General features: G+C 44.4%; 1 protein-coding gene across 5 annotated transcripts; it reads right to left on the bottom strand.

Moving 5' to 3' along the window:
* Positions 1–26,552: 26,552 nt before the first annotated feature.
* On the bottom strand, positions 26,553–131,455 carry LOC110523581 (mediator of RNA polymerase II transcription subunit 13-like). 5 transcript variants are annotated; one of them, XM_036977231.1, is made up of 31 exons: positions 129,796–131,455; positions 108,133–108,370; positions 80,853–80,937; positions 80,141–80,224; positions 49,251–49,396; positions 48,142–48,375; positions 45,988–46,152; positions 45,427–45,583; positions 45,184–45,288; positions 44,160–44,822; positions 43,814–44,024; positions 40,749–40,824; positions 40,537–40,664; positions 40,267–40,357; positions 39,531–39,751; positions 38,454–38,656; positions 37,421–38,349; positions 35,521–35,700; positions 35,033–35,268; positions 34,628–34,850; positions 33,121–33,439; positions 32,768–33,017; positions 32,313–32,501; positions 31,881–32,104; positions 31,450–31,592; positions 31,109–31,267; positions 30,094–30,258; positions 29,654–29,805; positions 29,398–29,562; positions 29,102–29,229; positions 26,553–28,754 (listed from the first exon to the last, which is right to left on the bottom strand). In XM_036977231.1, the coding sequence occupies exons 1-31, from the start codon at positions 129,865–129,867 to the stop codon at positions 28,622–28,624; spliced, it is 6,474 nt and encodes a 2,157-aa protein (XP_036833126.1). In that variant the 5' UTR covers positions 129,868–131,455; the 3' UTR covers positions 26,553–28,621. The 5 variants fall into 5 exon arrangements, with proteins under 5 accessions (XP_036833126.1, XP_036833127.1, XP_036833129.1 ...); XM_036977232.1 differs by having other exon boundaries at positions 39,531–39,748; positions 129,796–129,867; XM_036977234.1 differs by having other exon boundaries at positions 40,267–40,339; positions 129,796–129,867.
* Positions 131,456–144,179: the final 12,724 nt, after the last annotated feature.

Raw genomic sequence — 144,179 nt, 5'->3', positions numbered from 1 at the left:
ACCCATAAGTTAAACAAAATGTGTGTAACAGGCCTAGGTCAAAATAATTTGGTTGCAAATGAAACTGAGGTCATGTAAATAAATAACCTTGTGTGACCATGAAAGTCTATAAGCAATGTGCACTGTAAAATCTTGTGGCTGCCCAACTACACCATAGAAGGCTCCCGAGTGGTGCAGCGGTCTAAGGCACTGCATTTCAGTGCTAGAAACACCCTGGTTCAATTCCAGGCTCTATCACAACCGGCTGTGATTGGGAGTCCCACGGGGTGGGGCACAATTGGCCCAGCGTCGTCTGGGTTTGGCCGGTGTAGGCCGTCATTGTAAATATGAATTTGTTATTAACTGACTTGCCTAGTTAAATAAAGGTTACATTATAATAATAAAGAGGCCCATGGTCTTACATCAGGTGGTGTCACTCTTATCCAACACTCATCGCTCAACTGACAGTACAGGCAGAATTGTTGTGCTATCTGACATAAGACAATGCCTTCACCATAGAAATAAAAATGGCTATTGATGCATAATTGTCATGGTAATTTGGAACGATCAGTCAATGAGCATTGTGGGTAATGTAGTCATTCTACAGTTTCCAAATCGGCATATGTTCTATGCATTGTGACAGCACTCATACAAAGTGCTAGTTGCATGTCCCCTGACGACGAGCCTAAAATGAAGAAAATTGGCACATAATTGTAGGATCAGAACCCGCCGCAAGTGTGGCCTACAGTATTATAACATAGATCATTATCACAACCCCTTTCAAATCTTTACTACAGTCATTTATCTCTGTGATTTACGCCACCACTATGTCATCACTGTGGTAATAAGACTCTGTGTTTGAATAGTAATCACGTTCACCTGCTAATAGCCTGATAAGTAGCCATATCCCTGTGGGGCTCAGATGGCCTGCCCTGCACTGACATCCCCAATGTTCTCCATCAAAAGGCCAACCATTCAGAGCTAAAGGCCAGGGTGGGTCCCAGCCAATAGGTTGGAGCAGGATTTCGCGAATGGAAACTCAGGCCCGTAACAGGGCCAATTCATGGATGAACGTGAAACACGGCAAAAGGAAATTGAATTGCATGCTTTGTGAGCGCACAATGACGTCCTGTAACATTTTAGGAGCCATGTGAATTGGTCTGAAGCGGGCTGTTGGAAATGTGCAGTGTTCAGTCCCCATCAGCTTCCCTGGCAACGGAGCACCGGAGCATTTCCATCATCATGGAGGCCAAGTTCATGGGATTTGTTGCATGACAGGGCCCATAGGTTTACTATCATACACATGGCACTTTTGTGTGTGTGTGTGTGTGTGTGTGTGTGTGTGTGTGTGTGTGTGTGTGTGTGTGTGTGTGTGTGTGTGTGTGTGTGTGTGTGTGTGTGTGTGTGTGTGTGTGTGTGTGTGTGTGTGTGTGTGTGTGTGTGTGTGCATACACTGCCATTCAGTCTTACTGGTGAAACAGGGTACGATCAGCACTGGCAGTTTTATTGTCAAATTTTTCACCACTGTGACCATTTCATGGTGTAATCATACCGTAATGGATTGGAGTGCTCCAATCACTGTAAAGTCAACTGTAATAGTAAAGGAGGAGAGAGTGTTTTCTACTTCATATTTCAGCTAGATAGGTGAAAAGTAGTGTGTTAATGTAAATATCAAGTAAGTGATCCATCCCTGATCATATGACTTTGGCTGATGCTGCCAGTGCAATGATATGCTACATGCGGAAGCAGTTCATGAGGAAAATATGTTTTGTGATCAATTGATCATATCTGACATTGATGATAATCAACATCTGACATTAATGATAATCAACATCTGACATTAATGATAATCAACATCTGACATCGATTATAATCAGCATATGACATTGATGATAATCAACATCTGACATTAATGATAATCAACATCTGACATTGATGATAATCAACATCTGCATTATGCTTTGCTTGTGTGTGAGTGTGTACGTGTACGTGTATGTGTGCTCACTATATGTGCACGTGTGTATGTGTTTATGTGCATGCGCAGGGAGCTGCTCTGAGTAATCCATTGTCGGCTAATTCATGTCAATCATCTGTCTGAAAAAGCCTTACACTTATTTTAGCCTAGCTTTGTGTGACACAGAGTCTGGCCTCTGTAGAGCTGAAGGTTGTGTTCTGGCTGAACTAAAGAGCCATGCAGCGCACACACACACACACACACTTAAAGTTTAGTGGTGCCGGGTGTTTGTTATAAATTTTGCTCTAACTTCAGTGTGTCTTTGATCTGCGGTGCTGCTGACGGGAGACAGTGTGGGGGAGCGTTTGATTTTGTAAAGGCTGAGGGAGGATATAGAATATGGTACATAAAAGCTTATTTGTTGGGAAAGCAGAGGGAGAGAGTATGGTGTATTGAAGTGCTGGGGTGATGAGGACGGTGTTGAGTCATTCTTCCCATACACACACGCACACTCAGAAACACTCACACACATTGGATGGAGACCTTATTGAGGGGAATATTATAGATGGACCCTGTCTGCCTAGTATCCACAGAACCAGGACTGCGCCTACCTACTTCACAATACCGGCCCAAACAAAGCTTCAGTCGCCCTCAGCACAAGTTGATTGAATTTTACACTGATGGTAAGGAGAACACGCAAGGCAGGAGAGAATGCAATAAAGGCCACCGTGGATGACAAAGGAAAGTGTGATGACATTGAAGGAGATTAAACATTTCAGTGCATAGCCCACAGTGGGCAGTGTTTTTTACCAGGGAGAATGTTTTTTCCGCATGGTCCATCTCTTAAGTGTGCCTAAGAGTTTCCATTCCCCTGTCACATTCTATATTTTTCTTCTCCTCCTTCCAACCCATCCACTCTGGAAGATCCTCTCTAGGCTGAGGTGTGGCCCTTCTCTGGCATATGGGCAGGGTACTGGGGGTCAGGAAGGCTGGAAGTGTGGAATACCTCCTCATGATGGGTTTTATTACTGCAAGACAGGCAAGAGAGAGGGAGAGAAATTAAAAGAGAGAGAGAGAGAGAGAGAGAGAGAGAGAGAGAGAGAGAGAGAGAGAGATATACAGTACCTCCATACTGATGTTATAAGGTGTAATTGCACTCAAAGCCACAATGCACAAGAAGTTCAGAGTGCAGTATGGAATGCATGGGTCACCAATACACACAACACAAACTATGAAAAGAAAGCTAAAGTACTGAAGACCATTATACTGCAGTATTATTCAAAACACAACACCACTGTCATGTGCCAATGTTTTCTTCATTATCAGGCGAGGGAGAGGAGGAAAGAGAGAGAGGCTGCCCCCACTCAGGCAGTCCAGTCCAGTACAATCTCTATAATAAATCAGCGTATGCAGCTTGACAACAACAATCCCAAAGAGAGGATTGATTGGCAGGGCCCAAACAAACTAGGAGATGGAAAAACTATGATGTACTTTGCATATGTTTTAATGAAACTAGCTCTATTTGTATTATTGGTGCCAGCTGTTGGACTGTGTACAGAGGTATAAATCAGGAGTCAAATGCCAATACACCCTCTAGCCAGATCTCTCAACCTGATGAAACACAAGAATAATCAGATTTGGAGAGAGGCTTTTCAGAGTGGAGGGTCAGGGTCGCCAAGTCCTGGATGATGATATGTCTGTAGACTGAACAAGAAGTACTTTTAAGGAAGACAGTCCTGGGTAGGTTTTCCTCCAAGGGGGTGTATTGTGACTTGTCACTGAATACAATCCTAAACATAATCTTAAACATAATCAAGAAAACCAATCCAAGAAAACAGGGAAGGGAAAAGCAATGCTGTAGCAAGGGAGCAACCTGAGGTTTTGTGTGCAGATAGGAATGGCAACTTTAAGTTGAGTTTGTGTGTTTGAAAATACGTACACTGTACAGGGTGTATTTTGTGGATATACAGTGCTTTCGGAAAGTATTCAGACCCCTTGACTTTTTCCGGATTTTGTTACATTTCAGCCTTATTCTAAAATTAATTCAATTCAATTCAATTGTTTTTTCCCCTCATCTATCTACACACAATACCCCATAATGACAAAGCAAAAATAGTTTGTTTTTTTTGCAAATGTATTGAAAATAAAAACTTTTGTATTACATTTACATAAGTATTCAGACCCTTCACTCAGTACTTTGTTGAAGCACCTTTGGCAGCAATTACAGCATTGAGTCTTCTTGGATATGATGCTAAAAGCTTGGCACACCTGTATTTCGGGAGTTTCTCCCATTCTTCTCTGCAGATCCTCTCAAGCTCTGTCAGGTTGAATGGGGAGCATTGCTGCACAGCTATTTTCAGGTCTCTCCAGAGAGCAGGTTTTCATCAAGTATCTCTCTGTACTTTGCTCTGTTCATCCTTGCCTTGATACTGACTAGTCTCCCATTCCCAGCCGCTGAAAAACATCCCCATAGAATGATGCTGCCACCTCCATGCTTCACCATAGGGATGTGCCAGGTTTCCTCCAGACATGACGCTTGGCATTCAGGCCAAATCTTGGTTTCATTAGACCAGAGAATCTTGTTTCTCGTGGTCTGAGAGTCTTTAGGTGCCTTTTGGAAAACTCCAAGTGGGCTGTCATGCCTTTTACTGAGGAGTGGCTTCCGTCTGGCCCCTCTACAATAAAGTCCCAATTGGTGGAGTGCTGCAGAGATGGTTGTCCTTCTGGAATGTTCTCTGATGTCCACAGAGGAACTCTAGAGCTCTGTCAGAGTGACCATCAGGTTCTTGGTCACCTCCATGACCATGGCCCTTGTCCCCTGATTGCTTAGTTTGGCCAGGCGGCCAGCTCTAGGAAGAGTCTTAGTGGTTCCAAACTTCTTCCATTTAAGAATGACGGAGGCCACTGTCTTCTTGGAGTCCTTTAATGCTGCAGACATTTGTTGGTACCCTTCCCCAGATCTGTGCCTCAACACAATCCTGTCTCGGAGCTCTACAGACAATTCCTTTGACCTTCTGACCTTCTGACTTGGTTTTTGGTCTGACATGCACTGTCAACTGTGAGACCTTATATACTGTAGAATGGTGTGTGCTTTTCCAAATCATGTCCATTCAATTGAATTTACTACAGGTGGACTCATCTCGAGGATGATCAATGGAAACTGGATGCACCTGAGCTCAATTTTGAGTCTCCTAGCAAAGGGTCTGAATACTTATGTAAATAAGGTATATTCAGTGAGCACTATGATTCATTGGACAGTGACAATGTTTTTGTTATTTTGGTTCTGTACTCTAGCACTTTGAGTTTGAAAGGTTACAATGACAATGAGGGTGAAGTGCAGCCTGTCAGCTTTAATTTGAAGGTATTTTCATACATATCGGATGAACCGTTTATAAATTATAGAAGCTTTTGTACATAGTCAACCCCATTTTCGGGCATCAAAAAGCATTGGACAGTTTAACATAATGTAGAATAAAGTATTCACTGTTAATATTTGGTCGCATATCCTTTGCATGCAATGACTGCTTGAAGTCTGCTATGCATCGACATCACCAGACGCTGGGTGTCTTCCCTGGTGATGCTCTGCCAGGCCTGTACTGCAGCCATCTTCAGCTCCTGCTTATTTTGGGGACTTCAGCCTCCTCTTCAGCATGTAAAATGCATGTTCAATTGGATTCAGATCTGGTGATTGACTCGGCCAGTCAAGGATTTTCCACTTTCTGGCCATCAAAAACCCCTTCGTTGCTCTAGCAGTATGTTTAGGGTCATTGTCTTGTTGCATGATGAAGTGCCGTCCAATGAGTTTGAAGGCATTTGGTTTTATCTGAGCAGATAAAATATTTCTGTAGACTTCAGAATTCATTGTTCTACTTCTGTCTGCAGTCACATCATCAATGAAGACAAGTGAGCCTGTTCCACTGGCAGCCATACAGGCCCAAGCCATAATACCCCCTCTACCATGTTTCATGGATGAGGTGGTATGCTTTGGATCATGGGCATGTCTTTTTTTCTCCACACTTTCCTCTTTCCATCACTTTGGTACATGTTAATCTTTGTCTCATCTGTCCACAATTCTTTTTTTCCAGAACTCTTGGGGCTCTTTTAGGTGCTTTTTAGCTAACTGTAATCTGGCCTTTCTGTTCTTCAGGCTTATCAGTGGTTTGCATCTTGTAGTGTACCCTCTGTAGTCCTGCTGGTGTAGTCTTCTACGTATGGTAGACTTTGACACATCTACACCTGCATCCAGGAGAGTGTTTTTGATCTGTTGGACTGTTGTCAGGGGGGTTTTCTTCAACATGGTGAGTATTCTCCAGTCATCCACTACAGTGGTCTTCCTCAGTCTACCGGGTCTTTTGACATAATTGAGTTAACCGGTTGTTTTTTCTTGTTAATGATGAACCAAACTGTTGACTTGGGCATGCCCAGGGTTTTTGTAATGTTCCTGATTGATTGATTTTCATTTCTGAACCTTATGATGGCCAGCTTCATTTGCATCGACACTGCTGTCTTCCTCATGTTGCCACACCCCAACCACAACCTCCAAAGGCAATAGCAAAGTCTAGAATCAATACTATTCATCAACAGCTCTCCTGCATTCACTAACGATACAAATGAATACACCTGCCTAACGACACACATCTGTGAAGCCAATTCAATAAATACTTGTAGTACCTTAAAATGGGAGGACCATGTACAAAAGGTGCTATCATTTCTAAATGGTTCATTAGATATGTATGAAAATACCCTCAAATTAAAGCCGACAGTCTGCACTTCACCCTCATTGTCATTGTATCCTTTCAAACTCAAAGTGCTTGAGTACAGAACCAAAATAACAAACAAAATGGTCACTGTCCGATTAATTATGGTGCTCACTGTATACTGTATTTTGACTGATCTGTACAGGCCATGTTTAGCTTTTATTCTTCATTGTGATCATGGCCTATGTAGTCTTTCATTCAGGTACTTAGCCAATACATGATACAATTGTCCTTTGTCTATTGCTTGGTTTAACCTCTTCTGGGCACATCAGGACTGGTGTACTTTATGGGGCAAATTCAACTTAATATAGACTTTGGGCTCCATTCATTTCAACCTGTTATAGGGAAGTATGTGTGGAAAGACTTCACAACACTGGCAGAATATTATTTTGCCTTATCTGAGAATCTTGATAATAACAGTTTTGATACAGGGCCCAATCCTGAAAAAGATTGTGCTAGGCTACACAATGTGACAGTGTACCATAAAACAAGTCACATTCAGGAGAGGTTTTCAGGTGATGGCAGAGTAACCAATACTGTCTTTGTAACCAATGTTGATCCATTCTGCTTAACTTGATGAATGAGAGAGGAGAACTAGAAGGAGAGAGGGGAGGGGAGGGAAGGGAAATGGAGGAGGAGATGGGAGGGGAAGGGAGGGACGAGAGTCGGAGAGATTCCAGGCGATTGTAATTCGAGGAACATCATTCTGTGGGAATCTGTGATCATTTCTGGGGAAAGATGATTTGGAAACTTGCTTATATCTATCTCTCACACCAAAGTTACTGCACCACCGTGGACTTTGATGTTAGGGAGGGGAGGGCGTTCTGGTTTTCATGCCTGAGCGTGGTGTGTCTGGGTGTGTGTAGGTGAGCAGTATAATGTACACAGCAAAGCAAAGCAAAAGAGCAGAGGTCTTGGCTCATAAAATCTTTGGTGTGGCGCATTTAGAGAGAGAGAGGCAGATACCCAGAGAAAAAACATGTCAAATCTCTTTCTGCACTGTGTCAGATCTGGTTTATAAAGACATATGCCATTTTAACCTGAGACAGGGGATTTAGAATTATGATGCTCAATGAAAGCGAAGGATTGACTTTAAGCTATTGTACTGTATATTTGGGACTGCTATAATAAGAAATAAGAAAAGTTTTGAAAATAGTACCATGTTGAAGTAATGCCCAATAAAGTCAATAGATGGATTCAATACATTGATGCCATTATTAAGGTAAACATAAACATGGGATCATAGGTCATGTATTTAAATACAAAATACATTATTCTTATGTGGGACTTGCCTACATTAGCCTATAGGCTACATCCAGATTTCTTGCTTATATATAGGCATATCGATGTTTGTATTTTGGGGGGCTTTACAAAGGCATAGCCAGAAAATGTGTCTACTTTTTTCCTGTACACTTGACAAACAACAACAGCTAATTAAAGAGTAGACATATAAGGAATATGATTCTTTACATAACAGGGCCCACAATCTATAGACCTTATTGTGACAAAATTCAATATAACCAGCAATGAAAAAACAATACTGCTCTTTTTATCGATCATCCATCCATTAGAATATATTTAAAAATTCAAGATTGGCTTTTAATTTAAATTGCACATTAACACTTGTCAATGTCAAAGTAACCTATAGTCTACCATGACGGCTGCCATTTCTGACACTTGCATTAGTAGCCTTACTAATGATCATTTATATTAGTAATAGTAGCAGTATGGTTTTTGTTATCATTTGGTATGCTATGTGTTTTTCATATGTATGTATGAATATGATTATGATAATATACGGTGCCTTAGCGCCATGCAGTGGTGAGATACATTTTCAAATACAATACTTTTCAGGGTTAGAGACTATGTACATGAACATCTAGTTGATTTATTGAGCACGCGTGTGTAACCTGTTTGTACGTTTTTTTCAAATGAGGTGTAATCTAATTTAATGTTATTCATTCACTTTAATAATGATTTTAATCCGATCTATTAATTTATAATTTATCTAAACAAATATTAGATTGCCATTAGTTTGGATTGTTAAACAGTAGGACTATAGCCAGTATTTGTTTCAATGAATTTTAGGCTATGTAGTTGGTTGAATAGTTTACACTTTTCAATTCATCTTAAATACGAAAGAACACTGTTCTATTGAATTCTACAATTTTAAGTGGATTTAAATGTCCATTAAAGTGTTTCATGAAAATAATCTAAACAAACGTTGATTTATGCTAAAAGTCGACTTTGATGTTGGAAATCAAAAGCTAGTCCTTTGTAAAAATCCATCTGAGAAAAATGGGGTCGATCAAGTATAATTGTTACAATAACTTCACCTCTTCCTGGCCTTTACAAAGAAAACTCAGAAAACCTCTGCCTCGTATATAATGAGGCAATTTTCCTTCACCCCGACACCGCTCCAAAAGTCATTTGCTAGGGAAAGGAGTAAAATGTTAAACAGGACCATTTGAGAATATGTTTTTTTTTCTCAAAATAATTTTAACAAGTTGAGATGCCTCGCTCTCGGAGATCGTTTGAAAATCTGTCTTCTTCAATTAAAGACGACTGCCATTTTGGTGGGCGACTGGGGGTTACAACAACTCTTGCTTATAATTCTGACACGAGCGCGTTAAACAATGCAGTTCTAACCCGACTGGATTTTACAATTCTAATACATGTCTGGATTAATATAATGTAATATTGCGAATTATATTAGTTACATGATTGTTTTTTTTATTAAAACATGAATGTCTTTATTGTAGGCTATTGTAGCTTATATTTATTATTTTAGCATAGGACAGGGGAATTTTTGCTCGTTTATTTTGCATGTCCTGATTGTTAAATAAATAAGCAGTTGTGATATCAAAATGTCAGTGATATATCTTCTCACACAGCAAAGATCAAAGTGTCCATCCAGAATAAGCAAATTAACCAACTACATATCAAAGGAAGATACTATTTAATTTCGTTTAAGCCTATTAAATGTTAAGCTAATTAGCAATGATAAATTAACAATAACTAGGTCGTGTTGCCTAATGCAGTTTCTCATGCATTTTTTTAATGGTATTAAAACAATAATTGAATCATCGAATTGGAAGCACCGCTAGCAATAATGAAAAGGAAGAATCTCACCGTGAACTATCATTTAGCTCCTGTAGTTATTGACAAGCCAATACTGTATGCTTGGAGCTCCTCTCTGGCCGCATGCCCTGGGTAAATATTTTTTTCTGACCCAGTTTTACAATCAATTGCGGCACAGCCATTCAGGTATCTAATAACACCCTCAGCGTCGTTTTAACTGTCTAACTCTAGACATATGATGCGATGTGAAACGTTTTCTAATTAATAATAGCGAAATAGACCAAAATCTGTTTTAAGAAAAATAGTATTGAAAATTTTCATATATGTACGTGTCTTTAAAAAAATACATTTTGGTCATGTATTTTCCCATACAAAAAATAGAAACAACCGACATAGGATAAAATAGAGAATTATGAGGCATACATGCATCTTGTGGAGGGTATAGGCATGAAGTAACCACTTTTTAAAATTCTGGAACCAAGGTGATTCATTTCAGGACAGGTCAAAGTGAAATGAAAACAACAGTAAACTTATAAACTTATCTATCTTCTCTTGATACAGTATATAATTCATTACAACCACGACACATCATGCAACCTAGGGCCCTGTGTATACACTGTATTATACAGTATACACACTGTGCATTAAATACACGTAATTCATACTCTGCTAGATGAGCTATGAAGTCACACAATAATAACCTCTAATATATCAAATGCCTTCAAGTTTTTCTCTGGATTGCGTCTTTGTTCGAGACAAATTAATTAAATGACTCGTCAAGTAGGCCACAAACAGTAAACAGCATTATAGTTACACCCCCCCCCCTCTTATTTTTCAGTATATTTTGGACATGGAAAAGTTATCAATTTAAACTGTTTTCACACCATTAGAAGTAGATGTGGAATGGAGCAGAGTAGTTTTGAGTCTGGCGACTATTTCTCACCACATTCTAAAAAATGCTGGGTTAGACTCAACCCAATTTGGGTTATTTGGTAACCCAACGCTGGGTAAATATTGGACAGAACACACACTGGATTATTTTGACCCAGCCAGTTGGGTTGCTGAATAACTCAACACAGTTTGGTTGATCCAACAGCTGGGTCTTTTTTAATGTAATCTATAGGTTATTTCCAGGAAGCATGGCCTATTAGGGGTCTGTCTTTCAAATAATCCATTTTAAACTCCCATACGAGTAAATGTCATTCCTGTTCATCAAGTTAAGTTTATACACTACAATTTTATATATTTTTTCACATTACATATTCTAATATAAAATCCATGTCATTATTATTTACATATCCAACATTTGGATGTGCATAGCCTCTTGAGGAACTCATACACTTGTATAAGCCTCATTAAAGCTTCAAAAGTGTCAGTGTACAACCTTAACATGTGATAGCAATACAACAGAACAGATTAACTGGAATTACATTTACTTTCACGGGTGGCCAAAAATAACTATCTGAAAGCTACGCCCTACTAAGCCACGTCTCCAGTCTTATAAGCTGACCAACTGGGTCATATCTCAATAACCCAGCATCAATATCCCAGCGCTTTGGTCAACCAAACAGCCCAGCATGTGTAACCCCTGGCCAGCCGGCAGAAAGGAGAGACTCCCATGTGCAACTGTTTAAAAGAAGAGAGCTCTCCATCTTCCTTTGTCGGAGGCCCTACTGTTGGTCGGACACATCCATAGAAATAGAGACAGATTACTAAAATTATAGGCAGTCAGAAAATCTAATGTCATGGTAGAGTACGACATCCAAAACCTTAACCTCACTGTCCAACATGTACGAGATAAGATGCTAGAATCTCCAAAGTCTCTCCTTTACCTCTCGCTTGCATCATGCACAGTATACTGTACATCAACTATCGAGCAGACTTTGTTTTCTTTAGATGGTGTGTGTGTTAGTCTGCTGCTGCGGCTGCTGTGTGTGTGTGTGTGTGTGTGTGTGTGTGTGTGCACGCGCGCATGCATGTGCGTGTGTGTCTGAATGCATTCATAGGTGTGTGTAGCTCATCCATGCAGGCCTACAGTGTGTGAGCAACTGAAGCTACCATGTCTACAGTACTGTTTGTTTTCTGTCTTTAATAATCACCCCCTTGCCATTTGATCTGGGAGCAGAGAACCTTTCCTTTGTGTATGTTCCTTGTTGTGTTTGTCCACTTGAGTGAAAATGAATTTTTATGGGCACATTTCACCTCTCAGTTTACGCTACAACGGCTGCTTGGTGATGCTTTTTTGATTAAAACGGCCAAATGAGAACCAGAGAAGGCAGAGAAGAGAGAGAGAGAGCAGAGAGAAGGGAGCTACAGTAGACTGCTAGAAAGCATGAGAAACAAGGCACGGTCGGTGGGACGGATATTTCTGTTATCAATGATGAGTTCTTCTCTAATGAAAGACAAATGGATCTTGTGTTATTGTAATGAGTGTAGACTTTCACTTCAAAGTGCTTTTAGACAAACGGCAAACAGTGGGGCGATGGCACTCCAAAGAAACAATGTATTTTGTTGTTGAATGTCAGCAATCATTGTGGTCACCAAGGCACTCTGGCAACAGTAGTGTATCAGGTGAAATGATTTTGACAAACATTAGTGTTGTTTTACAGTGTAACGGCAAATGCCAACCCAAACGAGGTATAAAAAAAGAAGCTAATGTTCTCTGCTTTCAGTCATGCTGTCTTAGTTAGTTGATTTATCTTTGAAATATAGTTCTGTAGAATATACAAGGAGACAAACCTAGATAATAAATCATTATGTATTCATTATTGTCTATCTATGTAATGATCAGAAGAAGATCCTGGCTTTGATCCACGTTTTCAAATGCAACTTGAATGGACTAGCAGAGAGACAGAGGAGGGACATATTTTTCAGGAGATTGTAGTGTAAGTGCCTGCAGCGAGACCTTGTATTTATGTGGCACTCTGAATTGTTTGCAGCTCTCTCTCACTCTGTGTGTTTGTGCGTGTGTGTGTGCCCGTCCATGTGTGTGTGTGTGTGTGTGTGGGTACGCCGATTGGTCATTTCAAATTTCATTAATTAGAAAGGAAATCATGCGAAACAACTTGATTACCAGATAGCAAGGTGATGATTATTTCTAAAGGAATCCTATCCACTGTGGCTCATCGAAACATAATGGCTCCTCTGTCTGGGTGTGATCTGTTGAACGACAACTCTCCCTTGTGGAGAGATGAAGCACTGTTGGGATATAACACAATGCAATCCTCACAGTCAATTCTCCTGTGGTCTCAAAAACAGAACCTTTAGGATCCAATTCATATGTCAAATTCACATGTCAAATCCATTCAAATACTTGATCTTAAATGAGTATGCATGGTACAATGGAATGGAATAATCCCCAAGGTGCAAATTCCAAACTAAATCAAGCTCATTTGAATGTATTTGACTGTTGTTTTCTAATAACAGGGCTGCTCTTGTTACTGATTTGAGTTTTAAAGGGTTTTCCCTTTACTTAACATCTGTGAAAATCTTGATGTGCAATGTTGGTGTAAAGATTTACTGTAACATTGTACACATTGTAATCTTCACCATCTCAGGAGCACACCCAGGACTGGCCTGATCAAATCCAGTATTTCAACTATTTATGCTTGGCTGTTTAAATTAATTAAATTCCCTGACTCCTTTCAACAGGGGCACAACTTTGGCTTTAGGGGGGGGGGGGGGGGGGGGGGGGGGGGGGGGGGGGGGGTCTGAGGGTCCTCCCATTTTTGTGGGCATCTAATGCTAATTTCCTGAATTTCTACCTGATCAACTATGACCCATGGCCCTTATAGCCGCCTCTATTTAGAACAACAAAAAGTAAGCCAAAATGCCCTCAGTCATCAAGCTAGGTAAGAGACCAATAGCCTAACAAATTAACAATTCCTACAATTCCTAAAGTACAGACTTAACTTTTGAATGTCTTTAAGACATCCACTATTTCACACTTCAGCCAGACCGCCCAGCCAGCCTGAGCCGCCTGCATGCCCGACCCCCACCTGTCTAGTCAATAACTCTTTAATAAGAAAGTCCACCAACATAGGAATGGCACAATCAAAAGGTACAACGCCCTCGACAACAGAGAACCCATACAAACGCACGGAGGAACAAACAAAGTTCCGACACTCATATATTTCAGAACCCGTGAAAACAAATAACGGTAATACCTTACCGAGCACCTCACAATAAACGACTAATCCCGCACAAATTTAGGCAGGCAACAGGTTACAATTATACACACAGAAATTAACGCAAATGAAACCAGGTGTGAAAAAGAACCAAAGACAAAACAAACAGAAAAGGAAAAAGGGATTGGTTATAGACCGGCGACGCTGACCGCCGAGCGCCGCCCGACCAGGGAGAGGAGCTACCTTCGGTAGAAGTCGTGACAGTACCCACCCCTGACGCACGGCACCCACAGCGCACTGACGCTGGCCTCGAGGACGACCCCGGAGGACGAGGCGCAGGGCGATCCGGATGGAGGCGGTGAAACTCCCTCAGCATAGGTGGGTCCAATACGTCCTCCACCGGCACCCAGCATCTCTCCTTCGGACTGAATCCACGAGGTACTGAAGGCCCCCCACCCGATGCCTCGAGTCCAGTATGGACCGAACTGCATACGCCGGCGCCCACTCGATGTCCAGGGGGGCGGAGGGACCTCCCGCACCTCAGCTTCTTGAAGCGGACCAGCCACCACGGTCCGAGGAGAGACACATGAAACGAGGGGTTAATACAGTAATATGGGGGGGCTGTAACCTGTAACACACCACGTTTATTCTCCTCACGACTTTAAACGGCCCCACAAACCGTGGACCCAGCTTCCGGCAGGGCAGGCAGAGGGGCAAGTTTCGGGTCGAGAGCCAGACCCGGTCCCCCGGTGCGAACACCGGGGCCTTGCTGCGGTGGCGGTCAGCACTTGCCTTCTGCCGCCCCTCGGCCCGTTTAAATATGCAACCAGAGGGAAAAAAACTCTAGACCACCTTTACTCCACACACAGAGACACATTCAAAGCTCTCCCATGCCCCCACATTTGGCAAATCTGACCATAATTCTATCCTCCTGATTCCTGCTTACAAGCAAAAATGAAAGCTGGAAGCACCAGTGACTAGATCAATAAAAAAAGTGGTCAGAGGAAGCAGATGCTAAGCTACAGGACTGTTTTGCTAGCACAGACTGGAATATGTTCCGGGATTCCTCCAATGGCATTGAGGAGTACACCACATCAGTCATTTTCTTCATCAATAAGTGCATCGATGAAGTCGTCCCCACAGTGACTGCACGTACATACCCCAACCAGAAGCCATGGACCAGGCAACATCTGCACTGAGCTAAAGGCTAGAGCTGCCGCTTTCAAAGAGCAGGTCTCTAACCTGGAAGCTGAAAAGAAATCCCGCTATGCCCTCTGACGAACCATCGAACAGGCAAAGCGTCAATACAGGACTGAGATCAAATCGTACTACACCGGCTCTGACGCTCATTGGATGTGGTAGGGTTTTCAAACCATTACAGACTACAAAGGGAAGCACAGCCAAGAGCTGCCCAGTGACACGAGCCTACGAGCTAAACTACTTCTATGCTGAAACCAGCTGTTCCGGAAGACTGTGATCACGCTCTCCGCAGCCGATGCGAGTAAGACTTTCAAACAGGTCAACATTCACAAGGCCACAGGGCCAGACGGATTACCCGGATGTGTACTCAGAGCATGCGATGACCAACTGACAAGTGTCCTCACTGACGTTTTTAACCTCTCCCTGTCCCTGTCTGTAATACCACCATGTTTTAAGCAGACCACCATAGTGCCTGTGCCCAAGAACACTAAGGTAACCTGCCTAAATGACTACCGACCCGTAGCACACACGTCTGTATCCATGAAGTGCTTTGAAAGGCTGCGCATGGCTCACATCAACATCATTATCCCAGAAACCCTGACCCACTCCAATTTGCATACCACCCAAACAGATCCACAGATGATGCAATCTTTATTGCACTCCACACTGCCCTTTCCCACCTGGACAAAAGGAACACCTATGTGAGAATGCTATTCATTGACTACAGCTCAGCGTTCAACACCATAGTGCCCTCAAAGCTCATCACTAAGCTAAGGACCCTGGGACTAAGCACCTCCCTCTGCAACTGGATCCTGGACTTCCTGATGGGCCGTCCACAGATGATAAGGGGTAGGTAACAACACATCCACCAAGCTGATCCTCAACACAGGGGCCCCTCAGGGGTGTGTGCTCAGTCCCGTCCTGTACTACCTGTTCAGTCATGACCGCACGGCCAGGCACAACTCTGACACCATCATTAAGTTTTCATGATTACACAACAGTGGTAGGCCTGATCACCGAAAATGACGAGACAGCCTATAGGGGAGGAGGTGAGAGACCTGGCCGTGTGGTGCCAGGACAACAACCTCTCCCTCAACGTGATCAAGACAAAGGAGAGGATTGTGGACTACAGGAAAAAGAGGACCGAGCACGCCCCCATTCTCATTGACGGGGCTGCAGTGGAGCAGGTTGAGAGCTTCAAGTTCCTTGGTGTCCACATCACCAACAAACTATTATGGTCCAAGCACACCAAGACAGTCATGAAGAGGGCACGACAAAACCTATTTCCCCTCAGGAGGCTGAAAAGATTTGGAATGGGTCCTCAAATCCTCAAAAGGTTCAACAGCTGCACCTTCAAGAGCATCCTGACTGGTTGAATCACTGCCTGGTATGGAAACTGCTTGGCCTCCGACCGCAAGGCACTACAGAGGGTAGTGTAAACGGCCCAGTACATCACTGGGCCAAACTTCCTACCATCCAGGACCTCTATACCAGGCGGTGTCAGAGGAAGGCCCTAAAAATTGTCAAAGACTCCAGCCAGCCTAGTCATAGACTCATAGACTCTCTACCACACGGCAAGCGGTACCGTAGCACCAAATCTAGGTCCAAGATTCTTCTAAACAGCTTCTACCCTGAACTTCTAATCAAATGGCTACCCAGACTATTTGCATTGCCCCCCCCCCCCCTTTACACCGCTGCTACTCTCTGTTTTTATCATCTATGTATAGTCACTTTAATAACTCTACCTACATGTACATATTACCTCAACTAACCGGTGCCCCTGCACATTGACTCTGTATCGATACCCCCCTGTATATAGTCTCACTATTGTTATTTTACTGCTGCTCTTTAATTACTTGTTACTTTTATTCATTATTCTTATCCGTATTTTTTTAAACTGCATTGTTGGTTAGGGGCTTGTAAGTAAGCATTTCACTGTAAGGTCTACACCTATTGTATTCTGTACATGTAACTAATACAATTGTATTTTATTTTATTCGTATCAAAGTGCAATTATAAAAGTTGGGCGAGGGACAAAAATGCAATTTAAGAATGTTGGAGGGTCATGTCCCCCCCGTCCCCAGTGAAAGTTGCGCCCCTGCCTTTCCCTGCGCCCCTTCCTTTCAATAACACCAGGAAAACAGAAACCAGCTCCTTTGCCAAATGTGCAACCTGAGCCCCTGATTCACCTCAGATTTGTGTCAAATGCCATCCTTCATCAAGAATATCAACATCACAGCTGTCTCAACTGTACCTCTCATGTACATTTTCACACTCATAGAAAGGATTCATTCACTTCAATATTTTATTTCCAAAGGAAATGACAGATTGTTTTTGCGTGGGACCTATTTGATGTTGGCGCAGGAGAAGCTAATACTCTGGGCTTTGAAGTCCCCAGCGCTGTTATCTCCCTCTATTTACTTTGGCTGAAGTGTTAAGTGGAGTTTTCGTTTGGCCTGAAGGATGTAATGCACTGCGAATGAGAGATTTACAGGAAGGGAAACTGCGACTCTGCCGCTGCGTACTCCTTTTAGGCCCCGAAACAAAAACTATTTATGCAAATGTGTAGCAAAGCCCGAAAACACTCTCAGACAAAATCAGATGTTTTCCAACAGGCTGCTGAGTTGGCAGATGTTCTGTCGCTTCAACAGGGACCCTGTAAACAAAAGCTGTTGATGGCTCTCTACTTTAAGTGGAAGCACTGCCAGGAGCTAGACCTCCTTGTAGCCATCTGGAAGATAACAGGCCCTAGTCTGCCTGGCTGGCAAGCCACACACAGGGAGACAAGCTCCTTATTGAAATGATGAGAGAGAGAGAGAGAGAGAGTTACATTTAGGATAACCAATTTACAAAAAGGAACTGTCATGACACTTTTGAATAACAACACATTGATGTTCATAATCTTATATCATATCAAAGCCTATAGAAGGTGCAGAGGTCTGATCCTCTAGGTTATGCTTTACAAGTTGATGGCTGACCATCTTACAACAGTAGAGATTCTAACTGGACATATCAGTTACATAGTAGACATTGGGTCAGGGAGAATGGCCAGTCCCAGAAAGATTGATGACAGTAGTCATCAGTCTTCTTATCAGGCCCTTCAAAGATGACATTCTGGATCTACCTTCCCACAGCGTTGCCTTTGAACAGCAACATCTAAAACGTGTCTGTGCAATATATATGATTACAATGTGAGGCATGGAGGAAAAACCTGCAATGACTCTAAGCAGCGGTCCCTCCAGATCTTAACTCCAGATGTCCTGTAGCAGTCAAGTCCAGGGTGTGTGGTGGGGTGGGGCGGGATGGGGTGTGACTCACAGAGACCAGAGCAGCCTTCTAGCCATGGCTACCCTGACACCGTGTCTCTGTCTATGTGTGTCTGTCTATTTGTCTGCATGGGCGGCCCTTTGGTGTTGGGCTGATGATGAATCAGAGTCTGCACCTGTCACCTTATAAACCCCACAGAGCCCAAACTACTCCAGCCCAGACCCCAGACTACCCATGCCCCCCCCCCTCCTGCTATGAACAACGAGCATGACCTGCCACATGGCTCCAGTCCCTCCTCTGACCTCTTGGTGACCCCCAAATCAGACCCACCACGTTGTCCCCGGTGACGAGTGGAGGGTTGCCATGACAGACACCACACAGATATCCGGTAGTGGGGGAGATCCCTGGCTCTTGACTAGACAGACAGACAGACCACCAGCTCTAAAGTGTGTATGTTTGTGGGGGGGGGGGGCAAGCCCAGTTCATCCCAGGTTCACCGCATGACTGCTGTAAGCCAAACACACACACAGATGCACACACACGGGCACAGATACACACACACACACACACACACACACACACACACACACACACACACACACACACACACACACACACACACACACACACACACACACACACAAACACATACACCTTCGTGTCCATCTCCACACCATAACAGTGAAGCTACAGCCCCCAGCTGCCTCCACATCTGAGGAAGAGGAGATGTCAAAACAGCACACGGCTCTCTCACTAAAGTCACGCCTGGAAGTGAAGCAGTCTCACAGACCATCTGGAGCGACAGCCTGCCTGGCTGAGGAGAGGACAGCATCTCTGTTCACTTCAGGCTCGGTCTGGGAACAATGTAGCAGGCTGGATGGAGTACAGTGCAGTGTACTCCACTAGCAGAGAGAAATGTGTCTAGAGGGAAACAACGTTGTTTTGGAGAAAACTTATTGAAATGTGACTGTCAGGGCAGTTAGTTTATTACAAAGAGATTGGACCCAGATGGGACAGAGTTGCTGCTGATCTGTCTTATCTTCACCTAGCTTTTGACACCAACACTATTGTAGGTAACATGTATGAACAGAGGTCAGACTTCAATCAAATAGTCCCCTATCGATGGTCTATAGATGATACACATCAACAAACTACCAACTGCAAGTCTGTTAACATACAACAGCTTTAGGGTAAGGGTTAGGGTTAAGGTATGCATTACTGCTGTAAGTACAATGTATTACCATTCTAAGGGTAGGGTTGGGGGTAGTGGACAATTAGTGGAAATTTATAGTACAAACTATCTTTAGGGGACTTCCTTATTTCAGAAATGGTTCCTTGTGTTCCTGCACTTTTAAATACATTTATATTCTAAATACACATGATCTATCCACAATTAATTCCTCTTTTGTTGGGGGAGGGGATAAAAAGGGCTAAAATGATTGAACCTCTATAGTGACCTCATAAGGTACCATTAGAGAACCTTGTCCCTTTGTTAAGGCCCACATTTGCAGAATGGGATAAAATATAATTGAGTGCTAATTGTATTTGCGCTAATAGCCACATTTTCAGGGACGCTGCTTGGCTCCATTGTCCAGTCTGGAGGCCATTTGGCTGCAGCCGAGTGGTGGTGAGGCAGATAGCAGGTGAATGGACATGGTCTAATAGGCCATCTGTGGATAACGCAACAACTCAATTAGTCATCTTCCTCTTGGGGTGCGGCTGCACAGTGGCCATTAGACAGCCTTGCCACTCCGGGAGTGACTCTTCAGCGCTGGGCTATTCAGTGACCAGTGCCTTTTCACTAGACCTCCTCATCCTCCACTGCTGCCATACAGCTTGAATTTTGTTTGCTCACCATTTTCATGTGATGGCTTCATTGAAACGCAGGCCCTCTTGTCGAGTGGGCGCTTTCATTTGACCCTGATGCTCAAATGGACTGAGTCTCTGACCTCGACGAAACACTACCGCACTCCTCCCCTCTAACCTGCTCTCTAAAGCCAGAGGATGCGGTGCTTTAAAATAAGTAGATACACTGGCAAAGCGTGCACCTTGAACACAGCTGGTCCTACTGAACCAGTTTGTATTTTTCCTTTATCTGATTGATTGATTGATTCTAATATATTTGATGGACATGATCTTACTGGGCTTGTGTGATTCAACACAGCGTGTCACCAGCTCGGCAGCACCACACAGCGTTGTTACCGACCAACCCTCTTTTGTGTGATGAGTTGAAGACATTCAAAGGCAGGACAGCATCTCAATCAGCAAGTTGTTGACTTAATCAAATTTCAGCGGTGCCGCTGTGCCTGGAGCTTTCAGACGCCTTCAGCTGGGTTGATGGATGGCCTATGAGGTAAGTTGTGACTAGCTGGCATTTGGACGTGGCATTGATGTGGGCAAACCTTGTTTTGCATAGAGCGCGTGTGGCACTGACCAGGCACTCTGTCTGTCACGGACATAGACAACTGTCTCTCAGTGTCACTGCTAAAGCGAAGGTCAGTGTAACCACAAAATTATCCCCCAAAAACATGAAATACTTACCACAAAAAAGGAAAGGAGCTATAGTATATAACCTTAGTCCTGATCTATGGCACAGAAATACTGATCTGTATGTATAGGCCCAGCCCCCGAAGTGACTCTTATCAACACTCTACGCAATAAGGTTGTATTTTCTTCTCAGGAATTCAGCCTTCTCTTTGTTCATCTCTTCAAACCCATTCTGTCACAGTTCTGTGAAGCAGTGTGTGCCAGTGACCATCGAAGGTGAGCATTTCCCCAATGAAATCAGTTACAATGGCGAACTGCAGTCAGGTCAAGACCCTGGTGAGACCCTGGTGAGGATGACAAGCAAACAGATGAGCTTCCCTGAGATTGCGCAGAAATTATTCCGTTGTGCAAACCCCCAGTTTAATCAGCTATCTGGGTGGCTGGTCTCACACGATCCCGCAGGTGAAGAAGCTGGACGTGGAGGTCTTGGGCTGGCGTGGTTACACTTGGTCTGCAGTTGTGACGCCGTTTGGACATACTACCAAATTCTCTAAAACGACGTTGGAGGTGGCTTGTGGTAGAGAAATGAACATTCTGGTGGAAATTCCTGCAGTCAGCATGCCAATTGCACGCTGACTCAAAACTTGAGACGTCTGTGGCCTTGTGTTTATAGTGGCCTTTCATTGACCCCAGCACAAGGTGCACTTGTGTGATGATCATGCTGTTTAATCAGTTTCTTGATATGCCACACCTGTCAGGTGGATGGATTACCTTGACAATGGAAAAATTCTCACTAACATGGATGTAAACAAATTTGTGCACACAATTTGAAAGAAATAAGCTTTTTGTGCAATATTTTATATATATACAGTGCCTTGCGAAAGTATTCGGCCCCCTTGAACTTTGCTACCTTTTGCCACATTTCAGGCTTCAAACATAAAGATATAAAACTGTATTTTTTTGTGAAGAATCAACAACAAGTGGGACACAATCATGAAGTGGAACGACATTTATTGGATATTTCAAAACTTTTTTAACAAATCAAAAACTGAAAAATTGGACATGCAAAATTATTCAGCCCCTTTACTTTCAGTGCAGCAAACTCTCTCCAGAAGTTCAGTGAGGATCTCTGAATGATCCAATGTTGACCTAAATGACTAATGATGATAAATACAATACACCTGTGTGTAATCAAGTCTCCGTATAAATACACCTGCACTGTGATAGTCTCAGAGGTCCGTTAAAAGCGCAGAGAGCATCATGAAGAACAAGGAACACACCAGGCAGGTCCGAGATACTGTTGTGAAGAAGTTTAAAGCCGGATTTGGATACAAAAAGATTTCCCAACCTTTAAACATCCCAAGGAGCACTGTGCAAGCGATAATATTGAAATGGAAGGAGTATCAGACCACTGCAAATCTACCAAGACCTGGCCGTCCCTCTAAACTTTCAGCTCATACAAGGAGAAGACTGATCAGAGATGCAGCCAAGAGGCCCATGATCACTCTGGATGAACTGCAGAGATCTACAGCTGAGGTGGGAGACTCTGTCCATAGGACAACAATCAGTCGTATATTGCACAAATCTGGCCTTTATGGAAGAGTGGCAAGAAGAAAGCCATTTCTTAAAGATATCCATAAAAAGTGTTGTTTAAAGTTTGCCACAAGCCACCTGGGAGACACACCAAACATGTGGAAGAAGGTGCTCTGGTCAGATGAAACCAAAATTGAACTTTTTGGCAACAATGCAAAACGTTATGTTTGGCGTAAAAGCAACACAGCTCATCACCCTGAACACACCATCCCCACTGCCAAACATGGTGGTGGCAGCATCATGGTTTGGGCCTGCTTTTCTTCAGCAGGGACAGGGAAGATGGTTAAAATTGATGGGAAGATGGATGGAGCCAAATACAGGACCATTCTGGAAGAAAACCTGATGGAGTCTGCAAAAGACCTGAGACTGGGACGGAGATTTGTCTTCCAACAAGACAATGATCCAAAACATAAAGCAAAATCTACAATGGAATGGTTGAAAAATAAACATATCCAGGTGTTAGAATGGCCAAGTCAAAGTCCAGACCTGAAACCAATCGAGAATCTGTGGAAAGAACTGAAAACTGCTGTTCACAAATGCTCTCCATCCAACGTCACTGAGCTCGAGCTGTTTTGCAAGGAGGAATGGGAAAACATTTCAGTATCTCGATGTGCAAAACTGATAGAGACATACCCCAAGCGACTTACAGCTGTAATCGCAGCAAAAGGTGGCGCTACAAAGTATTAACTTAAGGGGGCTGAATAATTTTGCACGCCCAATTTTTCAGTTTTTGATTTGTTAAAAAAGTTGGAAATATCCAATAAATGTCGTTCCACTTCATGATTGTGTCCCACTTGTTGTTGATTCTTCACAAAAAAATACAGTTTTAAATCTTTATGTTTGAAGCCTGAAATGTGGCAAAAGGTCGCAAAGTTCAAGGGGGCCGAATACTTTCGCAAGGCACTGTATATACATTCTATAGATACTGTACTTTTTTAATGTTTCAATGGAACCAACCAAAATCATACAATTATTTCATACAAAATACATTTCACCAAAATCAAGATTTCATAATTATTGGCACTCCTCATTTAGTACTTAGTGCCACCACCTCTGGCAAGGGTAACAGCATGGTATTTTCCTGTAATGTTTAACAAAGTTAAGGAACGCATTTGGAGGGATTTTGGACCATTCCTCTATGCAGATCCTTTCAAGATCCTTCACATTCTTGGGTTTGCACTTATCAACTGCCCTCTTCCACTCAGCCCACAGGTTTTCGATTGGATTGAGGTCTGGCAACTGAGATGGCCATGACAGAACATTGATTTTGTTGTCACAGAACCATTTCTGTGTGGATCTTGAGGTATGTTTTGTGTCATTGTCTTGTTGGAAAGTCCACATACAGCCAAGTTCCTGCCTTCTGGCAGAGGCAACCAGATTGTCAGCCAAAATTGCGTGATACTTGGTGGAATTCATTATGCCATCAGTCTTAACCAGTGCCCCTGGACCTCTGGAATTAAAACAGCTCCAAAACATCACTGACCCACCACCATATTTCACTGTGGGTATGAGGTGCCTCTCCTTGTAAGCATCTCTGTTTCGACGCCAAACATTCCGATAATGTTTCTGACCAAAACGTTCAATTTTGGTCTCATCTGACCAGAGCAGATTACGTTTGGCAAACTCCAAGCGCTTGCGTCTGTGTCTAGGGGTCATTAAGGCAACCCTGGCAACTTCTGGCAACCCTTCCAAAGAGCCTGTGGTTGTGGAGGTGGCGTCTGATGGTGCTTTTTTAAACCTGGTGATCCCAAGACGCCACCAAGGCCTGCAATCCTTTCACAGTGATTCTTGGGGATTTTGTTGCTTCTCTCACCAAACTCCTCCCTATCCTGGGGGGCAAAATGCATTTGCGTCCTCTACCCGTGAGGTTTTCAACTGTTCCATATCTTTAGAATTTTATTTATTTCCTGGTTTAATTTTGGTAGATGTTATTTACAATAATCTTTAAGGGTGCCATTAATTGCGAAACCTTGATTTGGAAGACATTGCTTTTTAATTAAATCAATAAATTATTTTGTTGGGTTCCATTGAAACATTCATAAAGTGCAGTATTTTTCACATGTTGTTATTTTGAGTTTATCTCTATAGTTATAGTGTTTTGTTTTTTTAAAGTATTGTTTGTGCATTGCCAGTCATGGGTGCCAATAATTTTGGAGCCCACTGTATATATATATATATACAGCACCAATCAAAAGTTTTCTTCAAAGTAGCCACCCTTTGCTTTGATGACAGCTTTGCACAATATTGGCATTCTCTCAACCAGCTTCATGAGGTAGTCACGTGGATTGAATTCCAATTAACATGTGTGCCTTGTTAAAAGTTAATTTGTGGAATTTCTTTCCTTCTTAATGCGTTTGAGCCAATCATTTATGTTGTAACAAGGTACAGAAGATAGCCCTATTTGGTAAAAGACCAAGTCTATATTATGGCAAGAACAGCTCAAATAAGCAAAGAGAAAAGACAGTCCATCATTACTTTAAGACACGAAGGTCAGTCAATACCGGAAAATGTCAAGAATTTTCAAACTTTATTCAAGTGCAGTCGCAAAAACCATCAAGCGCTATGATGAAACTGTCTCTCATGAGGACTGCCACAGGAAAGGAAGTCCCAGAGTTACCTCTGCTGCAGAGGATAAGAACATTAGAGTTACCAGCCTCAGAAATTGCAGCCCAAATAAATTCTTCACAGAGTTCAAGTGACAGACACATCTCAACATCAACTGTTCATAGGAGACTACAAGAATCAGGCCTTCATGGTCGAATTGCTGCAAAGAAACCACTACTAAAGGACACCAATAAGAATAAGAGACTTGCCTGGGCCAAGAAACACAAGCAATGGACATTAGACTGGTGGAAATCTGTCCTTTGGTCTGATGAGTCCAAATGTGAGATTTTTGGTTGTAACCGCCGTGTCTTTGTGAGAAGCAGAGTAGGTGAACGGATGATCTCTGCATGTGTGGTTCCCACTGTGAAGCATGGAGGAGGAAGTGTGATGGTGTTGGGGTGCTTTGCTGGTGACATTGTCAGTGATTTATTTAGAATTCAAGGCACACTTAAACAGCATGGCTACCCCAACATTATTCAGCGACTCGCTATCCCATCTGGTTTGTGCTTACTGGGACTATCATTTGTTTTTCAACAGGACAATTACCTAACACACCTCCAGGCTGTGTACGGGCTATTTGACCAATCACCCAAACTCAACCCAATTGAGATGGCTTGGGATGAGTTGGACCGCAGAGTGAAGGAAAAGCAGCCAACAAGTGCTCAGCATATGTGGGAACTCCTTGAAGGCTGTTGGAAAAGCATTCCTCGTGAAGCTGGTTGAGAGAATGCCAAAAGTGTGCAAAGCTGTCATTAAGCCAAAGGGTGGATACTTTGAAGAATCTCAAATATAAATATTTTTTTATTTGTTTAACACTTATTCTACAATGTATAAAATAGTAAAAATAAAGAAAAACCCTGGAATGAGTAGGTTTGTACAAACGTTTGACTGGTACTGTATATAATATACTTATGAATCAAATATTACCCCACTACAATACAGATATATGAATGAAACCAGCATGGTGCAAGGAAACACTATCATTCATGTTTCTGTTTTGTTTCAATAAGTTAGAAGCTGACATATGCTACAACAACGTTCTCAAGATTGTGACAGTGTTAGTGAGCGAACAAGTCATGTCTGGACTTCTACAGTACCATGACAGAGCAGCTCTCAGCATGTCTCCCACATAGTCTCCAATAAGGAGGGCAGATGTGATCGGGGGTCCGAGGTGTTGATCCAATTCACAGGTCTCTGTGGTGACAGGACAAGGGGAAAGCATTGAAACATGATAACAGGCCCTCTCCTCCCCTCTCCTCTCCTCTACACAAATGCAGATAGCAGAGCATTGACGCGCCAGACCATTCCAACCACATCACATGTAGTCCCTTTCACAACATGGCAATGGAATCAATGTCTGAGACTAATCATGCAGCTTGTCTCAAATTCAATGAGTGATCTGAATGGCACTGTCCATAATCATATAAAGATATCAAAAGATTAAAGATTTTAAAGACTCCAGTTTCGAACAAGATAGCATAGAGAACACACACTCAAAGGGAGTTTTTTTTCAAGAGTTTTAATAATTTACTACAAAAAAAGAGTGTAAAAGTCACAGATCTCTTCCCCAAGATAGATCTGTCTCATATTCAAAATGATGGCAGATGTCACAAATTTGCAAACTTGCCCTCTTTTGTACTTGAATGTACATTTCTTGGCAAATACACCCGTGGCTGTATTTTGAATGAGACTTCATATGTATATATTTATATTTAAAAAAGCCCACAGCAAAAAATACTTTATAGGAATCACTTAAAATAAAGTCAATTAAACCAGCATGAAATGTACAGCTTTGAGAAATTTGAGAAAAAACCCAGGTGAAAAGTGTATATACAAACATGCTAGGAATTGTACAAATAGCAGGGCTGTTTGAGTGGAGCTCAAGAAATAGGCTTTTCTGATGGTTTGCTTGACATCATTTAGGACCACCACTGATATAAAGCATATTAGTTAAATATACAACACTCATGTAATGCTCAAATACATACCATTGAAATCTATTGCCTATTTCAAGTTTATTTAGCAGGAGAAGAGAGACACTTCATAAATATATCTTTCCTACAATATTAAGCTCCTTAACTTAAACTCATTAAATAAAACTGCAAAAAGTTGACATTTCAATCATTGAAAAAAATATAAAAGTATAGAACTAAAATACATTTTCTTTGATAAAAGATTTATACTGTATTTGCCTCTTCAAAGAGAAAGTTATGTATAAACCACTATCACCATCATGTGGCTGTTTTAGAGAAGTAATATATGTATATACACACACACATATACATATATATATATATATATACACAGATATATACACATATATATATATACACACACACATATATATATATATATATATATGAGTTTATATGCATGATATACTATATATAAATATGAAATGTTATAATTTTTTTTTATTACAATTTGCTTCAAAACGTCAATTTCCATTTCCGACCCCAAGGTGATTGATATTACATTTGGAAAAGACCTTGATACATTTTTTTCTTCAAAATGTAATTTTAAATATTAAAAATAATTCTAAATTCTTCACAAATGTCAGTTTAACTCTATAAACAAGAACCTCTGTTCATTATTTGTCAAATAGTATTCAGTGTGTTCATATGTACAGCAATAAAATTGTAACTTCCAAAAGTAAGGAAAAAGTGCCATTATCAAATGCTTTGACCTCACAGGAAATTGTTGTGTTCTACGCCCTTTTATGATTGTTGGTATGAATTTCATTACTAAACCGCGAGCCAATGAACTCACAACCACAGTTCCTTACAAACGTGTAAAAGTGTTATTGAAGGTAGGAAGCTGCTGTGTTGCTATGGTCAGTTGGTTCCCTGGTTGTTGGAGTGTGGGGCAGATACAGGACACCTATGCAGGTGACTCCCAGGCTCCCATCCTACATGAGGATGTCTGTATCTCCCAGGGTATCCCTGTTATGGCTGGTAAGGGGGATGGTGCAAGTCTTCATGCAGGACCACACTACAGGTCACATAGTGCACCCTTTAACATGTTTCCTCCATGACTTCAAAACAGTCTGATCTGATAATGACAAGTGTAACACGGAAATGTCCTATTATGACAATAAAAAGGGCATAGCTGGATATCTCCATCTTCTCTCTCAGACGGTACGTGCCTTTTCAGATGGTTGTTGGCACATCACCGCATCTTACAATAACCGTTTTTAAAGGTAAGAATTGCACTGGACTGGTCTCATGGCTGACCATACTGTTCATGTTCAAAGGTCTCTCTGTACTGTACATAGGCGTTTGTTTTCCCAACCAAGGACCAGCACAATCTGTTGTCCTACTGCCACCATTTTGGCCATCAATCCACTGAATTAAAGCCATGATTTGATCACAGATCACATGGTAATACTAGGTATAAAAGAGGTCCATAAGTCTCACCCTATCTGTCCGTTCTGAATTTTGTTAACAGACCTCTGGCTCTCTCTGGTGTCCCAGCAGAGACATTGCAGGCAGGCAGGCAGGCACACATGACCTCAGAGGCCATGGATTGTACAGAACTCAGTTTCCTCAGCTGTCCATTAGTAAGTCCCATTGCTAGAGCATGTTGAGGACGGCATTGTACATCTGTGTGAGCACAGCCAGGTGAACGGGCAGGCAGGAGCGGCGGTCCTGGGTGGCAGGGTTACACGTCAGCCACGAGAGGGCGTTGTACTGCTCCAACACAAACCTACAGCAGGACGCAAGACATGAGCACCAGGGTTTGGGGTTAGAGAGCACATAACATGAACATACATCACACTAAATGAAGTGTTGACCTTTATAGCCTTCAAATGATCCCTGCACATACTCTACTACTTCATCACAGAGGGCAAGTTAGTGACAATAACAACCAATATGACAGAGTAAGAAGAGGAGACGATAGGGTGTTATACAGTAGAAGGTAGGATGGGATGGGTAGTGGATACTGGGAGGGTTTCAGAATTCTCTGGTTTTCCAGAAATCCTGTTTTAATTTTGAGAAAGTTAATGGAGTTTTGTAACCATAGGTACTGGGCATATAGCATAACCTACTAACCTGAGCACGTCAGAGGTGGTCTTGGAGTCCAGAGGGTGAGGTATCCTCTTGGTCGTCTTGTCTGAGCTTGTCTGATTGGGTTCATCTGATTGGGCTGTGGCAATGGCGATGTGGTGGTGTAAAGATGCCTGTAGAGGAGAAACAGGGGTAAGTGTCTGAACACACACTTACACACACACATACACAAAAGTATTCACCCACACGCACACCCATCCCACCCCCCACCCCACACACACACACATACGCACGCATCCCCACCCTCACACACAAAATCAACAAGTACGTGGATCCCTTACCTTGAGAAAGAGTGGACACTGGTTCTGAGCCTGAGGGCAGGAGGCCCAGAACCAGTGAGGCAGGCTGTCGGCCTGGGCAGTGGAGACGTAGTATCCCAGGGCTAGAGGCTGCTGCTTCAGCTCCTCCGGAGGGTTCTCCCTGGACAGAAACCTCTCTCCCTGACTCTGGAGGACAGAGGGAATATGAAGGATATATGGCCACCAACAGTGGATAGTTCAGATGAATTGAGTCACTTAGCCTGGTTCCTGAACTCACCCTGTTATGCTGGAAGTGTGAGCTTCCCCCCATGCCAGAGGGGGAGCCAGGGGAGGGTACGGGGGAGGTGTTGGGGGAGGGGTGCAGGTTGAGAATGTCATGTCCTATGTCATTCTCCAGCTCGTCAGGGAAAGGCAGGTCGAACATGTCGTCTGGAGACAGAAACACAGCAGAGTTATCTATCTAGTCAGTTACATATACATATTCCTCTGAGCCTATTCCAAACAATCCTGAGAGAATTGTACCCTCTGGTGGGGATATTTGTGAACTTCACACAACTTAAATCCAGCAACAGTTACTGTAAAATGCTAATTGCCCATATTAAGCCTTCCAGCTCAAGTATAGATTTTAGATATAATGTTATTGCCGCTAACATATTGGTTGTACTGAATAAACTTGTACACTGCATTCAACATGGAGGTCTAATGTGGAGCCCTTACCGGCGTTATCCTCTGTGGGGTAGGAGCTGGCAGCCAGCTGTGTGGTGGCGGAGGTGGGGAATACCAGGATGTGGGTACAGGAAGCGTCTTGAGGGGTGTTCAGCTGGGACGTCTGCAGGTTGAGGGCTGTGCTGCGACCAAACACCGAGCCCATCGTCACTGCGTCTGCACACGCACACACACACACACACACACACACACACACACAAAAGTGCCATGTGTATGATAGTAAACCTATGGGCCCTGTCATGCAACAAATCCCATGAACATGGCCTCCATAATGATGGAAATGCTCCGGCGCTCCGTTGCCAGGGAAGCTGATGGGGACTGAACACTGCACATTTCCAACAGCCCGCTTCAGACCAATTCAGACCAACTTATTATAAATAGTATGTCATGTAAGATTTACCTCAATAGAGCTTAGTGTGTGCTTGGCAATGACATCCTTTGAGTGTGTTAGTTTGAATTGCTGTGCACAATGTGCTACAGTGCAGTCTATACTGTAAAATCCACTCGGCCTAACCTTACCTCAAAATGCTGCAATCGCCATTATGTCTGCATTACTGTGAGCTGTGAAGTGAGTGTGGCAGCTCGCAGTGCTCCCTGAGTGTGTGGCAGCTCGCAGTGCTCCCTGAGTGTGTGGCAGCTCGCAGTGCTCCCTGAGTGTGTGGCAGCTCGCAGTGCTCCCTGAGTGTGTGGCAGCTCGCAGTGCTCCCTGAGTGTGTGGCAGCTCGCAGTGCTCCCTGAGTGTGTGGTAGCTCGCAGTGCTCCCTGAGTGTGTGGCAGCTCGCAGTGCTCCCTGAGTGTGTGGCAGCTCGCAGTGCTCCCTGAGTGTGTGGCAGTATTGGGGTTAAACACACTATTACACTGTTCACCCTTAGCTCATAACATCATGTTGTATCTGCAACTCCAGGGCTTACAGAGTGAGCTCCTATAACATCTATTAAATATGTCTATTATATCTGGAAGGTTCACTAAACACATCATCCATGGGCCCAGCAGTGCTGCTGCTAACCTGGCATCACCACGATGGAGCCCTGGGGCTCCATGGCAACCAGGCAGGCACTGAGGATGGAGGGGGAGTCGGCGGAGGAGATGCCACACATACGACATGCCTCCTTCAGCTGGCGACTGATGGAGTGGAGAGAGTGCTCCCCCAGGAGAACGCTCCAGTCTGGAGGGAGGGAGGGAGACTCAGATCAATACAGTGAATTGTTCTACAGTCTACTGTCATCTCCTCTGGATCAACTGAAATACTGAGGCCGAAAATATCGAAACAATAGTTCCAGCAGATCTCACCTTCCACCAAACACCAGGGATATTGAAACAGAGTTAGCTGCACTACGCTGAACTCACCTTTCAGTTCACCATGTCCTAGTCTGCCCAGCCGACCAATCACGATCCTCCATGGGAGTGAGGTCATCTGGATGATGCCGACACACCAGTCCCATAACTTTTGCAGTCCCATCTTCCTGGCTGAGACCTTGGGCCACCGCGCTCTGAGGAGGAGCAGGGAGTGACAAGAAGAACGTTTGGTAATGTCTATATAGCATCATGAACTGTATAAATATAAAGGTTCTGAAATGCTACATTAAAGTGTATTACTTTACTCAATATAATATAGCCTAGCCTACTATACATAATAGATATTATATGATATAATTTAATGAACGACAGGATGAAAGGATTTGACATTATCTAACATTAGCACAGCATCATCAACACCTCATAGATATCCCACACCCTCCCAGACCCTGAGTGATTGAGTAACTGATTGAGTAACTGACCTGTTAGGCACATCGATGTTGATGATGCAGGTCTCCAGTAGCTCTCCCTGTTGGTCGGTGCAGGAGACCAGGATCCAGCGCTGGTCGTGGGACAGGCAGTAGCCCACAAACAACACGTTGTACCTGGGAGGGATCTCTGCCCACACCTCCCCTGGCTCCGGTTGCTTGGCACGGGTAGGACCCAGAATGTACGGGGGAGAGTAGCCCTGTAGAGGGCTGGGGTGCTGGGGAGGGGACAGGGGGAGAGAGCGGGACGGGGAGTGAGGAGGGAGGGGGGGAGAGTGGGATTGTCAGACATTTGGAGCATTTACTAATCAGATGAGATGTGTAGGTAGGGTAGGCCCCTATGTGTCTGAGTGATTGTGTTTGAAGCCTGTGTGTGACTTTGAATGGGTGTACATGTCTTTAAATGTGTGTTTGTCCAAGCCTTACCTCTGGGCTCTTGAGCACAGATTCTAGGGTGGAGGCGGGGCCAAAGCCGGTCAGAGACTTGATGTGTGTCTGTGTGGGTAGGAGGCGTCTGCACTGGGAGTAGGCTGAGAAGGCCAGGGAGCGCAGGTGCTGCAGGTACAGAGGGCTCTCACCACTGGCTGGCTGGAGCAGGTACTGACATGGCACCACCTGGACAACCCATACAGAATGAATGAGCACTCTTGTATGAGCAGATCCGTGGTAGGACACCCATACAGTGTCTTCTGGCACTCTATTCCATATATAGTGCACTCCTTTTGACTAGAGGGCTCTTTTCAAAACTAGTGCACAATGTAGGGATTAGGGTGTTCCCCCACAGTCTCAGTCACTCATCCATACAGCCATTAACATTGAACCATACAGAAGCAAAGCTATAGGTGGTGTAGGAGGGAGTACAGTACAGTATATGATCCTACCTGTAACACCAGTGCTGGTCTCATGCTCTCCGGCAATGTCTGTAGCATCTCTGTGTAGCAACGCAGCAGCCCTAGTAACCACACACTGCCTGCCTCCACCTCCTCACCCTCCTCCTCCTCTCCTCCATCCCTCGCTCGGCCCAAGCACAGGAAGGGGTCCACCACGTAGATCACGATGGCAGGGGGGTGGGCGTGGCTATCGGCCGAGTCCGCCAGCGTGGGGATGCCGATTCGCTCCCGCTCCGCCACACTGGGACAGGGGGCGGAGACATATATCATGATAACATAGAAAACTGAATAATAATATAGTAATACAATAGTAATAGAGCAGCATAGATGCCCTGGGTCCTCACCTCTCAGGGGTCTCTGGCTGGCTAGGTGGTGGTGGTGGGGCATTGGGGGTATTCTTGACCTCAGTGGACCCTCCTTGGGTGCTCTCTGCTGGACCTGGCTGGCCCGAGGCTGCTGCTGCTGTGGGGGTTGGGGTGCTTTCTGAGCTGAGGGCCACTGGGGGGGCTGTTGCCTCTCCCTCAGCAGGGGCCCCAGGACCATAGGGGGGCTGACTGGAGGAGGGGGCAGGCTGGGCTGAGGAGGGCGTAGGGGCTGGAGGAGGCTGAGGCTTGGGGGGTAACAACAGACTGCTGTCCAAAGACAGGGCAGACAACTGTGGACCTGGATGAAGGAAAACATAGAGGAAGATTTAGAGTTGAAATGAATGGAGTAGTTAGTGTTTAGGGGTGGGGGTGTTGCAGCACTCTCAGCACCCCTACTTCCTGCGGCAATGGTTAGTGTATATACATACAGTACCAGTCAAAAGTTTGGACACACCTACTCATTCCAGGGTTTTTCTTTATTTGAACTATTTTATACATTGTAGAATAATAGTGAAGACATCAAATCTATGAAATAACACATGGAATCATGTAGTAACCAAAAAAGTGTTAAACAAAGATTCTTCAAAGTAGCCACCCTTTGCCTTGATGACAACTTTGCACACTCTTGGCATTCTCTCAACCAGCTTCATGAGGTAGTCACCCAGAATGCATTTCAATTAACAGGTGTGTCTTGTTAAAAATAAATGCTTCACAGAGTTCAAGTAACAGGCACATCTCAAAATCAACTGTTCAGAGGAGACTGCAAGAATCAGGCCTTCGTAGTCGAATTGTTGCAAAGAAACCACTACTAAAGGACACCAATAATAAGAAGAGACTTGCTTAGGCCAAGAAACACAAGCAATGGACATTAGACTGGTGGAAATCTGTCCTTTGGTCTGATGAGTCCAAATGTGAGATTTTTGGTTGTAACCGCTGTGTCTTTGTGAGACAGAGTAGGTGAACGGATGATCTCTGTATGTGTGGTTCCCACCGTGAAGCATGGAGGAGGAGGTGTGATGGTGTTGGGGTGCTTTGCTGGTGACATTGTCAGTGATTTATGTAGAATTCAAGGCACACTTAAACAGCATGGCTACCACAGCCTTCTGCAGCGATAAGCTATCCCATCTGGTTTGTGCTTACTGGGACTATCATTTTTTTTTCAACAGGACAATGACCCAACACACCTCCAGGCTGTGTAAGGGCTATTTGACCAAGAAGGAGAGAGATGGAGTAATGCATCAGATGACCTGGCCTCCACAATCACCCGACCTCACCCCAATTGAGATGGTTTGGGATGAGTTGGACCGCAGAGTGAAGGAAAAGCAGCCAACAAGTGATCAGCATATGTGGGAAACTGTTGGAAAAGCATTGGTGAAGCACAGGTGAAGCTGGTTTAAGAGAATGCCAAAAGTACTCATATGTCCCAACTGGTACAATGTCCCTTCATCACTTCAGACAATTTCAATCATAAAGTTCAGTGTTTCACCTAGCTGCTTCCTGCAGGTGCGCGCATAGAGTTTGAGTTTTCTGAGGTTGTCGCTGTGTTGCTGTCCAGCCCAGGGCCCTGTGAACCACTGGTCTATCTTCTCCTCCTCATGCCTCTCCTTCTGTTTCTCCTTATCGGTCTCAGTTTCTGTCTCTGCCCCCACACGCACCAGCCCATCTCTGGAGACCTTTGCCAGGGGTCTGTGTTTCCCCAACCGACACGTCTGAAAATGACAAAAAGTAGGGATCAAGGGCTATAGAGCACATACACAGTATCCCACCCAGTGTCTTCAAACATTCACAGGAGGTGGAGACATCTAATTGGTAATTGTATATTCTGAAGGAAACAACAACTAAGGAATTGCTAGAGGAGAGGTTTGGGATATAGTAGTATAATAGGACTTACCTCGTAGACAGCGCTGAGCTCCTGGAAGAAGGCCTGTGCCCCGGCCAGCAGGGTTTCAGAGTTGGGGCAGAGCACCAGGAAGGCCACGTCCCTCTGTCCCCCATATGGTTCCAACAGCAGCTTCTCCCAGAAGGGCAGCGCCAGGGGTGACAGCGCCAGGAAGTTACGGTCATAGTTATCGTAGTAGCCCAGCAACAGGGTAGGGATGGGAAGGGGCTCGGGCGACTCCTCTGACCCTGGTGAGAAGAAAGATGAGAAGATTTATGGAAGGCTGGATTGGACTGAAAGAGGTCAGGTGATTGTCATGTTCGATTACATTTCGCCAGTTACCCTTTGTACAGCAATATTTAGGCGGCCTACACCTGAAATGTTGACATCAAATATAATTTACACAAAAGTGAAGTCACAAACAGTTAATGGGAAATCTATCAGTACATTTCAAATATCTACTGTAGATACGTCAATAAAGAGTGTCCCTGGTGGCTTACCGTAGGATCCCCGGCCGGCCATCTTGTGGAACTGTTGCCATGTGAGTGGACCCTGGACATGCTGGATGTTCTCCCAGGTCCGGCCCGTTCGTTTCTTCTGGATGGCGTCCTGGAGGAAGGGCTGCAGGGACAGCAGCATACGCACCACGTCCTGGGACGACAGAATACTGATGTCCAACACTAGGGAGAGACAAGGACACACACACACACGAGAACACACACACGAGAACAAACACACACACACAGAAATACATACATGACATAAATGAACATTAGACATCATACACATTGAACGTCACATTGGGGCGGCAGGGTAGCCTAGTGGTTAGAGCGTTGGACTAGTAACCGGAAGGTTGCAAGTTCAAACCCCTGAGCTGACTAGGTACAAATCTGTCATTCTGCCCCTGAACAGGCAGTTAACCCACTGTTCCTAGGCCGTCATTGAAAATAAGCATTTGTTCTTAACTGCCTTGCCTAGTTAAATAAAAAATAAATAAATAAGTCTGTATCTAACATGGATTTAAACTTTGGTTTGATCTTTTTTAATTTTCCATTCTAAGAAACAATATGCTACACTACATGACCAAAAGTATGTGGCTCATCTAACATCTCGTTCAAAAATCCTGGCCATTAATATGGAGTTGCTTGCTACGCCCTTTGCTGCCTTAACAGCCTCCACTTTTCTGGGAAGGCTTTCCACTAGATTTTGAAACAACGCTGCGGGGACTGCCACAGGAGCATTAGTGAGGTCGGGAACTGATGTTGGGTGATTAGGCCTGGCTCACAGTCGGCGATCCAATTCATCCCAAATGGGGTTGAGGTCAGGGCTCTGTGCAGACCAGTCAAATTCTTCCCCACCGATATTGACAAAACAGTTCTGTATGGATATCGCTTTGCGCACGGGGGCATTGTCATACTGAAACAGGAAAGGGCCTTCCACAAACTGTTGCCACAAAGTTAGAAGCACATAATCGTCTAGAATGTCATTGTATGTTGTAGCATTAAGATTTCCCTTCACTGGAACTAAGGGGCCTAGCCGGAACCACGAAAAACATTATTCCTCCTCCACCAAACTTTACAGTTGGCACTATGCATTTGGGCAAGTAGCATTCTCCTGGCATCTGCCAAACCCAGATTCGTCCTTCAGACTGACAGGTAGTAAAGCATGATTCATCAGCCTAGAGAACGCGTTTCCACTGCTCCTGAGTCCAATGGCAGCAAGCTTTACACCACTCCAGCCGATGCTTGGCATTGCACATTGTAATCTTAGGCTTGTGTGCAGCTGCTCGGCCATGGAAACCCAATTCATGAAGCTCCCGATGAATAGTTCAGTTCTGCTGACGCTGCTTCCAGAGGCAGTTTGGAACTCGGTAATGAGTGTTGCAACCGAGGACAGACAATTTTTACGTAATACGCCCGTTCTGTGAGCTTGTGTGGCCTACCACTTCACGGCTGAGCCGTTGTTGCTCCTAGACGTTTCCACTTAACAATAACAGCACTTACAGTTGACCGGGGCAGCTCTACTGGTCAGAAATTTCACAAACTGAATTGTTGGAAAGGTGGCATCCTATGACGTGGCCACATTGAAAGCCACTTTGCAAGTCACTAAGCTCTTCATTAAGGCCATTCTACTGCCAATATTTGTCTATGGAGATTGCATGGATGTGTGGTCTATTTTATACACCTGTCAGCAATGGGTGTGGCTGAAATAGCCAAATCCACTAATTAAAAAGGTGTCAGTAAACTTTTGTATAGATAGTGTATTTATAACTGTAATCAGTTCACCGCAGATAGACAGCCACTATCAGTTCTATCACCACTGTCATCCCTACTGTCATCCTCCAATTACTATCACCCCTTGGCATCCTTCTATCATCCCAGCCGGATCCCTCCTCCTTACCGTTGGTGTGAGGCCAGGAGTGTAGAGCGCTGCTCCTCACAACAGCCGGATCTACTTTCCCCCCGGCGGGGTTATCCACATACTGCTGCCCCTGAACCAGCGCGTTGTAACACTCCACACACGCATCACTGCCATCCGCCCACTGCTTGTCAGCCATCCAGCTCTGGAGCAGTGCCCCCTGGCGGCCGTGGCAGGAGCAGGCAGGAGGGAGGTGTAGGGAGGCCAGGGAGGAGATGGGCTGGGAGCACTGCTCCTGGAGGAGCTCCATGACAGAGGAAGGGGCGGGGGAGGAGTCCTGGGGGCGCTTGGCCCGGGGGTCTCCCATGGGTGGGTCTCTGCGGCACAGCGCCAGCCTCCTCTCGGCTGCCAGGCCCACCTCCGAGCCCCTCCCGAAGATGTCCAGCTCGTCCTCCAGGAAGAGGCCCGTGCCATGGGCCAGCCGGCGGTTGACGATGGCGCTGAAGCCGCACATGCAGCGGTACTGGTCCTCGAGAGTGGAGTCGGGGATGTACACGCCCACGTCGGCGCCCTTCACGTTCATGTTGCAGGCGCAGATGCAGCAGCTGTCAAAGTTGCGATCTTTGAAGACGTTGAGGACTGAGTCAGAGAGGAGCAGGGCGGCGTACAGGCTGTGGGCCTCGGGCAGGGCGGGGCAGGACGCTTGGGGCTCAGTCAGGGAGCTCATAGGAAGGCTGGTGGAGGGCGTGGAGGCAGGGGAGCTCAGCTCTGTCCCGGTGCCCTCCTGCTTCACAGAGCCCTGCCCGCTGGCCGTGCCAACGCCCTTTGGGGTGCGCGGGGTACGAGGGGTGGGGACGGAGAAGCGGGGGGTGGCAGGGGAGGGAGAGGGGAGGATGCCACCGGTGGTGCCTATGGATAGGGCACTGGCACTCATCTGGGCATACTCCTGGTCCCCAACACTGGGGACGTTGCTGGAGGACACACACACACAGTAAACTCAACGTGGTAATGTTTAAGGTACATTTTATGAACATCCATCCAGCTGTAATAGAACCAACCCTGGTACAGTACTTACACATATCCATCTCTGATGAAGGAGGGCGGCAGGGAGGAGTAGTGCTCCATCTTGGGCAGCAGGGCCCAGGAGGGCCGGTAGTAACACTGGTCAGGCACCTTGATGGGGGGCAGACACTGACTGGGGAGGGTCCGCAGCGGCGCAAACATGGAGCAGCCCATCTGTGGCTGGACAGACGGGACACGGTACACAAATGAGAAGTCCTGCAGAGGGGGATGGGGAAGGAGAGCTCATTGTAAATGTGTTCCCACAGTATCACAATGTGTCACAGAGAGACAATTAAGCACTTAACAACGGCACAAGTTGAAACAGGCTGTATGGTGAGGAGCAGTTCAGGTATTTGGTTCCACATACCAGTGAGTCCTCTAGCAGGCCGGCAGGTATAAACATGCTACAGCAACATCAGTCAAGATCAAATGAGACGCTAAAGTTTACATTAACACTGGTAGGCTGCACAGTGCCCTGTAGCTACTTTATTTGAAGCATTTTCACTATTATAACATTCTTCATACGACCACCAGTGTTGGGGAGTAGTGAACTACATCTAGTTCAACTAGTAATGTAACTGTAGCTGTAGCCTGGTGGTAGTTGAATTACAGTTGGCATTTAACACTGTAGCTTACTACTGGAACTACACATGACTTTTTCTTCAAAAAGAAAAAAAAAAATGGGGGAAGTAGGCAATCATTTCCTTTCTTTTTTGGTGTCAGACCTGACTAATTCTCACTTGAAACATATGTAGATTTAGAGTTTAATAGGCTAAATTACACATTCTGTTAACATATGACCCCTAAGTGATCTGTCTTGCAATTTGTAGTCAATGACATTACAGAGTTACATATTTTTCACATAAACATACTTTTCACAAAGTGGTTTGGATGTAGTGAACTACTTTTTCAGAGTAACTTTAGGGTAGCTTTAGTGTAGTTTAACTTCTTCCAGTGTGAAGTAATTGGTAGCTTGGTAAATTCTAAACACTGACGACCACTAACCATATTAACCAATTTGAATATATCAATGATGTCACATACTACAGACTTAATCATTTCCATTCCCATTGCTTCTGTGGTGCCTCACCGTAATGTCCTCATGTTTAGGACTGGCCATGCCTTCCTCCACCTCCATCCGGTACTCCTGGAGCTGGGTGGAGGACAGGGGGCCCAGGGGGTGGTCAGAGCCCCCCGAGGGGGCTGGTGGCTCTTGGCTGGGGGTGTCACGGTATGTCATGATGGGGGAGAAGGCCGGGTGCTGCTCCAGGGAAGGGGGTGTGGGGAACATCCGCTGGAGGTCTGCTACTGCTGAATGGAGAGAGGGATGGGGGGAGGAGATGAGGGGAGGAGAGAGAATAAGAGAGAGAGAGAGGGAGAGAGGGATGGGGGAGGAGATGGGAGGAGAGAGAGAGAGAGAGAGGGAGGGATGGGGGAGTAGATTTGGGGAGGAGAGAGAAAGAGGGAGGGAGGGACGGGGAAGGAGAGAGAGAGAGGGAGTGAGAGAGGGAGGGACGGGGGAGGAGATGAGGGTTGGAGAGAGAGAGAGAGAGAGAGACGGGGGGAGGAGATGAGGGGAGGAGAGAGAGAGAGGGGGGGGGGAGGGGGAGGGATGGGGGGAGGAGAGAGAGAGAGAGAGAGAGGGAGAGACGGCAATGGACAACGAGAGATAAAACAGACAGAAACAGGCAGAGAAGATATGAGAGAAGGAGAAGAAGAAAGATTATTATTCCCAGGTCTCAGAATCATGCTAAACTAAGCTAAGATAACATGCATAAGATAACAAACAAACTGCTGAACATGTGTACATGTAAAGATAGACTCACTTGAAGGATAGGGCACAGCCACCCTCCCATCCCTTCGGTCTTCACCTCCTGATACCAGGACCCTGGCTGTGTGCTGATTGGGGCAAGCAGTCTACAAATTATTATACAACACATATCTAAGTCTCCTTGGATAAAAGTGTCTGCTAAATGGCATGCACAGTAAAGTATACAATTATTTATTATTATGATGAGTGTATAGCGCTTTGTTGAACGAGGGAATGAAAATGAAACAGATTTTAGACATCCAGTAATTGTTCAAATGTTTCTCACCCCAAGTTCCTCCTCATCCTCGTCGAAAATGTTCTCCAGGTCTGAGATGAGGACCACCAGATCAGTCTCCCTGGTTAGAGGAGGGTTTTGGGCTTTGGCTGCCTCATCGTCCTGCGGTGAGTCATCATCTAGAAACACACAAACAAGACAATCAAACACAGCGCAAAGAACACACCTCATAATACATGCGTTGTCAACATTCAAATCCTTACCAGCTTTGGGGGCAGAGCTAAAGATGGACATGGCATCTTTCCCATCAGGCAGTGCACCGTTGCTGATATCCTCTCCCTGGAAGACAGTTATATTCATGAAATGTTGTCAGCAGGTGATTGTCAACCAAATTAATTGATAAACTTTATCAAAACAAATAGGCCTATGGGCTAGGCTACATGAGGTGTGCGGCTATGATTTGAAAAAGTCGTAACGAAAGGCACGTGCTGTTTCTTGCCTTACTGCAGAAATGATATATTATATCATTCACAAGTGATAATATAGGTATCATTCACAAGTGATAATATAGGTATCATTCACAAGTGATAATATAGGGAATCATTCACAAGTGATAGGCTAATATTATCACCCATCAGACTATTCTTGATTTAATATTGTCTTTACACATACTAAATAATATATGAGTGAAATTAGTTTGGAATTAGAATGGGCCATTATCATGCACATGTCTCGGAACAGGGGCAGGGGAAAAAATACATGTCATATATCCAGTTACAGAGGCTTGCGAATGTATTCACAACCCTTGGCATTTTTTCTATTTCGTTGCCTTACAACCTGGAATTAAAATACATTTTTAGGGGGTTTGTATAATTTGATTTACACAACATGCCTACCACTTTCCAGATGCAAAATATTATTTGGGGTGAAACCAACAAGAAATGAAAACTTGAGTGTGCATAACTATTCACTCCCCCAAATTCAATACTTTGTAGAGACACCTTTGGCAGCAATTAGAGCTGCAAGTCTCTTGGGGTATGTTTCTATAATCTTGGCACATCTAGCCACTGGGATTTTTGCCCATTCTACAAGGGAAAACTGCTCCAGCTCCTTTAAAAAATATATTTTTACCTTTATTTAACAAGGAAAGTCAGTTAAGATCAAATTTGTATTTATTTATCCTTCAAGTTGGATGGGTTCCTCTGAGGTCTGGGCTTTGACTAGGCCACTCCAAGACATTGAAATGTTTCCCCTTAAACCACTCGAGTGTTGCTTTAGCAGTATGCTTAGGGTCATTGTCCTGCTGGAAGGTGTACCTCCTTCCCAGTCTCAAATCTCTGGAAGACTGAAACAGGTTTCCCTCAAGAATTTCCCTGTATTTAGCGCCATCCATCATTCCGTCCATTCTGACCATTTTCCCAGACCCTGACGGAAAAAAAACATCCCACAGCATGATGCTTCCACCACCATGCTTCACTGTGGGGATGATGTTCTCAGGGTGATGAGAGGTGTTGGGTTTGCGCCAGACATAGCGTTTTCCTTGATGGCCAAAAAGCTCCATTTTAGTCTCATTTGACCAGAGTACCTTCTTCCATATGTTTGGGGAGTCTCCCACATGCCTTTTGGTGAACACCAAACATGTTTGTTTATTTTTTCTTTAAATAAGTAATGGCTTTTTTTCTGGACACTCTTCCATAAAGCCCAGCTCTGTGGAGTGTACGGCTTGAAGTGGTCCCGCGGACAGATACTCCAATCTCCGCTGTGGAGCTTTGTAGCTCCTTCAGGGTTATCTTTGGTCTGTTTGTTGCCTCTCTGATTAATGCCCTCCTTGCCTGGTCCGTGAATTTTGGTGGGCGGCCCTCTCTTGGCAGGTTTGTTGTGGTGCCATATTCTTTCCATCTTTTTAATAATGGATTTAATGGTGCTCCGTGGGATGTTCAAAGTTTCTGATATTGTTTTAGGACCCAACCCTGATCTGTACTTCTCCACAACTTTGTCCCTGACCTGTTTGGAGAGCTCCTTGGTCTTCATGGTGCCGCTTGCTTGGTGGTGCCCCTTGCTTAGTGGTGTTGCAGACTCTGGGGCCTTTCAGAACAAATGTATATATACTGCGATCATGTGACAGATCATGTGACACTTAGATTGCACACAGATGTACTTTATTTAACTAATTATGTGACTTTGAAGGTAATTGGTAGCACCAAATCTTATTTAGGAGCTTCATAGCAAAAGGGGTGAATACATATACATGCACCACTTTTCCGTTTATAATTTATTTTTATTTTTTAAAACAACTTAATTTTTTCATTTCACCAATTTGGACTATTTTGTGTATGTCCACTAAATTAAATCCAAATAAAAATCCATTTAAATTACAGGTTGTAATGCAACAAAATAGGAAAAACGCCAAGGGGGATGAATACTTTTGCAAGGCACTGTAAATAGAGTAAATGAAGGACGCTTTTCCCATGGTTCAGTTTCATGCAAGCCAGATAGGCTATACTCCTGTTGTGAAGCAAATAAATGTGCTTAATATTAGGAAAGCTGCTAAAAAAGTATAGTATGCCTAGCCTATAGAAAGCTGATGGGATCCTCTTTTTAATAGAGGCCATCAAAACTCTGTTTTGTCACGCAATTACATAGCCTATAGAAATGTTGAGCAACATGAGCTCATGGGCTCTCATGAAGTGTTTGATTTGATTTTCGATGACATTTGCATTGATGTTAGCGTGATTAGAGGGACAATAGAGGGCTGAGAACCAGGCAGTTAGCAGGTTTGGCCGGCTACTAATGACCTTCAGCAGCATCAGAGCTGGGAGAAGCCTACAGTAGTTACCATAACTAAACAGTCACTTGGAATTGGACTGCAGCAGTAATAATCAAATCAAATATATTTATATAGCCCTTCGTACATCAGCTGATATCTCAAAGTGCTGTACAGAAACCCAGCCTGAAACCCCAAACAGCAAGCAATGCAGGTGTAGAAGCACGGTGGCTAGGAAAAACTCCCTAGAAAGGTCAAAACCTAGGAAGAAACCTAGAGAGGAACCAGGCTATGAGGGGTGGCTAGTCCTCTTCTGGCTGTGCCGGGTGGAGATTATAGCAGAACATGGCCAAGACGTTCAAATGTTCATAAATGACCAGCATGGTCAAATAATAATAATCACAGTAGTTGTCGGGGGTGCAGCAAGTCAGCACCTCAGGAGTAAATGTCAGTTGGCTTTTCATAGCCAATCATTAAGAGTATCTCTACCACTCCTGCTAATAGAGTCACTGTAACAGCCCTATCCACCAACAATACTAATCATTGCAATTTGTTTTTACTTACCTTGGGGCCTCTCTTGCTATGGTCTCGGCCTTTCAGTCTCTTGGAGGTGGGGAAGCTGTATTCGATGTCTCCCTCCTTGAAGTCATATGGGTCGTCCCCAAGGTCCCCCAGCCCTTCCACCCCAGGCTGCTGCAGTAGACCCAGGCTCTGGATGTGTTCCCTAACACGCTCCTCGGATATCTTGAAACACTTCTCTGTCTGTGCAAATAGTCTGGAGGGAAATTAGATAGGAAACTTAGAGTGATCCTCTGAGTGTGTGTGTGTTTGTGTGCCTGCCTGCGTGCTTGTGTGAATGCTGGCATGCTTGACTTTAGTTTCTACATTTATGAACTGGTCTCTCTCTCACCTTTTCAGTGCAACTCCCTCAGTGGCCTGTGTCTCTGTCTTTAATTCCACTCTGTCACTGGGCAGCTCTGGAGGCCTGAACTCAGCCTTATCAGCCCTAGGAGTCCTGAAGCCCCTCCACCAGCTCGCCCCAGCTTCCCTCTCTTTGGGCCCCAGAGGGGCTGCATAGAGAGCAGTCGCACTGGGCTCCATCACCCCCAGCCCTGATGCCCCATCTGGACAGGGGGCCATGCCCACAGGAGCATCCAGTACCTCAGGGTCCTGCCCCACCCGTGGATGGGGGCTGAGCGTGGGGGGTAATGGGGAGACAGGAGAGTGGAGCAGGGACTGGGGGGCTTTCCTGCCAGCTGAGAGGGGCTTGGGGTACTTGCAGGTGGGCATGGGATCCAAGAGAGGGTCCAGGGCGACTAGGCCGAGCTGGGACCCTCCAGTGGAGTCTTGTTCCAGGCAGGTCTCCTGGCCCACAGAGAGCCGGTGGTGGAAGGGGGTCATGGCGGCGACCCTCTTGGGCTGTTTGTCGGGTTTCTCGGACTTGTCCGTGGCCTTGTGCTTAGGCAGGGAGGGAGGAGGAAGTGCTGGGCCCAGGGAGGGGGTGGGGTTGGCACCAGACAGAAGGTTGGCAGAGGAGGTGTTGGTCTGCTGCTGCTGTTTCTGCTGCTTTAACCTTCAGGAAGAGAAACAGGATCTGATGGCAGCCAGAACTAGCGTGGCAGGTGAGGTTTCTGTTCTTAAACATATTGAACACTTTCAACTATGTGTAGCAACTTGTGAGGACTTGTCTACATCATATCAACACAGTATATTTAATACAAATACATACACTACATTTTCACAATGTTCACATTATTTCTACATAATCAATACGCAATATTCAATTTCAATAGGCTTCACATAAGTAGCACCAGTCTTTCGGTTAAAAGCAGTGAAATGCCTTAAAATGAAGTTCAGATGTCTAGCTGGGTGGTGCCATGCTCCAGTACTAAACGGCTGGAGCACTACCCCCAGATGCCAACCCCTGTGCCAACCTGGAGCAGCTGCAGGGCGCCCTCTCGCCCGAGTCGATAAAGTCCCAGGTGGTCACCCCGTTTGGCGCCTCCTTCTTTGGCGTCACGCTACTGGGCACACTGCATCTGGGGGCACAAAGAGAGGCGTGAGGGCGCCAATCGTGTCACTGCACATCAACACTAACAATCCCACCGCAAATGCCAAGAGATAAACAGTGTCTGTAGCTGTGCCCCGGTTAGCCAGCAGCCTCTCTAGACACTCACTTGTGTTGCAGTTGGTTGAGATAACACTCCTTCCATGCCTGATGCACCACCTGATTGGTCAGTTTCTTCCCAGAATGCTTTGGGCTGTGGTTGGTGGCTCCAATGGCCCTCTCCTGGTCAAGGAGGATGCTGGACACTGTCACAAAGCCACTGTCTGCTGAAATAATCAACAGATTACATTATTCACTGGAGTTTGTTCCCTTTGGCTGTGGGTGGATGTCTTAAAGGTGCACGGCAGGAGACACTTTACTAGGACTCTTGAGATATTGAGAAATTGCAATCGGACACTCAAGAACAACTGCAGCTACAGTACAGCATCATTAGTTTGTTTGTATCAGCTGTTTTATTTCTTAATTTATTAGATATTCATCAAGTAGACTTCATTCAATGTTGATTATGGATTTTATTGCATTTAGAGTTGGGTTATGGATTGCAGTATTGAGTTGTTTTGATGTTGTGCAAGTAGAGCTGAATCAGAGTCATTTTGGGTATGTAATTATTCAGGGTCAAGTTCTGGAGTTTATGATGATGAAATGGTGTGGTGGTAGAGGTATCCAGTACCTGAGCAGGGCTGTTCAGGTGAGGTGGGCGGTGTGAGGGGGATGCTACAATGGGAGGGGTCTCTGCTGAGCCCATGGGCTCCGGGGGCAGGTTGGGGCTGGTCCACAGGCAGGTCGCCATGGGCAACCAGCACAAAGGCTGCTGGGTAGACCATCCTCACACCACCTAGAAGAAGATGAAAGAGTAGTTTAAATCCCCTCACACTCACACAGATGCACTCATATCCACCCCACACACTCCTTCTGGGGCCAATACACACTGGATTGGTTAATCATTGTGTGGCCTACAGCGGCTGGCTGGTACTGGGCTTAGGGAGGTCCGATTTCAATCAGTTCTAATCAATGATGAGGGCTTAGGCATCCAGTCGATGGGCTTGGCAGCAAGTCAATGGGCTGATTACACCATGCTGTGTATCCGTCACTCCCTGGAGCTTCACTGAGCTCCTCTCTTCTCCTCCTATCCCTGGAGCTTCTCTCATCTTCTCCCAATCTCTCCTCTTCCCTTCTCCTCTCCTCCTCTCTCCACTCCTCTCCTCCCCTCCCCTCCACACCTCGCCCCTTCTCTCCTCTAGTCTTTCCTCCTTACCTCAATGCACTCTGAGAGACATAACACTTCTCCCTTGAGAGCACTGGATCCACCACTAATTAACCACCTCCAGTATCATTTACCCTCAAACAGACAATGAATGTGCAATCAAAGCTGAGACTAAAATCGATGAAGAGCTGTTGTTCTCTGTAGTTCCCTCTTTAGGTGTGATAATAATAATACATTTCAGTAACACCATATCAAATAATTTTGCCAATAGCCTACTGTCACCCATAGCCTATTGTTCATGCGTGTGCACAGAGTGTACAAAACATTAGGAACACCTCCCTAATATTGAGTTGCATCCCTCCCCCCTTTTGCAGCATCAATTCGTTGGGGCATGGACTCGACAAGGTGTCGAAAGCGTTCCACAGGGACGCTGGCCCATATTGACTCCAATGCTGTGTGTCAAGTTGGCTAGAGATCCTTTGGGTGGTGGACCATTCTTGATATACACGAGAAAAACCCAGCAGCGTTGCAGTTCTTGACACAAACCGGTGCGCCTGGCACCTACTACAATGCCCCGTTCAAAGGCACTTACATTTTCTGTTTTGCTCATTGACCCTCTGAACGACACATATACAATTCATGTCTCAATTGTCTCAAGGCTTAAAATCATTATTTAACCTGTCTCCTAACCTCATCTACACTGACTGAAATGGATCATAGCTGGATTCACTTGGTCAGAGCTGGGAGGATCGTCAGCTGATGTGGCGCACCTGGGCATGCTTAGCCTGCAGGCTATAAAGGGAGGCCACATCAGCCAACAATCTCTTCCCTGACTGGCAGGCTGGTTTCCACCACCTTTAGTGTTCTTGTTGTTTTCACCATACAACACCCTCTCCGCACATCCACACACTGCATACACTACTGATCCTACAGACGTCCACAGCTTGTGTTACATTTTTGTATTTGTTATTAATTAGTTGAATTCCTTTTTACATTTAAGTCATGCGTGGTCTCCCTTTGTTGTTACGAACTATGAGCCAGGTCGTAACAATGTATATACTGCAAAGTGTGTACATTAAATTACATTCAAAGGTAGCAAGCAGGGCCGGCTCCAGGCATACGCAACATAAGTGGTGGTTCCCGAGTGGGAACTCAGTTTAGGAGTTTAGGACTCAGTTGGTTATAACTTACTGTTGAGAGTTAGAATAGTAGAATACACAAGGTGCAAGTTCGACATTTGGTTGTGCATCAGCAGTTTATCTCTTGTTTTGTCAGACACTGACAGTCAGTCAATCAGATAAAAAAAAATAGATTGGTAGGTTAGTCTAGCTAGTTATCTAAACTTAAAGTAATCATGGCGGAATACTGACCAGGGCACATGTCCAGGGGCCCTGACATCCAGGGGCCCTGACCTCCAGGGGGCCCACATTGATTTAGTCACTCTCACTCAGATATCAAATAAAAAAGGCTAATATTTCTCTACACCCCATGGCAAAAAATGGGCAGATTTTCAGGAAATTCAGGAAATGGTGAGGGGCCCCACAACCAAATCTCGCTTATGGTCCCCAAAAGGCAACAGTCAGCCATGGTAGCAAGTGTTTTGAACGTTACCAAACATACCTACGATGACCTCGACGGCCACATGACTGTTGGGGTCAAACGGCAGGTCAGTGCCCTCCCTCTCCGCACCCATGCCCCCCATGCCGGCACCTCCTGTTCCCCCCTCTCTATGGCACTGCAGCACCATGGGGTAGAAGTAGCTCCACTCCTCCATCAGCTTCCTCACAGCTTGGTCACTCATCTTATAGGCCTGGCCCGTCAGAGAGCCCGACAGACCATACGGACTCAGGATCACTGCAGTGGCAATGGGTGGAGGGATGGACAGACAGAGATAAGAGTCAGATAGATGGACATACAGATGGGAGCACAGACACATATATAGGTAGAAGTAGACAGACACATAGATAGGTAGAAGTAGACAGACACGTAGATAGGTAGCAGTAGACAGACACATAGATAGGTAGAAGTAGACAGACACATAGATAGGTAGAAGTAGACAGACACATAGATAGGTAGAAGTAGACAGACACATATATAGGTAGAAGTAGACATACACATATATAGGTAGAAGTAGACAGACCCATAGATAGGTAGAAGTAGACAGACACATAGATAGGTAGAAGTAGAGACAGACACATAGATAGGTAGAAGTAGAGACAGACACATAGATAAGTAGCAGTAAAGACAGACACATAGATAGGTAGCAGTAGAGACAGACACATAGATAGGTAGCAGTAGAGACAGACACATAGATAAGTAGCAGTAGAGACAGACACATAGATAGGTAGAAGTAGACAGACACGTAGATAGGTAGCAGTAGAGACAGACACATAGATAGGTAGCAGTAGAGACAGACACATAGATAGGTAGAAGTAGACAGACACATAGATAGGTAGCAGTAGAGACAGACACATAGATAGGTGGCAGTTGAGACAGACACAGATAAGTAGCAGTAGAGACAGACACATAGATAGGTAGATATAATAGAATAGACAGTCAGAGAGAGGAGCACAGAGGTGCAGGATATCAGAAAGGACCACTCATGTTCAGATTCAGAGATTTGATAATACACATAGTTATGACATTGATGCTCAGGTTAAAACAGAGGCGGGTAAAGACATCCAGTGTATTGGATCTTACGTCTCTCTCTTACCCTGGCTGTTTCTCACCTTGTACGGGGGCTGAGGAGGTCTGGGCCAGGCGGATGTGGTCATCAGTGATGTGGTAGGCAGGCTGGTGTTGGGCAATCTCTACGCTGGTGCACACATTACTCTCCCCATGCAGGAAGAAGGTGAAGGAGCATGATAGGTGCTCACTATAGACAGAGAGAGAGACACACAGAGACAACGTCAGTCACATACAGTCGCTATGCAGTAAAGACTTTTCACTGCAGTGAGAGAGACAATATAGAGACAACATTTCTGGCACTTTGCACTAAGTTGCTGTTATACCATGTAGTTACTATGGTAACAGGGATGGCATTAGCTCCCCATGGTAACTACTGATTAGTAATCGTGAGCTGCACATTTGTACATACAGTACATGTAGATGAGAAAACAGACTTAATGTGTCTTTGAAAATACAAAGCTTTTCATAAAATCATATAAGCTTATCGTTCATCGTCCAACATATACGGTAGGTCCTTATTGCAGGAATAAATCCTAATTTCCCTATGATTGATTAACGTGACATAATGTTTATGTATGGCTTCTACTCTTCAGTATACTTCTTGGTACAGTTTATTACGGTGGTCTTTGTTTTATCACACATGTAATAGCTAACCCATTATTGTGATCTATAACTGAGGGTGGGCAGGACATCATTAACCACCAGATGTTAATGATGTGCATTTTTAATCTATAAACCCCATCGCCTGTCTAGCCAGGTTTATAAGCCAGCAGACAATAAACTCAGCATGTAATCTCCATGTGATTACCGTGCTGCCTAGTGCCTATGCAATATATCTGTACCCTGAAGAAACTGGCCTATGTTAGAGCCGTAATGGATCATCAATTCAATACAGTGGCCACTTCCAAAGCCACACACGGCTATTTTGGAATAGAACTAATGATAATATCTCAGCATCTGTTATTCACTGTTGATGTGGCCTGAAGATGGCGCTGAGTGATTGCGGAGAGAGACCAGTTTCTTAGCTACATAAACATTCCTCAAGCTCACCAAGAAAGACATACCATCATAACAGCAGGCGGTTCCAGCACTGCCATCCAGACTCACACACACACACACGCACGCACGCACGCACGCACGCACGCACACACACACACACACACACACACACACACACACACACACACACACACAAACACACACACACTTCCTGATGTTCCGGCTGCTGCATCAGGCCATGAAACTCAAACTGGCTTCTGTTCTACAGTACTACATCTCCCATCTCAATAATTTAGCTCTCTACAGCACATGTAATATATATATATATATTTTAAATAAAAAAATCTATGTTGCTCCACTCCACATCCTTACTTAACGCCACATGAAGAGCTATTTATAGCCGTAAGGGGTGCCTTCGGGGGATAGTCTGTAGTGAAGAGTCCAGCCCACCAACACACACACACACACACACACACACACACACACACACACACACACACACACACACACACACACACACACACACACACACACACACAGACACACACACACACACACACACACACAGACACACACACACACACACACAAATGCACATATTCAGCCAAGTTGGACCTACTGTATGAAAAGCATGTGTTGTTGTCTGACGCTGCTTCCCTATGGTGACTTTGCATCACTGCCCAGTGTGAACTCATCCATATGAGTGGACAACAGGCCTTTGGGATACAGTCATGTACAAAATAATGCAATAAGATGAAAGTAGTTCCCTACCATAGGGAACAGAATCATGTAAGAACGACAGTAAGTATAATTGGACGGTTTCCTAAATTTCTAAATTGTCAGCTCCAGTTGTAATAATTCTAATTTCTATGTGGCCAAATTAAACAATTACTTAAGACAAAATGTTTCTCTATTTGTATTGTTCCCATTAATTTCACACACTGAAAATGCTTTGTTAACCAATCATAAATACAATCTATAACTTTTACATCTGTCTTCTGATACACTTTCTACCACTTCTGGAGAGTCTCCACTTGGACTGCCTCTATACACTTTTAATAAGCCATGTGTAAGGAGCTCCCACAATTTCCTCCTCACATGGGTCATCCTATTTACTCAACAGTCAAGCGCCCTATTTATACTCAAGCAGGAGACAATCTCCTGGGGTGCTAATTTTTTTACGAGAGCCGCATACAAAAACACACATTAGTCCTTTCCATGACCCCCCCCGTGACCCTTTCTCCAGACCGCAGTCAGAGCAGGAGAGGGAGGGAAATCTTAATGAAAAATGTTCCGACATAAAAAAAATCACCGCCCAGCTCACTAGCTGGCTTCTCCCCTCCCTCCTTGTCTGTACTGAGCGGGTGGAACATCCAGCAGTCAGAACACTGGCTGAGTCTTTTCATATTTCAACATTGTGGCAGGGGGACCTGAGCTGAAAGTCTACTGTACAGACTGACTGGCTAACAGCACCTTGGTATAGAGCACATACAATGGTTATACTGTACCAAAAAATGATGTCCACAATATAGGGCATGATAACAGTAATGACAATGTACTGTAGGTAATCACAACAATCATAATATAATGTTTTGCTCCATTTCAGACAACAACACAGACTGAGTACGTTTACATGCACAGTAATATTTCAATATTAAACTGATTGTGGCAGTAGGCAGATTACGCAATAGTCATGTAAACACCTTAGTCTGTTTAGCTTAATCCAAGTAAGGTCATAATCGAAGTTAGCATACACTGATTAAAACACATGGTTTTCTGAGCAGTCTTTCAAATTATTAGGACATGTAAACACCTTTACCTTTTACTGCAGTGGGCTAAATCAGGGTCTACTTTGAAACAAAAGTATACACCTCACACACATGGTTATGAGCTTAAAAAAAGAAGACACCTGTATCATGTTAAGTTTAAATGTATTACATTTTGAGTTTGCATTACAATATTCCACTTCATATACACCACAGAAGACTGAAATATAACAAAACCGTTTGAAATAATAATAATTTTATATATGTTTATAATTATGAAATTATGAAAAATATTCATAACATTCCACCCATGAGGCCGCTAGGTCATTTTACTGTTGGAAAGGCTACTAGGCGTTCCAGTGGTGTATTTGATCTGCACATGTGTTAGCACCAGCCGAGAGCCTCCCTCTTTAGCACCAGCCGAGAGCCTCCCTCTTTAGCACCAGCCGAGAGCCTCCCTCTTTAGCATGAGGGAAGTGAGTTCAGAACAACTGAATGTATGAGTCTTAGAAGTAGCTTTCACATACAAACTTTATATCTCCCAACTCAGAAGGAAATATGCTTCTCAAAAAGAACATGGTCGATGTGCAAAAAGGTTTATTTTGATTGGTGACTTTCTGCATTTACCAGAGTGCCATCAGGTAGCCTGATGTCAGATGTGTCCATGTAAACAGGACTATTATCATGCAACGCCCGTACGGACTCGGGAGAGGTGAAGGTCGAGAGCCATGCTTCCTCCAAAACACGACCCTGCCAAGCCACACTGCTTCTTGACACACTGCTCGCTTAACCCGGAAGTCAGTCGCACCAATGTTTCGGAGGAAACACCGTATACCTGGCGACCGAAGTCAGCGTGCATCCCATCACAAGGAGTCGCTAGAGCGCAATGGGACAAGGACATCCCGCCGGGCCAATTGTGCGCCGCCTCATGGGTCTCCCTGTCGCAGCCGGCTGGGATCGAACTGTAGTGACACCTCCAGCACTGTGATGCAGTGCCTTAGACCGCTGTGCCACTCGGGAGGCCCGCATGTACAAAAGTATTCATCCCCCTTGGCGTTTTTCCTATTTTGTTGCATTACAACCTGTAATTTAAATGGATTTTTATTTGGTTTCATGTAATGGACAACCACAAAATAGTCCAAATTGATGAAGTGAAATTTAAAAAATTACTTGTTTCAAAATGTTTTTTAAAGAATTTAAACAGAAAAGTGGTGTGTGCAAATGTATTCACCCCCTTTGCTATGGAACACCTAAATAGGATCTGGTGCAACCAATTACCTTCAAAGTCACATAATTAGTTAAACAAAGTTCACCTGTGTGCAATCTAAGTGTCATATGATCTGTCACATGATCTCAGTATATATACACACATCTGTACTGAAAGGCACCAGAGTCTGCAACACCACAAAGCAAGGGACACCACCAAGCAAGCGGCAAAATGAAGACCAAGGAGCTCTCCAAACAGGTCATAGACAAAGTTGTGGAGAAGTACAGATCAGGGTTGGGTTATGAAAAGATCAGAAACTTTGAACATCCCACGGAGCACCATTAAATCCATTATTAAAAAATGGAAAGAATATGGCACCACAACAAACCTGAAAACAGAGGGCCGCCCACCAAAACCCACAGACCAGGCAAGGAGGGTATTAATCAGAGAGGCAACAAAGAGACCAAAGATAACCCTGAAGGAGCTGAAAATCTCCACAGCGGAGATTGGAGTATCTGTCCATAGGACCATTTTAAGCCGTACACTCGACAGAGCTGGGCTTTATGGAAGAGTGGCAAGAAAAAAGCCATAGCTTAAAGAAAAAAATAAGCAAACACATTTGGTGTTCGCCAAAAGGCATGTGGGAGACTCCCCAAACATATGGAAGAATATACTCTGGTCAGATGAGACTAAAATTGAGCTTTTTGGCCATCAAGGAAAACGCTATGTCTGGCGCAAACCAAACACCTCTCATCACCCCGAGAACACCATTCCCACAGTGAAGCATGGTGGTGGCAGCATCATGCTGTGGGGATGTTTTTCATCGGCAGGTACTGGGAAACTGGTCACAATTGAAGGTATGATGGATGGCGCTAAATACAGGGAAATTCTTGAGGGAAACCTGTTTCAGTCCTCCAGAGATTTGAGACTGGGACAGAGGTTAACCTTCCAGCAGGACCATGGCCCTAAGCATACTGCTAAAGCAACACTCAAGTGGTTTAAGAGGAAACACTTAAATGTCTTGGTATGGCCTAGTCAAAGCCCAGACCTCAATCCAATTGAGAAAATGTGGTATGACTTAAAAATTGCTGTACACCAGTGGAACCCATCCAACTTGAAGGAGCTGGAGCAGCTTTGCCTTGAAGAATGGGGGAAAAAAATCCCAGTGGCTAGATGTGCCAAGCTTATAAAGACATACCCCAAGAGACTTGCGGCTGTAATTGCTGCAAAAGGTGGCTCTACAAAGTATTGACTTTGGGGGGGTGGGTGAATAGTTACGCACACTTAAGTTTTCAGTTTTTTTGTCTTATTTCTTGTTTGTTTCACAATAAAAAATATTTTGCATCTTGAAAGTGGTAGACATGTTGTGTAAATCAAATTATACAACCCCCCCCAAAAAATCTATTTTAATTCCAGGTTGTAAGGCAACAAAATAGGAAAAATGCCAAGGGGGGTGAATACTTTTGCAAGCCACTGTAAATGTTTTAATCAAACTATTATATTAGAGTTTTTTTCAATTGTTAACATGCATTGGTCAAAACTGAAGTCACAATGTCAAAACTCTTCACACAGTAAGCAAAACAGAAGTGTATGTGGACCAAACTGTGAATCATTTTTCATTGCTTCCACACAAAATGCATTCAATGACCACAATCTCCGAAATCCATGAACTCTTTTCTCATTCATACTCCACCACCTGCAAAACTATATATTTGCAGCACTTGTTTTCAAATGCTGACACACTGTTTCCAAAACTGTTAAAAACACATGCAAAACAGAATTATGGTAAATGTCACGCATTTTTGCAGTTACCAGACTGAAACATACAGAAAATCTCAGCAGAATATTGAATCATTCCAAACACAGCTGATTGCAATTTCAGCTGAAAGCCTACCCAAGTGTCCTGTTTTTAGTCTCGTTACCAAGCGGACAAAAGAGGATGGCTGTCACGTCCCGACCATAGAGAGCCTTTATTTTCCATGGTGGAGTAGGTCAGCGTGACTGGGGGGTTAGTCTAGTTTATATTTTCTATGTGGGGTTCTAGGATGTTTTTTCTATGTTGGGGTTTTGGTATGATTCCAAATTAGAGGCAGCTGGATATCGTTGTCTCTAATTGGGGATCATAATTAAGTAGGATTTTTTCCACCTGTGGGTTATGGGATTTTGTTTATGTTTTGAGTTAGTGTTGTAGTCACGGTTCGTTGTTTGTTAGTTTATTGTTTATTATTTTGTCTTTGCTAAAATGTAACTTCTTTAATAAATTATGTGTAACTCAACATACTTGGTCCGTTTCTACGAACGACCGTGACAATGGCTTCAGAATGATTTACAGTTTTTTACAATGGCTAAGACTAGAGGTCGATTTGTATTATTTTTCAACGCTGATACCGATACCGATTATTTGAGGACCCAAAAAAGCTGATACCGATAAATCGGCCGATTTTTATTTACATATTTGTAATAATGACAATTACAACAATACTGAATGAACTTTTATTTAACTTAATATAATACATTAATAAAATCCATTTAGTCTCAAATAAATAATGAAACATTTTCAATTTGGTTTAAATAATACAAAAACACAGCGTTGGGGAAGAAAGTAAAAGTGCAATATGTGCCATGTAAAAAGAGCTAACGTTTAAGTTACTTGCTCAGAACATGAGAACATATGAAAGCTGGTGGTTCCTTTTAACTTCTTATGGCTGGGGGCAGTATTGAGTAGCTTGGCCCGAATAAGGTGCCCAGAGGTGCCCAGAGTAAACTGCCTGCTACTCAGTCCCAGTTGCTAATATATGCATATTATTAGTATATTTGGATAGAAAACACTCTGAAACTGTTTGAATGATGTCTGTGAGTATAACAGAACTCATACGGCAGGCAAAAACCTGAGAAAAAATCCAACCAGGAAGTGGGAAATCTGACGTTGGTCGTTTTCCCAACTCATTCCCTATTGAAGATACAGTAGGATATTGGTCATGTTGCACTTCCTAAGGCTTCCACTAGATGTCAACAGTCTTTAGAACCTTGTTTGATGCTTCTACTGTGAAGTGGGAGAGAATGAGAGGGGAATTAGTCAGAGGTCTGGCAGAATGCCTTGAGCTTGTGACGCTAGTTCACATGAGAGCGAGCTCTGTTCCATCGCAATTCTACAGACAAAGGATTTTTCCGGTTGGAACATTATTGAAGATTTATGTTCAAAACATCCTAAAGATTGATTCTATACATCGTTTGACATGTTTCTACAAACTGTAACGGAACATTTTGACATTTCGTCTGCTCCTAGTGAACGTGCTTCGTGAGTTTGGATTTGTTTACAAAACGCTCTAACAAAAGTAGCTATTTGGACATAAATGATGGAACAAAACAAACATTATCGAACAAAACAAACATTTATTGTGGAACTGGGATTCCTGTGAGTGCATTCTGATGAAGATCATCAAAGGTAAGTGTATAATTATAATGTTATTTCTGACTTCTGTTGACTGCACAATAATATCTTTGTGGCTTGCTTGGTTTGCTTTTTCCGTAAAGCTTTTTTGAAATCTGACACAGCGGTTGGATTAAGGAGAAGTGTATCTAAAGTTCCATGTATAACACTTGTATTTTCATCAACATTTATTATGAGTATTTCTGTAAATTGATGTGGCTCTCTGCAAAATCACAGGATGTTTTTGGAACAACTGAACATAACGCTCCAATGTATACTGAGATTTTTTTATGTAAATATGAACTTTATCGAGCAAAACATACATGTATTGTGTACCATGAGGTCCTATGAGTGTCATCTGATGAAGATCATCAAAGGTTAGTGATGAATTCTATCTCTATTTCTGATTTTTGTGACTCCTCTCTTTGGCTGGAAAAATGGCTGTGTTTTTCTGTGACTTGGCTCTGACCTAACGTAATCGTTTGTGGTGCTTTCGTCGTAAAGCCTATTTGAAATCGGACACTGTGGTGGGATTAACAAGAAGTGTATCTTTAAAATGGTGTCAAATACTTGTATGTCTGAGGAATTTTAATTATGAGATTTCTGTTGTTTTGAATTTGACGCCCTGCACTTTAACTGGCTGTTGTTATATCAATCCCGTTAGCGGGATCTCAGCCCTAAGAAGTTTTTATTCCCAGCTAAGAAGATTTAGGTTGTAGTTATTATAGGAATTATAGGACTATTTCTCTCTGTGCCATTTGTATTTCATATACAGTTGAAGTCGGAAGTTTACATACACCTTGGCCAAATACATTTAAACTCAGTTTTTTCACAATTCCTGACATTTAATCCTAGTAAAAATGCCCTGTCTTAGGTCAGTTATTTCAGCTTTTATTTCTTTCATCACATTCCCAGTGGGTCAGAAGTTTACATACACTCAATTAGTATTTGGTAGCATTGCCTTTAAATTGTTTAGCTTGGGCAAACGTTTTGGGTAGCCTTCCACAAGCTTCCCACAATAAGTTGGGTGAATCTTGGCCCATTCCTGCTGATAGAGCTGGTGTACCTGAGTCAGGTTTGTAGACCTCCTTGCTCGCACACGCTTTTTCAGTTCTGCCGACAAATTTTCTATAGGATTGAGGTCAGGGCATTGTGATGACCACTCCACAACCTTGACTTTGTTGTCCTTAAGCCATTTTGCCACAACTTTGGAAGTATGCTTGTGGTCATTGTCCATTTGGAAGACCCATTTGCGACCAAGCTTTAACTTCTTGACTGATGTCTTGAGATGTTGCTTCAATATATCTACATAATTTTCCATCTTCATGATGCCATCTATTTTGTGAAGTGCACCAGTCTCTCCAGCAGAAAAGCACCCCCATAACATGATGCTGCCACCCCGTGCTTCACAGTTGGGATGGTGTTTTTCAGCTTGTAAACCTCCCCCTTTTTTCTCCAAACATAACAATTGTCATTATCTCGAAACAGTTCTATTTTTGTTTCATCAGACCAGAGGACATTTCTCCAAAAAGTATGATCTTTGTCCCCATGTGCAGTTGCAAACCGTAGTCTGGCTATTTTATGGCGGTTTTGGAGCAGTGGCTTCTTCCTTGCTGAGAGGCCTTTCAGGTTATGTCAATACAGGACTCGTTTTACTGTGGATATAGATACGTTTGTACCTGTTTCCTCCAGAATCTTCACAAGGTCCTTTGCTGTTGTTCTGGGATCGATTTGCACTTTTCGCAACAAAGTACGTTCATCTCTAGGAGACAGAACACGTCTCCTTCCTGAGCGGTATGACGGTTTATACTTGCTTACTATTGTTTGTACAGATGAATAATTTTGCACGCCCAATTTTTCAGTTTTTGATTTGTTAAAAAAGTTTGAAATATCCAATAAATGTCGTTCCCCTTCATGATTGTGTCCCACTTGTTGTTGATTCTTCACAAAAAAAATACAGTTTCATATCTTTATGTTTGAAGCCTGAAATGTGGCAAAAGGTCGCAAAGTTCAAGGGGGCCGAATACTTTCGCAAGGCACTGTACCTTGGCTCCTTGCTGCACTCGCGTAACAGGTTGTCAGCCTGCCACGCAGTCTCCTCATGGAGAGCAATGTAATCGGCCATAATCAGCGTCCAAATATGCTGATTACCGATAGTTATGAAAACTGAAATCGTCCCTAATTAATCGGCCATGCTGGGCTAAACTGTGGATATTTTTTCATTGCTTTGGCACAAAATGCATTCAATGAATACATCTTTCAAATTTCATGAATTCACAACCACCACCAAAACTCTATGTACCTACAGGCCAATTTGCACATGTTTACATATTCTCTTCAAAACTGTTAAACTTAAGTTCAAAACCTAACGTAACACAAAATTAAATAAGACAGCAATTTGCTACATTTCTACAGTAATACCGTATTGAAATATATTCCAAATAAAAAATATGAAAAATATGAAAAACAATTAGACAAATCACAGCCGATATCCATTGTAGCTGAACACCTACAGCCAGGTGTTAGTCTTTCAATTTCATTACCATCTATACTAAAGGGGACATTTTAGGAATAATTTTGTACTGTAATGTAAACATGGACCCAGCCAGAGATAGAGAAGCGGCTGACAGAGGAAGAAGATTGGCTGGGAGAGGGAGAGGGAGAGGGGACGGTGGAAGAAGACTGAGAGGAAGATCAAGAGCTGTAGTCTCAAATGAGATTAGGGCTACTATAATTGATCATATAATAAATCATGGTCTATCAATGAGAGAGGCTGGTCTGAGAGTGCAGCCCAATCTGCAACGCTCAAAAGTGGCATCTATTGTGAGAAATGTCTGGCAAAAAAACAGGTAAGATGTGCATTCCGCAAGGGCATCTGACTGAACTGCACATTACAGAAGTAAATTGAGCAAAGCCCCCAAACCCACTTGTGTGTAATTGTTTTTGTATTTTTGCTAAGGACCCAACGGTTACCTCCCACAGGCGGGAGAGGTAAGATTTTCACTGTTGTTCAGGAAACTGCAATTGTTGATATGGTCATCAGAAACAATGGCATAAAACTCACAGAGATTCGGGACAGAGTGTTGGCAGACAACATTACATTTGGAAATATTCACAATGTAAGCATAACAACTATTTCTAGAGTCCTGAAACAACATCAAGTCAGGATGAAGCAGTTGTACACTGTCCCCTTTGAGAGGAACTCTGAACGAGTCAAGCAACTCAGGAACCAATACGTCCAGGTAAGATGACTATAAAATACAGAACTGGTTATGAACAAAACCAAACAGGGCTGAGGCACACAATGGCATGTTTTTAGGTATAATAGCCTAACTCTTATGTTGTTAGTGTTGTTATCATTTTTTAGGTCATTGTTTTATGAGTGACTGTCACGCCCTGACCTGAGTATTCTTTGTTTTCTTTGTATATTTTGGTTAGGTCAGGGTGTGACGAGGGTGGTATGTGTGTTTTTGTCTCATCTAGGGTGTTTGTACTGTCTAGGGTTGCCTAGATTGGTTCTCAATTAGACGCAGATGTTTATCGTTGTCTCTGATTGGGAACCATATTTAGGCAGCCATCTTCTTTGGGTATTTCGTGGGTTATTGCCTATGTGTAGTTGCCTGTGTCTGCACTCGTTATCATAGCGTCACGTTCGTTTTGTTGTTTTTGTTCTTCGTGTTCTTCATTAAATAAAGAAGAATGTATTCTAACCACGCTGCGCTTTGGTCCCCTCCATACGACGATCGTGACAGAATAACCCACCAACCAAGGACCAAGCGGCGTGGTAACGGGCAGCAGCAGCAGCGGACACAAGACTCCTGGACTTGGGAGGAGATATTAGACGGCAAGGGACCATGGGAACAGCTGGGTGAATATCGCCGTCCCAAGGCAGAGCTGGAGGCAGCGAAGGCAGAGAGGTGCTAGTATGAGGAGGCAGCACGGCAGCGCGGCTGGAAGCCCGTGAGGCAGCCACGAAAATGTATTGGGGTGGGCACACAGGGAGTGTGGCGAAGCCAGGTAGGAGACCTGCGCCAACTTCCTGTGCTTACCGGAGAGAGAGAGAGGAACCGGGCAGGCACCGTGTTATGCGGTGGAGCGCACTGTGTCCCCGGTGCGTGTGCATAGCCCGGTTCGGTACATTCCAGTTCCTCGTATCGGCCGGGCTAGAGTGGGCATCGAGCCAGGTGCCATGAAGCCGGCACTACACATATGGTCTCCAGTGCGTCTCCTCGGGCCGGCATACATAACACCAGCCTTACGCATGGTGTCCCCGGTTCGCCAGCACAGCCCAGTGCGGGCTATTCCACCTCGCCGCACTGGCCTGGCTACGGGGAGTATACAACCAGGTAAGGTTGGGGAGGCTCGGTGCTCAAGAGCTCCAGTGGGCCTGCACGGTCCGGTCTGTCCAGTGCCACCTCCACATACCAGCCCTCCGGTGGCAGCCCCCAGCACCAGGCTGTCTCTCCGTTTCATCCCTACATGTGCTCCCGCCTGTCCAGCGCTGCCAGAGCTTTCCTCCTGCCCTGAGCTGCTAGAGTCTCCCGTCTGTCCTGAGCTGCTAGAGTCTCCCGTCTGTCCTGAGCCGCTAGAGTGTCCCGTCTGTCCTGAGCTGCTAGAGTGTCCCGTCTGTCCTGAGCTGCTAGAGTCTCCCGTCCGTCCTGAGCAGCTAGAGTCTCCCGTCTGTTCTGAGCCGCTAGAGTCTCCCGTCTGTCCTGAGCCGCTAGAGTCTCCCGTCTGTCCTGAGCCGCTAGAGTCTCCCGTCTGTCCTGAGCCGCTAGAGTCTCCCGTCTGTCCTGAGCCGCTAGAGCCGCCAGTCAGCCAGGAGCTGCCAGAGCCGTCAGTCAGCCAGGAGCTGCCAGAGCCGTCAGCCAGCCAGGAGCTGCCAGAGCCGTCAGCCAGCCAGGAGCTGCCAGAGCTGTCCCTCAGTCCGGAGCTGTCCCTCAGTCCGGAGCTGTCCCTCAGTCTGGAGCTGCCCCTCAGTCCGAAGCTGCCCCTCTGTCCAGTGGGGTCTTTAATTAGGATCTTAGACCCTAGGTCGGAGGCGAGGGTCGTCCCTCTGAAGAGGCCCTTGAAGAGGGCAATGACTATGGTAGAGTGGGGTCTATAACTTTTGAGAATGTGAATATGGTCAGAACAACAACAATTTTCAGAGTCCCAGAGAAACATCAAATAAGGATGAAGCAGTTGTACACTGTACCCTTTGAGAGAAACGGTGAACGTGTGAAAGAACTCTGGTATCAATATGTCCAGGTAAGATGTTTGTTCAATAACCAAACAGGGTACATACACAGCTATGCATAATGTTAAGTACTGTAAAACTGTGGATTTACTGTATTTTACAGAGTAATGGAGATGGAAGCCAGGCAAACTGCACATACATTCATCTTTGTGGATGAAGCTGGATTCAACTTAGCAAAAACAGAACTAGAACCCTCCCAGTACTGTACAGTATGAGTGATTATACTGCACATGTTGATGAGAACTAGAACCCTCACAGTACTGTACAGTATGTCATTATTATTGCAGCCCTGGAATTTCAGCAATTTGTTTTTGTTTCAACTTCATATTTTTCACAAGTAAATTACCATATGCAAAGATATAGAAAAAATAAAGGCTATTGAAGCAAATTGCTGCATTTCTGATTAATTCCTGTTACATTTACTTAATTACAGTCAATAAAGGGAAAGGTGTTATTCTTATTCTATAACAAAATACCGATTTACAAATCAATTTCCAAACGCCTGAAGGTACCACGTTCATCTGTACAAACAATAATACGGAAGTATAAACACCATGGGACCACGCAGCCGTCATACTGCTCAGGAAGGAGACACATTCTGTCTCCTAGAGATGAATGTACTTTTGTACGTTACCTTGGTGCGAAAAGTGCAAATCAATCCCAGAACAACAGCAAAGGACCTTGTGAAGATGCTGGAGGAAACAGGTACAAAAGTATCTACAGTGGGGAGAACAAGTATTTGATACACTGACGATTTTGCAGGTTTTCCTACTTACAAAGCATGTAGAGGTCTGTCATTTTTATCATAGGTACACTTCAACTGTGAGAGATGGAAACTGTGGATAGGGGGGTTCTCCCTCTGCTGTTTCCTGAAGATCACAATCATCTCCTTTGTTTTGTTGACGTTGAGTGTGAGGTTATTTTCCTGACACCACACTCCGAAGGGCCCTCACCTCCTCCCTGTAGGCCGTCTCGTCGTTGTTGGTAATCAAGCCTACCACTGCAGTGTCGTCCGCAAACTTGATGATTGAGTTGGAGGCGTGCATGGCCACGCAGTCGTGGGTGAACAGGGAGTACAGGAGAGGGCTCAGAACATACCCTTGTGGGGCCCCAGTGTTGAGGATCAGCGGGCTGGAGATGTTGTTTCCTACCCTCACCACCTGGGAGCGACCCGTCAGGAAGTCCAGGACCCAGTTGCACGGAGCAGGGTCGAGACCCAGGGTCTCGAGCTTGATGACGAGTTTGGAGGGTACTATGGTGTCAAATGCAGAGCTGTCGTTGATGAACAGCATTCTCACATAGGTATTCCTCTTGTCCAGATGGGTTAGGGCAGTGTGCAGTGTGGTTGCGATTGCGTCGTCTGTGGATCTATTTGGGCGGTAAGCAAATTGGAGTGGGTCTAGGGTGTCAGGTAGGGTGGAGGTGATATGGTCCTTGACTAGTCTCTCAAAGCACTTCATGATGACGGAAGTGAGTGCTACGGGGCGGTAGTCGTTTAGCTCAGTTACCTTAGCTTTCTTGGGAACAGGAACAATGGTGGCCCTCTTGAAGCATGTGGGAACAGCAGACTGGGATAAGGATTGATTGAATATGTCCATAAACACACCAGCCAGCTGGTCTGCGCAAGCCCTGAGGACGCGGCTGGGGATGCCGTCTGGGCCAGCAGCCTTGCGAGGGTTAACACATTTAAATGTTTTACTCACGTCGGCTGCAGTGAAGGAGAGTCCGCAGGTTTTGGTAGCGGGCCGTGTCAGTGGCACTGTATTGTCCTCAAAGCGAGCAAAAAAGTGATTTAGTCTGTCTCGGAGCAAGACATACTCGTCCGCGACGGAGCTGGTTTTCTTTTTGTAATCCGTGATTGACTGTAGACCTTGCCACATACCTCTTGTGTCTGAGCCGTTGAATTGCGGCTCTACTTTGTCTCTATACTGACGCTTAGCTTGTTTGATTGCCTTGCGGAGGGAATAGCTACACCGGTCATGTTTCCGGTCACCTTGCCCTGGTTAAAAGCAGTGGTTCGCGCTTTCAGTTTCGCGTGAATGCTGCCATCAATCCACGGTTTCTGGTTTGGGAATGTTTTAATCGTTGCTGTGGGTATAACATTGTCAATGCATTTTCTAATGAACCCGCTCACCGAATATTCGTCAATGTATTCGTCAATGTTGTTGTTGGACGCAATGCGGAACATATTCCAATCCACGTGATCGAAGCAGTCTTGAAGCGTGGAATCAGATTGGTCGGACCAGCGTTGAACAGACCTGAGCGTGGGAGCTTCTTGTTTTAGTCTCTGTCTGTAGGCTGGAAGCAACAAAATGGAGTCGTGGTCAGCTTTTCCGAAAGGAGGGTGGGGGAGGGCCTTACATGCGTCGCGGAAGTTAGAATAACAATTATCCAGGGTTTTACCAGCCCTGGTTGCACAATCGATATGCTGATAGAATTTAGGGAGTCTTGTTTTCAGATTAGTCTTGTTAAAATCCCCAGCTACAATGAATGCAGCCTCAGGATATGTGGTTTCCAGTTTACATAGATTCAAATAAAGTTTGTTCAGGGCCATCGATGTGTCTACTTGGGGGGGAATATATACGGCTGTGATTATAATCGAAGAGAATTCCGTTGGTAGATAATGCGGTCGACATTTGATTGTGAGGAATTCTAAGTCAGGTGAACAGAAGGACTTGAGTTCCTGTATGTTGTTATGATCACACCACGCCTCGTTAATCATAAGGCATTCGCCCCCGCCCCTCTACTTACCAGAAAGATGCTTGTTTCTGTCGGCGCGATGCGTGAAGAAACCTGCTGGCTGCACCAACTCCGTTAGCGTCTCTCGAGTGAGCCATGTTTCCGTGAAGCAAAGAATGTTACAGTCTCTGATGTCTCTCTGGAATGCTACCCTTGCTCGGATTTCATCAACCTTGTTATCAAGAGACTGGACATTGGCGAGTAGTATGCTAGGGAGTGGTGCGCGATGTGCCCGTCTCCGGAGCCTGACCAGAAGACCGCTTCGTTTGCCCCTTTCACGACGTCGTTGTTTTGGGTCGCAGGCTGGGATCCGATCCATTGTCCTGGGTGGAAGGCAGAACACAGGATCCGCTTCGGGAAAGTCATATTCCTGGTCGTACTGATGGTGAGTTGACGTTGCTCTTATATTCAGTAGTTCCTCCCGACTGTATGTAATGAAACCTAAGATTACCTGGGGTACCAATGTAAGAAATAACACGTAAAAAATAATAAAATAGTGCATAGTTTCCTAGGAACGCAAAGCGAGGCGGCAATCTCTGTCGGCGCCGGAAGTACTGTATTTGGCTACGGTGTATGTAAACTTCAGACTTCAACTGTTTGTGAAAAACAAACCCCATCATTTATGTAATGCTCTCTGTTGTTAGTGTTTTTTAGGTCAGTGTGTTATGAGTGACAATGTATACTTTCTGAGTGACAATTGTTGCCAGTGTTATGGTCGAACGAGCTTATTTTGAGACATGTGAAGTGTTTTGGTGGTTTAGTGAGTTTTGGAGGTGAGAAACTGTTTGGCCAAGATGTATGTTGGTAATGCAGACTGCGAAGAGTTTTGAAAAAGTGGCTTCAGTATTGATCCAGGCTTGTTAGCAATTGAAAAAAACTGTAATCGGACTATCCAAAACAATCGCATTATTGTGTGTATGTAACCGTACTCACTGACAAGATGAAAATGGCACTTGACTGACCACGTGAGGATCTACAAAAGCAGAGGGTCATACAACAGTGAGATTGATGCAGCCTGTCCTTTGCAAATGGCATTTTTCTGCACAGTAAGCGTGTGTGTGTGTCAGTGTGTGTGGACATTGGGTTCCTGCCTCTGAGGGGGTGCTTAGGCAGTGCTGTGTGCCTTACAATGCTCAGTGGCAGGCAGGCCAGCAGGATAGGCGGAGATGTGCTGTTTGCTGAATGAGCCGGGTATTAATAAATGAACAGGAGTGATGGTGGAACCTAGCCCCGGGGCTGACAACACTGGAGGTAGGAGAGAGCGGAGAGACTGGCGAGGAAGCGACAGCAGCAAGAAGAGAAAGAGAGAGCTAGAGAGAGGAGAGAGGGGGAGGTGAATAATTCAGCGCCACACACTCTCAGATTCCTCCACACTTAATGCTGAGATCACAGCCAGGTTTAATGGCTTGGTACTGAGCACAATTAATGCTTTTATGCTCAAATCAATCACACACTGCAGAGCAGGAGAGAACCCATACACAGTCACTCCATCTACTGTCCCCGGGACCGTTTGTGTTTGTGTGTGTGTGTGTGTGTGTGTGTGTGTGTGTGTGTGTGTGTGTGTGTGTGTGTGTGTGTGTGTGTGTGTGTGTGCATCTGTGAGTGTGTATGTATTTGTCTTACCTAAGAGCCCTACATATCACAGCAAGGTTGTTTGAACACATGTACGTGTGATTCAATGCATACACCGAGCATGGCTTTGTTCTGTACGAGAGCCACTGGTGATGTCTACGAGGTGACAACATTTGTTCCGGTGTCAATGGCACCACACTGAGCAGCCTGCCACACAACATGGACCAGCACCACTGGGGGGTCTGAATAATGGTGAGTGAGTGAGAGAGAGAGAGAGAGAGAGAGAGAGAGAGAGAGAGAGAGAGAGAGAGAGAGAGAGAGAGAGAGAAATTAGATTTTGTGTTCTGGCTAGATTTCATTATCCACACTCATATGCATACTAAGCACACCACGTGCATTTATACAGACTAGAGCAAATGTGAATCTCCATGCGATGATCCCCACTAATCTGTTCCACCACTTCACTGACCCGACTTTGGCTCCCCGCACCACTGCCGAATCTCAATTGTGAATTATCTTAATCTGTCTGGGTGATAATGACTGTTACTAGACGAACGGGCTGCTCAAATCTGCTGTGACCTCTTTACAGACTGACAGAACAAGGCTGAAGCCCGTAGCATGACAGTGACCAGTAGGAAGACCCTCTGTCTCCTCTCCCATCCCTTCCAAACGCCTCTCATTTTAACCAGGAGATCAGGAGAATGCAGCCACCCAGCCCTACATTATTAATTGGCTGCCTGGTGAGTGGCCTTAGCCTTTGTTGCTGCTAGCTAGCACAATGTTATAGCGCTTAAACAGAGAGCTATCAATTTATATGGCTGCTGCTGTTGAATAAGGTGACTCCTGGTTCAAGGACAAACTATTGTACATGTCATGCACAGTACACATACAGGTCCTTTCTAAGCACCACACAATGATATCAATTGGAAATAATGCCAATTTATATTTTATTTGAGTGTTTTTAGTGATCAGTGTTGTAGATAGACATAGTGCAAACTGGAACAACATCCATTATTATCTGCTCCATATAATACAACACAGGAACCAGGGGCTTAAGGAAAGTCTCTGTAGATGGTAAATAGCCTACAGTCAACAGATCTCAGAAAGCTAGACAGACTTTACCTATACATTGGAGAGCACAGCTAGCTATACAAGGAGGATACGGTGGCTGCTGTGCTGGTGTATATAAAGCCTTTATTTCTATTGATCCCCTCTCTCTCCTCGGTGACCGAGGTGTTTACATGGCACTATTTCAATCACAGAGGATAAAGGAAATGTTTCCCTCTGCTGTTTGTAAGTCAATAAATGGGCCTATTAAAGGATTGTGAGTTTGGAGATGGGGAGGTAGGGAGGTGAGGAGGTAGGGAAAAGGGGAGGTGGGGAGGGGGGAGGTGAGGAGGTAGGGAGAAGGGGAGGGGTGAGGAGGTAAGGAGGAGGTGAGGAGGAACGAGGTGGTGAGGTGAGGAGGTAGGGAGAAGGGGAGGTGGGGAGGTAGGGAGGGGGGAGGTGAGGGGGTGGGGAGGTAGGGAGGTGGTGAGGTGGGGAGTTGAGGAGGTAGGGAGGTGGGGAGGTGGTGATGTGGGGAGGTGGTGATGTGGGGTGGTGAGGAGGTTGTGATGTGGGGAGGTGGTGGTGATGTGGGGAGATGAGGAGGTGAGGTGGTGATATGAGGTGGTGAGATGGTGAGGTGGTGATGTGAGGTGGTACGGTGGTGATGTGGGGAGGGGTGGTTATGTGGGGAGGTGAGGAGGTGGTGATGTGGGGAGGTGAGGAGGTGGTGATGTGGGGTGGTGATGAGGTGGAGAGGTGGTGATATGAGGTGATTTGAGGTGGTGAGGAGGTGAGGTGGTGATGTGGTTATCTGCTCCATATAATACAACACAGGAACCAGGGGCTTAAGGAAAGTCTCTGTAGATGGTAAATAGCCTACAGTCAACAGATCTCAGAAAGCTAGACAGACTTTACCTATACATTGGAGAGCACAGCTAGCTATACAAGGAGGATACGGTGGCTGCTGTGCTGGTGTATATAAAGCCTTTATTTCTATTGATCCCCTCTCTCTCCTCGGTGACCGAGGTGTTTACATGGCACTATTTCAATCACAGAGGATAAAGGAAATGTTTCCCTCTGCTGTTTGTAAGTCAATAAATGGGCCTATTAAAGGATTGTGAGTTTGGAGATGGGGAGGTAGGGAGGTGAGGAGGTAGGGAAAAGGGGAGGTGGGGAGGGGGGAGGTGAGGAGGTAGGGAGAAGGGGAGGGGTGAGGAGGTAAGGAGGAGGTGAGGAGGAACGAGGTGGTGAGGTGAGGAGGTAGGGAGAAGGGGAGGTGGGGAGGTAGGGAGGGGGGAGGTGAGGGGGTGGGGAGGTAGGGAGGTGGTGAGGTGGGGAGTTGAGGAGGTAGGGAGGTGGGGAGGTGGTGATGTGGGGAGGTGGTGATGTGGGGTGGTGAGGAGGTTGTGATGTGGGGAGGTGGTGGTGATGTGGGGAGATGAGGAGGTGAGGTGGTGATATGAGGTGGTGAGATGGTGAGGTGGTGATGTGAGGTGGTACGGTGGTGATGTGGGGAGGGGTGGTTATGTGGGGAGGTGAGGAGGTGGTGATGTGGGGAGGTGAGGAGGTGGTGATGTGGGGTGGTGATGAGGTGGAGAGGTGGTGATATGAGGTGATTTGAGGTGGTGAGGAGGTGAGGTGGTGATGTGGTTATCTGCTCCATATAATACAACACAGGAACCAGGGGCTTAAGGAAAGTCTCTGTAGATGGTAAATAGCCTACAGTCAACAGATCTCAGAAAGCTAGACAGACTTTACCTATACATTGGAGAGCACAGCTAGCTATACAAGGAGGATACGGTGGCTGCTGTGCTGGTGTATATAAAGCCTTTATTTCTATTGATCCCCTCTCTCTCCTCGGTGACCGAGGTGTTTACATGGCACTATTTCAATCACAGAGGATAAAGGAAATGTTTCCCTCTGCTGTTTGTAAGTCAATAAATGGGCCTATTAAAGGATTGTGAGTTTGGAGATGGGGAGGTAGGGAGGTGAGGAGGTAGGGAAAAGGGGAGGTGGGGAGGGGGGAGGTGAGGAGGTAGGGAGAAGGGGAGGGGTGAGGAGGTAAGGAGGAGGTGAGGAGGAACGAGGTGGTGAGGTGAGGAGGTAGGGAGAAGGGGAGGTGGGGAGGTAGGGAGGGGGGAGGTGAGGGGGTGGGGAGGTAGGGAGGTGGTGAGGTGGGGAGTTGAGGAGGTAGGGAGGTGGGGAGGTGGTGATGTGGGGAGGTGGTGATGTGGGGTGGTGAGGAGGTTGTGATGTGGGGAGGTGGTGGTGATGTGGGGAGATGAGGAGGTGAGGTGGTGATATGAGGTGGTGAGATGGTGAGGTGGTGATGTGAGGTGGTACGGTGGTGATGTGGGGAGGGGTGGTTATGTGGGGAGGTGAGGAGGTGGTGATGTGGGGAGGTGAGGAGGTGGTGATGTGGGGTGGTGATGAGGTGGAGAGGTGGTGATATGAGGTGATTTGAGGTGGTGAGGAGGTGAGGTGGTGATGTGGTGAGGTGGTGGTGAGGAGGTGGTGAGGAGGTGAGATGGTGATGTGGGGAGGTAGGGAGGTGAGGAGGTGATGTAGGGAGGTGAGGAGGTGATGTGGGGAGGTGAGGAGGTGGTGAGGAGGTGAGATGGTGATGTGGGGAGGTGAGGAGGTGATGTGGGGAGATGAGGTGGTGATGAGGTGGTGATGAGGTGGTGAGGTGGTGATGATGTGGTGAGGTGGTGATGTGAGGAGGTGAGGTGGTGAGGAGGTGAGGTGGTGATGTGGGGAGGTGAGGAGGTGAGGAGGTGGTGAGGAGATGAGGTGGGGAGGTGAGGAGGTGGTGAGGTGGTGATGTGGGGAGGTGGTGATGTGAGGTGAGGTGGTGAGGTGGTTGTGATGTGGGGAGGTGGTGAGGATGTGGTGAGGAGGTGAGGTGGTGAGATGGTGAGGTGGTGATGTGAGGTGGTAAGGTGGTGATGTGGGGAGGGGTGGTTATGTGGGGAGGTGAGGAGGTGGGGAGGTGAGGAGGTGGGGAGATGAGGAGGTGAGGAGGTGGGCAGCTGGGGGACAATGAGGGCGCGATAGGAAAAATAAATAAATATGAGACAGGAGAAAATTGGAAGTATATTCCTAACTGACAATTAATAGCAACATTTTGCACGTAAGAAATTTCTGGTAGAATTGAAACAGTTCTGACCCCAACCCTGATGGTGTCTAAAACAAGTCTAGCATTATCACAGGTCACTGATGTGGTATTGCTCCATTCCCCAGTAGTGTTGTTGTTCAGCTGAACAGTAATATGTCTGGGAGTCACCATGATGAATTGAGCCACTCAGAAATAAATCAGGGTGTGTTTTCTAGGATACTTTCATCCCACCAATTACAATGCTGATGTGAACCACAATGATTTAACCTGATCACATACAAATGAACAGAAATGAACAGTAAATAACTGCGGATGCCATTACTATCATTCCTCAGCAGTAGTATGTACTGTAACAGGCTGGTTGGTAAATTACTGGCAGAAAAAGGCGAAGTATGTTCTCGGCTTCTTTCCCTTCACACTCTTCAGTCATCTTCCACTTGAAAGGGGCTAAACTGAGCAGTATCCCATGAAGAAAGCCCAGCGGTTAAAAGGAGGGAAACTTCTTGTGAAGTGACTGAGCCACTCAACCATACCCTACGAGTCAATTGCAATGGAAACCATTGGATGCACATGCCTGCGCTGCACCAGGACCCCTACACAAATGTGTGCAAACACAAACACACACCTTAGCCAGGTTCAGCTCAGAGCAAGCCCTCCTTATCCCTTAGGAGTGTGCCACAATCACTGAGGCTTCAGAGCAGTCAAACCAGTAGAATGAACTGCCAGTGATCTGTTCCATCCTCTCAGCCACACGCAATGGGAAACAATTAACACGCCACTCTGAGATGCATCTCTCCGGATGTGAAGGTGTGTGTGTGTGGGGGGGGGGGGGGGGGTCTCTCCTTTATTTGACTTTCCTGAGGTAATCGAGTGACCTTGTGATGTAGCCTGACACCAAATGTCCGTTGCCAGGGAGATGGTTAATGTCTCAATGTCATTGGCTCCCTCCTGGCTGAGGGGAGAGGGGAGTAAGGGAGGCCATCCAGACAGCCTCATACTAGGAGCACACACACACTATAAGACACATGCACACACTCACATACATACTAGAGGTCAACCGTTTAATCGGAATGGATGATTAATTAGGGACGATTTCATGTTTTCATCACAATTAGTAATCAGCATTTTTGGACACCGATTATGGCCGATTACATTGCACTCCACGAGGAGACTGCGTGGCAGGCTGACCACCTGTTACTCGAGTGCAGCAAGGAGCCAAGGTAAGTTGCTAACTAGCATTAAACGTATCTTATAAAAAACAATCAATCTTCACATCACTAGTTAACTACACATGGTTGATTATATTACTAGTTAATCTAGCTTGTCCAGCATTGCATATAATCGATGCGGTGCCTGTTAATTTATCATTGAATCATAGCCTACTGCGTCAAGCGGGTGATTTAACAAGCGCATTCGTGAAAAAAGCACTGTCGTTGCACCAATGTGCACCTAACCATAAACATCAACGCCTTTCTTAAAATCAATACACAAGTATATTTTTTTAAACCTGCATATTTAGTTAATATTGCCTGCTAACATGAATTTCTTTTAACTAGGGAAATTGTGTCACTTCTATTGAGTTCAGTGTATGCAGCAGTTTGGGCCGCCTGGCTCGTTGCGAACTGTGTGAAGACCATTTCTTCCTAACAAAGACCGTAATTAATTTGCCAGAATTGTACATAATTATGACATAACATTGAAGGTTGTGCAATGTAACAGCAATATTGAGACTTAAGGATGCCATCCGTTAGACAAAATACCGAACGGTTCCGTATTTCATTGAAATAATAAATGTTTTGTTTTCGAAATTATAGTTTCCGGATTTGATTTGACCATATTAATGACCTAAGGCTCGTGTTTCTGTGTGTTATTATATTATAATTAAGTCTATGATTTGATAGAGCAGTCGGACTGAGTGGTGGTAGGCAGCAGCAAGCATTCATTCAAACAGCACTTTCCTGCATTTGCCAGCAGCTCTTCACTGTGCTTCAAGCATTGCACTGTTTATGACTTCAAGCCTATCAACTCCTGAGATGAGGCTGGCAATACTAAAGTACCTATTAGAACATCCAATAGTCAAAGGTATATGAAATACAAATGGTATAGAGAGAAATAGTCCTATAATAACTACCACCTAAAACTTTTTACCTGGGAATATATTGAAGACTCATGTTAAAAGGCACCACCAGCTTGCATATGTTCTGAGCAAGGAACTTAAATATTAGCTTTTTTACATGGCAAATATTGCACTTGTACTTTCTTCTCCAACACTTTGTTTTTGCATTATTTAAACCAAATTGAACATGTTTCATTATTTATTTGAGACTAAATGTATGTTATTGATGTATTATATTAATTTAAAATAAGTGTTCATTCAGTATTGTTGTAATTGTCATTATCACAAATATATATATAAAAATCGGTCGATTAGTCGGTATCGGCTTTTTTTGGTCCTCCAATAATCGGTATCGGCTTTGAAAAACCATAATCAGTCGACCTCTTAATACATACACACAAACACCATGTGCATGCAATATACACACACACCAATATTCATACACCCATTTGCAGTGTTGGTATGTAAAGAAAATGAATTATCCCTCACACTACAAAAGTACCTAAAAAGCGTAATTCTTTGTCTGCCACACATCAACAGACAGTGAGTTGAGAGGACCAGAGAATAGCACCTAATCGTGAATATACAGATGTAGGATCTTAATTTCATCACCCTTGTTGCAGGAGAACATTCCTGCGGGAAATGTAAAACTAGTCGTGTATTTTAGGTTTTAAAAGGCTTCTGAAGCTTGTGATTTCCACTTTGATATTTCAGAAATGTTCCTACGAAAAATGTATCAAACCCCCAAAAATGTCCATTAATTATAATGCACATAATAATTCACATTTCCTGATGATGCAGGATTATTTTCCTGCTGTAGCAAACTGACTCAAATTAAGATCCTACATCGGTATTGTACAGTGTCTGTATGCATGAGCATATGGATAGAAAATAATGCATATGAATGAAGGTAGTGCAGCTGAATACATGTCTATGTTTAGCATGCGTAGAGTACAGGAGAGGAGGAGAAGCCCTGCTGCCACATCTATACACTGCAATCATTCAGCTGTCTCTGGTAATGCTTCATTTATTTTAATTTTTTTACTCTCCACAGCTATCTCTTTCTTCATCTCTCCCTCCCTTTCTCTTCCTCTCTCTCCTTGATCTCACTCCTTCTCTCTTATTTCTCTCTCTCTCTCTCTCTCTCTCTCTCTCTCTCGCTCCCTCAGCATCTGATGCAATCCGTAACCATCACACAGTCTCTTCCTGGCTCTCAGACACAAAGAGAGGGAAGAGTAGGAAAAGAGGGAGCGTGTGCCGTCTAAAGGGAGGGGGGCATCTCTTCATAGATGTGCCAATCCTCCTCATGCCCAAGGGGCACATGGGAATAAACACCAGAGACTGACAAAGCCAGCGCTAAGGCACGGAACAAGGGCAGACAGGTGGATACAGTCCATTAGCGCCCCCTATGAGACAGAGAGGGGATAGCGCTTCTCAATGGAAGTACATACAGGACAAGGCAGTGAAGGCACAAAGGAGGCAGCACCAGTGGCATGATGTCACTGGTAACTGGGCTCTGTGAAGGCTGACCTCTGAGAATTGTGTTGTGGGTTGGTCATGTCAAGTGTGTGTGCGTGTGTGTGCGTATGTGTGTGTGTGGGGGGGGGGTAATGTGTGCATGTTTGTTCAGTGTGAGTGTGCATTTGCTTCTTTGCACGTCTTTGTTCAATTGTGTGTGATCACGATAGAGGAATGATGCTGTATTTTCCCAACTTTCTCTCTCTCTCTCTCTCTCTCTCTCGCTCTCTCTTTCTCCATCTCTATCCCTCTCTCTCTGTCTCTCTCTCTCTCTCCCCAGAGCAGTCTGTTCAATAACTCACAGGGAGGCAGTGGGGCAGGCTTGGCAGGGGGTGCACCAGCTGACCGTGTGCACAGACAAAGCTGTCAAACTGGAGAAGAATCAGGTGGGTGCCACAGGGGCAAGTCCCTCTTCCCTCACATACTGTAGGACGCCCTCTCACACACAGCACGTGGTTCCAGCACTGCTATCCAGATTCACACACACACACACACACACACACACACACACACACACACACACACACACACACACACACACACACTGGCCTCTCAAAGCCCAGCATGGGGGCTAGCCAAATCTGGTCTCTCTGGAAAAGTCCTGCACTCTTGAAGCCCCAGCCCAGTCTCCCCGAGCCTCAGCAAGACACTCAGCCCCCTCTCCCACTTCCATACACACCCCCAGCCTCATAACCCTCTCCTTATAGCTCTAAGGAGTGTCAAGAGGGGGTCACATTTGTCCAACCCCCACAACTCCACTCCTCTTTCAAAGCAGAGGGGCCGTGATGTTCTATAGGGACTACAGTCTAGCGGTTTATCCCCCCTCCACTTAAAACAGACACATCATCATCACACAGCAGCAGGAACACACAGATTCCGTCACTGGAACTCAACACATCTACCATTCCCCTTGTTTAGGACAGTTTCCTCTCCTCCTTCTCACTTCTTCACTCACTCGCTCCTGCTCCAGCACTCCTTCAGAGTGATACAGTTTCTCCTCTCTGTCCTCCAGCTCTTCCCTGAGTGGCGGCACGCAAGCGTTTTCTTTTCTATTTCCCTCTCTCCCTCTTCTCCTCCTCACTTCTCTCCACTCTCCCTCTTCTCCTCCTCACTTCTCTCCTCTCTCCCTCTTCTCCTCCTCACTTCTCTCCTCTCTCCCTCTTCTCCTCCTCACTTCTCTCCTCTCTCCCTCTTCTCCTCCTCACTTCTCTCCTCTCTCCCTCTTCTCCTCCTCACTTCTCTCCTCTCTCCCTCTTCTCCTCCTCACTTCTCTCCACTCTCCCTCTTCTCCTCCTCACTTCTCTCCTCTCTCCCTCTTCTCCTCCTCACTTCTCTCCACTCTCCCTCTTCTCCTCCTCACTTCTCTCCTCTCTCCCTCTTCTCCTCCTCACTTCTCTCCTCTCTCCCTCTTCTCCTCCTCACTTCTCTCCACTCTCCCTCTTCTCCTCCTCACTTCTCTCCTCTCTCCCTCTTCTCCTCCTCACTTCTCTCCTCTCTCCCTCTTCTCCTCCTCACTTCTCTCCACTCTCCCTCTTCTCCTCCTCACTTCTCTCCTCTCTCCCTCTTCTCCTCCTCACTTCTCTCCTCTCTCCCTCTTCTCCTCCTCACTTCTCTCCACTCTCCCTCTTCTCCTCCTCAGTTCTCTCCACTCTCCCTCTTCTCCTCCTCACTTCTCTCCACTCTCCCTCTTCTCCTCCTCACTTCTCTCCTCTCTTCCCTCTTCTCCTCCTCAGTTCTCTCCTCTCTCCCTCTTCTCCTCCTCACTTCTCTCCACTCTCCCTCTTCTCCTCCTCACTTCTCTCCACTCTCCCTCTTCTCCTCCTCAGTTCTCTCCACTCTCCCTCTTCTCCTCCTCACTTCTCTCCACTCTCCCTCTTCTCCTCCTCACTTCTCTCCTCTCTTCCCTCTTCTCCTCCTCACTTCTCTCCTCGCTCCCTCTTCTCCTCCTCACTTCTCTCCACTCTCCCTCTTCTCCTCCTCAGTTCTCTCCTCTCTCCCTCTTCTCCTCCTCACTTCTCTCCTCTCTCCCTCTTCTCCTCCTCACTTCTCTCCACTCTCCCTCTTCTCCTCCTCACTTCTCTCCACTCTCCCTCTTCTCCTCCTCAGTTCTCTCCTCTCTCCCTCTTCTCCTCCTCAGTTCTCTCCTCTCTTCCTCTTCCCTCTTCTCCTCCTCAGTTCTCTCCTCTCTCCCTCTTCTCCTCCTCAGTTCTCTCCTCTCTCCCTCTTCTCCTCCTCAGTTCTCTCCTCTCTTCCCTCTTCTCCTCCTCAGTTCTCTCCTCTTCTCTCTTCTCCTCCTCAGTTCTCTCCTCTTCCCTCTTCTCCTCCTCAGTTCTCTCCTCTCTCCCTCTTCTCCTCCTCAGTTCTCCTCTGTCCCTCTTCTCCTCCTCAGTTCTCCTCTGTCCCTCTTCTCCTCCTCAGTTCTCTCCTCTCTCCCTCTTCCCTCTTCTCCTCCTCAGTTCTCTCCTCTTCCCTCTTCTCCTCCTCAGTTCTCTCCTCTCTCCCTCTTCTCCTCCTCAGTTCTCTCCTCTCTCCCTCCTCCCACTTCTCCTCCTCACTTTGCATCAACACTTGAGCTGACTGATCTCTCAACGACTCCCCCTTCCCTCCCTCTTCCTTTCTATCTCTCTTTCTCTCCCTCTCTCTTCCCCTCTCCCTCTCACAATTTTTTCTCTACACAGTCAAAGCAAAGACAATGCCGTCTTAATAGGCAAATTAATTAGCACGCTGCAAACTCATTAAAAACTGAAGCAAACTGTGGCACAATGAAGACAATGTTCACACTAAACGCAGCGCAGAAGACGACATAATTTAGAGAAGACATCGCATCCATGACAGTTTAGGACGCCCACACACTTTAATTGTGATTGCTTGGTAGAGCTGCCATAGCTCAAATGACAACGAGGCAACGGCGGTGTTATTTTGTGAGACTTAATTTCTCGTTTGGTTAGAGGATGCTCTAAAAGCGCTGCGACAAACAGAGGCTGAGTAGTGGGCTTATGTTTTTATGCACCCGTGTCTTTCTGTTATCTGCCTTCTCTCCTCTCTCTCTCGTTCCTATTTCCTGCATGCTGTGTCCTAACCTAGGAACGAGTTTCACTTGATTCCTTCAACACCTTTGGAATTGTGCCACAGCGGGCATCTTCATTGCTGGCTGGAATCTCCACAGCTACATAGGAGAGGATCTCACTCCTAAAAACACATTTGGCTTACTAGATATGGAGAGGTTCTCAACTTTCTCAAAATGTCACTCAATGTAATTGCATAATTTGAACTATTTAACAACTTAAGATATGTCACGATTCTCTCTATATTACAATATTTTATACCAATATCAGTATTCCAATATTTTAGATGATTCGTGTCTTTGACTTAATTGTTTCCTGTAACCTAGTAGATATTAATATGTCTCTAATTGATGCACAGATGGAATTATATCCAGCTTACTGTACATAGTGGGTATTTTGAAAGAAAACTAAAATAATACACCGAACTCAAGCAAAGCAACAAGTAGAGCTACAGGGCAATTCCACGATAACAGAATTGCCCTGAGACTCAGATGTTTCACTTTAAAATGTATGACAAACCAAAACCAGTGATTTTAAAGTTTAAGAAACTAACAACGATACGCACAAGGACTACTTCTAACAGTATAGACTGAACATTTCACAAAAACACATTACTGTGCAGATGCAAAGTTTAGTGACAGAATTTCGGTAAAATCTCCTTCAGTTTTTTATATCACCACGTTTTCCAAAAGATCTGCTGCAAATGAAGATTGAAAGATGTCTGCAGAAAGAAGGGTGGTCCACTATGACACCTTGACTTTGAGCTGTTGAGCTGGTTGAACTACAGTAAGTGAAGTGGATTTATACCCGGTAACAGAATTACCGTAGCAGAATTTCATCATGGGTCCCTGATCTGTACTATACAGAAATGTATAATTATGGATATGAATGTCATTCTCTTCATGGTGATGTATCCTGAATAGGTACAAAGGTAGAAATACGCACTATCCTTTTGCATATTTGGGTATTATTCTACACGTTGCTATTATTGTAATGAGCTCTGACCCCAAACAAGACCAAATTTGGTTGGTCAGGACAGGACCAAATCTGAGCCAATCATAGACGTCTGTTTCACAAGTTTAGAAATCAAAGTACAGTACAGTAGAATAGAGTTCAGTGCAGTACAGTATAGTACAGTAAAGTATACAGAGTACAGTACAGCACAGAACAGCACAGTAGAGTAGAGTTCAGTATGGTATAGTACAGTAAAGTACTCTACTGTACTGTACTCTACTGTACTGTACTGTACTCTGCTGTACTGTACTCTACTGTACTGTACTCTACTGTACTGTACTGTACTCTACTGTACTCTACTGTACTCTGCTGTACTGTACTCTACTGTACTGTACTCTACTGTACTGTTCTGTACTCTACTGTACTGTACTCTACTGTACTGTACTCTGCTGTACTGTACTCTGCTGTACTGTACTCTGCTGTACTGTACTCTACTCTACTCTGCTGTAATGTACTGTACTCTACTGTACTCTACTATACTCTACTCTACTATACTGTACTGTACTCTACTGTACTCTACTGTACAGTACTCTACTGTACTCTACTGTACTCTACTGTACTCTACTGCACTCTACTGTACTGTACTCTACTGTACTCTACTGTACTCTACTGTGCTTTACTCTACTGTACTGTACTCTACTGTACTGTACTCTACTCTACTCTACTCTACTGTCCTCTACTCTACTGTACTCTACTGTGCTTTACTCTACTCTACTGTACTCTACTGTACTCTACTCTACTGTACTCTACTCTACTGTACTCTACTCTACTCTACTGTACTCTACTCTACTGTACTGTACTCTACTGTACTCTACTCTACTGTACTCTACTCTACTGTACTCTACTGTACTCTACTCTACTGTACTCTACTCTACTGTACTCTACTGTGCTTTACTCTACTGTACTCTACTCTACTGTACTCTACTCTACTGTACTCTACTCTACTCTACTCTACTGTGCTTTACTCTACTGTACTCTACTCTACTGTACTCTACTCTACTGTACTCTACTATATTGTACTCTACTGTACTCTACTGTACTCTACTCTACTGTACTCTACTCTACTGTACTCTACTGTACTCTACTCTACTGTACTCTACTCTACTATATTGTACTCTACTGTACTCTACTGTACTCTACTCTACTGTACTCTACTCTACTGTACTCTACTATATTGTACTCTACTGTACTCTACTGTACTCTACTCTACTGTACTCTACTCTACTGTACTCTACTCTACTGTACTCTACTCTACTGTACTGTGCTTTACTCTACTGTACTCTACTCTACTGTACTCTACTCTACTGTACTCTACTCTACTCTACTCTACTGTGCTTTACTCTACTGTACTCTACTCTACTGTACTCTACTCTACTGTACTCTACTATATTGTACTCTACTCTACTGTACTCAACTGTACTCTACTGTACTCTACTCTACTGTACTCTACTCTACTGTACTCTACTGTACTCTACTCTACTGTACTCTACTCTACTGTACTCTACTCTACTCTACTGAACTTCACATGTTGGTGCTCATGGGTTCCTTTTACATGGAAATGCCCTACAACAACCATGCCCTATTGTGCTATTGTTCTCTGTCAATCTCTGACACACACACACACACACACACACACACACACACACACACACACACACACACACACACACACACACACACACACACACACACACAGCCCCTCCTCTGCTCAGCTGTCACACCTCGCCACCATTCACTACCCTGCTCTCAATAGTCTCACGTCCGGGCAGCCTGGCAGACCAGCACTTGCACTGTCACACACACACACTTCGGACTAGTCGTCTGTCTCACAGAGCGAGCCGTTCCCACCTGCAAGCGTGATGACATGATCCGAGGGGCTCACAGCCAGGTGCCTAGAGGCAGCCAGAGGTGTCACCACATCCCAGATGGGGTGGGAGCAGCCGCCGCACGGCAACCATTCACACCGCCTGTCTGTCACACTCCCCCAGAGCTCCCCAACGCTCCCTTAACGCCACGCTAGTTATCACCGTGTCAGAACAACGTGGCGGGGATGCTGTGAGGAGGTTGTGTGTGGGATTGAGAAGGATGGTTAGCTCACCTGGTGGCCAGAGGCTTCTCCTCCAACTTGTATGGCTTGACGAACCACTTCCCGATCCGTACAAAGTCCTTGTCCAACAAACACCTGGGGGATGGGAGACATTAAACAACTGTATCACACACACACAGGTAAAGGACCATTAACACACAAACATACATGCACATAGACACAGACATTCTACATAGAGATTGTCACACATGTACCCAATCGGGGAAGAATAGAGAATATAATACATGTATTTTCATACATCAACACTCACATCAATGGAGTTACACAGTTCCTTGAGATACATGTTCTATAGAAGGCTTCATGACAATCCAATATAGTGCAGAGGTATAGAGTTGGAAGAAAGGAGGAGGTAGACTCAAGGTAATAAGGTTCATTCAGCCTGCCCCTTATGATGATCGTTGATGTTTAACTTAATTGAGAACAAATATATCCTGGTTCATTTAGCAGATGGGAAATGTTTATTGGAGTCATTGATTCAGTCCAGGTTATAATTTGATTATCACTTGAAGTCTTTTAGCCATTGGTGGTTTGGTATTCTTGCCAGAATTCTTTGCTGTCTTTCCCCAGTTGGTCGGAGAAGAAATTGTTATATGAGCAGAAATAGCCAATAACTAGACTGGGAATATTCAGCTTACTTTATGTGATACTTTACATCCAGACTATATGACACAGGGCGTTTTCCAAGCAGCTCATTGTACTGTACCTCTCCAGCAGGTTGTGAATGGCCTTGAACAGGAGGGTCCGGCATTCATATGACAGCCCACACTCCCACTGTCCCTCCTCAGCCACTGGAATACAGGAAGTGAAGATGGGTTAGCAACTGATGGTTACAGTGAGATCAACACAGTTCATACACTCAAACACAGTACACAGTACACAAAAACTACAAGGACCACTGTGGGGCACTGTGGAAGAAACTACAAGGACCACTGTGGGGCACTGTGGAAGAAACAACAAGGACCACTGTGAGGCACTGTGGAAGAAACTACAAGGGCCACTGTGGGGCACTGTGGAAGAAACTACAAGGACCACTGTGGGGCACTGTGGAAGAAACAACAAGGACCACTGTGGGGCACTGTGGAAGAAACTACAAGGACCACTGTGGGGCACTGTGGAAGAAACTACAAGGACCACTGTGGGGCACTGTGGAAGAAACTACAAGGACCACTGTGGGGCACTGTGGAAGAAACTACAAGGACCACTGTGGGGCACTGTGGAAGAAACTACAAGGACCACCGTGGGGCACTGTGGAAAAAACTACAAGGACCACTGTGGGGCACTGTGGAAGAAACTACAAGGACCACCGTGGGGCACTGTGGAAGAAAATACAAGGACCACTGTGAGGAACTGTGGGTGAAACCACTGTGGGGCACTGTGAAAGAAACTAAAAGGACCACTGTGAGGAACTGGAAGAAAATACAAGGACCACTGTGAGGAACTGTGGAAGAAAATACAAGGACCACTGTGAGGAACTGTGGGTGAAACCACTGTGGGGCACTGTGGAAGAAACTAAAAGGACCACTGTGAGGAACTGGAAGAAAATACAAGGACCACTGTGAGGAACTGTGGATGAAACCACTGTGGGGCACTGTGGAATAAACTATGAGGACTACGAGGAACTGTGGGTGAAAGTACAAGTACCACTACAAGCATGCATGTTTACATTAAGTGCGTGCATCAGAGGAGGCTGCTAACGGGAGGACGGCTCATAATAATGGCTGGAATGAAGTCAATGGAGTAGTATCAACCACATGGAAACCACGTTTCAGCCATTATTATGAGCCGTCCTGCCTTCAGCAGCCTCCACTGGTGTAGGTGTGTGTGTGTGTGTGTGTGTGTGTGTGTGTGTGTGTGTGTGTGTGTGTGTGTGTGTGTGTGTGTGTGTGTGTGTGTGTGTGTGTGTGTGTGTGTGTGTGTGTGTGTGTGTGTGTGTGTGTGTGTGTGTGTGCGTGCGTGCTCCCTGTGCCTCTGTACAGCTGTCAGGTCCTGTCAGCTTCATTTAGTCAGCGCTGGGAGAGACAGTGTTTGTGTGTTTGTGTTTGTGTGTGTGTGTTTGTGGCCGCACAGGGAGTCAGGAGAGGAGAGACAAGGAGAGGAGAGACAAGGAGAGGAGAGACAAGGAGAGGAGAGACAGGGCGGGGCGGCACCACGTGCAGAAGCCAGTCCTGACAGCCCAGCAGCAAACAAGAGAGTCGTCAGGTCGACAGCGCTTAGTTCCAGTTCCTGCCATGTCAGCAGCCAGCTCAGATGACCTGTGTGGGGTAGTGGATGGATCTGATTCCTACCACTACTGGCTCCCTCCTCATTCCTTCTTCCCAGAAGAGGAGCAGCTACTGATAGCTCTAGTGTTCTTTGTTCTCTACCATACCTGGAGAACGATTGGGAGGGATAGGAAGCTTTGTGAGTGGGTGTTGTGTTTACTTACAGGGTGGCGGCAAACAAAAAGCACCGGGTGCGTACACAGAGGGAGGGAGGGAGGGAGGGAGGGAGGGAGGCGACAGAGCCCAGGGGAGGGGTGGAGGACTCACAGAGGTTGATCTTTTTCTTTTTCTTTTTCAGTTGTGTATTTCTTTTTTTTCCATCTTTCTCTTTCTTGCTTTGTTGATATTTCCCTCCCTTTCCTCACACTGACGTGAATGAAATTTCCCTACTTGCCAGAATTCCCCGGTAACCATGGCAACACTGGCTGTGAGAACACAGCTCCTCGGCATTCAATTCCACCACCGCCCGCTGCCCGCCCTCTCCCTCCCTACCTGCCTCCCTCCTCCCACCCGCTCCTTCTTCCTCTGTTCTATTGCCTTCCAACACCCCACCCCCCTTTCCTCCCCTCTCTCCCTCCCTCCCCTCCCTCATTCATTCCCGCTCCAGGGCTCAGACAGGAAGCTCAGTTCCAGCCAGCTATTCTACAGGGAAGAGTGCTCCATGAGCGGAATGCCAAGTCTCCAGCAAATCCAGCTCATTAGCTCGCCCCTTTCTCTCTCAAATCCCTTTTCCACACTGCCAATCCACCGCCAGTCGTCTTCATCTATCTATCCCACCACTTCCCCCCCTCCCTCCTTTCCCCCTTGTCTTCGCTTCTCTCTCTCTCACTCAACCCGACCCACCACCACCACCACGGAACACGCCCAGGTTTCTCAACCCCTTTTCACCCAGGTTTGAGTCACCCTGCCTGGGGGGAAGCTTGACATGACCCCCCCCTCCCAGCCAAATCCAGCCACAGCCACACAATGAGCTCCCTACCTCTGAGAGCCAGGGGAAAGAAAGCTGAACTGATATGATCACCTCATTGCTTATGTCTCTCTGACTGGTGTAGTTTAAAGCACTGACAACAGCAGAATGTCACTCCTCAGAGTGTAGGTATCAACTGATGCTATCCCAAGATTACAACATGTAACAGACAAATCTGGAATTCCACTTGCCGCTCCCCAGCAGCAACAACATGTGAAAGTCATTACAGCTATTGTTTACATTGTAGTCACCGAGGAGCTGGAGCTGCACCTTATCAAGCCCTAAACACAAGGTGTGGCTATTTCCCTCTTGTATACAAACACACACACACACACACACACACACACACACACACACACACACGCACGCACGCACGCACGCACACGCACACACAAAAAAACTTGAGTGTGAAATCTGATCTGAGATATTGAACTATTCAAATCCTTACGGGACCTGTGGGGCTTTATGTTTGACAAACAGCTGCAGAATAGCAACAAGTCACCACCATGGAATAGTGATTGCTGTGCTTAGAGAGATGAAGTGTGGTGAGGTGAAACGTATAGACCTTTATCTGGATGAGTGTCGTCTCTGCTCCTCTCAGCAGGGCCTTATTAGGGCCTCGGCAGACTCCTGAGAGGTGGACGGAGCACCACCTCACAACTTCAGCTGTGGATGATAACCGTCAAGGTTATCTCCATTTTAGTGTGTGCGTGTGCGTGCGCGTGCGTGTGTGTGTGTGTGTGTGTGCGTTTGTGTGTGTGTGCGTGTGCCTCTGTCAGATGGCACAGATAAGGAGAATGAGAGAGAAAAGGGAAAAGCATGCTTTGTGTTCAAGATGTGGGTGTGAACTGAACTGAAGGAAAATGTGATATCACGTTTTGCATGTGCATGAGAGCTGTGCCACTTTGTTTGCACCTATGAGTTGTTTTGTGTGTAAAAGTATTTGTTATCATGCTGGGTGAACTTGTCTGTGTGAATGGGTTCATTCATGTAGTGTGGACTTGTGTGTCTGTGTGTGTGCATCTATCCGGGCCACTGGCGTACTGGCTTGGGGGTAGAAGCTGTTTAGAAGCCTCTTTGACATGATGCTCCAGTACCGCTTGACGTGCGGTAGAAAGAGAACAGTCTATGACTAGGATAGCTGGAGTCTTTGACAATTTTTAGGGACTTCCTCTGACACCGCCTGGTATAGAGATCCTAGATGGCAGGAAGCTTGGCCCCGTTGATGTACTGGGCCGTACGCACTACCCTCTGTAGTGCCTTGTGGTCGGAGGCTGAGCAGTTGCTATACCAGGCAGTGATGCCAGTCAGGATGCTCTCGATGGTGCAGCTGTAAAACCTTTTGAGGATCTGAGGACCCATGCCAAATTTTTTCAGTCTCCTGAGGGGGAATAGGTTTTGTCGTGCCCTCTTCACGACTGTCTCGTTGTGCTTGGAAAATTATAGTTTGTTGGTGATGTGGACGCCAAGGAACTTGAAGCTCTCAACCTGCTCCACTACAGCCCCGTCGATGAGAATGGGGGCGTGCTCGGTCCTCCTTTTTCTGTAGTCCACAATCATCTCCTTTATCTTGCTCACATTGAGGGAGAGGTTGTTGTCCTTGCACCACACGTGCAGGTCTCTGACCTCCTCCCTATATGATGTCTCATCGTTGTCGGTAATCAGGCCTACCACTGTGTGTCAGCGGCAAACTTAATGATGGTGTTGGAGTTGTGCCTGGCCGTGCAGTCATGAGTGAACAGAGAGTACAGGAGGGGACTGAGCACGCACCCCTGAGGGGCCCCCGTGTTGAGGATCAGCGTGACAGATGTGTTGTTACCTACCCTTACCAACTGGGGGCGGCTTGTCAGGAAGTCCAGGATCCAGTTGCAGAGGGAGGTGTTTAGTCCCAGGATCCTTAGCTTAAAGATGAGCTTTGAGGGCACTATGGTGTTGAACGCTAGGCTGTAGTCAATGAATAGCATTCTCACATAGGTGTTCCTTTTGTTAAGGTGGGAAAGGGCAGTGTGGAGTGCAATGGAGATTGCGTCATCTGTGGATTTGTTGGGGTGGTATGTAAATTGGTGTGTGTCTCGGGTTTCTGGGATGATGATGTTGATGTGAGCCATGGCCAGCCTTTCAAAGCATTTCATGGCTACAAACATGAGTGCTACGAGTCGGTGGTCATTTAGGCTGGTTACCTTAGTGTTCCTGGGCACAGGGACTATGGTGTTCTGCTTGAAACATGTTGGTATTACAGACTCAGACAGGGAGACGTTAAAAACGTCAGTGAGGACACTTGCCAGTTGGTCAGCGCATGCTCTGAATACACGTCCTGGTAATCCGTCTGGCCCTGCGGCCTTGTGAATGTTGACCTGTTGAAAGGTCTTACTCACATCGGCTGCGGAGAGAGTGATCACACAGTCGCCTGGAACAGCTGATGCTCTCATGCATGTTTCAGTGTTACTTGCCTCAAAGCGAGCATAGAAGTTATTTAGCTCGTCTAGTAGGCTCGTGTCACTGGGCGGCTCTTGGCTGTGCTCCCCATTGTAGTCTGTAATAGTTTGCAAGCCCTGCCACATCCGACATATGTCAGAGCCAGTGTAGTACGATTCAATCTTAGTCCTGTATTGACTCTTTGCCTGTTTGATGGTTCGTCGGAGGGCATAGCGGGATTTCTTATAAGCTTGCGGGTTAGAGTTCCGCTCCTTGAAAGCGGCAGCTCGACCCTTTAGCTCAGTGCGACTGTTGCCTGTAATCCATGGATTCTGGTTGGGGTATGTACGTGCAGTCACTGTGGGGATGACGTCATTGATGCACTTATTGATGAAGCCAGTGACTGATGTGGTGTACTCCTCAATGCCAATATGTGTAGAAAAGCATAAGATTAACTATACAACACATTTTTCTATCTGCCACATCACCATTTGAGTAGAATTGCAGGAAAGGTATTTAAATATGCAACATTCTCTCTTCCTCTTTGCAAAATGTGTAGAATAGCATGAGATTAGCTATGAAATAATGTTTCTCTCTAACCCATGGCAAAATGTGCAGAATCCTCAGTCGGCCATCATTGTAAATAAGAATTTGTTCTTAAGTGACTTAAACAGCTACATTTCAGCCTCATTGCAAAAGGTGCAGAATAGGATGAGATTAGCTATAAAACCACACATTTTCTCTCTATGTGTACAATTGCAGGAAATTAGCTTTAAAAATGCTAAATGATCTCAGCCTCATTGCAAAATGTGTAGAATAGCATGAGATTAGCTATAAAACCACACATTTTCTCTCTGCCCATGGCAATATGTGTACAATTGCAGGAAATAAGCTTTAAAAATGCTAAATGATCTCAGCCTCATTACAAAATGTGTAGAATAGCATGAGATTAGCTATAAAACCACACATTTTCTCTCTGCCCATGGCAATATGTGTACAATTGCAGGAAATTAGCTTTAAAAATGCTAAATGATCTCAGACTCATTGCAAAATGTGTAGAATAGCATGAGATTAGCTATAAAACCACACATTTTCTCTCTGCCCATGGCAATATGTGTACAATTGCAGGAAATTAGCTTTAAAAATGCTAAATAATCTCAGCCTCATTACAAAATGTGTAGAATAGCATGTGAGCACCCAATGGGGGGGCTTGTTTAGACCTTGTGATATGCCACTGATCCATGCATGCATGTGTGTGTACACATATGAGTGTGTGTTATGTGTAGTGAATACACGCTGCTACAGTTTGTGATGGCTGCACTTCCAGTCCAAACACATGTTTATTTCATATGTCCCGCCCCTGTCACCACAATGCTGCTCTGCTCAAACACAAATAAACTGTGATGGAACTGGGTCGCAGCATCTCTCACCATCTCTCTCACTCTCTCTCTCTCACTCTCTTTCTGTCTCTCTCACACTCTGTCTCTCTCTCTCTTTCTCTCTTCCTCGATCGCTCTCTCTTTTCTCCCTTCCCCTCTACCATTGCATCCATCTTCCCCCTTCCACTCTTTCCTTCTTCCTATTTATCTACCTCTACCTCCTGCCCCTCTGTCCTCAATCTCCCACTCTATCTTCCTCTCCCCCTCCTTGCCTGGCCCTGCCTGTCTGACTGCATTAGCTAAACACCGTCACTAGGGGGAGTGTCCACTGGTAACAGACTACTACACACAAAGATGCTATTGATCAGAGAGAGAGAGAGAGAGAGAGAGAGAGAGAAACAGAGAGAGACAGACAGAGAGAGACCACTATTAGGCAGTTTCCTAGAGCAAAGGGAAAAGGGAGGTGGGGATTGGGGAGGTGTGCTCTCTGTCTCTCTTCTCTCCTGCACTCATTTTTCTTGGATCGATAAAGCCAGCGTCTGGAGGTGTGTCTGTCTATGTCTCTGGCTGGGCATAGACGTGCGTGCGCACATGTGGGTGTGTGTGTGGGTGCGTGAGTGAGTGAGTGTGCAAGACACACAGCAGCTTTATTAATGACCTGCCTTACACTACTGTAGGTCTAAACAGATGCAGGTGGAGAGAAAGAGAGAGAGAGAGAGGGCGAGAGAGAGAATGAAGAGGCTCATATCTCATGGGTGGGCGTGTCAGTGTGAGACCCCTCATTCACTAATGGGCCGACAACGCCATTAGAGCAGATTACCAGGAAGGGTAATGGGACAGTACACACCGCGCCACGGTGTGTGTGTGAGTGTGTGTGTGGAGGGAGTATCTAGAGTTCCCACATGTAAGCAGACAATGCATACTGGCAGGTGTGTAATGTTCTCTGATCACATTCCTGGGATAAAGACCCATGCAGGGGTTTTGACTTCATGGAGAAGATGCAGCTCTGTATAATAATCTCGTTGGATGCTCAACATCTTCTAACTTAACGGATGTTAAGCTCTGACGATGTGTGACCACTGAGGCTCCATTCAAAATGAGTGTTTCAAGCAGATAAAATGAAGCAGAGTAGGATCTCTCATTTCTGGTTGTACATGACATTTAATCCACACGTCATGTCTATTTGAGCCTGTACTGACAAACTTGGGACTGACTAACTTGGTACTGACTAACTTGTCAGTTACATGAGATTATAAAAAGACATGGTGATATGTACTACAAGTTAGGGTTGGGTTTAGCATCACAATAGGGTCCATGGCTTTAAATTCCAAAGTGGTGAACAGTGTTGGAACACTATAGAGGCAGGACACCAAAATGTATGTGATGACTGTATATCCATTTAGCAGCGGCCCAGGGTCACTGGCTACACTACAGCCCAGTGGTGTAACAAGCACTAGACAACTGCTTAAAAAAAGGAGACAGCGCAAAGCAAAGTTGGCCAAAAGATGTGGGGGGGGGGGCTGTAAATGGTTCTGGATGGCCCTGTAGACGGAGGGAGAGAAGGAGAGGCAGAGAGAAGAAGATGAGAGGAACTCCCACTACACTCCGGTGTGCGATCCACCAGCTCTTAAACACTGAGCTCAACAGCAGCAAGGCCTAAACCAGCAAACAATTGAGTGCAGAACAAACAGAGCGCTGCTCCCCTGACAGAGAGAGGGTGAGAAAGCAGTGGCTGCTGGCACACGGCCAGGAGCGCTGACGACGACAACGTCACTGAGATCCGTTGGGCCGCCAGAATCCACCACTTTGCTTTTTAATTTTCAACAAGAATTAACTGGGGATTTGAGCTCTCGCCCGGCTTTCCCCCAGCGTCTTGGCAAACGAAGACACTCACTATCTCTCTTTATCTTTTATTTCTCTCCCTCTCTCTTTAGCTCAGACGCAGCTCCTTCAAAACACCAATAACATGTGTGTTTGGTTCAGATGGGAGCATTTGGAGTACTAATGACGCATATTGGACGGCTTGTACATCTGCATTGCTTGCTGTTTGGGGTTTTAGGCTGGGTTTCTGTACAGCACTTTGTGACATCGGCTGATGTAAAAAGGGCGTAATAAATACGATTGATTGATTGACTAGTTCTGTGCGGAGATGAAGGGCAGTTTAACGGTATTGACTGTCCAGATGACTGGGGTGGCGGACACTCTGCCCACGGCCCCTCACATGTCACAGGGTTTAATACAGGGGGGAGCTGAGGCCCACCCCCTCAGGGGTCAGGGAGCATCCTTCAGCAACACCTCAACCCCCTACCACACACACACACACCCTCCAGCCCCCCGTCTCTGACATCAGCACAACAGACATAGAGGTGCAGCTGCAACAGCATAGACCCCCCCCCCCCAGCAAGAGTTGCCCTCTCATATCTCTATCTCGCTCTCTTTCTCTGTCTCGCTTTCTCTCCCCCTCTCCTCCTCTCCCTCCACAGAAACAGGCTAGCAGCATCTGTTCTTTCTGGCTTGTCCCCCAGCTTGTTGCTTGTTGCAGCTTTTCTCAAAAGCATTGTGCAACAACTGCCTCTCTCTCTCTCTCTCTCGCTCCCTCCCTCTCTCTCTCTTCTTCCTCCTCCTCCTTGTCGGAACGTTTCTGTGACACTCCACAACGCTGCCCGCTTCAATGTAAAAAAAGCTTTCCTCTACCATGTTTTGAGTTTGATGTAGAAGTTCTTAACGTTTCTAAAAGTTCTCCTGAAATGGGATAACCCACTATTGAGGCTCGCTAAATAGTTTTATTGTAAACATCTTTTTGATAGGAATCATTCAGATGGACGTTTTCTGGTTCTGACCTAGGAGGAAACGGTATAGGGAGATTACTTAAGGAGGTACCAGAGGGGAGTTCCAGGAAAATGGAAGGGATTGTTCCATTCTGTTCTGTACCGTTCCGCCACTACAAGGGTTGTCTCATCTGTCAGGCTCGGCCTACAGTCAAGACCTTTCACGACACATGGAAATACCAGCGCCCTCCCCTCCCCTCTCTCTCTCGCTCTCTCTCCCCACTCACTCACCCTGCCTTTGAAGCCTACAGAAGGATAGGGTGGGCGCCCCAGACAAAGATCCTGCACACACACACACACACACACACACACACATCATACACAGAGACCCAGAGTAAAGGAGGACGACAGAGGAGGAGGAGGAAAAGGAGGGAAAAGAGGGAGGAAAATAGGGGGAAATCTGGAGTCAATTAGGGGAGCGAGCCAGAGCTCTTACATAGTTGTGTGAGTGAGTCAGTCAGGCGGTGGAGAGGAGAAATGGAGGGGGTCTGTTCCCTCCCGCTACTCAGAGCCACACGCCACCATTCTGGACCAGGGGGAGTCACATTACACACAACCCCTGGCTCTGCCCTCCTGAACAGGGATCAGCGCTAAGGGTGAAGGGGGTGGCTGCTGTCTCTGATCAAACAAGCAGCATGGAGGAACAAGAGGTTTGTCGAGCATGTGCTTGTCTTTTGGGCATAAAAGCTGGCTTTGGGAGACCTATCAGGCAAGAGGAAAGACCCATCAAATACAAACCGATGGGTCTCCCTCTCTCACACACACACATTTTACCAGGATGATGTGTTGTAAGGCTGGCTGAGAGCCCCCTAGGGGCCCACAGGGGCCCGGTGTCTTCAACTCTGACTGGGAGATCTATGGAGTCCCCCTAACAAGAGCTAATGTTATTTTATTCATTTCACCATCCATGCTGCCATGATCATTCCTACAGCATGGCACGCCACTGGCCCCGGGTGATGACTTCAAGTTGGTGGTAAAGCATGCTGATGAGTAAATAGCATATAGGAGGAGAGAGGGGGAGAGAGAGAGAGAGAGAGAGCAAGAGACACACATACCTACACAAATAATGTAACAAACTGGACTACATGAAACTTACTTTGAAGTGATGGTGATAGAGAGAGAGAGAGAGAGAGAGAGAGACGCACACAAGCACACAATTGAAATAATCTTTTGCAGTACTCAACGTGAACAACACATGCCCAACTCATTCAACAGCTGCCAAATCTGCCAAATATCAATCCTCTCAGATACGATCTGATTTCCACCATGTTTAAGAGAAAAGCCAACAGAGTTATCTAACACGGTTACATCATTTGACAGTCACTCATCTTCTCTGTCCCAGCTCAGCAGAGATCGCAAAACAGACATACACACACACACACACCGTCTGAGAGTGACCCAATTTCCTTCAGAGCTGGGTGTTGAGTGTGAATTTAGACTTTTTCCTGTAAATAAATCAATGCAACATAAACGCTTGTCTTGATTGACGAGGAACAGTACACTGATTCTTACATACTATGTCATTATAACTAGAAAAGAAAGTGCTATGGACGTCACCAATACAAGACAAGCATTTATGTTGCAATGATTTATTTACTGGAAAACGTAACAACCAGGTTTGAACTTACTGACCTGCTGCCTTGTATTCTTCTCCTTTAATACCAGGTTAAACACACCACTACAGGGCTACCAACCCTTTATACACCATATCACTTGTACATACATTATAATGCATACCATATGGAGCCTTCTGTGACAAGCAATATTGTCTGAATAATAAATAGATCATCAGTAATGTATTGTAACAGTATATTTAGAATACATGTACGGTATATATAGCAGTATATAACAACTACCACACTATTTAATATGTAACCATTAATATACTATATTAGCTAGCACAAGACCACCAAGACAGGATGGAGAGGGCCCTCCAAGCTGGCAGACAGCAGTGAAGCCTCCTCACAGTCTCTAGCTAAACACTGGGACTGCAATGTGGAAATGATGTCTGGCAAGCCAATTAACCGCATGACAAAAAGATCAGGCTTAAAATACCAAAACGTGTGGCAGTTAGCACACCACAGGTCAATGGAAACACATTCACATCCATTAACAAGGTGGACCAGGGCTGGACCAAGTCCCCAGTCCCAGTTCCACCATTTCCAGTCAATTCAGGAATGTTAATGGTCCCCGACAGACACGTCAAACTCCCCGAAACACACACTGTCACGCATGCAAGAACGTACACACACACACACGTGCACGCACGCGCACGCACGCACGCGCACGCACACACACACACACACACACACACACACACACACACACACAGAAGGATGCACAGTAGAAAGTCAATGGTACCCAATCAAAGTCCCATCATGATGTTAGACATGAAATAACAAGTCAGGGGAGTCTTCAGACTAGCACACCTCAATGACTGCTCTGGACCTACTTCACTGTTTTCTCACTCAATCCAGTCAGTCAACTCTTTAACACACACAGGGCCTGCTGATGCCTGCTCAGACCAGGAACCAAACAAATATAATTAAAAGAAGGTGTTACTTTGACCTTCGCTATGGGAAGACTGTGCTCTTTGCCAAAAGGCCTGAGTCCAACAGGGAGGAAAAACTGATGGAATTTAAGTATTTAAACATGAACATATTGTGTTTAACATTTGGCTGATGTGCTCTGGAAGGACTACATGTGAAGTGTGAAAGTTAAGTGGGCTTCTTTTGTGTGGAATACCATCTTGACCATATCACAGCCTCAGTTGGCCTTAGTCAGACTCTTCATATCCAACATTGCATTGCAGTGAAGTGATGCTTTCTTCAACATCCACTCAGCTTGACATTCCAGAAACACGTTAAGTACCTGGATTCAAGCTCTTGTCCTAAGGCACTAATGGACATGCACAGACCTGATGATAATGGACATGCACAGACCTGATGATAATGGACATGCACAGACCTGATGATAATGGACATGCACAGACCTGATGATAATGGACATGCACAGACCTGATGATAATGGACATGCACAGACCTGATGATAATGGACATGCACAGACCTGATGCTCCAGGAGTACCACAGTAATAACACATGTTGCTTCCTATTACAAAGGTTGGCTATGTTCATAATGCAATGGCTTCATGTCTACGTCCCAAGAGTGGTGTGTACTGCCACAAGTCTTGTGTACACATGCAACATTAATACCATGTAAATATTATATCTGTGTAACTACTATGTAAATCCAAAAAGGATGAATATTCATATGTATGGTTGATTTTGGGAGCACAGGGTACTTTACATAGATGAAAATAAACATTACAAATGATAAATGGTAGAACAAATGTCATGAAATAATAAAGAAACACTATTAGGCTACACATCCCCATCTATTGTTCTGCAGTCCAATGTGATGGAGAGCTCGTTCTCCCTCTACATTGACTTTTCTGGGGCCACTTCATTACTTCATTACCTCCCAATGGGTCTTGAAGTGTTACCCAGGCAGGGCACTAGAGCAGCCACTGAGGTTAGTGATTCCACAGGTATCCCCTGTTCCCGTGTCTGTCTCTCTCCACTAGAGGGGCTGGGGGGAGCTGGACAAGAGAACTCAGCCAAGCGGAGAGAGAGAGGGGGATAGAGAAATCCAGAGAGAGAGAGGGAGAGGGAGATACAGAGACAAACACAGAGAAAGAGAGGGAGAGAAAGAGGGAAAGAGGGGGGGCTGCAATATCCTCTTGCCAAGACTCCCCCTCATTCCCAGCAGAGTGGATGGGAGGAGAGCTGAGCGCCAGCAGAGAGGAGAGCTGGCCCCTGGACAGGATCCACTCAGACACACAGCATGTTCACAGCCCAGACCTAGGCCAGGCAACAGATAGACCTCCCCGAACAGCACAGGTCCTCCTGGGTCTCCCTGCTGCACTCACATTCACCTTGCACTGTAACACACCTATTAATGCTCTGCAGCAACAATACAGTCAAGGAATGACGGGGCCTGTCTACCACTGTTTTCCAGGTGAATGTGTTCAGGCTGCTCATTGTGGTTAAGGTGTAAAATGAACAGCTGAGTGATTCAGCTGGTATAGCAACAGTCAATGATATGCAGTCACATTCAAGATAACACATAGATTGCCAACCTTTGCAGAATGCAAAAAGGAAAAGAATAAAGTACCCATTTACCGTTGTTTGAATATTAAAAAGCATCACTGATTACACACTTATAAAACCTCAGAATGTGTTGGTTTTCACTATCCAGTGGTGTTAATTATATACTTTATGGTAATTACTGTATTTATTAATACATTACTGCAGTATATTTGAGGGAATAGCCTGATACGGTAGAATAGTTGCTGGTGATATTATTGCAATGGAATAGTCGTTTTTATTATGTGATAAACCATTGATATTGATTTGTGGGGAGAAATCAATGGAGTTCTTATGGGCCATTCTGGCTGAGGAGTTATGTCCACTAGGCAGGTGGAGTCTAGAAAACGCAGTGAAGAAGAGAGACATCAGTAGAATAATAACAAAACACAAATGCATTGATTGTGTATCTCTGGCACTTTCAAATGTATGATGAGGCATGAGATGATATACAGAAATCTGAAAACGACAGTACGTACCAGAATGTTAGGACTTTAAGATTTGTGCAGGCCACAGTTTCATGCCATAATTAGGGCATTCAATTGTAACATTAATTTTTAAAAACGTATGAAATGTGAACGACTGTCGATCTATTCCTTGAAATTACAAATTCAACGGAAGACAGATCACTCAGAAGTCTGTTCTATTCCAGGGTTTCCCAAACTCAACCACGTGTGTCCCCACACAACACACACACATTCTCGATGTGTTCCTCTGCTGTCGGATTAGGCATGAGAGACGTAAAAAGGGTTCTCTAGATTGGCAATCTCTCCTCTCTAGGACAGAGCATGGAAAGAGAAAATAGAACAACAAAGTACAGCAAGTACTGTAAACATGGGCCCAACCACACATACTTCAATCCTGCCACTGGCAGACCAGCAGCTCCTTCCTCAGTCTGTCTGTCCCGCCTCTCCTCCCCCTTCTCTCTCCTCCCCTCTTTTCCTCTCACTTTTTACCCAATCCCAATTTGCACTCTCTGCTTCTCTCTCTCTCACACACACACACACACACACACACACACACACACACACACACACACACACACACACACACACACACACACACACACACACACACACAAAGCCCTCATTCTTTCAGTTGGTGGCTTTTCTTTCAAAACCGAAAGCTTGTGGAGGGGAAATGTACACTCCTCCCTCTGTGCAGCTGGGAACCGTCTTCCCTCTACCTCGTCATCACACACTCTCTCTCTCTCTCTCTCTCTCTCTCTCTCGCTCTCTCTCTCTCTCTCTCTCTCTCTCTCTCTCTCTCTCTCTCTCTCTCTCTCTCTCTCTCTCTCTCTCTCTCTCACACACACACACACACAACTCTGAGTCATGGGGTCACAGACCATGCCTGTGCAGCCTGCGAGAGGAGGGGGAGAAAATCAGAAACACTCAGTCCCTCCTCGTAAATTCACGTACAAATAAACATCACTGAGGCTGTTTTTCCTCCACTTGTCCTGCTCTTTTCACTCCCTGCTTTTCTCTTCTCTCTCCCCCCTCCTCCCTCGCTCTTACCCATCTGTCTCTCCCTCCTTCCCTTCCATCCCTCCTCTCTCTCCTCCCTCTCCACCCCTCCCCCTCTCACTCTGTCTTTTTTTGCTGTCATGGAATCTTAATTTTCCACATGTGACTCACTGTTTCACCAGCCAAGGCCAAACTGTAAAAAGTCTGAAGCTGTAGGCAGCAGACTCACTCCTCTCGGCCGCGTGCATTCCTTCAGGGGGCTCTCAATTATCTCGACAGGTTCTGTTTGTTGGGGACAATTATCCGTAGTTTCCTTTTCTACATGACTTCTCGCTCAAAGTCCCATTGTGACATATGTCACGGAGCGACCTAGTTCACAATTCAGGCACAAACACAGGGTATTATTCATACCTGTTCTGTTCTGTAGCTCCCCTCACAGTCACTGTCGTTTGAGTCAACCTCCAGGAACAAACATGGCCATGTTGTTAAATGTTGTGAGGGTTCCCTGTTCAGAGTACCCTGTCGCTTAATGCCATAACATCACAGAAAACCAAAGAACAAAGGAGGAGGGGAAAGAAAGCCTGAAAGAACGCAAGCCTGAAAAGAGTAGAGAATGGAGGGCTGAAAGGGGTGATCGGCAGGCAGAGACGCCCCACACGGATGGATGCCAAGTAAAACTCATTGACACAGAAAAGCCAATACTTCATCAAGTAAGGCCTGTACTGAAATCAGATGAAAGGGTCTAGTCTCTCGCTGGGATCCCCTCGGCTCCAGAGGAGTAACAAAATGGAGTAATACATCTACTGGTGACTCAAGGGGTCTGCAGGTCCCGAGGGGGTTGAGGAGTAACACAGACTAAAATGATACTACAGAATACTACAGGGTTTCTAAGGTCTAGGCGGGGTTTTAGACTGTGACAATTGAAGAAGCTCTGTTGAAACGCAATGACACAGAATGTCAGTCATTGATGTGTATAATGCCAAATGAAATGATTTATCATGAATAGATACAGAACTAAAATCCCTGAGCCTTTCTCTCGCTCTCAAATTTGGTTTCAGTTTCATTTCTCTGCATAAACTAGCAAAGCACAAAGTTAACCATTTAAGTACATGTCATCGATATTCAAATACAGTTCTAGAAACAGGGCTGGAGATTGAATTATGAGAGTTTTCCACTGATGGACATTTGCCAAACAGTGGTCATTGTCCATAAGATATTGTATACCCTGAACATGTTTCTTTCCAGCCCATACAGCAGCAGTGGTTCCCCCTCGTTCAGCCCCTTCCTGGGGTTGATCCATTACTTCTACTGGACTGTTGCCTTGTTGACCTTGTCTCTTTCATCCAACCTCCACCCCTCTTCACATCTCTACCTTCACGAACGCTTTCCTAGCAGCACAACAACACTTCTCTGAAAACACTCTCCCACACACACCTTATCAGGCCCCAGTCAGAAACATGAACAGGATATCCTGCCAAAGCACAGACACACCATTCCCCGTTAAACTTTCAATGTGGTTCCAGACAAGATCTGTTAACAGTGTTTAGACTGAATATAATGTGTTTAGGGGCATCAAATCCCACCGTGACTATGTGTGCACTGCAGGCAGGTAAAGTCCAGCCCACTATGACTAGGAGGGGGGAAAGCAACACTGTCTGGCATTTCACCTCGGTAATGCCTAGGTCACATCTCCCAGCAGCTGTCTATAACATTCAACTGGCTCACAACTTGTAGACGGAAAGACAAAATAACACATTGAGGGGAAGAAAAATACAAAACTTGCAAAAGGGAAGAGCCCAGTGTTTTTATTCCTCCCTCCCTCCATTTGTTCATTCTCTCTTTACTTCGATCATTGATTTGCTCAAGGAGCTATATTCAGCACATCATGTATGGCAGTGAGATCACTGAAACAATGGCTGTGTCTCAGACAGCCGGATAGGCAGAGAAAGGAGGGGGGAGAAAAGAACAGAACGGTAATGGACTCATTAGATAATGACACTTCTTTCTGTCCATAGACACATGAGCAATGCCTGTACATCCCAACGTTGCAACAACGTTGAGAGCCCTCCATACTGTGTATGATCTTCATCTGAAATAACGTTGAGAATCCTCCATACTGTGTATGATCTTCATCTGAAATAACGTTGAGAATCCTCCATACTGTGTATGATCTTCATTTGAAACAACGTTGAGAATCCTCCATACTGTGTATGATCTTCATCTGAAACAACGTTGAGAATCCTCTATGCTGTGTATGACCTTCATCTGAAACAACGTTGAGAATCCTCCATACTGTGTATGATCTTCATCTGAAACAACGTTGAGAATCCTCCATACTGTGTATGATCTTCATCTGAAACAACATTGAAAATCCTCCGTACTGTGTATGGTCTTCATCTGAAACAACATTGAGAGCCCTCCATACTGTGTATGATCTTCATCTGAAACAACGTTGAGAGCCCTCCATACTGTGTATGATCTTCATCTGAAACAGCATTGAGAATCCTCCATACTGTGTATGATCTTCATCTGAAACAACTTTGAGAATCCTCCATACTGTGTATGATCTTCATCTGAAACAACGTTGAGAATCCTCCATACTGTGTATGATCTTCATCTGAAACAACGTTGAGAATCCTCCATACTGTGTATGATCTTCATCTGGAACAACATTGAGAATCCTCCATACTGTGTATGATCTTCATCTGAAACAACGTTGAGAATCCTCCATACTGTGTATGATCTTCATCTGAAACAACATTGAGAATCCTCCATACTGTGTATGATCTTAATCTGAAACAACGTTGAGAATCCTCCATACTGTGTATGATCTTCATCTGAAACAATGTTGAGAATCCTCCGTACTGTGTATGATCTTCATCTGAAACAACGTTGAGAGCCCTCCATACTGTGTATGATCTTCATCTGAAACAACGTTGAGAATCTTCCATACTGTGTATGATCTTCATCTGAAGCAACATTGAGAGCCCTCCATACTGTGTATGATCTTCATCTGAAACAACGTTGAGAGCCCTCCATACTGTGTATGATCTTCATCTGAAACAACATTGAGAATCCTCCGTACTGTGTATGATCTTCATCTGAAACAACGTTGCGAGCCCTCCATACTGTGTATGATCTTCATCTGAAACAACGTTGAGAATCCTCCGTACTGTGTATGATCTTCATCTGAAACAACGTTGCGAGCCCTCCATACTGTGTATGATCTTCATCTGAAACAACGTTGAGAATCCTCCGTACTGTGTATGATCTTCATCTGAAACGACGTTGAGAATCCTCCGTACTGTGTATCATCTTCTTTTGAAACAACGTTGAGAATCCTCCGTACTGTGTATGATCTTCATCTGAAACGATGTTGAGAATCCTCCGTACTGTGTATGATCTTCATCTGAAACAACATTGAGAGCCCTCCATACTGTGTATGATCTTCCTCTGAAACAACTTTAACATTTAATCAGAGACACTAGCTGGGTACATTAAAGTGTTTTTTTTATTTAAGTATTTTTTCATCAATGAGAAATAACACAAACCTTATGTTGTATTTATTGTCCTTTATAAATACAGATGAAAAATCTATTTTTCAAGGGAGACCAGGACAGCAGCAACAAAACAAAACTACTAGTAGAATCTAGCCAGCACTGAAAATTATAGCCATATAAAGATACATATAGCCACGATAATCATATGCACTAATCTAATGCCATTCCGGCAAGTGGAGCAGGTGGTGGGCAGTGGGCAGCAGTGGACAACAGTGGGCAGGACCTTGGTACAGTACAGACTGAACACAGAAGATTATGTGATCACAGTGAGATAGGACAGGTGGAGACAGAGGTCATCCTTCCTCCAGCACTCAAGTACACACACAAATTTGGCATCGTTTATTTCAGAGAACAATTAACTGGGAACCTTATGACCTCTGGCAGCACAGAAACTCCTGCCAATTACGGACACACACACACACACACACACACACACACACACACACACACACACACACACACACACACACACACACACACACACACACACACACACACACACACAAGCAAACACACACACACAAGCAAACACACACACAAACACACAGCCCCTGGGGTTTCACAAAGCATTGCAGGCGGCTCTCTCCTGAGGTCCATAGCCCCTAGCTCCAGCGCTCTGCTCTGACAGAGGACACGTGTCTGTCTGCTATCTGGCACGGCTTTCCATGCTGTTGTTGTGAATGAGAAGCCGCCAGCCATCTCTCTCTTTATTTCGTTATCATTGATTATTTTTCTTAGAATTGTCAGTCTAATCCACTTGTTGTGTTAAGATCTTTGTTATGCCATCCCATCCTACTGATAACAATCCTTTTCTTTATCAACACCTTTCATCACCTACTTTCCATTTGCTGCTTTCTTCATTTGCTCTCATTACTGGTGGGCAAATAAAAATACACCGGAGAAGCCTGGAAGAAGTGTTCTAGTCAGATAATGAAAAGTGTAGTCTCTACTACAGTGTTTTTACAATTGGGATGAATTTGAGCATACGCATTTGGTTAAAGTTACAGTAGCCTAACTGTACTAATTCAATAACGTGTTGAATGTTCTTTCCACATTCATGACACCTGAGTGAACAAGCTGATGTGGCTCCTGATCCTGACGTGATGAGATGAATCCTTAAGTTCCTCTCCCCCTCTCCGTTCACTTTGGCCACATGCTGTTCAGGTGGAGGAACAGGAGCACTACTGGTTGGTGCTCAACATCAACCATCAGGTCATAGTGCCCTTCAGCATGCTGCCAGAGCCTCCAACACAGTGGAGCCCACCATGTTGTCATACAGTGTACCTCCCAAAGGCCCTCATTCTTACCAGACTTCACCTTGAAAACTGATCTACACACCACAGTCCCATTGTCAACCATTATGAGGTGAACAACAAATCTGACTCTAGACCAGTGAAGGGGATCAGATATTACAATGCGAGTCCAAGGTATGGCAAAGCAGAGCCCACAGACAGGGCAAACTGGGTTATGGGAGTCATGAAAACACAAAAATCAACAGTCCCACAATGAACACAAACAGTCCTAATCATCAAATAACCACACAGTCAAATGTAATAATTACAGTAGCAGCACTGTAGGTTAAGATAGTCAGTGTGCTACGAGGTCTTGACCGCATGTTCGTGGACACAGAGTGACTCATCTCACAGTACGGCGCATCACCGCCTCTCAGGCTGCTCATGCATGACACAACCCACACGGTAGGGCACAGCACATACTGATAAATCACTTCTCCTCCACACGCAAAGGCCCAGAACTACTTCTGTCTGTCCCTTCACCAAAATCCATTTCTAGATCAGATTACCCCCTCCCCATGCTACCAAAAAAGAAAAACGTAATATGAGATTCTCATAAAGCATTATTATTGAGATAGTGAAAATATAGGGCAATTCCACCAGGTCTTAGGACCCTGGGGAGGCTAATCACAGCTGTATGTATTAGGCATGATGTTTAAACACTCCACTGGTTCGACATTGAGACAATGACAATGGCATACAGAGCCGAGAGAGAGAGCCTGAGACACTGACACCTGAATCTAAATAATTACCTTAATTACCTTAATAATCAGCAACTTTAATATCCCTATAAAAACGTTCAAATGCAGAGTTAAATTATGTGCCAGTAACTGAATAAATATGAATTGACCTCATTCCCCATTATGTACTCCTTGAAGCGAAAACTGTGTAAATGTTGCAGTGGTGTAACAGCATATTACATCTGGCTCACATGGCAGCTCTCTGCACACCACACAGTGACCATGGGCTAGGTCAGAGGTCAATCCTTCTAGTGGCGGATTCCATCATCCGGATTAAACAGAGAAATTATATTACTGGAGCTCTTTTGTCAATTACATGTTTTCTGAAAACCAGATATTCCATACTGAAAATACAAGCTATGAATAATGCCATTATCATGAAATACAGTACATCATCAACCTGATTACCACTTCAAAATCTAAATGTGGACATACAGTATGCAATGGTATCACTGTAATTAATATTGCATAATATTATTACATAATATTGCACTGTAAAAAAAAACAGGCAGATTAGGAAATGTCCAATATTTCATGAAATCATCATTAGATAGACCATATCTCCTCATCTTTATCTACACCATATCTCCTCATCTTTATCTACACCATATCTCCTCATCTTTATCTACACCATATCTCCTCATCTTTATCTACACCATATCTCCTCATCTTTATCTAAACCATATCTCGATCTAAACCATATCTCCTCATCTTTATCTAAACCATATCTCCTCATCTTTATCTACACCATATCTCCATCTAAACCATATCTCCTCATCTTTATCGACACCATATCTCCTCATCTTTATCTAAACCATATCTCCTCATCTTCATCTACACCATATCTCCTCATCTTTATCTAAACCATATATCCTTACCTTTATCTACACCATATCTCCATCTAAACCATATCTCCTCATCTTTATCTACACCATATCTCCTTATCTTTAGCTAAACCATATCTCCTCATCTTCATCTACACCATATCTTCTCATCTTTATCTAAACCATGTATCCTTATCTTTATCTACACCATATCTCCATCTAAACCATATCTCCTCATCTTTATCTAAACCATATCTCCTCATCTTTATCTAAACCATATCTCCTCATCTTTATCTAAACCATATATCCTCATCTTTATCTAAACCATATCTCATCATCTTTATCTACACCATATCTCCTCATCTTTATCTACACCATATCTCCTCATCTTTATCTACACCATATCTCCTCATCTTTATCTACACCATATCTCAATCTAAACCATATCTCTTCATGTTTATCTAAACCATATATCCTCATCTTTATCTACACCATATCTCCTTATCTCTAGCTAAACCATATATCCTCATCTTTATCTACACCATATCTCCTCATCTTTATCTAATCCATATATCCTTATCTTTATCTACACCATATCTCCATCTAAACCATATCTCCTCATCTTTATCTACACCATATCTCCTCATCTTTATCTAAACCATATCTCCTCATCTTTATCTAAACCATATCTCCTCATCTTTATCTACACCATATCTCCTCATCTTTATCTACACCATATCTCCTCATCTTTATCTAAACCATATCCCGATCTAAACCATATCTCCTCATCTTTATCTAAACCATATCTCCTCATCTTTATCTACACCATATCTCCATCTAAACCATATCTCCTCATCTTTATCGACACCATATCTCCTCATCTTTATCTAAACCATATCTCCTCATCTTCATCTACACCATATCTCCTCATCTTTATCTAAACCATATATCCTTATCTTTCTCTACACCATATCTCCATCTAAACCATATCTCCTCATCTTTATCTACACCATATCTCCTCATCTTTATCTACACCATATCTCCTCATCTGTATCTAAACAATATCTCCTCATCTTTATCTACACCATATCTCCTCATCTTTATCTACACCATATCTCCTCATCTTTATCTAAACCATATCCCGATCTAAACCATATCTCCTCATCTTTATCTAAACCAAATCTCCTCATCTTTATCTACACCATATCTCCATCTAAACCATATCTCCTCATCTTTATCGACACCATATCTCCTCATCTTTATCTAAACCATATCTCCTCATCTTTATCTACACCATATCTCCTCATCTTTATCTACACCATATCTCGATCTAAACCATATCTCTTCATGTTTATCTAAACCATATCTCCTCATCTTTATCTACACCATATCTCCTCATCTTTATCTACACCATATCTCCTCATCTTTATCTAATCCATATATCCTTATCTTTATCTACACCATATCTCCATCTAAACCATATCTCCTCATCTTTATCTACACCATATCTCCTCATCTTTATCTAAACCATATCTTCTCATCTTTATCTACACCATATCTCCATCTAAACCATATCTCCTCATCTTTATCTACACCATATCTCCTCATCTTTATCTAAACCATATATCCTCATCTTTATCTAAACCATATCTCCTCATCTTTATCTATACCATATCTCCTCATCTTTATCTAAACCATATCTCCTCATCTTTATCTACACCATATCTCCTCATATTTATCTAAACCATATCTCCTCATCTTTATCTAAACCATATCTCCTCATCTTTATCTAAACCATATCTCCTCATCTTCATCTACACCATATCTCCTCATCTTTATCTAAACCATATATCCTTATCTTTCTCTACACCATATCTCCATCTAAACCATATCTCCTCATCTTTATCTACACCATATCTCCTCATCTTTATCTACACCATATCTCCTCATCTGTATCTAAACAATATCTCCTCATCTTTATCTACACCATATCTCCTCATCTTTATCTACACCATATCTCCTCATCTTTATCTAAACCATATCCCGATCTAAACCATATCTCCTCATCTTTATCTAAACCAAATCTCCTCATCTTTATCTACACCATATCTCCATCTAAACCATATCTCCTCATCTTTATCGACACCATATCTCCTCATCTTTATCTAAACCATATCTCCTCATCTTTATCTACACCATATCTCCTCATCTTTATCTACACCATATCTCGATCTAAACCATATCTCTTCATGTTTATCTAAACCATATCTCCTCATCTTTATCTACACCATATCTCCTCATCTTTATCTACACCATATCTCCTCATCTTTATCTAATCCATATATCCTTATCTTTATCTACACCATATCTCCATCTAAACCATATCTCCTCATCTTTATCTACACCATATCTCCTCATCTTTATCTAAACCATATCTCCTCATCTTTATCTACACCATATCTCCATCTAAACCATATCTCCTCATCTTTATCTACACCATATCTCCTCATCTTTATCTAAACCATATATCCTCATCTTTATCTAAACCATATCTCCTCATCTTTATCTATACCATATCTCCTCATCTTTATCTAAACCATATCTCCTCATCTTTATCTACACCATATCTCCTCATATTTATCTAAACCATATCTCCTCATCTTTATCTAAACCATATCTCCTCATCTTTATCTAAACCATATATCCTCATCTTTATCTACACCATATCTCCTCATCTTTATCTAAACCATATCTCCTCATCTTTATCTACACCATATCTCCTCATCTTTATCTAAACCATATATCCTCATCTTTATCTACACCATATCTCCATCTAAACCATATCTCCTCATCTTTATTGACACCATATCTCCTCATATTTATCTATACCATATCTACTCATCTTTATCTACACCATATCTCCTCATCTTTATCTACACCATATTTCCTCATCTGTATCTAAACCATATCTCCTCATCTTTATCTACACCATATCTCCTCATCTTTATCTACACCATATCTCCTCATCTTGATCTAAACCATATCTCCTCATCTTTATCTACACCATATCTCCTCATCTTTATCTACACCATATATCCTCATCTTTATCTACACCATATCTCCTCATCTTTATCTATACCATATCTCCTCATCTTTATCTAAACCATATCTCCTCATCTTTATCTATACCATATCTCCTCATCTTTAACAAAACCGTATCAAAACGTGGGGGCTAAATAGTTTTTCCCTCTCAAAAGCATTATCTCTGGTCTCCCTCCCAGAGACAGAGGTGTCCCCAGCCAGCCCATTACAATGTTTTTGTCCTGCGCTCTATTCAAGACCCTCGACCTTTGGCTCCTTGTGTCTCCCGGGCCAGCTGCACAGAGGTCTCTGTGTGGAGACATGCCAGGGCATAATGGAGGAAGAATTGCAGGGGGAGAAGAGAGGGAGAGGAGATTAGAGGAGGGGAGAGGGGATGGTGGGGCAACCAAGGTCTGGAAACCCTTGAGTTCAGAGCTGATTCAGAGGAGTGGAGGGATGAAGGGGGTAAGTATGTTTGGTTTGTGAGTGACCGAGTGAGGTGGACTGGATCTCTTGGTAACGGAGGCCACAGTATAGCAGTCCAACGCTCTGCACTGACCGTTCGTCACACACGTAAAACCTCCGCTTTATTTTCTCCCACGCTTCATCTGATAAGCAGGAAGCCCTGCCTTCCCTCCCTGCTCCCTGCCATAAAACACACACACAGATACAGAGAGAGGACACAGGCATCCCCTGCTAAGAGCAACCACTGAGCTGGTGGACTGCCTCTGCAGCAGTAGAGAGACATTAGCAGCGGTGAAATCCTACAGAGGTTATGCAATCAGCAGCAGCACCACACTGTTTTCTCCTGCATACACTATTTTGGCCAATGATGAGAATCGATGAGTGTGGCCCAGTGGCGATTAACGACAAGCCTGGAGATTAGTGGACTAACCTCATGCTGTCCTCCTCCTCCTCTCAGCATTCCATCTCATTTCATTAAATGCATCAGAGACATAGATGCTGTTGCTTTATGTAATCTCCGGATCAGGCGTTGGCCCAGCCTCAGAGAGAGAGAGAGAGAGAGAGAGAGAGAGACTGTGTGGGGACAGAGACTGTGTGGGGACAGAGACTGTGTGGGGACAGAGACTGTGTGGGGACAGAGACAGTGAGAGAGAGAGAGAGGGGGGGGAGAGAGACTGTGTGGGGACAGAGACAGTGAGAGAGAGAGAGAGAGGGGAGAGATACTGTGTGGGGACAGAGACAGTGAGAGAGAGAGAGAGGGGGGAGAGAGACTGTGTGGGGACAGAGACAGTGAGAGAGAGAGAGAGAGAGAGGGGAGAGAGACTGTGTGGGGACAGAGACAGTGAGAGAGAGAGCGAGAGAGAGAGAGAGAGAGAGAGAGAAAGAGAGAGAGAGAGAGAGAGAGACAGGTGAGAGAGACTGTGTGGAGAGAGAGAGAGAGAGAGAGAGAGAGAGAGAGAGAGAGAGAGTCACTGCAGCCCTAAAGAAACAGGGATATGATGCCCCCCTCGGATACCAAAACGGACACTACGATTGTTCTTCCAGTCCCCCATCAAACAATTTAACGGATTCCACATTATAACTGCAAATTAATTAGCAAAGAATGAATCTACCCCTTAATTAGCGATTAATTTCTCACTTCTAAAGTGCTGTATTGTCTACTATTATTAATAAGGCTCACTCAAGGCAAATATTGTAAAAGAGGGTAGACGTGTGACATGTTGTGAAGAATATTATCATAATGTGATGCAGAGTGAATGTTTCTCTCTGTGGCTTTTGATGATTTTATAAACAATCCTCCTGAAACAACATATCCTTTGTTTAATTGGGCATGTCAAGAGGATCACAAGAAATTCTTATTAACAATCCAGATGCTCATAAATATCAATAGCTGTAACTTTGCACATATTAATGCATTTCACTACTTTTCCAAGATGGACACACTTTCGGAATTTTTCTTTCACTGAAGCGTTGTCTGTCAATATCTCCGGGATAATGTGTATCTCAAAATAAACTCACTTCCTAGTGTTGAAATTGCCAACAACAACAATGGATACAGTAGAGGTTACAAATCTGTGATTTCATGATGTGCAGTCCGTTTACACCACAGCAGGGAAGACACACACCCAAACAAGTTAAACAAACTCCTAAACAAGATCCAGCGACGTTGATCCATACAAAGGCATCACCGTTCATTCATGTCACCTTTCCTGTCTTCTCATCACATCTCTAACTCTCCACTACACCCCCCTCTATCTTCTCCTTCCTCCTCTCCTCACCTCCCCTCTATCTTTCCCTTCCTCCTCTCCTCACCTCTCCTCTCTCTTCCCCATCCTCCTCTCCTCCTCTCCTCACCTCCCCTCTATCTCCCCCTTCCTCCTCTCCTCCTCTCCTCTCCTCTCCTCTCTCTTCCCCATCCTCCTCTCCTCCTCTCCTCACCTCCCCTCTATCTTCCCCTTCCTCCTCTCCTCCTCTCCTCACCTCTCCTCTCTCTTCCCCATCCTCCTCTCCTCCCCTCTATCTTCCCCTTCCTCCTCTCCTCACCTCCCCTCTATCTTCCCCTTCCTCCTCTCCTCACCTCTCCTCACCTCTCCTCTCTCTGCTATACTACCCAAACCTTTCCATAAACCAATGCTTCTCTCCTTCCTCTCGTTCCCTCTCTTTTCACTCTCTTCTCCTGGCTTAGTCAATAAGCTAGGGTTCCCTGCTGCACATGTGCAGCCAGATAATGCAAATGCTTCTATAAATAGAGGCGATAGTGCTGACAGTGGCACTCTTTAGGGTGAGATATCTTTGGGTAATGCACACACACAGACACGCAAGGATCCGAACAACGGCAAGACAAATCCACTTAGGTAGTCTGTTACTGTGTGCTTCATCACATAGACTCTCCTGAGCCAGTACAATGCTACACGACACGACACAGTACATCACACCAGACAACACAATGCTACACAACAAACAATACTAAACATAAAATCTCAGATTCTGTCACAATTTCTAACACGTATAGACCCAGAAGATGAGCATCTCTCAGCAGCGGGGGGGGGGGGGGCTCACCTTCCAGCTCGTGATGGATGACGTCAGAGAGGTTGGGCTCGTCACCCCACCAGAAGATCCACAGCTCCTTGGCGTCAGGCTTGACTTTGCGGCGCCACACACACAGGAGGTTGGCCTGCACGCAGCGCATGAAGCTGCGCAGCACCGGGTCGTCCTGGGCTGGTGCCGAGATCACTGGCCCGTACTCGCCCCCGCCACGGAAGCTGTAGCACCTCCACTTGATGCCCGTCAGCTCTGCCTGGAGCAGAAGCAGAAGAGAAAGAGTGTGTTATTATTACTTCTGTATACTGTAATTAGTATCAATAAAGTTCATTGAATTACAATACACAAAGAGAGACAGAGTGTTATTATATTAGTATACTGTAACCTGGAGCTCTATGGCATTCCTGCTAACAGGGCTGATTTCTGCCTTGTAACCGGGAATAAATCCACTGCTACTAGGCAGTGCTGTACTGTTCTACTCAAACTGTTCTACTCAATCATATTGTCTTCACCATAGCCGTTGTAAAAATGAATATACTCTATAGTATGACACCCGAATAGGCATGTGTGAGAAAGAGAGAAAAGGAGAGAGGGAGGGAGAGATTAAGAGAGAGCAACAGAGAAAAAGAAAGGAAGACAAGGAGCGAGAGAAGAAGGGGGAGAAATTGTGTCAGGGTCAATCACTTGAGCACAGTCAGTGTCTGACATCTTCTCAATTTCATCTGATGGAATGTAACACGTTTATGTTGCCTATCAGAGGGCTAGGGGAGTGAGGCAGTCAACCTTGTCAAATAGGACGTTTGTTCAATCTATCGATGAGCAGTAAAAAGGACAACCCCACTGTACCGGGGAGAGGGATCTTTAAACAGACGCGAAGACACACCAAGGACATAGAGGATAGATTTTCTCAGACAGGAAAATAGTCTGGCCAGGGTGGAATATTGCCGTCATGTGTACAGAGTCTGTCGTTCCACTTCTGTGGGTTTTATTTATATACAATAAACAACGGACCGTTGATCCGCATTAGGAAATGATGGTTGAAAACCGTTAAGTCTCTCTCCACAAGAGACATTGATTTAGCTTTTGAATGCAACTCAATATCACAGAGTCTTCAAATTAGGCTCCAGTGTGGGTGTCTATGAAGAACAAGGCTAAGAATGAACATCTTACAAAGGCTGCGTTCAATACCCACTGAGGCTGATTTGGCAGGATAAGGGAGACCTCTCGGAGAGTCACGCTGCCAGGGCTAGGCTCCTCTCCTGTGTTCAGCCAGCTGTGAGGGCCTAGCTTGGCACGCCGTCCTGGCTGGCACCATGCCACCCCTCGCCAACTTTCAGAAAATAATACTGTCTGTCCCATTGGAGCTTGATGGAAGAACAGGCTACAAGGAAACACGCAGCAAAATAGGGCACCTTGCAGGAAAAATAGATCTCAATGTGCTTAGGTGGTTGGAAAGATGGGGTGGAGGGTGTGAGGGGGTGGAGGGGTCAGAATCTCACTCCTGCCAACATGTGACCACCATGAGCCTAGGGGAAGGGACGTTCCCTCCTGCAGCTGCTACACTGTGTGTGTGTGTGTGTGTGTGCGTGTGTGTGTGTGTGTGTGTGTGTGTGTGTGGGGGGGGGCGGGGTGTAATTGTCTTTCTGTAGTCGGTACAGTATAGCATACAAGTGTTTTTGGTGGAACAGCCCCTGTGAAAAATATGCCTCGTAATTACAAGGCCACTCTTCCATAATGACAGAGTGTGTGTAATCTGAGATATAAACATTGGCAAGTCGATAATCTGGCCTAAAAATAGGCCCGGATGTGCTTCTTTCAAAGCAAAGGAGCAGACATCCACCATCCGCTGGAGTCACTCTGTGTGAATGTGAAAACCTTAGACACAGAATCTGACAGGGGTCACTTCTAAACCTGAAACAGGTTCACTGGGAGGTCATGTAAGGTGTCTGTATGGCTGAGACTGCACTGTACCCCCCTAGCATCACTAAGGTAGCTGGACTCTGTAGCTACATTCAAATTACCGTATCAATTACCCTCATGAACTCCTGCTATAGGCTAATACATTAGCACAGTAGGGGACAGTGGGGTAAATTGAGCCACCCTGGTCTATAGGAAACCATACGCAAAATGAACTGTATCATTTGACCAAATATTTAGGAAAAGTTGATCATTTCATGTCTGTGAAGTCTGTGAAGTCTGTGAAGGAAGAAACCACACGGAAACAGTGGAAAGCAAGTTAAGTTAGGTCCAAAAAAGTATTTTCACCAAGTCAAATGCATTTATTGTGTTAGAGGTTTCATGATGCTTGTTTCTGAACCAAAGTAGATAGTTTAAGATTGTTTTATACATCAGTTGAAGTCTATATAAGCTTCAATATGAGGTCCTAAGCCTAGCATGAAAGTGAATCCTTATAGGTGTGTGGGCTAATATAAAGTACCAGTCAAAAGTTTGGACACCTACTCACTCAAGGGTTTTTCTTTATTTTTACCATTTTCAACATTGTAGAATAATAGTGAAGACATCAAAACTATGAAATAACACATGGAATAATGTAGAAACCAAAAAAGTGTAAAAACAAATCAAAATATATTTTATATTTGAGATTCTTCAAAGTAGCCACCCTTTGCCTTGATGACAACCAGCTTCATGAGGAATGCATGAGTTCCCACACAAATGCTGAGCACTTGTTGGCTGCTTTTCCTTCACTTTGCAGTCCAACTCATCCCAAACCATCTCAATTGGGTTGAGGTCGAGTGATTGTGGAGGCCAGGTCATCTGACACAGCACCATCACTCTCCTTCTTGGTCAAATAGCCCTTACACAGCATGGAGGTGTGTTGGGTCATTGTCCTGTTGAAAAACAAATGATAGTCCCACTAAGCGCAAACCTGGTGGGTTGGTGTATCGCTGCAGAATGCTGTGGTAGCCATGCTGGGTAACTGTGCCTTGAATTCTAAATAAATCACAGACAGTGTGGGAACCACACATGCGAAGATCATCCATTCACCTACTCTGCGTCTCACAGAGATACGGCCCAAAATCTCACATTTGGACTCATCAGACCAAAGGACAGATTTACAACGGTCTAATGTCCAGTTCTCATGTTTTCTGGCCCAAGCAATTCTCTTCTTCGTATTGTAACTTGTTCTCAACTAGCCTACCTGGTTAAATAAAGGTGAAATAAATAAAAAATAAATACAAAATTGGTGTCCTTTAGTAGTGGTTTCTTTCTGAACGGTTGATGTTGTGATGTGTCTGTTACTTGAACTCCGTGAAGCATTTATTTGGGCCGCAATCTGAGGCTCGTAACTCTAATGAACTTATCCTTTGCAGCAGAGGTAACTCTGGGTCTTCCTTTCTTGTGGCGGTCCTCATGAGAGCCAGTTTCATCATAGCGCTTGATGGTTTTTGCGACTGCACTTGAAGCAACTTTCAAAGTTCTTGACATTTTCCGAATTGACTGACCTTCATGTCTTAAAGTAATGATGACTGTCGTTTCTCTTTGTTTATTTGAGCTGTTCTTGCCAAAATATGGACTTGGTCTTAGGGCTATCTTCTGTATACCACCCCTACCTTGTCACAACACAACGGATTGGCTCAAACGCATTAAGAAGGAAAGAAATTCCACAAATGAACTTTTAAATGAACCTGTTAATTGAAAAGCATTTCAGGTGACTACCTCATAAAGCTGGTTGAGAGAATGCCAAGAGTGTGTAATGCTGACATCAAGGCAAAGGGTGGCTACTTTGAAGAATCTAAAATCTGTTTGTTTAACACTTTTTTGGTTACTACATGATTCCATATGTGTTATTTCATAGTTTTGATGTCTTCACTATTATTCCACAATGTAGAAAACCGTTTAAAATAATAAAGAAAACCCCTTGAATGAGTAGGTGTGTCCAAACTTTTGATTGGTACTTTAGTCCAAATGTTTGTCTTGGGGTAAATTGAGCCAATGGCCATGGGGTAAGTCTTTTGCAAAGAGACAACTTTTTTTAGACAAGCTATGTTTTCAAAACATCCTGAAATATATGTAGATATCTTTGCTAGAAAGAATACTATATTTCTCTTTACGGAGTGATGCTGATTATTTAAACAATGTCTCAACTTACCCCACTCTCCACTCCTCTCCTCTACCTCACACACACACACACACACACACACACACACACACACACACACACACACACACACACACACACACACACACACACACACACACACACACACACACACACACACACACACACACACACACACACACACACACACACACTGAGTATACCAAACATTAGGAACACCTTCCAAATAGCATGGACTCTACAAGATGTTGAAAGCGTTCCACAGGGATGCTGGCCCATGTTGACTCCAATGCTTCCAACAGTTGTGTCAAGTTAGCTGGATGTCTTTTAGGTGGTGGACCATTCTTGATACAAATAGGAAACCGTTGAGCGTGAAAAAGCCAGCAGCATTCCAGTTCTTGACACAAACCCGTGTGTGTGCCTGGCACCTACTACCATACTCCGTTCAAAGGCACTTCAATATTTTGTCTTGCCCACTCACCCTCTCAATGACACATACACAATACATGTATCCATTGTCTCAAGGCTTAAAAATCCTTCTTTAACCTTTCTCCTTCCCTTCATCTACACTGATTGAAGTGGACTTAACAAGTGACATCAATAAGGGATCATAGCTTTCACCTGGATTCATCTGGTTGGGTCTATGTCATGGAAAGAGTAGGTGATCTTAATGTTTTGTTTACTCAGTGTATACACACACCAGAGCTGTGATGCAGATTAAGGGTGTTTAAAAGCAATGCCTCGCTTCCAAAGGCCCAATTTCTCGTTGTCGGTCGGCAAGAGTAATTTTATCCAATGATAACAGGAGTGATGTGTTAATGAGGTGTGTGTGTGCAGGCCCAGGGCAGGTTTCTGTGTAACCTGGGAGCCAAGGAGCAGCTGCTCTATCTACCACTAGTCTAGAAGGTCTGAAACTACTCCCAGTTGACCATAGGCACAGATCTAAGATTAGCTGAAATCAAATAACCCTGTAGGGGCCAACCTACTGTAGTCTATACTACAAGTCATTAGTGAACAATGGGTGAGTCCCAGTTTCCCATAGGCATATATCTAGGATCAGCGTAACCTCCCTAAATCCTGGTCTTTACTAATAGTGAAAATATGCCAAACTGACCTTAGATCAGTGTCTAAGGAACCCCTCATCTTACTTTGACTCACGCCCGGTCATGACAACCCAGACAGAGCTAGTGAGAGGGCCAGTGCCATTTTATCCCTCATAATACGAGGGAACACAAATCACTCATAACACCCGGAAACAACCTGAGTTTCTTCCACTCCACTGCCAGTCAGCTAGATTGTATTTGTTTACCATGGCTAATAAAAACAGCACTGTTTCAAGCACCTTGTTTACCGGCTCTTAGTTCTCCCATCTCTGAATGAACCAAACGCAAAAAACAGGGATTTTCCTCCAGTCACAGAAAGAATTTGGAGGTCTGACCTTCCTCTAACCTCCACTATCTCACTTTTCTCTTCTCTTGCACTCAATCTCTCGCTTATCTGTGTGGCAGGGCTGCTTTTGTGTTATAGACCCTGTGATTGACAACAGCAACAAGTGAGAAGCGCGATCTCTCCCCGATCTGTAGAGAAGAAGAGATTCATCTAACTGTGAGCTTTCAGTGGATACAGTTGAAGTCGGAAGTTTACATACACTTAGGTTGCAGTCATTAAAACTAGTTTTTCAACCGCTCCACAAATGTCTTGTTAACAAACTATAGTTTTGGCAAGTCGGATAGGACATCTACTTTGTGCATGACACAAGTTGTTTTTTCCAACAATTGTTTACAGACAGTTCATTTCACTTACAATTTATTGTATCACAATTCCAGTGGGTCAGAAGATCACAAATAGTTGACTGTGCATAAAAACAGCTTGGGAAATTCCAGAAAACGATGACATGGCATTAGAAGCTTCTGATAGGCTAATTGACATAATTTCAGTCAATTGAAGGTGTACCTGTGGATGTATTTCAAGGCCTACCTTCAAACTCAGTGCCTCTTTGCTTGACATCATGGGAAAATCAAAATAAATCAGCCAAGACTTCAGAAAAACAATTGTAGACCTCCATAGGTCTGGTTCATCCTTGGGAGCAATTTCCAAACGCCTGAAGGTGCCACGTTCATCTGTACAAACAATAGTACGCAAGTATAAACACCAAGGGACCATGCAGCCGTCATACCGCTCAGGAAGGAGACACGTTCTGTCTCCTAGAGATGAACGTACTTTGGTGCGAAAAGTGCAAATCAATCACAGAACAACAGCAAAGGACCGTGTGAAGATGCTGGAGGAAACAGGTACAAAAGGAAGAGGCCACTGCTCCAAAACCGCCATAAAAAAAAGCCAGACTACGGTTTGCAACTGCACATGGGGACAAAGATCGTACTTTTTGGAGAAATGTCCTCTGGTCTGATGAAACAAAAATAGAACTGTTTGGCCATAATGATCATCATTATGTTTGGAGGAAAAGGGGGGAGACTTGCAAGCCGAAGAACACCATCCCAACCATGAAGCACGGGGGTAGCAGCATCATGTTGTGGGGGTGCTTTGCTGCAGGAGGGACTGGTTCAATTCACAAAATAGATGGCATCATGAGGATAGAAAATTATGTGGATCGAAAATGATGTGGATCTATTGAAGCAACATCTCAAGACATCAGTCAGGAAGTTAAAGCTTGGTCGCAAATGGGTCTTCCAAATGGACAATGACCCCAAGCATACTTCCAATGTTGTGGCAAAATGGCTTAAGGACAACAAAGTCAAGAAATCGGAGTGACCATCACAAAGCCCTGACCTCAATCCTATAGAAAATGTGTGGGCAGAACTTAAAAAGTGTTTCGCTACCCAAAACGTTTGACCCAAGTTAAACAATTTAAAGGCAATGCTACCAAATATTAATTCAGTGTATGTAAACTTCTGACCCACTGGGAATGTGATGAAAGAAATAAAACATGAAATGAATCATTCTACTATTATTCTGACATTTTACATTATTAAAATAAAGTGGTGATCCTAACTGACCTAAGACAGGGAATTGTTACTAGGATTAAATGTCAGAAATTCTGAAAAACTGAGTTTAAATGTATTTGGCTCAGGTGTATGTAAACTTCTGACTTCACCTGTATATAGTACCAGTCAAAATTTGACACACCTACTCATTGAAGGGTTTGTCCTTATTTTTACTATTTTCTACATCATAGAATAATAGTGAAGACATCAAAACAAATTGGAATGCATTTCAATTAACAGGTGTGCCTTGTTAATGGTTCATTTGTGGAATTTCTTTCCTTCTTAATTTGAGCCAATCAGTTGTGTTGTGACATGGTAGGGGTGGTATAGAGAAGATAGACCTATTTGGTAAAATATGAAGTCCATATTCTGGAAAGAACAGCTCAAATAAGCAAAGAGAAACGACAGTCCATCATTACTTCAACCTCTTGAAGCTAGGGGGCACTATTTTTATGTTTAGAAAAATAACGTTCCCAAAGTAAACGACCTATTTGTCAGGACCAGATGCTTGAATATGCATATATTTAATATATATTGACAGATTAGGATAGAAAACACTCTAAAGTTTCGAAAACTGACAAAATTTTGTCTGTGAGTTAAATAGAACTGATATTGCAGGCTAAAACCTGAGGAAAATCCAATCAGGAAGAGCCCCTGTTTTTGAAACCTCTATGTTCTTAAGCATCCTGTAACGGCCGATTTCCTCCTCTTCGTCTGAAGAGGAGTAAGGATTGGACCAAGATGCGGCGTGGTAAGTGTTCATGACGATTTTAATAAGAAAAGCACTGAAATACAAAAACAATAAACGAATACGTGAAATAACAAAACCGAAACAGTACCGTGTGGCGACAAACACACACAAACCAACAGTGAAACCCAGGCTACCTAAGTATGATTCTCAATCAGAGACAACTAATGACACCTGCCTTTGATTGAGAACCATACTAGGCCGAAACAGAAACCAAACATAGAAAAACAAACATAGACTGCCCACCCCAACTCACGCCCTGACCATACTAAATAAAGACAAAACAAAGGAAATAAAGGTCAGAACGTGACACATCCCTATTGCCCATTTAAAGGGATATCAACCAGATTCCTTTTTCTATGGCTTCCCTAATGTGTCAACAGCCTTTAGACATAGTTTCAGGCATTTATTCTGAAGAATGAGCGTGAACGACCACATTGCGGAAGTGGATAAGTGGGGGCTCTCAGAGTGAGTGCGCAAAAGAGAAAGGCGGCCATTGTTACTCCCGGTCCTAGTGAAAAGCCAAAATTCCCGGTTGATATATTATCGAATAGATATTTGAAAAACACCCTGAGGATTGATTAGGATTGATTATAAAAACCGTTTGACATTTTTCTGTGGACATTATGGATATAATTTTGAATTTTTGTATTTGGATATAAAAAATATCTTTATGGAACAAAAGGAACATTTGTTGTCTAACTGGGAGTCTCGTGAGTGAAAACATCTGAAGATCATCAAAGGTAAACGATTAATTTGATTGCTTTTCTGATTTTCGTGACCAAGTTACCTGATGCTAAGTGTACTTATTGTTTTGTTGAGCGATCGATAAACTTACACAAACACTTGTATTGCTTTCGCTGTAAAGCATCATTTCAAAATCTGAGACGACAGGTGGATTAACAAAAGGCTAAACTGTGTTTTGCAATATTGCACTTGTGATTTCATGAATATGAATATTTTCTAGTAATATTATTTGACTGTGGCGCTATGCTATTCAGCGTTGCTGATGACAATTATACCGGATCCGTGATGGGTGGTTCAGAGAGGTTAAGACATGAAGGTCCGGAAAATGTCAAGAACTTTGAAAGTTTCTTCAAGTGCAGTCGCAAAAGCATCAGGCTCTCATGAGGACCGCCACAAGAAAGGAAGACCCATAGTTACCTCTGCTGCAGAAGATAAGTTCATTAGAGTTACCAGCCCAAATAAATGCTTCACGGAGTTCAAGTAACAGACACATCTCAACATCAACCATTCAGAGGATGCATGAATCAGGCCTTCATGGTCAAATTGCTGTAAAGAAACCACTACTAAAGGACACCAATACGAAGACGAGAATTGCTTGGGCCAGAAAATACGAGAACTGGACATTAGACCGGTGGAAATCTGTCCTTTGGTCTGATGAGCCAAAATTTGAGATTTTGGCCGTATCTTTGTGAGACGCAGAGTAGGTGAACGGATGATCTCTGCATGTGTGGTTCCCACCGTGAAGCATGTAGGAGGAGTTGTGATGGTGTGGGGGTGCTTTGCTGGTGACACTGTCTGTGGTTTATTTAGAATTCAAGGCACAGTTACCCAGCATGGCTACCACAGCATTCTGCAGCGATACACCATCCCACCAGGTTTGCGCTTAGTCGGACTATCATTTGTTTTTCAACAGGAGAATGACCCCAAACACCTCCAGGCTGTGTAAGGGCTATTTGACCAAGAAGGAGAGTGATGGTGCAACTTAGATAACCTGGCCTCCAAAATCTCCCAACCTCAACCCAATTGAGATGGTTTGGAATGAGTTGGACCGCAAATTGAAGGAAAAGCAGCCAACAAGTGCCCAGCATATGTGAGAACTCCTTCAAGACTGTTGGAAAAGCATTCCAGGTGAAGCTGGTTGAGAGAGCCAATGTGAGTAAAATATTTAAATATGTTAACCCTCGCAAGGCTGCAGGCCCAGACGGCATCCCCAGCCGCGTCCTCAGAGCATGCGCAGACCAGCTGCCTGGTGTGTTTACGGACATATTCGATCAATCCTTATCCCAGGCTGCTGTTCCCACATGCTTCAAGAGGGCCACCATTGTTCCTGTTCCCAAGAAATCTAAGGTAACTGAGCTAACGTAGCACTCACTTCCATCATCATGAAGTGCTTTGAGAGACTAGTCAAGGATCATATCACCTTCACCCTGCATGACACCCTAGACCCACTCAAAATTTGCTTATCACCCCAAAAGGTCCACAGACGACGCAAGCATGTAAGAATGCTGTTCAGCATTTAACACCACAGTACCCTCAAAACTCGTCATTAACCTCGAGACCCTGGGTCTCGACCCCGCCCTGTGCAACTGGGTCCTGGACTTCCTGACAGGCCGCCCCCAGGTGGTGTGGGTAGGTAACAACATCTCCACCCCGCTGATCCTCAACACTGGGGCCCCACAAGGGTGCGTGCTCAGCCCTCTCCTGTACTCCCTGTTCACCCATCACTGCGTGGCCATGCACGCCTCCAACTCAATTATCAAGTTTGCAGACGACACTACAGTGGTAGGCTTGATAACCAACAAGGACGAGACGGCCTACAGGGAGGAGGTGAGGGCCCTCGGAGTGTGGCGTCAGGAAAATAACCTCAATGTCAACAAAACAAAGGAGATGATTGGGGACTTCAGGAAACAGCAGAGGGAGCAGCCCCCTATCCACATCGACGGGACAGTAGTGGAGAAGGTGGAAAGTTTTAAGTTCCTTGGCGTACACATCACGGACAAACTGAAATGGTCCACCTACACAGACAGTGTGGTGAAGAAAGCGCAGCAGCGCTTGTCACCAAAAACACTTTTACAGATGCACAATCGAGAGCACCCTGTCTGGCTGTATCACCGCCTGGTACGGCAACTTCTCCACCCACAACCGTAAGGCTCTCCAAAGGGTAGTGAGGTCTGCACAACGCATCACCGGGGGCAAACTACCTGCCCTCTGTGACACCTACAGCACCCGATGTCACAGGAAGGTCAAAAAGATCATCAAGGACAACAACCACCCGAGCCACTGCCTGTTCACCCCGCTATCATCCAGAAGGCGAGGTCAGTGCAGGTGCATCAAAGCTGGGACCGAGAGGCTGAAAAACAGCTTCTATCTCAAGGCCATCAGACTGTTAAACAGCCATCACTAACATTGATTGGCTGCTGCCAACATAGTGACTCATCTCTAGCCACTTTAATAATGAAAAATGGATGTAATAAATGTATCACTAGCCACTTTAAACAATCCCACTTTATATAATGTTTACATACCCTACATTACTCATCTCATATGTATATACTGTACTCTATACCATCTACTGCATCTTGACAAAGCCGTTCGGCCATCGCTCATTCATATATTTTTATGTACATATTCTTATTAATTCCTTTACACTTTTAAGTTCATAAGGCAGTTGTTGAGAAATTGTTAGGTTAGATTACTTGTTAGATATTACTGCATGGTTGGAACTAGAAGCACAAGCATTTAGCTACACTCACATTAACATCTGCTAACCATGTGTATGTGACAAATAATATTTGATTTGATTTGATTCGATTCGATTTGAGAATGCCAAGAGTCTGCAAAGTGATCATCAAGGCAAAGGATGGCTACTTTGAAGAATCTCAAGTATAAAATATATATTGATTTGTATAACACTTTTTGGGTTACTACATGATTCCATATATGTTATTTCATAGTTGTGATGTCTTCACTATTCTTTTACAATATTCTATTCAATGTAGAAAATCGTAAAAAATTAAGAAAAACCCTTGAATGTGTAGGTGTGTCCAAACTGTTGACTGGTACTGTATGTGTCAGTATACAGACAGGTGAATGACTATACTACAGTGTTTGTGTTCAGATATCAACCAATACAATATCCTGCAAAAGGGTCAAACAGAAGACACTCGACATCTGGTTGTAATCAAACACATGAGGGAGTCAAAGCGTCTCCTCTGGTGAACCTTTGGCACACACATAGCTGAAATTGCAAGTAGCGGCCAGAGTCAGACACATAACTTAGTGAGGATAAAAGTCAGGCACATACAGTACAGGCACAGTAAGACACTGTAGATGTTACATGTAGTGTGTTGGACTCACTATATAGAGCCTCAGCAAACCAGCACAACTCACTCAGTAAGGTGATAGTGAACCTACTGTATACAGCCTTAACACACAACCCAATAGAAAACCCATAGACTCTAAACAGGAGACAAATAACAACAGGGAAACCCCCATAATATAATTACAAGGTTTCTGCACAGACAGGAAAGCACAGATGACTCAATCTACACCTTTGAGGTCAGCGGCAGACAGAAAGGCGAAGCCACAAGAGGTCTTGTGGAGTGAGAAAACATTCACATTATTGTCCTGCCTTAACAACTTGGGGTGTTGGGGAATAGCTTCACAAGTAATAATGAATGGATTGTTTGTATTTGACCTCCATGTCGCAAATGTAATTTTTCCTCTAGACTGATACACATACACACACACACACTAGTGCAAGGCACTGCAATAGCAAGATTGTAATAGAAATTGGGAGAAAAAAGGGGAGAAAATACACACAAAAAACAAATAGACGTACATTGACGTACAAGGTCATGCATGACAGCACAGGCAGAGACATGACTGTATAGTGGGCAGAGCACTTCCTTCTAGGATTGGCATCCAGATTTTCATATCGTCATACCATCCTTCTCTCAGCCCGGGATTTATGGTATTATCGGCGTGGTACACAGAGGGGTGTCAAAAAGATGCAAAAAAGACCATTGGGCGTCTAATACCAGAATGCTATCAAGTAATTTGTAAAAGTAATTAAATATGCTAACGAGCGCAAATGAAAATAAACTAATTGCAAAGACAGGCAATCTAGCTCATAAAGTTATACATATATAGGTATGAGCTACCGAATGTCATTTTTGGTGAGTTTGACATTTACAAGCTAACAGAAACGAGAGACATCGTGCAAATGGTCAAAGTTTTGACGCATGCAGTACTGGCTCTCCAGCAGCATGTCTACATACTGTGTCTGAGCAACGGCTTGCCTGCTTGGAGAAGAGGGTAGAGGAGCAGACGGCCAAGAACTGAGAAGAGTAAAAACGCAAGGAAATCAAGATAACAGTGGCAGCTGTACAAGTAACTCCCCCAAAGGGCTTTTACTTCTCAAACACGGCAGAAAGCTAAAACAATATGATGCCCCGTCACCTTATTAATTCAGCCACTTACTTAGATAGCAAGTTAAAGGGGTTGTATTAATGCAAAATGCTGTGTTTTTCACGCAGGAAAAAAAGATAAAACACGTAAGAAATATCTTGCTGGAGTTTTGTAAACACAGATCTAAAATGCTTCTTAATGTAACTTCTGCTCGGCATCAGACTCATTTTGTGCTTCAGTTGCCCTTCTAAACTATGATGAGAATTCACAAATAGGCATTCAATCAGCAGACAGCACTCCAACTGATATGTAGCTTCTTTTCTCCAGTACTACGGTGAAATGCAATATTAAAGCAGAACATTAAGAAATATAGCTGGCTACATTCTTTCTATGATAGGCCTAAACATTAGGTTTGATGATGGCCATGCATCATTTTAGAAAAAAAAGACCTTGCTTCTTCATTTTAAGCTCATTTACGTGTGGCTGCCAGCCAAATAGAGTTGCCCTTCTGTTGTCATCTGATGAAAATGGAGCTATTTTCATACTAACTAACTTTGGAAGTATGCTTGGGGTCATTGTCCATTTGGAAGACCCATTTGCGACCAAGCTTTAACTTTAACTTAACAAACCGTAGTCTGGCTTTTTTATGGAGGTTTTGGAGCAGTGGCTTCTTCCTTGCTGAGCGGCCTTTCAGATTATGTCGATATAGGACTCGTTTTACTGTGGATATAGATACTTTTGTACCTGTTTCCTCCAGCATCTTCACAAGGTCCTTCACAAGGTCAATCTGGGAAAGATTTACACTTTTTGCACCAAAGTACGTTAATCTCTTGGAGACAGAACGTGTCTCCTTCCTGAGTGGTATGACGGCTGCGTGGTCCCATGGTGTTTATACTTGTGTACTATTGTTTGTACAGAAGAACATGGCACTTCACTTCAGGCATTTGGAAATTGCTCCCAAGGATGAACCAGACTTGTGGAGGTGTACAGTTATTTTTCTGAAGTCTTGGCTGATTTCTGGCTTAATTTTCCCATGATGTCAAGCAAAGAGGCACTGAGTTTGAAGGTAGGCCTTGAAATACATCCACAGGTACACCTTCAATTGACTCAAATGAGGTCAATTAGCCTATCAGAAGCTAAAGCCATGACATAATTTTCTGAAATTTTCCAAGCTGTTTAAAGGCACAGTCAACTTAGTGTATGTAAACTTCTGACCCACTGGAATTGTGATACAGTGAATTATAAGTGAAATAATCTGTCTGTAAACAATTGTTGGGAAAATTACTTGTGTCATGCACAAAGTAGATGTCCTAACAGACTTGCCAAAACTATAGTTTGTCAACAAGAAATTTGTGGAGGTTGAAAAACGAGTTTTAATGACTCCAACCTAAGTGTACGTAAACTTCCGACTTCAACTGTATATATTTACAAAAAATATATATTGGGGGATTGAAAATGATGCAGACAATTGCATTGATGGAAGCTACAATCTAGCTGCAATATTAAACCTGATCTACCCCATAGAAAAATTTAAAATAAATCATTATATTTTGTAATCTGTGACAGAAACATAAAGCACAGAGTAACCTGGAGTTCTCAAGGAGCCCAGAGGACGTCACTGTACACTCTGACTTGCTATCAACACCCCATGCTATCTCTTCCATCTGAATGTTAAGTTCAGTTTAGCAAACAGCTTGACTTTCTAAAAACTCACTTACTATCAAAGCCTTTTAGTCTTTAAGAATGTGGGTCACTTGAACAGGTGGGTCTCCTCACCAGTTAGCAGATGGGAACCTGGTATCAAAGCATCTCATGCTGAAAGATGAAAGAGTGGAACAGAGGTGCCACTCTGGGATTCTTGTAGCAACGTAAGAGCAATAGAGTTGGACAGAGGAGAGCACTTTAGGCAATTGAGAGACAGCTTATATCAGCAGCTTTACCTATCACAGCTTCTGTGAAACACTTTCTGTCAGGGTGGCATTTACAGCCCGTCAAATATCTGAAGACACTTGACATGCTGCCAATATTTGGGGTTTGTTCAAAAGACGGTACTGGAGACATGACTCACGTATCATCCCAAAATCCTCTACAGCAAACGAGTCAAATCCATTTAGCTCAAATTCCAAAACTCTTCTGAAATTCAAGTCATAAATAGATTTCACATTATTTTTTATTTTTATTATTGCTCAGCTCCTGAACTGATTTGAATTGGAAACTGAAATTACCTCAAACCTTGAAACCAGCCTGTTTCACAGTAGCAAAGTGTTGAAAAATCTAACTACTATGAAAACCAGAAAGAATCTCTTTTCCATATGAGGCATGGTGGATTGCTCTGGAAATGCTGAGAGCCTTCGAGAAATAAGAACAGGCTAGATCCCCCTTCTTCAGTTAGCAATTGAAATCAAATGAACTCATATTACTGCCTGCTTTTCCCCCCTCTGGCATTTTACAGTGCACAGGGACCTCTGCACATAGCAGCATAGCAGAGGGGAGAAGAGAGGGACACAAAAGCACAAAAACAGGTGCAGAAAATGGCCTCTAGGGCTCTCAGAACTAAACAGGTGATTTTATTCTGCCCTCTGCCGGCACCTTTACAAGGCCCTACAAAGGAAGGGGCGTCTTGATCGTGTGTCTGTTGTAGGAATCGGCCCTGGGAGGCAGGCAAGCCAAGTCACCTAATTAGAGCTGCAACCCTCCCCGGGGCAGAGTGACGGAGGCGCCTGCGCCTGCCAATCAGCTATGGCTCAAACTGCAGAGAGCTAAAATGAACCTCTCACCTGATGCAATGGGAGGGGGGCGGGACATGACAAGGGGGAAGACCAATGAAGACAGGTGTTTGGTGTTTGTTGTGACAGACAACGCTGACAAGATCCCACTCCAATGGCAAACAAAGACATGGAGTCATGCTGTTGGGTTTTCTCTTAAATGGAGGACCAACCTAAAACAGTGGCCCTGCTTAACGTGTATTATTAATGGACAAATAAATAAACCAGTCCCTCCATTACCAGCCGTGTGTCTCCAGTGCAACTTAATTGACTGTGACAGACCCGAAGAAATACACCAGGAAAAAAAGAGGGAAGTAAAAACAGTTGCTAGGCAACATACAACATCTGTAAGACTTCAGCAACTTATTCAATTTTCGAGATTCTGTCTCCAGGGTTACGGCGGAAAGATAACATTTCAAGCAGTTTAGGGGTCTTTTCTTACATAGGGATGTAATTCTCCATCTCTCCCGTCCCCTCCTCCCTCTCCAGTAACACCTCCATTGTCTGCTACCATGCACCTGGAATTCACAGACTCTGATTAAAATGTAAATAATTACTATATCCAGCATATAATGCATGTCAGGAAAGCCCCTGACTTACCAGAAGCAACACATTCATATCCAACCACTAGATTAGTCTGAAGCTTATGACTGTGCGTTTGTTATGAACAATTTTACATTATGCAGATGTACTTACTTTACTGAGCACTAGCAGGGGGCAGCATAAATGTGTAAAGCTATTTAATTGGACAAATGCAAATAAAAGTCTGACATATGATATAAATAATTGGACGTAGCCTACGTAATTAAAAGTTAATTAAATTGTAATGACTTCAGAACAAAAACAAGTCCTATGTCCATGCATTCAACTTGACTTGCTTCATTATTCTAAGTAAAGTCAATCTCAGTTAGAACAACAGAAGCAGACAGCAGTAACCCTCCTCTCTCTGTCTGCAGTGCTGGCAGTACAGAACCCTGCAGTAACTTTACCCTGACACCAAGTGGGAGTGGCAGCATGGAGAGCCCTTCAAAGAGATGAATCAGAGAAGTGACTGCACTGAGTGACTGTCTTGACTTCCAGTCTCTCACAACATCTTAACACAGCCAAACATGACCTTAAAATACCACTCCTATTCCCTCAGGGCTGCTTCTCTTACAGATACAACAGCTTGTCTTGTTCATAACACAACATCTGGGGCTCAATATGCACTGCATGATTAGTCATCGTTGACTACTGTATATTGACAAAAACATGTCTCCATATCATATTGGAAATCTCATCCCCAGTGTTTGCCAGGGCTGAGATGAGCGGTGCAAATGTTCATTACCATGTGAAAAGGCCGGATGTCGGCTAATTCAAGATGAGAGCACACTTGTGGCAGCAGCATGGCGCAAATCAATACCCTGCAATGGTTATCAAATCAACAATCTGGACCTAGAGTGTTTGTTTACGAGAGGGATAATTTCTCAATAAAACATGACCGCATGCTGATTAGAATTCACTAACGCACAACAACAAGTATTTAGAATAGCCATTCTATTCCAGACACTTTTGCTTTAAACCAGCCTTTAACTTGAGTATAACTGTTATTGAACCTCAGCCAACTACTATATCGGTTAAGCTGTCAGACGAAAAGAACACATACCAGCTGAGAGAGATAGCTCCTTTACAAGGAAAAGCTCTCGCTATCAAGATCGTTGGGTCAATTATGGTAATTACAAAGGGATTTTCAGTGCTGCAGTAACAAAGACCACAACGTCTGTATGACGTCTCCGGAGCATCTCTGGAAGACACCTAATCCTCTCACAATCACAGCGTGTTTATCTCCAAAGGAAGCTTTAAAACACAGTGTCAAATTTACATATGAGAAATCGCATTATGGAAATCATGATAACATATTTACAAAAGTCAGCGTTGTGGTGGAAAAACCGAGTGGTGAAATTATATTAAGTTGTGTGAAAAAGAGTGTGAGGGAAAAACTCAACGTGTCACTGGAACAGTTGGAGTCCCTGTAATGGAGATAAAGACAGCAGCCCTGAATGAGGAGAGTCACAATGCTAGACATCCCCTCAGTAGCAGCCACGGCAGCGGACTCTCTACAGCTCATTCCTGCCAATTCCCCTTTCCCACTCTCCCCTCTGTCGCCCTGAATGCAGGAACACCAGAGGGCTAAGAATAGCACACAGCTGGCACTGCAGGACTTACATATTTCACACTCAAGCCACAGTGCTCCAAAATATCTCCCCCCTACCCCATCCCATCTCTGTCCCCATCCCTGTCCCACTTCAGGACCAGGGTGGCTCCCTGTCCCTTCTCTTTTATCCGTACTTCACCTCTCTGGCAGGGCCGAGACAGGTCCTGCTCAGACAAGATCCATGGCTCACCACCCAGGATTTATATCAGGGGATTGGTAGCAAAGAGAGGCCTCTTTCTCTGCCCTCCCCTCCCTCAATCATTGTGCCTCGCCCCCTTGGGAAGCGACAAGGCTCGTTAATAGATCGATTTGTAGTGGAGTAATTTATTGGGCCCAAGGTGTGTGTGTGTGTGTGTGTGTGTGTGTGTGTGTGTGTGTGTGTGTGTGTGTGTGTGTGTGTGTGTGTGTGTGTGTGTGTGTGTGTGTGTGTGTGTGTGTGTGTGTGTGTGTGTGTGTGTGTGTGTGTGTGTGTGGTAGGGGGGGGGGGGGGTAAGTGGGTCTGTGTTTAGCTAAGGATGTTATCCCCGAAGGATGATATAGAGGGACCAACCCCTACTGAGTTGAGCCCTGTTGTGTTGACAGGGATCCCCATTCAGTGATAGAGGGAGATTAGCCAGCTCCCCAAACAGCCTCTCCAGGTGAGACCTGCACTAACTGTCACTACGCTAGCAGGGAGACCAGCCAAAGAGGGCTGGAGGAGGTTGTGTTTTGGCTACTAGAGCCCTGAGAGATAGAGCTATAGCTGGCCAGATGGAGAAAGACCACAGGGCATTGGACTGGAGATCTAGAGTTGGCGTCCCAGAAACCCTGGCTGGATTCTCTTTTACTCATTAAAGGACAAGGTCCCGGTTAGGCATGTAGTAGTAATCCTTCAACATTTGAATACTGGCCACTAATATAGCTCCTTCTGAGCAGGCACACTAAGTTACCTAAATATAGTGGGCCCTCCTGTTCAATTGTATTACACAGCCCATTTCTTATTTTACTTCCCTCTCTCTCGATCTTTCGCGGTTGGTTATCATTATACATGCATGGAGCTCTATTGGAATACAGTTTGTCTAATGAGCACCTCTTAGCTGATCACATTATAACTCCACTTGACGACACTTAATTACCAGTGTTTCACTCCCCGCAGCCCTGTCTGGGGGACAGGAGAACTCTTTTAATTAAAGCAAGACAATTCAACCTGTTTGTACACGCGTACATGTCCCTGTGTGTATGTCCTAGTGTGTTTGTGAATATTTTTATGAGTATAATATGATATGTTTTTGTGTGTTTTTGCAAGCTTGTCTCTGTGTTTGCTTCCCCCTCTGTGTGTGTGTGTTAGGAGGAATGTGTGTGCACACGCTGATGCTCCCTGCATCATAGGCTGTGCGCTCCTTGCGTTTCATATTTCAGCAGTGACTCGGGCATGAGTCATTGTGAAGAACCTGCCCAGCCTACAGAGTTACGGCCATGCTCTCTCTTTCTTTCTCTCAAATGGGCTGAGGCTAGTGCTCAGGAAATGCACATCAAACATAATACTTTCCTAAAAGGAAAACAGATTCCCCATGCACTCTCTCACTCTCAAACCACTTTTTTTCCCAGCAATAGAAAGAGACACATTATACTGCTTCAAACAAGACTGCTTAACTTCTGTCTTCATCCCTCTTTCCTATGCTCCTAGCTTCCCAGATATCCGTTGTTTCTGTCCTACCAGCTATTAATGATGCTGAGATGAATGTGAAAGAGATGTGTCTAGCGGTTGGGCCAAAAGTTTGCTCGTTTGAATCCCGAACCAACTAGGTGAAAAGTCTGTCGATGTGCCATTGAGCAAGGCACCTAAACATAATTGCTCCTGTAAGTCGCTCTGGATAAAGATCATCATTAGTGTTCATCTGACTCTGACTATCTAACAGTCATCACAGTGACTAACTGCACAACAAGCAGGTAGCTCTTCTCCCTCACCTTTCTAAAGCTGTTTACACAGATAGAGAGGGCATGTAGCCTTGCCAGCCCTCTGCACAGCATGATAATGGAGGGGGGAGTCTTTTGGAGGGAAAACACAGTGCTTAGAAAGTTGACGAAAACATAATCACTGTTTTACTCTGTTTCCACAGCTGCGCTGAGAGAGAGAGCCTGACAGAGGAGCTCTGTTCACTACACTTAAAGCACTGAGATTTGATCGGATTAAATTCATGTATACCAACAGAGAGCAGTAAATCAATCAGGAGGGCTTTTCTGAATTTGCGCGGCATGGGATAAAACTCCCGCAAAGGTTTCCCTCCTCTCCACCAACACTCGCTGGCTGAATTGGTGGAATGGCTCACCTGCTGCCACAAACCCTCACAAACCACACTGAGAGCTTGACTGAAACAGTGCCGTGTCAGAGGCATACTGCAGCTATAGTTGAACATGACTACCAGCATCATAATCTAAAACGCCCCCAAGAACCCTATTGTTGTTGTGGCTCCAGACCCCATGCCCAAACTCAATCCAATCCACATGCCTTTAGTGCATGGGGCAGCAGGTAGCCTAGTGGTTAGAGCATTGGGCCAGTAACCAAAAGGTTGCTAGACGGAATCTCAGAGTTGACAAGGTAAAAAAAAATCTGTTGTTCTGCCCCTGAACAAGGCCGTTAATCCACTGTTCCTAGCCCGTCATTGTAAATAAGAATTTGTCCTTAACTGACTTGCCTAGTTAAATAAACGTTAAATAAAAAATGTATAAAGTTAACTCAGCAAGTGCAAGGTCTCCCTCAGTGAAAAACAATGTTGAGGAAAGTTTGGGATATGGAGGATTGGAATAGCTTCAAGGCAATAACAGAAAACTTGTGAATTCCGCTAATGCATGTAAGATGAGAGGTTTGTTTGGTGATCCGAGCAAAAAGTTGCCTATATTCTTCCAATAATGACTTTGAAAGTGGACATTCTGTTGTCAACTTGAGAGATGCTACTGTCTGACAGACATGCTCATGTTTTCCTTCTAGTACGGAACACATGACTTTACCTCCACTTTGAGCAGGGGGTTAAGGGTTTAATAACTTGTGTTTGGATGCCTCTCGTTTCACATTAATCCAGATATACAAATTGCCCTTCTGTGTCATCACCTGCTACTGTTGAATGCTCTGTTGTGTTTGAGCAGTAGCCTATGCATCGCTACAATTATACAATTATTTGCTGAACATCAAGATATGCCTTGCAGTTTCCCTCCAACTCAAAAAATCAGTGAGAGGTTACAGTGGAAAGGCTCTTTCCAAATCAGTTGTTGAGAAGTGAAGTTAGGGGAAAGTGTTCCAAATTTGAGTATACACCCTAAAAAGCTTATTCATTATTTCGGTCTGTCTTGATTTTGAAGTAGGCCTATGTCTGCTAGTTCAATGTGTCTTTACACAATGTCACATAACTATGCTGCCTGACATAATTTGGATAATTTAAAATAAATTATAGACCTACAAATTAGTGTAACATGAATAATAAACTGACAATATTACTATTTATGAGGCTGCATATATTTGAACAGGCTACAAAACAATGTGGTGTTAAAGCCTCTAAAGTAGTATATATTATCATAACACGTTTAGTGATAAAATATGGTCGTTTTCCCGGCCCAGTAGCTCGAGTTAATGATTGGCTCATAACAGCACCGACAATTGGTTCACCTTTGTACCGCGAGTGCAGATCTAAGCGTGCCTACTACCGTATCACGCCTCGTTCGTGTGTCTTTATGTGTACCCATTATTTGTTTTACTGTACCAGAGAGAAGAGGTTGGAGTGGCAGTCTTCAAGGCTTGCCCCGTTAGCCACCCAATTCGCTGCCGTAGTCATAATCGTCCGCCGTTCGGGTCGTCAGTACTGGGCATGTCGAAATCCTTGATCGGTAACAAGACCGAGCAGTGGTGGCAAATCGGTTCCGTTACAAGTATACCACACCACCGCCAAAAACACGGGTAATTGTCTAACAGATCAATGGCTAACCTTAAGTAGCCCAAATATTTTGTCAACTGTCATAAAAAAAATAACCCGGCTGAACAGAGGGTGTACTCAAAGAAAGGATTCTAAATATATCAATAACCCCCTTTGATTGTATAGCCTACCAAAACGAATGGTTTGTTTTTGTACATCCAAGTGTGTTCGCAGATCAGAACATTGTTACTGTCCAGCTCAGGCGATCCAAACCTGATCATTTTCAAACGCAGAAAGCATGTAGGCTAGGCTAAAATGTATCCGTGTCTTAATCCATGGAGAAAAATGTCCATCCGTGTCCATGCCAGTCTTTCCGATGATACTTTAATGATTAAATAATAGTGTAATCCATGCGAAGTAGATCTATTATTTTCTTCCTGAGCGCAAAAATCCATCAAAATGCGTGGTTAGTCCGAAAACTTCTTATAGAAAAACGCTGTAGTTTATTACGCGTGTATTATCCACTGATTAAACACTACTAAATGGACCGTTTAGGTGTCGAAGACCAGTCTGTTGCAAATTGCATGCAAGAAATCTGAATTCGATTCCGTCAGCCCCCACAAGGCAAGCTGATGCACCAGTTGTGATAGTTTTCGAGAATTGCATGAGCTATTAATAGCTTTCTTTCTTAACACCACCGTTCCCCTCACAATGTAGCCTACCACATACAACAGGCAACTGTGAACAGGAATGTTTAATCCTTGTTTCACTTTGCAAATAACGTCAGACTGCAGACAAGCGAGGCTAAAAAAATAAAGCTTGCTCTTTCGTCGGGTAATCCAAGGTGGACCGCAAGAGAGTTGATGGTCTCGCAACCAAAAAGGCTATTAAATGTGTCAATATTAAATGTTTTCGTATTCTTCATCGGAAAAAAAGTATGCTCCGTCCAACAGCAGGAAAACGGCAGCAGCAGACCGAGGTTAAAAAAAGATCCTTCCTTCCTTTCTGTTTTATATAATTACGAAATGTCCTCCCAGTCTCCCAACAATTAACTGTAGACCTTACAATATTTGTTTAGCTTGAAATAACAGTAGATGCAATAATGTATCCAAGAAAACGTTGATAATCCAGCAATGGTGACAATCCTTATCTGACGTTATGATGATCAAATAAATGTTTCACGCTGGTCAGGAGTCCAGTCTCGTTATCTCCCTTTGAAAAACATACCTTTTTTTAAAAACGTGTTCCCTTTTAAGGCAAGATTTATGATTGATTAAAATTATTCAATTAAAACGTCGATTATATGCGATGTTTCTCATCAAGGAATTCAGAAGCAACGAATCCCATTCCAGGCATTGTTTATGTCTCAGTCAGTGTCTTTTCTGTAATATTCGTATGAAAGCGTATGTGAGTAGGCTATGTATAAATATGTGTGGCTCACTCTGTGTGTGTATGTGAGCGTGCTGAGTGCTTACGCGAACAGCCGCTAGCAGCGTCGTGCACTCTCTGCCAGCCCACCACGCATAGAAATGTAATGGCGGCCGGCAGTTTACGAGAGACTCGCTTTCCCATTTGGCCAAGTACAGTCCTCACGTGATCAAAGCAAGGGATTACAGCACTGTTTAGAATCTTTGATACAGGCTTTGATGCGACGCTAGAGGCGCCAGTGGCTTTCACTAACAATCAGCTGTCATCGAAGCAAATCACACATCATCTCCCTAACTGTTACAGTGTAGTCTATTGACCAGAGTGTTACATTGTTACATTGTTACACCTAACAATATAAGACAATATAACTGTGTTGTCATGTGTTTCTGCCTTGTTATGTTGTTGTCTTAGTTCTCTCTTTATGTAGGGTTGTGTCTCTCTTGTTGTGATGTGTGTTTTGTCCTATATTTATGTTGTTTATGTTATTTATTTATTTTAATCCCAGGCCCCGTCCATGCAGGAGGCCTATTGCCTTTTGGTAGGCCATCATTGTAAATAGGAATTTGCTAACTGACTTGCCTAGTTAAATAAAGGTTAAATAAAATAAATAAATAACTGGTGAAGTAAATGTATCAATGGAATTATTACCAGGCCTACACATGTTATTATTACATCACAGTTCTATTTCCTTCATTGTTAAATGGTAATAGACTGTTGCATTATGATTATTACATAATGTAACCAGTCACAGTAGAGCATATCTACAGTGACCCCAGGGCCAGGGGATGTCATAATCAATGACATCCTTGAGAGTGTCACAGCAAGTGTCACTACACCTGGTCATCTTTCCTTTTTTTTGCCCTCAGAGCAGCCTCAATTCATCGGGGCATAGGACTCTACGAGGTGGCGAAAGCGTTCCACAGGGATACTGGGCCATGTGGACTCCAATGCTTGTCAAGTTGGATTGATGTCATTTAGGTGGTGGACCATCCTTGATACACAGGAAACTGTTGAGAGTGAAAAGTGAAAAACCTAGCAGCGGTGCAGTTCTTGACACAAACCGGTGCGCCTGGCACCTACTACCATACCCATTTCAAAGGCACTTAAATCTTTTGTCTTGCCCATTCACCTTCTGAATTGCACACATACACAATCCATATCTTAATTGGCTTAAAAATCTGTCTAAAAAGTCTAAGGGGGGGGGGTTCTACTAAACTGACATATGGAATTGTTTTAAGATATTTATACCATGGATCATTTAGATATTTGATTTTGAATGTTAGCACCCCCGTATGTATTTTAAAAAATATGTACAAAAACTATATGATAAAAAATTGCATTTGGCCCATAGAAATGCATTGAATAATACATTCCTAAATAGCAAAAATATATATATACAGTTGAAATTGGAAGTATACATACACCTTAGCCAAATACAATTAAACTCAGTTTTTCACAATTCCTGACATTTAATCCAAGTAAAAATTCCCTGTCTAAGGTCAGTTAGGATCACCACTTTATTTTAAGAATGTGAAATGTCAGAATAATGGGGGAGAATGTTTTATCACATCTTTCATCACATTCCCAGTGGGTCAGAAGTTTACATACACTCAATTAGTATTTGGTAGCATTGCCTTTAAATTGTTTAACTTGGGTCAAACGTTTTGGGTAGCCTTCCACAAGCTTCCCACAATAAGTTGGGTGAATTTTGGCCCATTCCTCCTGACAGAACTGGTGTAACTGAGTCAGGTTTGTAGGCCTCCTTGCTCGCACACGCTTTTTCAGTCCTGCCCACACATTTTCTATAGGATTGAGGTCAGGGCTTTGTGATGGCCACTCCAATACCTTGACTTATTGACAATTAAGCCATTTTGCCACAACTTTGGAAGTATGCTTGGGGTCATTGTCCATTTGGAAGACCCATTTGCGACCAAGCTTTAACTTCCTGACTGATGTCTTGAGATGTAGCTTCACTATATCCACATCATTTTCCATCCTCTGTTATGTATTTTGTGAAGTGCACCAGTGCGACCTGCAGAAAAGCACCCCCACAACTAGATGCTGCCACCCCGTGCTTCACGGTTGGGATGGAATTCTTCGGCTTGCAAGCTTCCCCCTTTTTCCTCCAAACATAACAATGATCATTATGGCCAAACAGTTATATTTTTGTTTCATCAATCCAGAGGACATTTCTCCAAAAAGTGCGTATCTTTGTCCCCATGTGCAGCTGCAAACCGTAGTCTGGCTTTTTTATGGCGGTTTTGGAGCAGTGGCTTCTTCCTTGCTGAGAGGCCTTTCAGGTTATGTTGATATAGGACTTGTTTTACTCTGGATATAGATTATTTTGTACCTGTTTCCTGTAGCATCTTCACATGGTCCTTTGCTGTTGTTCTGGGATTGATTTGCACTTTTCACACCAAAGCGCGTTCCATTCTAGGAGACAGAACACACCTCCTTACTGAGAGGTATGACGACTGTGTGTTCCCATGGTGTTTATACTTGCGTTCTATTGTTTGTACAGATGAACATGGTACCTTCAGGTGTTTGGAAATTGCTCCCATGGATGAACCAGGTCAACAATTTTCTTCTGAGGTATTTGGCTGATTTATTTTTATTTTTCCATGATGTCAAGGAAAGAGTTTGAAGGTAGGCCTTAAAATACATCCACAGGTACACCTCCAATTGACTCAAATGTTCACATCTGCTCCCACTACGCCCTCTGCTATCCATCTGGTGTCGTCTTAACCTACAGTTCTCCCCCTGTACACACTCTCTCTCTCTCTCTCTCTCTCTCTCTCTCTCTCTCTCTCTCTCTCTCTCTCTCTCTCTCTCTCTCTCTCTCTCTCTCTATCTCTCTCTCTCTCTCTATCTCTCTCTCTCTCTCCCTCTCTTGGTGTGATTGTGTGGTTGGAGACAGGTGTGCTGGAGTCAGAGCAGATCCCTACCAGCTGCAAATCGTCCCATAAATCAAGACCTCTACATATACTCATTCCTGCCACCTCCACTCTGCCAGATCGTAATCTATGCTCAGTCAGTTGTTATCCTAGCCTTTTGTCAGTTCTCAAGATCCTGTTGCCCTGCTGTGCTTGTTTCCCTGCCGTACACCGTTTTGTCCTCTCGTTGCAGTACCGCTCTGCCTCTGGCCCCTGTCTCTTGTACCACGTCTGACCACCAACCACCTTGCTCTGGACTTCACTCACCACCACCTTGGATTCCCCTCAGGACCTGTTTACCCTGTTCAACTCAGTCAACTACAACCACACTTTACACTTCGGGTTTTTCTGCAACTCATCTGAGTTACCCCGGTTCTGCACTCCATATCTCTCTGTGTACAATAAACATGTTGGTTCATTCATCTCTGCTTCTGCATCTGAGTCCGCTCTTGGGTTCCCCTGTGTTCGCTCTGCTTAACAGTACGATTTGGCCATAAGATGAACCCAGCCGACTATCCAACTCCTCACCAAATTCTTGTTGGTAAAGGTAGCCTTCTGGACCAACATGACCAAGCCCTGAAAACCCTGCTGAGAACATCAAGGAGTTTTCACGGAGCCTGTCTGGCCTACAGGTCCGAACCTCCATCCAGAATTCACAACCTGTCTCCAGTTCCTCTTCTCCACTCCGGGAGCATTTTGTTCCGACTCTTGAGCACTATGATGGCAATCTTGGGCTTTGCAGAGCCTTTCTTGTACAATGTTCACTAGTGTTTGAGCAACAGCCCTACTCTTATGCTAGTGAACGTGCCAAAATGTATTTTTTGATTGGCTGCCTTTGGGGAGCAGCGCTCTCCTGGGCCACTGCAGTTTGGGAGAGACAGTCATCTATCTGCTTCTCTTACAGTGGATTCACAGATGAGATGAGTAAGGTCTTCGACCACCCGATCTGTGGAAAGGATGCTGCTAAACGATTTCTGTCCCTTCGTCAAGGTTCTCAGAGTGTGGCTGAGATGGCATGTGAGTTCCGCACCCTCGCCGCAGAGAGCGGCTAGAATGACGAGGCCCTTCAGGGAGCATTGCGGAACGCACTCACTGAGACCCTCAAGGACGAGTTGGTATCCAGAGAGGAGCCTGAGGGACTTGATAAACGAATTTCTCTCACTATCCGCATTGACAACCGTCTCCGTGAGCGTCAGAGGGAGAGGGGAGGTATGGTAGCATTTTCCATAACGTCTGCTTCTGTGCCTTGCTCAATTTCTTCGACTGCATCACATCACCAGGCAGGTTCCAATCCTGAACCTATGCAGCTCGGCCGGACTCATCTATCTCCAGAGTAGAGGCAGCGGCGTATCAGTACTAGGAGCTGTCTGTATTGTGGCCAGGTTGGTCACCTGGTTTCCACTTGTACCCTGTGTCCAGCAAAAGAGAGGGCTCAGAAGTAGTGGGGGATATACAGTTGAGCCAAATCGCCTGCCCATCATCGCCCAGACCCCTGCTTGAGGCCAACCTTGTGTGGCAGAGCCAGGCTTTTCCTCTGCCTGCTCTCAACGATTCAGGCGCCGACGAGAGTTTTCCCGGACCAAGGGGTTGTTAAAACTTCTTATGGCTGGGGGGCAGCATTGAGTAGCTTGGATGAATTAGTTGCCCAAAGTAAATGGCCTGCTCCTCAATCTCAGTTGCTAATATATGCATATTATTAGTAGTACTGGATAGAAAACACTCTAAAGTTTCTAAAACTGTTTATAATGATGTCTGTGAGTTTAACAGAACTCATATGGCAGCAAAATCCTGAGGAGAAATCAAAACAGGAAGTGAGAAATCTGAGCTTCGTATGTATTCACCACAGTTCCCAATGAAATGCCCATGAGATATTAATGATGTTGCACGTCCTAGGGGTTCCACTAGATGTCAAACATCTATAAAAATTTGAATGAGATTTCTACTGCATTGGGGGACTGAATGAGAGCAGAATCTATCAGGTGACTGGCAGTCAGCCATTTTCTGATCACGCTCATTCCTCATGGTATCCAGTTGCGTTCCATTGCTCATCAAGACACAAAGGAATACTCCGGTTGGAACTTTATTCATGTTAAAAACATCCTAATGATTGATTCTGTACTTAGTTTGAAATGTTTCTTTGACCTGTAATATAACTTTTTGAAGTTTTTGTCCGACGTAACGCTGACCATAATGAGCGTTTGGATATGTATACCAAATGCGCTAACAAACGGAGGTATTTGGACATAAATAATGGACATTATCGAACAAAACAAACATTTATTGTGGACCTGGTATTCCTGGAATGCTTTCTGATGAAGATCATCAAAGGTAAGGGAATATTAATGATGTAATTTGTTGTTTATGTTGACGCGGCGGCTATTGTGACTGTTTCTTCTGAGTGCCGTCTCAGATTATTGCATGGTTTGCTTATTCCGTAAAGTTTTTTTGAAATCAGACACAGCGGTTGCATTAAGGAGAGGTATTTCTGTAATTCCATGTGTATAACTTGTATTATCATCTACATTTATGATGAGTATTTCTGTTGAATCGATGTGGCTATGCAAAATCACTGGATGTTTTTGGAACTAGTGAATGTAACCTGCCAAAATAAACTCATATTTTGATAAATATGAACTTTATCAAACAAAGCATACATGTATTGTGTAACATGAAGTCCTATGAGTGTCATCTGATAAAGATCATCAAAGGTTAGTGATTCATTTTATCTCTATTTGTGCTTTTTGTTACTCCTCTTTGTCTGGGAAATGGCTGTTTTTATTGTGGTTTGGTGGTCACCTAACATAATCGTTTGTGGTAATTTCGCCGTAAAGCCTATTTGAAATCGGACACTGTGGTGGGATTAACAACAAGACCACATTTAAAACGGTATAAGATACATGTATGTTTGAGGACTTTTAATTATGAGATTTTTTATGTTTTGAATTTGGCGCCATGCACTTTCACTGGCTGTTGTCATATCATCCCGTTAATGGGATTGCAGCCATAAGAAGTTTTAAGCAGTTGGGCCTGGACACTGTTTTGCTTGATTCACCTCTGGAAGCCAACGCTCTCAATGGAAAGCTACTCTTCCATGTTTTGGAGAGAACTGTTCCTGTTATCCTGCGTCTCTCTGGTAATCACCAGGAAAAGATCAGTTTCCATATCATCGACTGTTCTCACTCACCTCTGGTTCTGGGCCATCCATGGTTAAAGCTACACAACCCACAGATTGACTGGTCTACCGGAAGGGTTACTACATTTTGCCATTCTAATTGTCTACATTCTGCCCTTCCTCCTGCCTTGTCTTCACCCCAGTCCATCCCAGACCTGTCTTCTGTTCTTCCAGAATATCACGGTCTAGCTCCTTTATTCAGCAAGCACCACACCCCATCTCTGCCGCCTCATCGGCCTTACGACTGTGCTATCGAGCTTCAGCCTGTAGCTCCTCTCCCTAGTAGCAGGTTGTATAACCTCTCTCGCCCCGAGCAAAAGGCCATGGAGGAATACATCCAGGACTCACTGGCTGTCAGACATGTCAGGCCTTCTTCCTCTCCGATGGGAGCTGGATTTTTCTTTGTCAAGAAGAATGGGTCACTGAGGCCATGCATAAACTTCCGTGGGTTGAATAGTATCACTGTCAGGAATAAGTATCCCTTGCCACTTATCAGTTCTGCTTTTGCCCCCTTCCATGGTGCCACAGTATTTACTAAACTGGACCTTCGGAATGCCTACCACCTTGTCCGCATCAGAGAGGGAGATGAGTGGGAAAACGGCGTTCAACACACCACTTGGACATTTTGAGTATCTCGTTATGCCTTTTTTGCCTCACTAATGCCCCGGCTGTTTGTCAGGGCCTGTTGAATGATTTCCTGAGGGATGTCATTGGGCGTTTTGTTTATGTGGATTACATTCTTATTTTTTTCGAAGGACATTGAGGCTCACAAGCAACACGTCCACCAAGTTCTCCAAAGGCTATTGGAGAATAAGCTATTTGTCAAGGCTGAGAAATGTGAGTTTCATGTTTCCTCTGTGTCATTCATGGGTTACATTTTTGCTGAAGGTTAGCTACGAATGGACCCTGCCAAGGTTAGGGCAGTCAGAGTGGCCTTTGCCCGTGAAACTGAAGCAGCTACAGCGTTTTCTGTGGTTTGCTAATTTTTATAGACGATTCATCCTTGACAACAGTCATTTGGCAGCTCCTCTCACCTCAACCTCCACTCCAATCCACTGGTTCCCCGAGGCAGAGGCAGCATTCCGGGAACTCAAGCACCACTTCACTACTGCTCCAATCCTTACCCAGCCAGAGTCAGAACTACAGTTCGTCCTCGAGGTGGACGCTTCCGACACCGGTGTAGGTGCAGTCCTGTCTCAACGTTCTCCCTCGGATCAGAAGCTCCATCCTTGTGCCTTGTCCCGCAAGCTCTCACCTGCAGAGAGAAATGTTGACGTAGGCAACCGGGAACTCTTACCTGTTAAGCTGGCTCTTGAGGAGTGGCGTCACTGGTTAGAGGATTCAGTACTTCCCTCCATTGTGTGGGCGGATCATAAAAATCTAGCCTACATCCAGACCGCCAAACGTCTCAACTCTCGGCAGGCCAGGTGGGCATTGTTTTTTAGAAGATTCAACTTCACACTCACTTATCGCCCCAGATCTAAGAATACCAAGCCTGATGCCCTCTCTCGTCAGTTGACCGCAGACAACAAAAGTTCCGAGCCTGAGACCATTATGCCATCCTCCTGCATCGTTGCTGCTGTCTCCTGGGAGATTGAGTCTCGTGTTCGTCAGGCTCAGCTGAACTAGCCTGATCCTAGAAACGGCCCTTGTAAGGCTCTGTTTGTGCCAGATTCAGGTCGTTCTTCAATGAGCCCATTCTTTAATGGGCCCTACATCTGGTCTGCTTCATCTTCTTCCCTTACCTAGTCGCCCCTGGTCACACATAGCTTTGGACTTCGTCACTGGGCTTCCCCCATCAAATGGTACAGTGGGGCAAAAAAGTATTTAGTCAGCCACCAATTGTGCAAGTTCTCCCACTTAAAAAGATGAGAGAGGCCTGTAATTTTCATCATATGTACAATTCAACTATGACAGACAAAATGAGGAAATAAAATCCAGAAAATCACATTGTAGGATTTTTAATGACTTTATTTGCAAATTTTGGAGGAAAATAAGATATAAAATAAAATTACTTGCACAAAGTAGATGTCCTAACCAACATGCCAAAACTATAGTTTGTTAACAAGAAATGTGTGGAGTGGTTGAAAAACTAGTTTTAATGACTCCAACCTAAGTGTATGTAAACTTCTGACTTCAACTGTATATATTGTTTGACACATTTAACCCCTTTTTTTGTTGGCACAATACTACCTCCATACTTCAATTCATTTGTATGGGTTACCTTCAGATGAGTCCTGTGACACTTATGGGGCTCGTAGAGCAAAATGGACAACACCATCGTGTTCGTGGGAGGCTCCCCTTTCCCCCTTTCCATAGTGAGTAGGCCAAACCGTTCGGAAGCTACAGACGTTTTCTGGAGAAGAGATTTTCGGGATGTCTCCTGGTCTGACAAGCAGTACTGTAGCTCTGCCACTTTCCACCGCAGATACGGAAGGCCAACATAGGCGGATGTGGTGGATTGAGATGCATCCCATGCAAAAAAATTGATATTTCGGCTTTTGATGGGAATAGTTTTATTATGTTAATTAGATGGATGCACCGGTGTGTCAATAGACTCTTAAGGATTCATCTGTCTCCTCCCATTCATCTACACTGATTGAAGTGGATTTAACAAGTTACATCAATAAGGGATCATAGCTTTCACGTGAATTCACCTGGTCAGTCTGTGGGTCGGTTTCGTGGACAGAGTTAAATTTAAGTTAGGACTAGGCTAATTCTACTTAAATTAATCCAGATGTAAAAAATTGCTTCCTGAGATGTTACTTAACTTAGTTCTAGACTAAGGAGTTCCAGACTAAGGTAAGAAGGACTAACCAGTTCATCCTTGTAAAGCCTAATTAAATTAATGATGTGCACTTGGTGCTGACCTGAGGATGCTTCAAAAACCAGGTATGGGACACTACTAGATAAGCATTGTGTGGAATTGGAGCAAGTCACCTAAACCAAATAATGGACTGAGGTAAAAGAAAACATTAACATTTTTGTGACTTTGAAAAATCCCTTATGAAGCTAATTGTGTCGAACCACCCAATTATCTAGAACAAAGACCACGATTCATCAACAGAAAACAAGAAAAATAATGCATGGACTACCATCTGTAATGAATTCAACTGAAATGAAAAAGTAAACAGAAGGACGCTACAACAACTTCAGGTAAGATACTGTATTTATTGTTGGTCCACAAATCAGAGTCACTTTGAAATGTTTGTTTTCTTGTGTAACACAATGGGGGCCTAAATGTATTTGTGTGACAAAAATGTAACAAACAATATCATACATAATTACTAATATATTTTCTATAAAGTCGTTACTTTCTAAGGTCCTGTAGAAAAACATAAAATAAACTTAAAGAAGATTGCTCGTAGGGAGCGTTTCAAGACTGGTAAGACCAGAGACAGTTGAGCTTGGGGTCTTGTTGACCGGGATCATTGATAGCCAGCAACCCCTGGACGGTATCCCAGATAATGACCATTTGCACAGTTCAGATGGGGGACCGTTCCAATCTTCATTTGGTAGGACACATTAATTTAATATGCAATGTTGTCAGTCAACTCATGCACTCCCATAATAAAAATTTAACTCTTGAAGAAATAATGTTCTCCAATGCATTAATGCAATCATTTTCTAGAGGCAGATGATCACCATAGCTCAGAGGAGATAATGCAGGATGAAGGTCAGCCCACTACATCTGCAGCAGCCAGGAGGGATGATTGTGTCACTAACCCAGGCCGAGGACAAAGAGGCTGAGCATGCATGAGAAACTGACCATGGAATTTCATGAGCGCAAACTAATGTATTTAAAAGAAGAGCATGATATGAAGATGCAAATCCTTCATGTTTTGTTGGCTATGAAAGAGGAGAAGAGAAACATGAAGCAACAGCAGAACCAATATTTTTCTTGAACCAGCACCAGTTCAAGGTCCTGATATTTCCACTTGAGCTATCTTTGTTGTGAGAAGTACTGCATAGCAAAAGCTTCTTTGCAGGCTAGTCCATTTCTGTCATTGTCTGCCTTATCCATTGGAACATCTTCAATGCAAGGATCTGGGCAGCCATGCTGTTGGAGGTAATTGATCTGGGCAGCCATGCTGTTGGAGGTAATTGATCTGGGCAGCCATGCTGTTGGAGGTAATTGATCTGGGCAGCCATGCTGTTGGAGGTAATTGATCTGGGCAGCCATGCTGTTGGAGGTAATTGATCTGGGCAGCCATGCTGTTGGAGGTAATTGATCTGGGCAGCCATGCGGTTGGAGGTAATTGATCTGGGCAGCCATGCTGTTTGAGGTGATTGATCTTGGCAGCTATGCTGTTTGAGGTAATTGATCTGGGCAGCCATGCTGTTGGAGGTAATTGATCTGGGCAGCCATGCGGTTGGAGGTAATTGATCTGGGCAGCCATGCTGTTTGAGGTAATTGATCTTGGCAGCCATGCTGTTTGAGGTAATTGATCTTGGCAGCTATGCTGTTTGAGGGTAATTGATCTTGGCAGCCATGCTGTTTGAGGTAATTGATCTTGGCAGCTATGCTGTTTGAGGGTAATTGATCTTGGCAGCCATGCTGTTTGAGGTAATTGATCTTGGCAGCCATGCTGTTTGAGGTAATTGATCTTGGCAGCTATGCTGTTTGAGGGTAATTGATCTTGGCAGCCATGCTGTTTGAGGTAATTGATCTTGGCAGCCATGCTGTTTGAGGTAATTGATCTTGGCAGCCATGCTGTTTGAGGTAATTGATCTTGGCAGCTATGCTGTTTGAGGGTAATTGATATTGGCAGCCATGCTGTTTGAGGTAATTGATCTTGGCAGCTATGCTGTTTGAGGGTAATTGATCTTGGCAGCCATGCTGTTTGAGGGTAATTAATCTGGGCGTCCATGCTGTTTGAGGATAATTGATCTGGGCAGCCATGCTGTTTGAGGGTAATTGATCTTGGCAGCCATGCTGTTTGAGGGTAATTGATCTTGGCAGCCATGCTGTTTGAGGGTAATTGATATGGGTAGCCATGTTGTTTGAGGGTAATTGATCTTGGCAGCCATGCTGTTTGAGGTAATTGTGAAGCACTGCTGTTGCAATTATGGCAATGCCACATCTTGGTTGAAAGCGCAATGTGCTTCTGAGACTCTAGAAACGACTAATCCATACACCAAACATGTGCTCCACTACACCCCTGGTTCAGATTTGAGCTTGGTTGTACCGTTGTTGATCAGGTTTTATTGCATGCCGATAGGGAGTGAACAAGAAGTTGGTCTGTGCATACCCACTGTCACCAAGTATGATTCCACTATGCTGTCCTTCTGTTCTATTCTCCAGGTCTGTACCCAAATAATTTGAACTTCTCCTTTTAAAAATCCACCTCTCTAAAAACAAGTCTCTCACCGTTGCCGCCTGCTATAGACCACCCTCTGCCCCTAGCTGTGCTCTGGACACCATATGTGAACTGATTGCCCCCCATCTATCTTCAGAGCTCGTGCTGCTAGGCGACCTAAACTGGAACATGCTTAATAACACCCCAGCCATCCTACAATCCCACCATCCTACAATTGATGCCCTCAATCTCACACAAATTATCAATGAACCTACCAGGTACCTCCCCAAAGCCGTAAACACAGGCACCCTCATAGATATCATCCTAACCAACTTGCCCTCTAAATACACATCTGCTGTCTTCAACCGAGATCTCAGCGATCACTGCCTCATTGCCTGCGTCCGTAATGGGTCAGCGGTCAAAACGACCTCCACTCATTGCTGTCAAACGCTCCCTGAAACACTTCAGCGAGCAGGCCTTTCTAATCGACCTGGCCGGGGTATCCTGGAAGGATATTGATCTCATCCCGTCAGTAGAGGATGCCTGGTTATTTTTTTTAAATGCCTTCCTAACCATCTTAAATAAGCATGCCCCATTCAAGAAATTTAGAACCAGGAACAGATATATCCCTTGGTTCTCCCCAGACCTGACTGCCCTTAACCAACACAAAAACATCCTATGGCGTTCTGCATTAGCATCGAACAGCCCCCGTGATATGCAGCTTTTCAGGGAAGCTAGAAACCATTATACACAGGCAGTTAGAAAAGCCATGGCTGTTTTTTTCAAGCAGAAATTTGCTTCCTGCAACACTAACTCAAAAAAGTTCTGGGACACTGTAAAGTCCATGGAGAATAAGAACACCCCCTCCCAGCTGCCCACTGCACTGAAGATAGGAAACACTGTCACCACTGATAAATCCACTATAATTGAGAATTTCAATAAGCATTTTTCTACGGCTGGCCATGCTTCCCACCTGGCTACCCCTACCCCGGTCAACAGCACTGCACTCCCCACAGCAACTCGCCCAAGCCTTCCCAATTTGTCCTTCTCCCATATCCAGTCAGCTGATGTTCTGAAAGAGCTGCAAAATCTGGACCCCTACAAATCAGCCGGGCTAGACAATCTGGACCCTTTCTTTCTAAAATTATCTGCCGGAATGGTTGGCACCCCTAATACTAGCCTGTTCAACCTCTCTTTCGTGTCGTCTGAGATTCCCAAAGATTGGTAAGCAGCTGCGGTCATCCCCCTCTTCAAAGGGGGGGACACTCTTGACCCAAACTGCTACAGACCTATATCTATCCTACCCTGCCTTTCTAAGGTCTTCGAAAGCCAAGTCAACAAACAGATTACCGACCATTTCGAATCCAACCATACCCTCTGTGCTATGCAATCTGGTTTTAG

This window comes from Oncorhynchus mykiss, chromosome 5 (assembly GCF_013265735.2).
Source record: "Oncorhynchus mykiss isolate Arlee chromosome 5, USDA_OmykA_1.1, whole genome shotgun sequence".
Lineage (NCBI taxonomy): Eukaryota > Metazoa > Chordata > Actinopteri > Salmoniformes > Salmonidae > Oncorhynchus > Oncorhynchus mykiss.
This window is presented reverse-complemented; position numbering and strand designations above follow the sequence as displayed.

What these genes read in the sequence shown, in the direction of transcription:
- LOC110523581 (XM_036977231.1), bottom strand. Translation starts at nt 129,867, where the DNA reads ATGACTACGGCAGCGAATTGGGTGGCTAACGGGGCAAGCCTTGAAGAC. An exon ending in CTCCTCAGCCCCCGTACAAG is followed by an intron (nt 48,376 to 49,250) that starts GTGAGAAACAGC and finishes TTGCCACTGCAG; the next exon opens with TGATCCTGAGTCCGTATGGT. An exon ending in CTCCTGGCCTCACACCAACG is followed by an intron (nt 35,701 to 37,420) that starts GTAAGGAGGAGG and finishes GTCTCTCCCTAG; the next exon opens with TGTTGGACATCAGTATTCTG.